The sequence below is a fragment of the Leptodactylus fuscus genome, chromosome 5, assembly GCF_031893055.1.
Source record: "Leptodactylus fuscus isolate aLepFus1 chromosome 5, aLepFus1.hap2, whole genome shotgun sequence".
In the NCBI taxonomy this organism is placed as follows: Eukaryota; Metazoa; Chordata; class Amphibia; order Anura; family Leptodactylidae; genus Leptodactylus; species Leptodactylus fuscus.
The window spans coordinates 88,642,441-88,784,410 of NC_134269.1; the positions used below are offsets into that span (position 1 = coordinate 88,642,441).

A 141,970-nucleotide genomic window follows, 5' to 3' on the forward strand; every position below is an offset into this window, starting at 1 on the left:
CTCTAAACAGCCAAGTTTTGGGAAATTCATGGTGGAGGGAGCCCCTAAAAACCCCAGTTTGGACCAATTCATGGTGGAGGGAGCCTCTAACCAGCCCAGTTTGGACCAATTCATGGTGGAGGGAGCCTCTAACCAGCCCAGTTTGGACCAATTAATGGTGGAGGGAGCCTCTAAACAGCCAAGTTTGGACCAATTCATGGTGGAGGGAGCCTCTAAAAACCCCAGTTTGGACCAATTCATGGTGGAGGGAGCCTCTAACCAGCCCAGTTTGGGCAAATTCATGGTGGAGGGAGCCTCTAACCAGCCCAGTTTGGACCAATTAATGGTGGAGGGAGCCTCTAAACAGCCAAGTTTTGGGAAATTCATGGTGGAGGGAGCCTCTAACCAGCCCAGTTTGGACCAATTCATGGTGGAGGGAGCCTCTAACCAGCCCAGTTTGGACCAATTCATGGTGGAGGGAGCCTCTAAACAGCCAAGTTTTGGGAAATTCATGGTGGAGGGAGCCTCTAACCAGCCCAGTTTGGACCAATTCATGGTGGAGGGAGCCTCTAAACAGCCCAGTTTGGGCAAATTCATGGTGGAGGGAGCCTCTAACCAGCCCAGTTTGGACCAATTAATGGTGGAGGGAGCCTCTAACCAGCCCAGTTTGGGCAAATTCATGGTGGAGGGAGCCTCTAACCAGCCCAGTTTGGACCAATTAATGGTGGAGGGAGCCTCTAAACAGCCAAGTTTTGGGAAATTCATGGTGGAGGGAGCCCCTAAAAACCCCAGTTTGGACCAATTCATGGTGGAGGGAGCCTCTAACCAGCCCAGTTTGGACCAATTCATGGTGGAGGGAGCCTCTAACCAGCCCAGTTTGGGCAAATTCATGGTGGAGGGAGCCTCTAAACAGCCCAGTTTGGGCAAATTCATGGTGGAGGGAGCCTCTAAACAGCCCAGTTTGGACCAATTAATGGTGGAGGGAGCCTCTAAACAGCCCAGTTTGGACCAATTAATGGTGGAGGGAGCCTCTAAACAGCCAAGTTTTGGGAAATTCATGGTGGAGGGAGCCTCTAACCAGCCCAGTTTGGACCAATTCATGGTGGAGGGAGCCTCTAACCAGCCCAGTTTGGACCAATTCATGGTGGAGGGAGCCTCTAAAAAACCCAGTTTGGACCAATTCATGGTGGAGGGAGCCTCTAACCAGCCCAGTTTGGACCAATTAATGGTGGAGGGAGCCTCTAAACAGCCAAGTTTGGACCAATTCATGGTGGAGGGAGCCTCTAAAAAACCCAGTTTGGACCAATTCATGGTGGAGGGAGCCTCTAAACAGCCCAGTTTGGGCAAATTCATGGTGGAGGGAGCCTCTAACCAGCCCAGTTTGGACCAATTAATGGTGGAGGGAGCCTCTAAACAGCCCAGTTTGGACCAATTAATGGTGGAGGGAGCCTCTAAACAGCCAAGTTTTGGGAAATTCATGGTGGAGGGAGCCCCTAAAAACCCCAGTTTGGACCAATTCATGGTGGAGGGAGCCTCTAACCAGCCCAGTTTGGACCAATTAATGGTGGAAGGAGCCTCTAAACAGCCAAGTTTGGACCAATTCATGGTGGAGGGAGCCTCTAAAAAACCCAGTTTGGACCAATTCATGGTGGAGGGAGCCTCTAAACAGCCCAGTTTGGGCAAATTCATGGTTGAGGGAGCCTCTAACCAGCCCAGTTTGGACCAATTAATGGTGGAGGGAGCCTCTAACCAGCCCAGTTTGGGCAAATTCATGGTGGAGGGAGCCTCTAACCAGCCCAGTTTGGACCAATTAATGGTGGAGGGAGCCTCTAAACAGCCAAGTTTGGACCAATTCATGGTGGAGGGAGCCCCTAAAAACCCCAGTTTGGACCAATTCATGGTGGAGGGAGCCTCTAACCAGCCCAGTTTGGACCAATTCATGGTGGAGGGAGCCTCTAACCAGCCCAGTTTGGACCAATTCATGGTGGAGGGAGCCTCTAAACAGCCCAGTTTGGGCAAATTCATGGTGGAGGGAGCCTCTAAACAGCCCAGTTTGGACCAATTAATGGTGGAGGGAGCCTCTAAACAGCCCAGTTTGGACCAATTAATGGTGGAGGGAGCCTCTAAACAGCCAAGTTTTGGGAAATTCATGGTGGAGGGAGCCTCTAACCAGCCCAGTTTGGACCAATTAATGGTGGAGGGAGCCTCTAACCAGCCCAGTTTGGACCAATTCATGGTGGAGGGAGCCTCTAAAAAACCCAGTTTGGACCAATTCATGGTGGAGGGAGCCTCTAAAAAACCCAGTTTGGACCAATTCATGGTGGAGGGAGCCTCTAAACAGCCCAGTTTGGACCAATTAATGTGGAGGGAGCCTCTAAACAGCCAAGTTTTGGGAAATTCATGGTGGAGGGAGCCTCTAACCAGCCCAGTTTGGACCAATTCATGGTGGAGGGAGCCTCTAACCAGCCCAGTTTGGACCAATTCATGGTGGAGGGAGCCTCTAAACAGCCAAGTTTGGACCAATTCATGGTGGAGGGAGCCTCTAAAAAACCCAGTTTGGACCAATTCATGGTGGAGGGAGCCTCTAAACAGCCCAGTTTGGGCAAATTCATGGTGGAGGGAGCCTCTAACCAGCCCAGTTTGGACCAATTAATGGTGGAGGGAGCCTCTAAACAGCCCAGTTTGGACCAATTAATGGTGGAGGGAGCCTCTAAACAGCCAAGTTTTGGGAAATTCATGGTGGAGGGAGCCCCTAAAAACCCCAGTTTGGACCAATTCATGGTGGAGGGAGCCTCTAACCAGCCCAGTTTGGACCAATTAATGGTGGAGGGAGCCTCTAAACAGCCAAGTTTGGACCAATTCATGGTGGAGGGAGCCTCTAAAAAACCCAGTTTGGACCAATTCATGGTGGAGGGAGCCTCTAAACAGCCCAGTTTGGGCAAATTCATGGTGGAGGGAGCCTCTAACCAGCCCAGTTTGGACCAATTAATGGTGGAGGGAGCCTCTAACCAGCCCAGTTTGGGCAAATTCATGGTGGAGGGAGCCTCTAACCAGCCCAGTTTGGACCAATTAATGGTGGAGGGAGCCTCTAAACAGCCAAGTTTGGACCAATTCATGGTGGAGGGAGCCTCTAAAAAACCCAGTTTGGACCAATTCATGGTGGAGGGAGCCTCTAACCAGCCCAGTTTGGACCAATTAATGGTGGAGGGAGCCTCTAACCAGCCCAGTTTGGGCAAATTCATGGTGGAGGGAGCCTCTAAACAGCCCAGTTTGGGCAAATTCATGGTGGAGGGAGCCTCTAAACAGCCCAGTTTGGACCAATTAATGGTGGAGGGAGCCGCTAAACAGCCCAGTTTGGACCAATTCATGGTGGAGGGAGCCTCTAACCAGCAGAGTTGGTGGAAATCAGGGTGGAGGGAGCCTCTAACCAGCAGAGTTGGGGGAAATCAGGGTGGAGGGAGCCTAGTATTAGCAGAATTGTGCAACGCTTATGGTGGATGAGTATGAGGATGCGGAGGAATTGGAGAGGTTGAGTACAGACATGGAGTTTCATGTTGGGGTGCTTTACACAGGTGGGCACAAAAATGACGGCTCTACCCAGTGGTGGTTCATTTTTATCAAAGTGAGCCGGTCGGCACTCTCAGCTGACAGACGGGTGCGCTTGTCAGTGATGATGCCACCGGCTGCACTGAACACCCTCTCAGATAGGACGCTGGCGGCAGGACAGGACAGCACCTCCAAGGCATATAGGGCAAGTTCAAGCCACAGGTCCAACTTCGACACCCAATACGTGTAGGGCGCAGAGGGGTCGGAGAGGACAGGGCTGTGGTCGGAAAGGTATTCCCGCAACATGCGCCTATACTTCTCACGCCTGGTGACACTAGGACCCTCCGTGGCGGCACTTTGGCAAGGGGGTGCCATCAAGGTGTCCCAGACCTTAGACAGTGTGCCCCTCGTTTGTGTGGACCGGTGAGAACTTGGTTGCCTACTGGAGGAACTGCCCTCCCTGCCGCCAACGTCACATGCTGGAAACATCTCCATCATATTCTGCACCAATTGCCTGTGGCAAGCATTGATGCGATTGGCCCTCCCCTCTACCGGAATAAAAGACGAGATGTTGTTTTTATACCGGGGGTCAAGGATAGCAAAGATCCAGTACTGGTTGTCCTCCATGATTTTGACAATACGCTTGTCGGTTGTAAAGCACCCCAACATGAACTCAGCCATGTCTGCCACAGTGTTAGTTGGCATGACTCCTCTGGCCCCACCGGAAAGTTCAATCTCCATTTCCTCCTCATCCTCCATGTCTACCCATCCGCGCTGCAACAATGGGATGATTCGAAGTTGCCCGGAAGCCTCCTGTATCACCATCACATCATCGGACAACTCTTCTTCCTCCTCCTCCTCCTCCTCCTCCTCCTCCTCCATTAAACGCAGTGAAGCGGACAGATGTGTGGACCTACTCTCCAGCTGTGACGGATCGGATGCTATCCCTAACTCCTCTGTGTGATCTGAGTTATCCCTGATGTCAATCAGGGATTCTCTCAGAACACACAAGAGCGGGATTGTAAGGCTCACCATCGCATCCTCAGAGCTCACCCTCCTTGTGGACTCCTCAAAGACCCGTAGGATGTCACAAAGGTCTCTCATCCATGGCCACTCATGGATGTGAAACTGAGGCAGCTGACTTTGTGGCACCCTAGGGTTTTGTAGCTGGTATTCCATCAAAGGTCTCTGCTGCTCAACCACTCTATTCAACATCTGAAACGTTGAGTTCCAGCGTGTGGGGACGTCGCACAAAAGCCGGTGTTGTGGCACATGCAGGCGTTGCTGGAGAGATTTTAAGCTAGCAGCGGCTACTGTCGACTTGCGAAAGTGGGCGCACATGCGCCGCACTTTCACCAGTAGCTCTGGAACATTGGGGTAGCTCTTTAGGAAACGTTGCACCACTAGGTTGAAGACGTGGGCCAGGCATGGAACATGTTGGAGTCCGGCAAGCTCCAGAGCTGCTACCAGGTTCCGGCCGTTATCACAAACGACCATGCCTGGGCCCAGGTGCAGCGGCTCAAACCATATTGCAGTCTCATCGAGGAGGACATCCCTCACCTCGGAGGCAGTGTGCTGTCTGTCCCCCAAGCTGATCAGCTTCAGCACAGCCTGCTGACGTCTACCAACGCCAGTGCTGCAACGTTTCCAACTCGTAGCTGGGGTCAATCTAACAGCAGAGGAGGAGGCGGTGGCGGAGGAGGAGGCGGTGACGGAGGAGGAGGCGGTAGAGGAGGAGGAGGAGGGGGGTGTTCTTCTCGTGTCCCTGCCAGGAATGTTAGGCGGGGAGACGAGGTACACCGGGCCAGTTTGGGAAGCAGTCCCAGCCTCAACTACATTCACCCAGTGTGCCGTCAGTGAAATGTAGCGTCCCTGTCCGCATGCACTTGTCCACGCGTCGGTGGTCAAGTGGACCTTTGTGCAAAGCGCGGAACTAAGGGCCCGCCTGATGTTGAGTGACACGTGCTGGTGCAAGGCGGGGACGGCACACCGGGAGAAGTAGTGACGGCTAGGGACGGCATAGTGAGGTGCCGCAGTTGCCATCAGGTCCAGGAAGGCGGGAGTTTCAACAAGCCGGAACGCCAACATCTCCTGGGCCAGCAGTTTAGCGATGTTGGCGTTCAAGGCTTGCGCGTGTGGGTGGTTAGCAGTGTATTTCTGCCGCCGCTCCAATGTCTGAGAGATGGTGGGTTGTTGTAAAGAAGCGCCTGATGGTGCCTTTGATGGTGCAGGACAAGGAGATAAGACAGGACCAGGGGAGGATGAGGTAGAAGTCAACAAAGTGGCGGAGGCAGATGAAGTGGTGTCCTGGCTCGTCCTCTGGAGTGCATCGCCAGCACAGTCAGCAGTGGCAGTGGCAGAGGCAGAGGCAGTGGCAGTGGCGTGAACGGCAGGCGGCCTTTGTCCTGCCGTTGCTGCCTGCCACTGATTCCAGTGCTTGGATTCCAAATGACGGCGCATTGAAGTGGTGGACAGGTTGCTCTTCTCAGAGCCCCTAATCAATTTCGAGAGGCAAATTGTGCAGACAACACTATATCTGTCCTCGGCGCATTCCTTGAAAAAACTCCACACCTTCGAGAAACGTGCCCTCGAGGTGGGAGTTTTTCGGGGCTGGGTACGAACTGGAACATCTTGGGAGATTCTGGGTGTGGCCTGGCTTCGCCTAAGCTGCTGACCTCTGCCTCTGCCTCTAGCTACCCTTTTTGGTGCTGCACCTGCCTCAACATCCACACTACTTTCCCCGCTTGACATCCCCCCTGTCCAGGTCGGGTCAGTGTCCTCATCATCCACCACTTCCTCTTCCAACTCCTGTCTCATCTCCTCCTCCCGCACAATGCGCCGGTCAACTGGATGCCCTGACGGCAACTGCGTCACATCATCGTCGATGAGGGTGGGTTGCTGGTCATCCACCACCAAATCGAACGGAGATGGAGGAGACTCTAGTGTTTGAGCATCTGGACACAGATGCTCCTCTGTTAGGTTCGTGGAATCGTGACGTGGAGAGGCAGGTTGAGGGACAATTAAAGGAGCGGAGAACAGCTCTGGGGAGCAGGGACAGTTTGGGTTATTGTTCTGTAAAGCTTCGGAATTTTGGGAGGAAGGAAGACAAGACTGTTGGGTAATAGGAGGAGAGGAGGCAGAGTCTGACTGGCTGCTGGACAATGTGCTGTAAGCGTTCTCTGACAGCCATTGCAAGACCTGTTCCTGGTTCTCGGGCCTACTAAGGTTTGTACCCTGCAGTTTAGTTAATGTGGCAAGCAACCCTGGCACTGTGGAGTGGCGCAATGCTTGCTGCCCCACAGGAGTAGGCACGGGACGCCCTGTGGCTTCACTGCTACCTTGCTCCCCAGAACCATTCCCCCGACCTCGCCCACGGCCTCGTCCACGTCCCTTTCCGGGAGCCTTGCGCATTTTGAATTCCTAGTTAGAAATTGGCACTGTATACCAGTAGTAAAAATTGTGGGTGCACGTAACCCCAATATATTCTTTGAATTACCAGTCAGAAACTGGCACTATATGGCAGTAGCAAGAAATGAGGGTATTTGTATTCCCAATATATTCTTTGAATTCCCAGTCAGACAATGGCACTGTATACCAGTAGTAAAAATTGTGGGTGCACGTAACCCCAATATATTCTTTGAATTACCAGTCAGAAACTGGCACTATATGGCAGTAGCAAGAAATGAGGGTATTTATAATCCCAATATATTCTTTGAATTCCCAGTCAGACAATGGCACTGTATACCAGTAGTAAAAATTGTGGGTGCACGTAACCCCAATATATTCTTTGAATTACCAGTCAGAAACTGGCACTATATGGCAGTAGCAAGAAATGAGGGTATTTATAACCCCAATATATTCTTTGAATTCCCAGTCAGACAATGGCACTGTATACCAGTAGTAAAAATTGTGGGTGCACGTAACCCCAATATATTCTTTGAATTACCAGTCAGAAACTGGCACTATATGGCAGTAGCAAGAAATGAGGGTATTTATAACCCCAATATATTCTTTGAATTCCCAGTCAGACAATGGCACTGTATACCAGTAGTAAAAATTGTGGGTGCACGTAACCCCAATATATTCTTTGAATTACCAGTCAGAAACTGGCACTATATGGCAGTAGCAAGAAATGAGGGTATTTGTATTCCCAATATATTCTTTGAATTCCCACTCAGACAATGGCACTGTATACCAGTAGTAAAAATTGTGGGTGCACGTAACCCCAATATATTCTTTGAATTACCAGTCAGAAACTGGCACTATATGGCAGTAGCAAGAAATGAGGGTATTTATAATCCCAATATATTCTTTGAATTCCCAGTCAGACAATGGCACTGTATACCAGTAGTAAAAATTGTGGGTGCACGTAACCCCAATATATTCTTTGAATTACCAGTCAGAAACTGGCACTATATGGCAGTAGCAAGAAATGAGGGTATTTATAACCCCAATATATTCTTTGAATTCCCAGTCAGACAATGGCACTGTATACCAGTAGTAAAAATTGTGGGTGCACGTAACCCCAATATATTCTTTGAATTACCAGTCAGAAACTGGCACTATATGGCAGTAGCAAGAAATGAGGGTATTTGTATTCCCAATATATTCTTTGAATTCCCAGTCAGACAATGGCACTGTATACCAGTAGTAAAAATTGTGGGTGCACGTAACCCCAATATATTCTTTGAATTACCAGTCAGAAACTGGCACTATATGGCAGTAGCAAGAAATGAGGGTATTTATAACCCCAATATATTCTTTGAATTCCCAGTCAGACAATGGCACTGTATACCAGTAGTAAAAATTGTGGGTGCACGTAACCCCAATATATTCTTTGAATTACCAGTCAGAAACTGGCACTATATGGCAGTAGCAAGAAATGAGGGTATTTGTATTCCCAATATATTCTTTGAATTCCCAGTCAGACAATGGCACTGTATACCAGTAGTAAAAATTGTGGGTGCACGTAACCCCAATATATTCTTTGAATTACCAGTCAGAAACTGGCACTATATGGCAGTAGCAAGAAATGAGGGTATTTGTATTCCCAATATATTCTTTGAATTCCCAGTCAGACAATGGCACTGTATACCAGTAGTAAAAATTGTGGGTGCACGTAACCCCAATATATTCTTTGAATTACCAGTCAGAAACTGGCACTATATGGCAGTAGCAAGAAATGAGGGTATTTGTATTCCCAATATATTCTTTGAATTCCCAGTCAGACAATGGCACTGTATACCAGTAGTAAAAATTGTGGGTGCACGTAACCCCAATATATTCTTTGAATTACAAGTCAGAAACTGGCACTATATGGCAGTAGCAAGAAATGAGGGTATTTATAACCCCAATATATTCTTTGAATTCCCAGTCAGACAATGGCACTGTATACCAGTAGTAAAAATTGTGGGTGTATATAGCCCCAATTCTATTGCTAGGGGACTTGCAGGGTATTTCTGGGGTGAAGGTGGGGGGGCACACCGTTGGAACGGGTATCGGGGGTATATATCGGGTATACGGGAATACACTGACAGTGTATTCCATTCAGGATCCTGGGAAAGCTGGGTTGCGGCGATTGAGCCCGTCAGTGCCACGTTACACTGACAAGCTTCTCCCTGGAATTTAGCTCTTACAAGAGCTGTTGTGGTTGTCTTCTCCTTCCTATCCTAGCCTGTCCCTGCCTACCCAGAATCTAAGCCCTAGCTAGCTGGACGGAAACCTCCGTCCTCGGTGAATTGCAAGCTCAGAATGACGCGAAGCTGGGCGGCGCTGTTCTTTTAAATTAGAGGTCACATGTTTTCGGCAGCCAATGGGTTTTGCCTACTTTTCTCAACGTCACCGGTGTCGTAGTTCCTGTCCCACTACCCTGCGCTGTTATTGGAGCAAAAAAGGCGCCAGGGAAGGTGGGAGGGGAATCGAGTAATGGCGCACTTTACCACGCGGTGTTCGATTCGATTCGAACATGCCGAACAGCCTAATATCCGATCGAACATGAGTTCGATAGAACACTGTTCGCTCATCTCTAGTTGTTACTAGATGCAGATAATTTCTGTCTGTGATATAGTTTGGCAATGTTAAGTACATAATGTCTGTTAATTCTACAGAATAAATATGGAATTAAAGTTGGTACTCACTCAAATAGTTGCCTTGATAACCTACAAAGCGGTTTGTCAAAAAGTGCTTTGCCTGGGAATTTAGAGCTGAGACTGAAGCCTGGGCGAGCTAAGACACCCCCCAAACTGCCCCCCCCCCCCCCAATATACATTTTAATAAATGGCAATTTACATGAAAATGGGGCTGCAAAGCTGAACAGTAGAGGCATATTTGAAAATTGTAGACCACCACAAACACCACTACTGACACCACAATTTACTACTGACAGACTCCCTGTCATCGACACAGGGCGCAGAAGGAAAGCAAGGAGAGCTATTTGATTTTTGGAGCAGATTTAGATGGCTTGTATTTTTGTCTGGCATGCTACTTTTGAAGAACACCTGAAGTACCAGCAAGGCCTCATTCACACGACTACACTGCACAAATTTAGCCTGAAGTATAGTGAGCGAGCATTTTGGTCACTACTTTTTTATTTTCCCTCGTAAGCTCTAAATCTGGGGTACACCCTGATATACGCCCGCACAACGTATACATTCTTTTCCAGCTGCAGACAGTTTTGATCTAATGATTTGGCGATTTTGAGGGGTCTTCACATTGTGAAAGCTATATATTTTTTTATTTTTCTGGTGATGTAGCCATATGAGAGCTGCTTTTTTAGCAGGATGAGATGCATTTTGTAATGACATAATTCTGTGGTGCCTACAGCTTGAACATTGAATACTTTTTATTATCTCTTTTTTTTGTGGATTAAATAAATAAAAAAATATAGCATTGTGTTTTAGCTTTCACATTTTTGGCCATGCAGCCTACAGCATAAGTAACACGTTACCTTTATTCTGCCGGTCAGTACAATTACGGCAATCCCTAATTCATATAATTTTATAGGTTATTTTCATATCACCATCTTCTGAGATGCGTAACTTTTTATTTTTCAGTTAGCAGAGTTCCTCAATTTTTGTAGGATGATCTTTCATTTTTATTTTTACTGTTATGGGTACTTAAAACTTTTTGATAACTTTTTATACCATTTTCTGTAAGGCAAGATAGTGAAAAATCATTATTTATGTAATTTTTTTTCTTTTCACTGTGCAGGTTATATAATGTTTCATGTTTTATTTTACGGGTTGTGATGGACGTGCTGACAGCAAATATGTATTGTATTTATTAATTGTTAAGGATTTTTTAAAAAACATAATTCATTTTATATAGGTAATGCCTCATTTTGAAGCTTCATTAATTTTTTTAATACACCACTTTTCATTGACACTTTTTTTTTTTTGCTGTTCTGTAATGTTCCTCTAAGGAACCTGAAGCAGCAATGTTCTGATTGCTAGTTCCATACTATACACTATGATACATAAGAGGAACCCCTTAAAGAGGACCTTTCACCGATTTGGGCACAGGCAGTTCTATATACTGCTGGAAAGCTGACACTGAGCTGAATTCAGTGAACTGTTGGCTTTCCCGATCTGTGCCCCGGGTGAAGAGCTATCGGTCCTGGTACCGTAGCTCTTTACAGTCAGAAGGGTGTTCCTGACATTCTGTCAGGTACATCCTCCACAGCAGCGCCTATAGCGCTGTACAGTGTGAGTGAGGAAGAACGCCCCCTCACCCTGCTCACAGTGCTCGTCCATAGACGAGTATTATCAGGAGGGGAGGGAGGCGTTCCTCCCCACTCACACAGCACAGCGTGATAGGCGCTGCTGTGAAGACGGATGTACCTGACTGTCTGTCAGGAATGCCCTTCTGACTGTAAAGCGCTACGGTACTGGGACCGATAGCTCTTTACCTGGGGCACAGATGAGGAAAGTCGACAGTGCACTGAATTCAGCGCACTGTTGGCTTTCCAGCATTATATAGAACTGCCTGTGCCCAAATCGGTGAAAGGTCCTCTTTAAATGCCATGGTCATGTGTGACTGTGGCTTCTAAGGGGTTAAAACCCCAGATCAGAGCTCATCTTACAGCTAACACCCACTCCAGCAGCTGCCTGCTCAGATTCTGAACAGATGAGAGGCTTCCATATTATTACGGCTGTAGCCTAAGGGTTAAGTAATGTGTTTACTGTATCCACTTCAGCAGATGAACAGTCATAATGATATATTATTGCTACCAATCTCTTCCAGTACAAACTGTCCCTTCAGAAAGGAGCGCAGAACACTTTTGTACAGTATATTTCTGAACATAGATGGACATGCACATATGATAACTTGCCAAATTCAACAACAAACACACTACTGTTGACTATGGCACGGGTCACTAAACATTTCCTTAGCAAATCAATAACATTAAAAGACAATGTAATGTGATTTCCCAAGAGAAATATGTACAGCTTGTGTCATCTAAGGAGGGTCAGTTGATTCTAAGAAGATCTAGACTGATCTGATTCAAGGCTGCAGTAACACCAGCTTAGGATCGGTCTACAGATACCATATGAAAACTGCATTTTTAAAACCAAAAACAAATAAAGTAGATTTCACAATTGTCTTTAAACTGATATTTGTGTTTCAGATTGTATGGTTGTCATACAGACAATGTAATGCAAACTCAGTACACACCTATAATGCAAATGTATTACATGTCTAAGGTACAATAAACCAACAAAAGAAACTGTTAAAACATGAGGTAACAGCTATCGAATAGATTAAATGCAATATATTACAATCATAGTAATAATTATGTGAATTATTGACATGAAAGAGGAAAAAACCACTAGAAAATTCAAATGTATATCTTATATGTCTTTGGGAAACACGTCATAGGTGCACATGGGATAATGATAGCAGTGCAAGATAAAATCTTCTTGCTTATATTATAGTTGGTGTTGGTGGGGATAGATCAATAAAAATCTACTCACTTCACCTTCTGTTCTGTAAATAGAAATGACTAGACCTTATAGTAAAACATGTGAGATATCCCTAGACACTACATGCCACCATTAAACGGGTTTTCCAGGCATTTTTTTTAAAAGATCTATTATTGCTATTAATGGGTTACTAAATGCACCTAAATACCTTTACCAGTGTTTTGAGTGATTTCTGGGTGTCTGTGAGCTCCTGGTATCTTCTGCATTTGTTTACTCCTCCGGCTCTTCTTCTCAGTCCCATAAAGAGAGAAGTGCGTGGTCTCGCGAGAAGTAGTGAGATCACGCTGCTGAAGCTGCTCTGACACTATCATCTGCCAATTGGACAGTGTCAGAATGACGAGAATTACACTGCTTTTCCCTTTCACTGTCAGAAACACCCTTCTGACCGTGAAGGCCTTAATTAGCATACAGAATGCCAAAAATAATGTGGTTCAGAACTCCGCAATGAGGGAGCTAGAGAATAAATTCAAAGTGCCCCAGAGTCTGTGCAGCTGCGCCTATAACATGGTGCAGAAAGCTGCACAGGCTTGTGGTCGTGAAAGGTTCTCTTTAAGTAAAGCTCAAACTTTAAAAAATAAGTCAGATTAATTTTGAACTTGTTAAAACAATGTTGATGTTGTATCTAATCCACAGCTGGAGCAAGCAGTCATTGATGTGGTTACTGTTAAATGCTTTGTACGATGGCTTATGCTATTAAAGCCATTACTCTGCCCCAGTAGGTACAGCAATTATCTGTCTGTTTCATAGAAGAACAAGCAGATATTATATAATGCCTGTAATCATCTCTTGTAATAATAATCTCGTTCCCTTCTACCAGATAGTGCTGCTGTACTCATTTTAACGTAAACAGGAACATGTCTGTAGATTTGCAGCATGGTGGCTCAGTGGTTTGCACTGGAGCTTTTTATCGCTGGTGTCCTAAATTTGAATCTGACCAAAGACAACATCTGCAAGGAGTTTGTATGTTCTCCCAGTGTTTACATGGTTTTTTTTCCAGTACTCTGATTTCCTTCCAAACTCCAAAGACATACTGATATGGAATGTAGATTGTGAACCTTATATGGTACAGTGATTGACATAGTCTGTAAAGCGCTGCAGAATATGTTGGCGCTATATACAAATAAGTAGGCAAAATAAAGAAATGTCCTTAATTATATTCCATGTAAACCATAGTGGGGCACCTTTCACTGGTTTACATTTAAATGTCCAACCCCAATTCCAAAAAAAGTTAAAATTCTGTGCAAAATGTAGACATGAATGCAATGATTTGGAAATCTTATCTTAACTGTATTTTATTCACAGGATGAAAATGAGACATTTTTAGACATTTTTCATTTGAAAAAATTAAGACATTTAGAAACTGATGGCAGCAACACAACCCTGATGGTTTGGGGAAACATCAGTGTCTACAGCATGGGCAGCTTACACATGGCTCTATTTGTGCTGAGAAGTCTATGGAGATTTTAAAACATATGTTCTCATTCAGATAACATCTTCTTCAGGCCTTGTATATTTCAGCATTCATCACAACAGCATGGCTTCACAGAAGGAGAATCTGCATGCTCATCTGCCCTGCCTGCAACATTTGCCTGGCTCACTATGAAATGAAAAATCTGGTAAAGAAGACCCAGTACTCATCTCCCGAAACTGCAGAAATTACTCCAGCCATACTACCCAGATGAGATGTGTTGCTGCTATCAATATCTAAGACTACATTCAGATGACCAAGGTGCATTTTTCACGGCCATCTTGTACCCAAGGGGCAACCACTTTTTAAAGGCATCGAGAGATTGGACAAAAATAGGATATGACTTATATTTTGACGGTCATTAACAACAGACCGTCAATATAACAGTCATGTGACAGTTATTAAAAAACGGACATCACACGGCCATTGCTTACAGTCTTGTGAATGTAGTGTTTGGCCTTTTGCACACAACATGAAAAAAGGGCATGTGACAGAAGTTTTTGCAGTGCCCATGATTTCAATGTGTCTATTCATATGTCCGTTTTTTGACGGTTTGTTTTAACACCTGTCAAAAAACCTGACTTGCACTACTTCTGTCCATTTTTGTGGATACATGGACCTGAACATAACCAATTGATCTTTTTTTAACTGTTGTAAATACTAGTGTGGAAAACAGATCAGGGCTTGTTCACATCTGCGCCCGGGGTCTCCGCTTTCAGGTTTCCGTTTCCTGCCCGAAACTGGAAACCTGCAGGCAGTTTTCAAACCCATTCAAATGAATGGGTTTGAAAAGTGTCCGGCCGTAAGCGCCAGTGAGCGTTTTGTGCTCTCCGTGGCACAGTCGGACATGCAGGACTTTGGGTCCGGTTTTAAAAAAAAAAGGTTTCGCGGGCGCTCATGGCCAGACACTGTTTGACAGGTTTCCGTCTTCTGCCTGCAGAAGACGGAAACCTGAGAATGGAAACTGGATGCTGGTGTGAACGCAGCATCAGTGTGTGGAGTCAAAAAAGAAGGACTAATGAAATTCATCCATTGTTTTCACTGACATGACACTAATGATTATGATTATGATGTCTTCCTTCTTTCTTCTTCTGTTCCTTAGCTGCTATGGACTCCTAGTATATCTTCTCTTCTCAGCATATGTGTGTCTACTTCCGTAATATATTACTGTGTATTATCCTGTATCTGTATTACTATGCTGCTGTAACATGCTGAAATTCCTCCACTGTGGGACTATTAAAGGATTATCTTATCTTATTTACAAACTAATGCAATAATGGAAAAACAGACCGGATGTAAAACATTAATTGTCCATTTTTAACGGACGTTAGATCCATCAAAAACATCACTTTCGTGTGAAGGAGGCATAATTTATTATTTCAAATGAAATTAATGTCTAACTTTCAACTTCTGAAATCTGATATTTGTTCTATGTTCTATTGTGAATAAAACATAGTTATATGAGGTGTCCGCATTATTGCATTCCAATTTTCTTTACATTTTACATAGTGTCCCAACTGTAATACACCTGTTAAACTAAAACTGAATGCAACATTCAATGTCAATGACATGTAATAATCCAACATGGGCCACATGACATAGCATTCTTCTGGGTGGTGCATCCTGATCTTTGTTTTGGGGTGTTCAGTCCTCTAAAGCAGTCTGATACAATACCACTAGAGATGGATAAATTACATTTGCAGAAAATTAGGAGGTTTGCATTTTCTGAAGCATCAGAGAGTAGAATTAATAAAATTGCATTTACCTCTAAATATTTCTATTGTTTCTGTTACTTATTAGATGAGATCTGTCACTTGTCATTTACATTAGAATCTGAAAAGTAGCCTTGAACTGAAAAGAGGCGCAATTACTGTATATAGCCAACCAGTGCATGTACCAGTACAGGGGTTTTACCAGTGAACTCTCCATTGCCCATTACATGTGTCAGAGATTCAGAATGTCCACGGTCTTTAAGTTGAAAGCAGGTTTGAATTACAATAGTCCAAGAAACACCATAGTATAGTAAAATATTATAATCTAAGGAAGTTGTACCTTGACAGATGACTGTATTGTGTCTGTCTGAGGCAATGTAATCCTGACAGAATGAAACCATGAAGCCAGTGTGAACAGAACCAGTTTGTATGTTAAATGATAGTGACCCAAAGACCACATAGTATCCATCTTAGGGAGCCTTCACACGGAGTAAACACGCATGTATTTTTGCAAAATACACATGTAAAAATAAGACTCCCATTGACTTCAATGACATTTTACAGGCGTATTTTTACATGTGTAAAAAATATCATTGATCAACCCAGTGCGTGCTTGGACTGATCTGTTAGATGAGCTTCTTCCACAACCTTCCCCGATTCTCCCACTGCATTTGGCTCCATTTTTGACGACTATCTCCCCTGGCATCTTTTCAGATTTTTGGGCCGCCTTCCGTGGTCTGACCTTCAAGGACGTTATCACCCCCTCAGGGCTACTGTCTGCAGAAGAAACCTGTTCCTTGCTCCCAGACAGGGTATTCACTTTCCTCCACAAACGAAACATGTCTTTGGTCTTCGACAAAATCCTTCAAACATACGTAACTAGATCTTCCCTGACCAACTTTGAGAAGCTATTGTTGTCTAAAACCCATATGTTGAGGAAAATTTCCCATCTTCTGTCCCATTATGTGGATCCAAGCCGTCCTTACCGACCGAAATTCGTGATTGGGAAGTAGAACTACAGATATCGCTGTCTGACGATGATGTTGAAAGACTCTTGTCCAGGTCGCATGGTTTTTCGCCCTGTATCAGGTTGCAGGAAAGCAACTATAAACTCGTCTCGCGCTGGTACAGAACACCTGTCTGGCTACATGCCAAGAAATTGCATACATCTGACCGTTGCTGGAGATGCCAGACTGAGGCTGGCAACTATCTGCATATATGGTGGACATGTCCGGTGATACGAGATTTTTGGCTCCATATAGAAAATGTGATCCGGGCAGTTAGCTACCCTTACTTCCAGCTCACTCCTGAAACCGTGTTTTTCTTTATGCCATCTGGAGATTATAAACCTGAATCAAATAGACTGGTTACCCACTTACTGGCTGCAGCAAAGTCTCTCATTCCGCTATACTGGATGAATTCGTCAGCTCCTCCGCTCTCGCTGTGGATTGATAAAGTGAATCAGATCTGTCGTTTTGATGAACTCATGAGTTGGTCCTCCAGAGCTCATGACCGTTATTTGAAAACGTGGACCCCTTGGCTTCTACATAAGCACTAGACTTGGCATCAGTCACCTTTCCCTTCCCTAGTTTTCCCCCATCTCTTTGCTCCCCCCCCCCCCTTCCCCTTCTTTTTCTCTTTTTCATCTCTTTGTCTCTGGTCCCTTCTGCTGTTTTTGTTCCCCACCTCACCCTCCTCTCTTCTTATTTTTCCCCCTTCTCTCTTTTCTTGGCCTACTTGTTGTCTTCTTCCTTGTTCTCTCCTCTTTCTTTCCTTAGAGCTAGTCTCGCTACTGTTGCGATGATACCACTGTTGATTGCAGCTTTGAATTTTTGCTGTTAGGTTCTGTTGCCGTATAGAACTCTGACTTACAACTAACCATCTGCTAATGTTGTCTATTATGTTGCTTTATTGTACTTCTGTCTCATGGTTTATGCTATGTTGTTCTTTTAAAATTTTGAAATACCAATAAAACTTTTGAATTGAAAAAAAAAATAAATATATCATTGAAGTCAATGGAAGTCTTATTTTTACACGTGTATTTTTACACGTGTATTTTGCAAAACTACACGTGCGTTTACTCCGTCTGAAGGCTCCCGTAAGTATAAAAATGCTTTATAACGTTTAAAGAAATGTATTAATCCAATGCCTGTGACGTATAACCCAAGTAACAGCCAGCAAGTTCTCCTTATCTATTAAATATAAAGCCTTTTGTTGCTTCATTGTATTTTTGCCTTCTGCATCCGCAGGATGTGAATTATTACATGATAGGCTCTGTGACGTTCACCTAGATGGCAGAGAAAAAACACAAGGGGGCTATAAAATGCTATAAAATTTAGTACCGTTTCCACTATTTCCTTGTATAGCAAGATTCCTATTAACCTTATATGAACTGATTTTAGCAAGGTATGGTCAACACTACACCATACGAAAATAAAAGGCAACATAAAGAATAACCTTTACATTTTCTATTTATTATATTTGGATTTTAAGAAAATCTAAAAAATTTATTTAATGCATTATCATAAGTCATTGCAAGTGAATACATTTTGGCTTGTTTCCACGCTCATTCATGTCACTCTACCAAACAATGCTCATTGGGGCAGATTTACAGAACTAAATATGGCAGTATTCTTATTGTTTTAGATATTTGTTGTGCCTTTAAGTGACAAAGAAACATACAATCATTAGAAAAACAAAGTACACCCTCTTTGAATTCTATGGTTTTATATATTAGGACATAAAAAAGATCTGTCTGTAGAAAGTCTTAAAATTTGGTAAAAACAACTTCAGTTGAGCAATAACACAGAAGATTCGACATTGTCATTATATAACAAAACTAGTCTAAAATCAGAAACTATGTGGAAATGAGGTAAACCCTGATGCTTCCATATAAATGAAGAGGGCTGAGATGCAAAAGCAAATTACAGCAAACACAGAAACTGGCTGATAACAGGGAGCAGAACAACAAGCTATATAAGAACAGCACAACGCTGTGAGATAGAGACACCCCCCCCCCCCCAAACACATTCATCAGTGCTAGCCACAAGGCTAGATGGACTTTGCTGAATTTGGGCATCCGAGTTACCACCACCAGGAACTGTAGAGGAAATAAACACTCCACTAACTGAAACCAAAGCAGAACTCACAAAAAAAGGGTCAGTTAGTGCTATTAATGGCTTAATAAGTACACATATATACTTTTAGCAGTGTTTTGAGTAATTTCTGGGTTTTCTTGGGATATCTTCCACATTTGTTTATGTGGTGTAGCTTCCTTTGTACCTTCCACACTACCTGCCTCTCACTACCCCCCCCTCTCCTCTCTCACTCCATTACATTCCCTCCCTGTCTCCCTAGCTATCCTGCCCAATACTAGCCCTTCCCCACTAACTAACTCAACGACTCCTCCCCCCACACACTGCATCATACTTACCTTTCTTCCTCTCTGGGAGATGGCTCCTCCTTTTATACTACTGTGCACAGGCTGTAGACTCCTCTCCTCCTTTCTGAAAGCACTAAATAGAACAGAAGTACCTCTGATGCCTGCACAGAAGAGATGGAGTGCCACCTCTACTGCGCATGTGTCACAGGTACCTTCAGACTGAGCAAGCGCTTGCAGAGGGGAAGATGTAAGTGTTCCATCTTCTGCCCCGAGAAACTGGACAGGGGATGGAAACTCAGCGGTCAGTTTTGAAACCCATTCACTTGAATGGGTTTGCAAAATGACCGCCCATGTGCGTCTTGTGCCTTTCCATGGCGAAACCATTCTTTTTTTAACCAGACAAAAAGTCTTACATGTGTGACTTTGTGTTCGGTTAAAAAAGATCGGGCCCAGGTGTGAACCCACCCAGGCAGGGGAGGGGTTTAATTTAGGGGTTTTTATTGCATCCCAGACAACTCCTTTAATTTACAGTGTAGATAAGAAACAGGAGAATAATCGTCCAAGCACAGGATCAAAACAAGAAGAGGCAGAGGCAGGAGACAAAACCAATATCTAATAGAAAGCCAAGGTCAAATTCAAACGGTATGTCAATGGCAGAATCAGCAGGCAAACGAATAACCAGAAAATTAACCAAGGGCTAGAAAAGCAATTCAATACACACAATCAGGTTCACAGCCAAATACCCTTGGTTCACATCTGCGTTTGCTAATCCGTTCGGGCAGTCCACATGGGGACCCCCCAAATGGACTATCTAATGCATTTGCAAGCAGTGTGCAGTGAAAGCACATGGACCCCATAGACTATAATGGGATTTGGGTGCTTGCCGCACGCTGCCTGCACGAGTCAAGCGGAGAGGAAAGTAGATAGTGAAGTACTTTCCTGTCTGCACATTCCCTGCGGAGATCTCGCAGCAAGCACATAGACCCCATTATAATCTATGGGGATCCGTGTGCTTTCACTGCACACTGCTTGCAAATGCGTTCAGTAGTCCCTTTAGAGGGGTCCCAATACGGACTCCCCTAAAGGATTACCAACGCAGATGTGAACGAGGCCTTAGAGAACTAAATTAGCAGACCACTTGAGCCAGGTGTTGCTTATGAAATCTTTTGATTAATTGATCAACCTCCAGTTCTAGTTCTTAGTATATATTGCTAGGCACTGCTCGACTGATTTCAATACAGTTGGAATTTTCTTTCTTGTCTCCATCATCCCCGGGCAGTAAGTGCAGGTAGTTTTGGTGCCTGATGTGCTATTTAAGCTCTGTAAATTAAGAATGGTGTGTCAGTCAGAGGGTGTGATTCAGAGCTCCAATCAGCCTCTCTTCTCATTATTCATCATCCTCTCCACTCTGCCAATCCCTTCACTGTCGACCCATTGCCCAATGAATAAAGCTCAAAATACTAACATTGACTTACAAGACCATCAGAACCTGTTCCCTCCATATATCTCTGACCTAATCTGTTATTTCCCTCCTTCTTTGTTTTGCTCATTTTTGCTTTTCGGGAGATCTCCCCCAAAAAATTCTCCCATACATCCCCTATGCACTGGAAGTTGCAACCACAATACATACAGCAAGACTGTCCCCCACAATTCCAGTCTTCAAGAGAACCCTGAAGACTCTCCTCTTCAGGAAAGTCTACAACCTTCTATAGCACTACTATCACCACACTACTATTTGAACAACTTCTACCTTCACCTACAGTCTCTACCCCCATTTCCTCATATATTGTAAGCCCTTGGTGGTAGGGTCCTCTATCCCACTGTACTAGAAGACGACTAGTTAGCCCATTGTACTTGTTTTTGTATTTGTGTGTTTTTGTATATAAATCATTTAATCATTTTCAAATGTAAATATTTTGTAATTAATAATACTAATAAATAAATTGTAAGGGAATTGCTAGAGGAGCAATTACCCAGTAGCTGCAGGTGAACCCTGGGGAGGAGGGACAAGACAAGACAGTGAGTCATCTGACTTTTCAATTATGGCTTAATTTTTGTTAAATAAATAATTACATGATGCAACTTGTCATGTGCACAGTTCAACAATTCATTTACAGAATTATAGGACCTTCTAAGATTTTTTTTTTTAATGTCCTGATACATAAAACCGTGCAATTCGAAGATGGTGGTCTTTGTTTCTTCTCATGACTGCAGCTAAGTACGATGCCTTACTAACTTGAAAAGTGATAATGTGCAGGAAAACTGTTCCAACATTTTTTCATAAAATCTGAGAGAAAATCAACTAGTAGTGGTATAAAATTAAAGAGGACCTTTCATCAGATCGGGCACATGCAGTTTTATATACTGCTAGAAAGCTGACAGTGCGCTGAATTCAGCGCACTATCGGCTTTCCCGATCTGTGCCCGGTGTAAAGCGCTATCGGTCCCGGTACCGTAGCGCTTTACAGTCAGAAGGGCGTTTCTGACACTTAGCCAGGGACGCCCTTCTGCCCAGCAGCGCCTATCGCGCTGTACTGTGGAGCGGGGAGGAACGCCCCCTCCCTCTGCTCACACAGCTCGTCCATAGACGAGTATTATCAGGAGCGGGAGGGGGGAGTTACTCCCCGCTCCACAGTACAGCACGATAAGTGTCAGACATGCCCTTCTGACTGTAAAGCCCTATGGTACCGGGACCGATAGCGCTTTACCCAGGGCACAGATCGGGAAAGCCGATAGTGCGCTGAATTCAGCGCACTGTCAGCTTTCCAGCAGTGTATAAAACTGCATGTGCCCGATCTGATGAAAGGTCCTCTTTAAACAAAATGGTCTATAGATGCATCAAAATTATTATACAGCCCAAGCCTCTGATAAATGTAGGGAATCTTCAGACTACCCATCCAAGTTTACGCTAAGTATTATACAGGTTATTTGCCTTACCCGTTGCATATTATAACAGTGTACCTTTTGTGTTTCCTTCAGACTTCTAGACTCCAATCTCTATAATTAAATGGAGACCCACCCTTCTAGTAACCTCTATTATTCCGTTAATTCCCACTTCCTTAAATTATTCTTATATTGTTTTTAATAAATAATATCATTCTGGCAGTGAGATGACAAGTCTCCTTCTCAAGGACACCTTTCATATTGCTATAATAATAAATATGCTTATATTATTACTTACTTAGGTTTTGATGCAGTATTTTGTAACAAAGCCAGAAGGGGAAATATAAGTCCTTCCTTTATACCGTACTTTTCATTCCATTTGTAACCACTTTGGGCTTTGGCTCAAAAGACTGCATCAAAACCTGCAGTGGTATTTTTACAAAAAAAATGCAGTGGGACCTAAAGAAAGACTATGTGCAAATCTTTCCATTATACTGTTTCACTCCTGGTTTGAAGTTACTAATGCTGCAAAATATTGCCATCTGATTAAGGCGTTATGGAGAGTCTGAGGAAAGTCAGAAGAAAGTATAATTGACAAGTATAATCCCAATCTCCATTATCCTACTAATACCATATATACTCGAGTATAAGCCGACCTGAATATAAGCCAACCCCCAAAATTTTACCACAGAAAACTGGGAAAACTTATTGACTCGAGTATAAGCTTAGGGGGGGGGGGGGGGAATGCAGCAGCTACTGGAAAATTTCAAAAATTAAAATGGTCGGAGTTTTTGTGTGCAGTAGATGCTGGGGAAGGGGAGGGGGTGTTTTGATTGTCTGTCTGCCCCTTCCCTTTTTTTTCCCCCACTTGGAATTCAGTCTGGCTGAATATAGGGTATCTGCAATGCTCCTACCCTTCCCGACAGACCAGGAGCACTGCAGATACCCAATATTCAGTAGTCCGGGCACTTTCACACACAGGGATACCTAATGTGTATGTGTTTCATAGTAATTTTCTACTTTTGTATGTATTCTAGGGAAAGGAGTGATTTACAATTTCTTCTTAAAGCTTCTTTTTCTCCCCACTATTTTATGGGAGATTCTATACATTGATATTGTGGCTGGTCATAGACCCCCCCCTCCTAAAAAAAAAAAAAAATAATAATATTTTTTTTTTGTTTTTTTGCTGACTCGAGTATAAGCCGAGGGGGGCTTTTTCAGCACAAAAACTGTGCTGAAAAATTCGGCTTATACTCGAGTATATACGGTATTATAAATTTGAAAGTTTCTGTGTTTGTAAGTTTGTTACTCAATCACTCAAAAACCGCTGAATGGATTTGAATAAATTTGACACATAGATAGTTTGTAACCTCAATTAAAACATAGGCTACTTTTTATCCACTCAGCTAACCCTCATCCATTCTGTACATGCATTTGCATATTATCTGATCAGCTCCAGGCAACATGCTGACACACTGGATGGGAAAAAACTTTCACCCAAATTGGCAGTTTGCTACTTTTAAACATGCTGGGAAAAAGAAAATCTAATTTGTTTAAAAATTCTAAAACAACGACAGCTATGAAGGTAGCCAGAAGTCAACAGAGTTCTCCTCAAGCAGAACTGAAAAGGATCATCAGCGCCAACAACATGCTTATTAAATGGTGTCGCCAACAACGTGCAGACGAAGTCGCGGGCAGAGGCTAGTTATTTAATAATTCTTGTAGTTAGTGATTATTATTTGAGATGGGTAACCCTCACAAGATTTGTTTCCATGACTATCCATGGGTTCGCCAGCCTGTTTCCTGGCTGATTTCACTGGCCTCAGGGGCTCTGCTGAGGCCCGTGACTGGACATCAGTGCTAATGCAGGATCCTGAATTCATGATGCTTAAATTTCAATGCCTGATCCTTTGTTTCCATGTGAGGTAGGCTGCTGTGTCTCCTCACTGACAATATATGCAGAGCCAAGTATGTAAATATTCAGGATTGCTGGGATACATAGCTGTCAGTCAACAGCTATCTAAGGTATAGAACAGTTTCCTCTATATTTACAATGAGCATAAAATCTCCCATGTAATTTCTGTTCAGTAAAATAGCAATTCAGTAATCCAAGAGCTCACTGCATCATAATTCCATTTACATAGCTATCGTCAGTCTAGGAACTATATCCCACACACTAACTTTTCCTGGAAGGAACACATTCATGTGAATAAGCGCTTAAACTGGTTATTTATAACTTCCGAAAATTCGGCTTTTCTGGGAACCTGGCTTAAGATCAGGACCACATGCTGCATGATCGCAGCTGGTTGGCCACAGCAAACTGCAGTCCACAGTGGATGAGATTTTGAGAAATCTTATCTATATGCTCTAACTAAAACCTGCAGAGAAAAGTGACTTACATTTTGGGGTTCAAAGACACAGCATGTCAATTATTGCAATGTTTAAGTCAAAAGCTGTAGGGGTCATGGAGTAAAACCTGGTGGTGAATGGCAGCTTGCATAAATCACTACTCATGCTAGTGAATGAAATGTTATTACTTCTGAGAGTAAACAATCCCTACAGATGTCATTTTTTGGCATGTACTCTGTCTTTTATGAACAGTTGTTAGTGAAATACAATGGATAAGAATGAGTTCTAAGATCTGAATACTGAGCCACTAACTAGGAAACTAAAGTTAGTGATCTTCATTATTGTATAAGACAGATGTCTGCAGCTTTCTCATATACTTTGAGGTATATTTTCAGGATTTCTATTTTCTGTCAGAAAATAGAAGCATTATTGTTTACATCCAGAAGCTGAAAATCTACAAAGGACTAGTCCTGTTCAAAGAAAAGAATCTAAAACTAAATCCTTGGAACATTATACTCATTTCACCAATGCTGACTGCTGCACCTCATTGTATTTACTGGATAAGAAGGTTCCCTCAATTACAGCATGTCAAAGAATTGGCAAGAAAGCCAGGGAGCTAACAAAGGCCCTGTCTTGTAGCAGAGCCATAACCTATTAGGCCCTGCCTAAACTAGGACCTAATAGGCTGCCTGTTAATATAACAATGGGTGAGATGATATGCTGCAATACAGGATATTAAAAGACCATTTTTTTGTTTGAATTAGGTCATTTTGGTGGCAAACTCCATGCAGATTAATGTAAAATATCACTTAAGTAATCATGGGGTCATGTACCCGGTGTGAAGTAAAAATAAACAATAACAAAATAAAAAGAAAATTCAATTTGTTTTGTTATATCCATAAAAACCTTTGCTATAAAATAATATGTTATATATAATGCATGGTAAATTCTATAAAAATAAACAGTAGTGAAAAAGTTATCTGTACCCCAAAATGGTACAAGTGAAAAAAACAACCTCAACTGCAAAAAATAAGAACGCATAATAAAAAGAGTTGTGATATTCTTCAAGTAATGATTATAGACAAACACAACCTAAACTAATAACATATAAAACGATCTACTGTTAATATATTTTATTGAGTAAACATCCACAGCACAGGGAGAACGTTGGATTTATTAGCTTGTACAGTAGATCGCCTTTAAAATCAATGCCAATGACATCCACTATATATTTCCTATTTTGGACCATTTCTCTCTACAGATGTGTTAACCAATATTTCTGGGATGTCTTGGGTGCAGAGCCTTCTTCAGGTCATGCCACAGCATCCCATGACTATTTCCTTACACAAATCTTTTTCAAGTACTTGATTAAGTTATGTGATTGGGTCATTGTGACAAGAAATTCTACTTATCTGTGTCCATAGAACATTTTCCCAAATGCATTGCAGAACATCTGGGCCCCATAGTATATCAGTGGAGCCAGAGGACTGCAGCTTTGCTTCTATTACATCTGGCCCCTGAGGTAGCCAATTGTTCTTGTTGGTGCCATGTTAAAGTATTTGGATTGGTCATCAGTAGGAAAAATGTAGGGGTTGAAAATCTGTGATTTAATACTGTATATGTACCCATACCAGAGGCATAGTTGTAGGGAGCAACCAGGGCATTGGTTGTAAAGGGGGAACCAGCAAGACACTTTTATGTGTTTAGATACAGTGTAAGAGCTCCAAAATGAACCTTTTCACCAGGTGACAGAAAGCCTTGTTACAGCACTGCCCAAACTGTTACCATTACAAAATACTTTTTTTTTTTGCTAAACACTTGAGGTCACGAAGTAGCCAAATCAGAGTTCAAGTAGAGGTAGTCTTGAAGCAAGCAGAGGTCATTCACAGAAGGTCACAAGGTATCCAAATCGAGATGTAAAGAAGAGGTAGTCTTGAAGCAAGCAAAGGTCATACACAGAGGGCCAAACAGTAACACAGGCAGAAAGGCAGGTGAAACGGGTCAGGAAGAATACAGGAGCACAGGTTGAGCTGACACCAGAAAAACTGAATAACCAGCGACAGGTCGGAGCCAGACTGAGGCCTAAATAGCCTCCAGCTCGCTGCTGCCCCCAATGACTCCAGAAATGAAGGTTCTGGACCCAGAAGGAGACCGTAATCCCCCACAGACTATTGCAGAAGTTCCGGCCCTCCTCCATTAGGGACCAGAAGCGCCAGCACAGGTCAGAGGACAGAGCAGGGCGGCAGCCCGAAGTATTGACACCATATCTTTTATGCGTTCAATTAATTTTAAAAGAAACAAATGCCAAATTGGTCATGGGCAGAGTAGCAATAAAATGAGGTATGGTGACAGGTCCTTTTTAACTGTTAAGTGTTTGTACAGTAAATAGCATAGAAACTTTACCTACTCTTAAAGTTAAGATTTTTCTACTCCAACGTCTTTCCTGTTTGGTTACTTTTTTTAGTCTCAAAACTCATTGACAAACAAGTTCATTACTTTCTTCTACTTCCTTAACAAGCCACTTGTACAGTGTAGTATCACCTGCAGCAGCTCCATTCCACTGTAACAGCCATACAAGATTATTTACATCATATCTAAGAGTCTTCTCTTTCAGCCACTTTTGGCACTCTTCACCTCGATTTCCTCACTTCAAACAGACTCTTAACTCCTTCAATGATATGCTGTGATATGAAGACCAGATGCATGGAGTGAGCTTTGTGTTTAGTGTTTCGTTACCAATAACAACGTTCCATACTTCATTTTTTCAGTACAGTTTACATAATAAAAATTGATGTTTCCTATAAGACAGAAGGTTGTTCTTGTCTCAATATACAAGATTCATGGTGCATTTAATGAGTTGAGTTAAAGACTAATAGTCTTCTGTCAATACTGGATTCTTCTACAGCAACGTGATACTTCTGTTTATAGACTGGTTTTATATCCATTGCTTATTGTATTAAGGCATTTTTCCATGCTGGTTTTCTAAACATCCTCCTTATCCATCTCATGATGTTCATGAACATTAGCTGCAAACTAAATCATGCTACTTGTGTTACTTTTTTTTTTTTTTTTACATAAACCAAATACTTTGACATTTAGAGTTGACAGAGGGAAATGAAAAACATATGTAAATATATATTACACAAAATATATGGCTCTGTACACAATGGAAACATTGTTATCTTATGAATGTTTTTTTCTGTCATAGAAGGATGGTAATGTGGTGCATCTTTACGTGCAAGGTCCTTTCTTGTATCCAATATGCACCATATTCCCTATCTAGCACCTTGCCGAGTACAGAGCAAGGTGGCCTGGGATGTGGACACAATGACCAAATATATTTGTTATAACTCATGCCAGAAAACTGCCATGAGTTATACAGGAAATCTACATTAGTTCCTGACTAGCACAGACCTCCATTCTGGTACATAAGTGTGCTCCTTACTTATTAAAAGGCCGGAGCCTTTTGGTAATTCAGACCAAGATAGCTCCATTCAATGCCTTACTTAAGATTGGGGTAGGAAATGCCTTAATAAATTCCCCCATTGTATTTAAAGAGGACCTATCACCAAGATATTTATTTTGAATGATAATTCATTACTTCCTTCCTCAAAAAACTATTTATTCAGGGCACAAGATCTCATACTGTGATTGTTTGCTGCAGCTGAGCATTGTGGAATTGATAAATCAGTAACCCTGACCTCCCTGCCTTTGGAAGAATATGCAAATCTGTCTCCCAAGATGTAAACAGGGAGATAGTGCCTCTTTTATGCTGCCCTCTATAGCAAGCACCCTGAACAACATGCCTAACTTCCCAGAAGCCTACACTGCATGATGCGAGGTTATAACCAAATCAATTTCTCAGCTGCGGACGGCACCGTTTCTGTCTCATTGGACTTCATCAGCGCAGACTAGAGAGAATTGATTTGGTTTAATGCTATAGAGGTGTAACATCTCTGCCTGTTCGGGCCTCTGCGCCACCCTCTGCTCACGTGCTGCGGCGCAGGAGGCGTGTGCAGTTTAATAATCTGCTTAAAGTTTTTAGTCGCACTGTGTGAACTCAGCTCTAGTTCTGTGATTGCATTTGCACCACACCCGTCTTCTGCCAATGTTGCCTCTGTCCATTAAGTGTTTGATTTTGTCTTGCCTGTGATTGACAGCTTTCTTTCCTATCAGGTTCAGGGCGGGTTCTTCCTCCCCTATTTAGTCTTGGCTCACAGTCACACTGGTGCTGGTTATTGCCTCTTGCTTTCTGGTTTCTCTGGCTGTTTAATTACTTGTAATCTAATCCTTGACCTCTGGCTTCCCTACTGATTATTCTTTTGGACTCTGATTTGGCACTGCATCTCTCTACTGTTACCGAACCCTGGCTAGCTGACCTCCCTTTGTTGTTGTTCATCTTGTCTGCGTTTTGTGTTTCACGTATTCAGGGAGGGACTGTCTTTGTGGTTGTCGCCTATTACCTAGGATAGGGTCTGGCAATAGGAAGGGAAAGTTGGGGGCTTCAGCTTAGGGCTCACTGTCCCTTGTGCCCCTTCCTCCAGGGTTCACCAGCAGCTTCTGGGGAATTATCATCTGGCTATTCCCTAACAAGAGGGCAGCATAACAGAGGCACGGTCTCCCTGTTTACATCTTGGGAGACAGATTTGCATATTTTTCCCATGTTCCCTTGCAGTGGAGCAACTATGGCTGTCTAAGTCTCCACACATCTGAGAAGGTGGTCTCTCCCTAAGGATAGACGTTATCCACACAACGGGGTGTTAGAGGACAGTGTCAGCCATTACATATGGATGACACCCGGAAAGTCCTTCCTGGCAGTGCCATACTATTAGGGCAGATGTCAGGAAGGGGGTTATCGTGATTCGCTGCTAATTAATTCAGATCAAATTGAATCATTATGGAAAATTTGGTGAATTTGTGCATGAATTCTTTTGCAAGCCACTACTTTTGTTGATTTAATCTTGAAGTTATATGTCTTTGCTCCATTTCAACATACAGTATATCAATAAGGTTTAGAGCACTGTATATCTCTAATTGACATTATGAGTTTGCATTACTTTGAGTTGATGCTGGTTTCAAAATGTGTGATTGATGTATTGGTTTATTGTCCCTTTATGAACCAGTTTTGTGGAATAACATGATGGGATGATGCTTTGTGGTTGTCTTTTTTCAGAAAAGATTAGTATTAGGCACCATACCATCTTTACTGATTTTTGTCTGATACCTTCTAGGCAATCAATTTGGGATTTTTGTGGAATCTCTATGTTTGTTATAGCCTAGACATTGTGGCTTAGCTTTTACTGCTTTGCATAAAAACGTATATTTTATGTATACAGTAAATCTAATATATGTGTTCCTTTCTGTGAGTTGTTTTGTCTTAGGAACAATACTATTGTGAATTTGGGTGTTCTCTCTGCGATTTACTATTGAGTACAGCAGGTTTTATGTCTAGCTCAGTAAATAGAGAAACTTGGTTTACTGATGCGAGGGTGGATTTTTTCTGAAAAACATAATTTACAATAACTACACACTACACCTACTATTAAATCAACTTTCAAGGAACTTGAAAAAGGTCATAAAGAAAATATAAATCTCTGGTGGGAGTTCCAGCATTTTGGCTATTATATTAACCACAAAATTCAGCTACAGCCTGCATCTCGTTCTTGAACACCCAAGTTGCCTGAGAAATAGGCGCAAGAACCCACTGTTATTGTTAGAAGAAGAATCCAGCACTTTAGCTGCTGCTTCTTCTTCAATTAAATGAACCATTAACATGAGATCAGGCGTGTAGTGTGATTCAGATTTCACAAAAAGGGAGATGTTTTACAAACGTCTATTGAAAAATCTCAGGGATTTATTAACGACGAAACACAATTAATTTTTGCATGATTTGTGAGTAAGGGAGAGTATATCATCTTTATATCATCTTCTATGGACACCATAGACTATAATGGGGTCTGTGTGTTTTCTGCACGGAGTCCGCACGAGTGATGCGGACAGAAAAGTACACCCTTATTGAGAAACCAACAAGCTAGTTGTCGCATGTTTACCTCTATAACTATTAAGCTTGTTGCCTCTTATAAGACTGTTCTCAAACCATTATGCCAGTCACTCAACTTCAGTAAAGACTTTGTTTCAGTTTACCTGCTGGATATGCCTGACTTAATACACTATCACAAATGATATTCCACTTATACCACTCAGTATGTCAAAGATCCTGGTACCGTCTGATCCCCTCACTGTTATTAGTTATTGAGATACTCTTTCATAAAGACCCAATATTACACTGGAATCAGTTTTTTAATCTCTTTGTGTTACCAAACCAGTTTTGCTTAGGGCCACTTGTAAGGGCATTAAGTGACCTCCTGGCGTTCATACCACCACCTTGCTATGTCATATAGCAGATGTACATACATAACAGAAGACCCAGAGGCCATAGCAGATACTGGAGGTAATACATAATCACAAGTCCATAACAAAAGGCCCCAAAGCCAGTACAAAAAGCAGAGAAGCAAACATAGGAGAAGTCTCAGAGGCCAAACATACATAGAGAAAGGCCCAGAGGCCTGTAAAAAGTCCATAGGCCAGAGCAAATAGTTTAGATGAATACATGTAAGAAAGCCTGGAGACCCAAAGCAGGTCCCAGAAGAAGTACAAGACCCAAGAATATAGCAGAAACAGTAAAGCCGAGGACATAAGACACAGACTCCAAGGTAAGGGATACAATATTTAAGGTATAGGTCCATCTCTAGGCCCCAAGACAAGATAAATGGTTCAAGAAGGAATTCATGTCCCAGTACAGGCCATAGAGTACCCATTAACATTCAGATTCAGGCATACAGACAAGAGGGAAAATACACAAAGAGGAAAACATTATACAAACAGGAGCTGAAGACACACATTGAATGCATACCATAAACTAAAGTTAAGTTCAGACATAGACAGAAAAATGTGTGCACACATGAACTCAGAGAATTGAGCATTGCTTTGGCAGGGCTTGCCAAGAATAGCAGACTTTTATACACATAGTCAGACAGAGATTGGCAGGAGGAAGCTGGCACATAAGCACACTAATAGTTAAAGGGGCTCTATCAGCAAAATTAGCAGTAGTAGCAGCATGCTACTGCGCATGCACCCGCACCATTTTTTATCAATGGCAGTTCGCGAGCGCCAGAGAAAGACGGGACCCGAAGACATCGCTGGAAGAGGAGTCGTGGCTGAAGATGACGCCGGACCCTGAATGCCCGCCCACCGTGCACGATAGATAAGTTTAACATACTCTTTTTAGGGTTCTATTTTAAAACGGGGGGTAGTTTAATATAACTTTAGCGGTGCCTGAATAGCCTTTTTAAAGACTATTCACGCATATGTGGGGCTCTATCAGCATAATTTTGCTGATAGAATGCCTTTAAGCAACTGGAACACAGTCAGCAGTAACCAGGAAGCTAGGTCTGTTGAGAAAGGTGGTTGGCTGGGGAGCACAGAGCGTCTACAAAATACAACACTATGGTAAATGAACTTAAAATTTATAACAGGAAATCTGGTCTGGATAACCTAGTGGTCTTCTAAAAGAGATTATCTGGTTTAATGTATATCACATTTACACCATACTGCTTGAATATCATTCATTGCTATGACCCTTTGGTAACAAAGGAAAAAAGGAACTCTCGATTTGGGAGGTCAGCACATGTAACTTAGTCATGAAAAAGGCTGCTTGTGGTGGCAGCAGTAATGGTAACAGATAACAGATAAAAGATTCAAGTTGTGTTTTAGAGCAACAGCACCAAATTGCCACCCTCTGCATGCCAGCTCATACCATCTGATGTCAATGTACATCTGCTAATACATACAAGGTGGAAGTGTTGGCCAAGGTCATTTGGCCTTGGTCATTTGTGCTATCTAGTGTGCAATCCAAGTGTGCAACTAAGTGTAGCTTCAGAATTATGCCAGAATTGAACCAGAAGGGAACAGAAGGTAACATAACCCAACTACTGCAAACTGCTCACTTGTCTAACAGAAATGCTTCTCATTTTAGTCACTTTTGTTCTCCCACTCCTTGTAAAAACCACTTTTCCACCCCAAACCAGCCTTGTCAGTAAAGAACTCCTCATCTCTCCCTCTCTCCTACCCCACCATATAACTTTCTCTGCACAGCTCCTTACAAACCTGCAGGCTTTCCGCCCCAGACACATACAACCCCCTCACACCCTCTCCTACTTACACCTGCTGTCACTCTCCCTACTCCTCCTTACTTCTGGTGACATATCTCCTAACGCTGGACCTCCCCAGCAAATTCCCACACCTGGCATTAGCACACGGAACCTCCGAAATCTCAAACCAATCACACTCACTCCTACCCCTCCCCCCGCCCTCCCTGGTGCATTATGGAATGCCCGCTCCGTATATAATAAACTAGACTACATCCACGACCTTTTTATTCTTAATAAATTTACATTTCTCAGTCTCACAGAAACATGGCTGACACCCTCAGACACAGCCTCCCCCACCGCCCTCTCCTATGGAGGTGTGCACTTCTCACATACTCCCCGCCCCAACAACAAACCTGTTGAAGGTGTAGGCGTCCTCCTGTCAGAAAAGTGCTCATTTGCCCCTATCCAGGCGCTACCTGCCCTTACCCCCCCCCCCCCCTCCTTTGAAGTGCACTATGTCCGTATCTACTCACCCTCCAACCTCCAACTGGCCGTCATATATCGACCGTCGGGACCTACCGCTGCCTTTATCGACCACTTCACCACCTGGCTCACACACTTCCTATCCACAGACACCCCCACCATCATCATGGGTGACTTCAACATCCCCATTAACACAGACCACCCTCCTGCCTCCAGTCTCCTGTCCCTCACTGCCTCCTTTGGTCTCTCAATGGTCCTCCTCTGCCACCCACATAAAAGGGGGCACACTAGACCTAATATTCACCCACCTCTGCTCCATATGCAACCTCTCTAACTCTCCATCCATGCTCTCTGACCACAACCTGCTGACATTCTCTGCCCTCTCCTCTCCAATAGACACCCCAACCTCTAAAGCAACACGCCCCCGCAGGAACCTCAACCGCCTTGACACCTGCACCCTCTCAGACTCTCTCCTACCACTCGCTGACATATCCTCACTCCAGGACACAGATGCTGCTGCTGCCTTCTATAATACCATTATCTCAGCCCTTGATTCTGTGGCCCCCTATACATACACCAGAGCCCGACCAATCAATAGACAACCCTGGCACACTGACTAAAAAACTGAAACATGCCTCGCGGGTTGCAGAACGCCTCTGGAAGAAAAGCCATTCCCAGGAGGATTTCCTCAGGTACAAAGAAGCAGTTCTCTCATTTAAAAACGCACTCACCTCTGCAAAGCAGGTCTACTTCACCACACTCATATCTGTACTCTCTCGCAACCCCAAACAGCTATTCTCCACCTTCAACTCCCACCTCCATTCCTGCTCCTCCTCCGACATCACTTATCTCAGCTGACGACTTTGCCTCTTACTTTAAAACTAAAATTGACACCATCAGAGATAGGCTCGCTCTACACCCCGACAACCCTTCCACCCAACTACTTACTGCTCCTCATCCCTGATCTGTTTCTCCTCCATCACTGACAAAAAACTCTCCTCCCTATTCTCCAAATCCCACCTCACCTCCTGCGTGCTCGACCCGATCCAGTCACATCTCATCCCCAAACTCACTGAAGTCATTACTCCAGTCCTAACCCATCTCTTCAATCTATCCCTAACCAATGGATCCTTCCCCTCAGCCTTCAAACACGCCACTGTCACTCCTATACTTAAGAAACCGTCCCTCGACCCGTCCTCTCCTGCCAACTATCGTCCCATCTCACTGCTCCCATACGCCTCAAAACTTCTTTAGCAGCATGTCCACTCTGAACTCTCCTCCTATCTCTCGTCCAACCTGCTCTTCGACAGACTTCAGTCAGGCTTCAGACCCCGGCACTCCACTGAAACTGCCCTAACAAAAGTCACCAATGACCTGCTAACTGCCAAAGCCAAGCGCCATTACTCTGTCCTCCTCCTCCTCGACCTCTCCTCTGCCTTTGACACAGTTGACCACTCCCTCCTGTTAGAAATTCTCTCATCCCTTGGTATCTCAGACCTGGCCCATTCCTGGATCTCCTCATACCTCACCAACCGCACATTCAGCGTCTCCCACTCGCACACCACCTCCTCACCTCGCCCTCTCTCTGTAGGTGTCCCCCAGGGCTCCGTCCTAGGACTCCTCCTGTTCTCCATCTACACCCTTGGCCTGGGCCAACTCATAGAATCTCATGGCTTTCAGTACCACTGCTATGCCGACACCCAAATCTACAACTCTGGACTAGACATTACCTCCCTGCCGGCCAGAGTTCCAGATTGTTTAACGGCCATAGCCTCCTTCCTCTCCTCCCGCTTTCTCAAACTCAACATGGAGAAAACAGAGTTTATCATCTTCAGCCCATCCTGCATGGCCCCTCCACCTGACCCATCTATCAAAGTTAATGGAACTACAATTACCCCTGTCCCACAGGCCCGATGCCTTGGGGTAACCCTGGACTCCGACCTATGCTTCAAGTCACACGTTCAAACCCTCAACACCTCCTGCCGCCTCCAGCTCAAGAACATCCACCGAATCCGCCCCTTCCTCACCCAGGTAACTACCAAGATGCTCGTCCAGGCCCTCATAATCTCCCGCTTAGACTACTGCAACATGCTTCTCCATGGACTCCCAGCTAACACCCTCGCCCCCCTCCAGTCCACCTTAAATTGCGCTGCTCGCTTAATCCACCTCACCCCCCGATCTTCATCGGCTGCTCCCCTCTGCCAGTCTCTCCACTGACTACCTATAGCCCTGCGAATTGAGTTCAAGCTACTAACGCTAACATACAAAGCCATCCACAACCTGTCCCCTAATTTGACTTAATCTCCTGCCCACACATAACCTCAGATCCTCCAACGACCTCTTACTCTGCTCTGCCCTCATCCGCTCCTCACACAACCGTCTCCAAGACTTCTCCCGTGCATCCCCCATACTCTGGAACTCCTTACCACGACACATAAGACTGACCCCCACAATCACAGGCTTCAAGAAGGCCCTGAAGACTCACCTATTCAGGAAGGCCTACAACCCCCAATAACACTACCACCACACCCCTATCTGTACAGTCTCCCCCTCTCCTTCTGTCTCTACCCCCTTCTCTCATAGATTGTAAGCCCTCGCGGGCAGGGCCCTGTACCCCACTGTGCCAGTCGGTCAGTATTATATCTACCTGTATATTCTGTGTATTGTATGTAACCCCCAAATTGTATGTAACCCCCAAATGTAAAGCACCATGGAATTAATGGTGCTATAAATAAGTAATAATAATAAAGTGTTGTTTTGTTTAATATTACATAGCAGTTTAGTGTGCCAAAGTTAATAGAAATGACAGTGGAAACACAAACCTACATTTCAAAATCCCCTTACATAGCAGCCCGTGTTTAGTTTTCTTCTTTAGATTTTATATTGTTTATTTTGAACACCTAGTCCCACAGCTTAAATACTTCGCAGAAATGATTGACATTCTGCCAAAACACAACAATATCCTCATTTTCTAAGCCTTGTGCAATTCATGGTCTCTGGCTGATTATGGTATAAATATTCCCAGCCCGTCACCTTATTTACACAATGAGCTCTCAATAAATTATTACCTTGCAAGATTCTCAACAAAGTATTTTTTTTTCTCCAGACAACTAGATTGTTTTTACATTACTATTATTGTGTTAAACTTTATATAAACATATATATATATATATATATATGTATGTACTATAATAGAACTTTTCTAAAACTTTGTTCAGATTTCTCGTTTTAGGGGTGTGGTTCAAAAGACAGACAAAAACTCTATAATTGTAGATTATAGAGAATATATCACTACCCATCTGAACATCATATTTTATGACATCTGACATCAAAGATTTGTGATATACAGCATTTCTACACAGTAGACAGCCAGCGCTAATGCTTCCAATCGTTCCCCGGATCAATCGGAGGCATTAACTCCTCCGACGCCACGGTCAAAGGCGCTGGAGGCGCCATTTTCCCAGCAGCGCATGGGCGCCGCCATTTTGCCGGTGATCGCCACGATGGAGCAAGCTCCAGGCCGACGTCACGTTTCATTGACGTTTCCCGGTTGGTCTGCAGTCTCTTTCTTTTGCAGGCTGCTCTATGCAGCCTGCAAAAGAAATGATGATTTTTTGCAATGCATTGCAATGCATTAGCATTGTAATGCATTGCATTAGTGATCAGACCCCCTGGGGTTCAGGACCCCTAGGGGGTCTAATAAATGCAAAAAATAAAAATAAAAAAAAGTAAAAAAAATATAATTTTTTTTTAAAGGATTAAAAATTCAAATCACCCCCCTTTCCCTAGAACACATATAAAAGTAGTTAAATGCTGTGAAACATATACATGTTAGGTATCCCTGTGTCCGAAATCGCCCGCTCTACAAATCTATAAAAATATTTTTCCTGTACGGTAAATGCCGTAGCGGGAAAAATAGTCAAAAGTGCCAAACTGCCGTTTTTTCACTGTTTTGATTCTGATAAAAATTTGAATAAAAAGTGATCAAAGCAATAGCATTTCCCGAAAATGGTAGAACTAAAAAGTACACTTGGCCCTGCAAAAAAAGACGCCCTATGAATCCCTGTACACCGACGTATAAAAATGTTACGGCTGTCAGAATACGGCGACTTTTAGAAGAAAATTTTTTAGCACAGTTTTGTATTTTTTTTTAAGAGTCAAAATGTAAATAAAACCATATAAATTTGGTATCCCCAGAATCGTACCAAAACACAGAATACAGGGGACATGTCATTTTGGCTGCACAGTGAACGCCGTAAAACCGAAGCCCATAAGAATGTCATAGAAATGCATTTTTTCTTCAAATCCACCCCATTCTGAATTTTTTTCCAGCTTCCCAGTACATTATACAGAATAATTAATGTTGGCACCATGAAGAAAAATCTGTCCCGCAAAGATTAAGACCTTAAATGGCTCTGGGAGCAGAGAAGTAAAAAAGTTATGGGGTTTAGAAGGAGGGGAGTCAAAAATGAAAAATGAAAATCAAAAAATGCCATCAGCGGGAAGGGGTTAAGAGACAGTCATCCATTAAACAGACCACTAAAAAAAGTTGAATTTCCTTTTTCTGTCCCAACCCATTGATCCACTTTTAATTAACATTAAATGGATATTAACCAATTTTACAGCCAGTAAAAAATGATCCATTGATTTCTATTTGGTCTATTTAGGTACACAGCTAGAGCATGTCAGCATCAAATTCAATGCAAGTAAATGGGGTCTAGCCACATAACTGCTATTTTGATAGTCTGTTGTAACTCTAATCCTTTCATGTACTGTTTTTACAGCCACCTCAGTCATGTGCATGTGGCTTCAGGCTAAGTCAAAATAAAAAAACAGACAATACCAACTGACTCTCATTGTTCTAAAAATGGACGTCATGTTAAAGAAGGCTTCCATAACGCACCTGTTTTTCAATTTTGTGTGTATGGAATCTAAGAAGCCAAAAATATTTTCAAAGATTGGTTAGTTACTGATGTATTATGTTAAGGATCCTCACTACCTCTACTTCGGAATTCACCCCGCAACATTCCTATATGGATAAATGGTACACCTACTTGGGCAGGGTGCTCCCCTTCCCTGTGTGGCAAGTTATATGATCTCAAGAGGCTAAATCATCTAAATGTGCCACCTATAAGGAGAACCAGTATAAAATTCTGATGTACGGATATAGTACTCCGAAGGTCCTGCACTATGTTTGCCATGCTATCAGACCACTGCTGGAGATGCCACGAGGGGGAGAGGACTTTTTGGCCATATCTATTCCCTTATATGTTCTGACATTTTTGCTTAATCTTTTACCTCCGGACTTCCCCAAGATATCTGCTGAATTGCTACTCCACATATTCATGGTAGCTAAGTGTCTGATTTCTGCTCACTGGAAAAATACTCTGACCTTCCCTCTTTTCCAACCTTTGTCAAGAGGATTAGGGAGTTCCCAGAGAATGGAATCGCTGAACCCTAGTTCACATTAGTGTTTGTAAGGGGCAACACGGTGACTCAGTGGTTAGCCTTGCAGCGCTGAAGTCCTGGGTTCAAATCCCACCAGGATCAACATCTGCAATGAGTTTGTATGTTCTCCTCATGTTTGCGTGAATTTCCTCCCATTCTACAAAAAACATACTTAAAACAAAAAAAAAATGTACATTGTGATCCCTATATGTGGCTCACAATCTACATTTAAAAAAATATATATATATATATATTAGCGTATGTATTCCTTAGAGTCCGCATGGAGACCCCCCGGACAGAATACAATCACAATTGCAAGCGCTGTTCTGTAATAGCACACGGACTCCATAGACAGCGCTTGCAATTGCGATTGTATTCCATCCAGGGGGTCTCCATACAGACTCTAACCAGACGGAATACATATGTTAATGTGAACCGACCCTGACTGTGTCAGTAAACGATGAGGATGACCTTTTCACTAAGGTGTGGTCTCAATTGGGATACCTGCGATTCTTCCAAACCACTTTAAAGTCATGTTCACACAGGGTTTTTTGGACTGATTTGGTGCAGAATCCGCATCAGAATTCGGCTCAGAAAAATCACCTAGCTTGTTCCCGCTCGCGGAAGAAAGAAGTGACATGTGCTTTCTTGCCACGGATTCCGCAGCGGAATCCGCTGCAGAGTCCGCAGCGCGACACTCCCTCCTGACTAGGTCCATTCATTTGGGCCTAATCCGGAGCGGAATGCCACAACTGGATGCCGGTGCACTGTATACACTTCACTGGCATCCAGTCGCAGCCAGCCGTTTTTTGGATCGGACTCTGCGGCGGCCTCTGCCTCAAAATCCAGTCTGAAAACCTGTGTGACCCCAGCTTAAGCATGTCCTATAACTATGGTTCCTTGCCTTGAAGCCTCTACTCCCGCACCACCCATTCCTCTCCCTCTTCTATATGTGTCTTTTGTCCCTCTGTCTTTATGGTTTTGTGTTTGGTTAGTTTTTGGATATTTCAAGTTATATATTGTACTGTATTGCTTTAGACACTTCTTATCATTTTGATATTCTCACTGTTATGTCTTATGATTATTTTTATATTTTTCTGTATTGTAATTTAAAAAACTTAATCAATACACAATTATAACATTATATATATATATATATATATATATATATATATATATATATATATATATATATTACCAAACTGTACTGCCTTGTCTGTATGGTAACAACAGCTAATATTATCTCGATTTCCATTTCACTACTTTGTATATACTTCGGATATTTGTTTCCTAAACTACTTTGTCTAGACCACTTCCTGTGACTCTATGACCTGACTATATGTTATGACACTACCAGGAGAATAGAGATGAGCGAACACTAAAATGTTCGAGGTTCGAAATTCGATTCGAACAGCCGCTCACTGTTCGAGTGTTCGAATGGGTTTCGAACCCCATTATAGTCTATGGGGAACATAAACTCGTTAAGGGGGAAACCCAAATTCGTGTCTGGAGGGTCACCAAGTCCACTATGACACCCCAGGAAATGATACCAACACCCTGGAATGACACTGGGACAGCAGGGGAAGCATGTCTGGGGGCATAAAAGTCACTTTATTTCATGGAAATCCCTGTCAGTTTGCGATTTTCGCAAGCTAACTTTTCCCCATAGAAATGCATTGGCCAGTGCTGATTGGCCAGAGTACGGAACTCGACCAATCAGCGCTGGCTCTGCTGGAGGAGGCGGAGTCTAAGATAGCTCCACACCAGTCTCCATTCAGGTCCGACCTTAGACTCCGCCTCCTCCGGCAGAGCCAGCGCTGATTGGCCGAAGGCTGGCCAATGCATTCCTATGCGAATGCAGACTTAGCAGTGCTGAGTCAGTTTTGCTCAACTACACATCTGATGCACACTCGGCACTGCTACATCAGATGTAGCAATCTGATGTAGCAGAGCCGAGGGTGCACTAGAACCCCTGTGCAAACTCAGTTCACGCTAATAGAATGCATTGGCCAGCGCTGATTGGCCAATGCATTCTATTAGCCCGATGAAGTAGAGCTGAATGTGTGTGCTAAGCACACACATTCAGCACTGCTTCATCAAGCCAATACAATGCATTAGCCAGTGCTGATTGGCCAGAGTACGGAATTCGGCCAATCAGCGCTGGCTCTGCTGGAGGAGGCGGAGTCTAAGATCGCTCCACACCAGTCTCCATTCAGGTCCGACCTTAGACTCCGCCTCCTCCAGCAGAGCCAGCGCTGATTGGCCGAATTCCGTACTCTGGCCAATCAGCACTGGCTAATGCATTGTATTGGCGTGATGAAGCAGTGCTGAATGTGTGTGCTTAGCACACACATTCAGCTCTACTTCATCGGGCTAATAGAATGCATTGGCCAATCAGCGCTGGCCAATGCATTCTATTAGCGTGAACTGAGTTTGCACAGGGGTTCTAGTGCACCCTCGGCTCTGCTACATCAGATTGCTACATCTGATGTAGCAGTGCCGAGTGTGCATCAGATGTGTAGTTGAGCAAAACTGACTCAGCACTGCTAAGTCTCTGCATTCGCATAGGAATGCATTGGCCAGCCTTCGGCCAATCAGCGCTGGCTCTGCCGGAGGAGGCGGAGTCTAAGGTCGGACCTGAATGGAGACTGGTGTGGAGCGATCTTAGACTCCGCCTCCTCCAGCAGAGCCAGCGCTGATTGGTCGAGTTCCGTACTCTGGCCAATCAGCGCTGGCCAATGCATTCTATTAGCCCGATGAAGTAGAGCTGAATGTGTGTGCTTAGCACACACATTCAGCTCTACTTCATCAGGCTAATAGAATACATTGGCCAATCAGCGCTGGCCAATGCATTCTATTAGCTTGATGAAGCAGAGTGTGCACAAGGGTTCAAGCGCACCCTCGGCTCTGATGTAGCAGAGCTGAGGGTGCACAAGGGTTCAAGTGCACCCTCGGCTCTCCTACATCAGAGCCGAGGGTGCGCTTGAACCCTTGTGCAGCCTCGGCTCTGCTACATCAGAGCCGAGGGTGCGCTTGAACCCTTGTGCACACTCTGCTTCATCAAGCTAATAGAATGCATTGGCCAGCACTGATTGGCCAGAGTACGGAATTCGGCCAATCAGCGCTGGCCAATGCATCCCTATGGGAAAAAGTTTATCTCACAAAAATCACAATTACACACCCGATAGAGCCCCAAAAAGTTATTTTTAATAACATTCCCCCCTAAATAAAGGTTATCCCTAGCTATCCCTGCCTGTACAGCTATCCCTGTCTCATAGTCACAAAGTTCACATTCTCATATGACCCGGATTTGAAATCCACTATTCGTCTAAAATGGAGGTCACCTGATTTCGGCAGCCAATGACTTTTTCCAATTTTTTTCAATGCCCCCAGTGTCGTAGTTCCTGTCCCACCTCCCCTGCGCTGTTATTGGTGCAAAAAAGGCGCCAGGGAAGGTGGGAGGGGAATCGAATTTTGGCGCACTTTACCACGTGGTGTTCGATTCGATTCGAACATGGCGAACACCCTGATATCCGATCGAACATGTGTTCGATAGAACACTGTTCGCTCATCTCTACAGGAGAAACATATTTCCCTCATTGACTAGTTCACACTATTTTGTCATAATTTCATCATAATCTGTATCCGTCCCTCAATCTGATATGAAGTGATTTTTTTATTTATGCGCTGGATGCAGAAGTGAGATTCAGATATCAAACTGATATAGCCCAATCTACAGATAGCTGTAGATTGGGCTATATTCCAATAAATCCTGAGTGTGTTACTATGTCTAGGATTAGTTAATATGGAATAGGATTGCAGGGGTTTTCAAACTACTACTCAAATTGCTGAATGATGGATAATAATTTTCTGCAAATATATATATATTTTTTAATGTAGATTGTGAGCGCCACATAGAGCTCACGATGTACATTTTTTCCCTATCAATATGTCTTTGGAATATGAGATGGAAATCCATGCAAGCACGGGGAGAACATACAAACTCCTTGTAGATGGTATTTTGCCCTTGGCAGGGCTTAAACACCAGGACTCTAGCGCTGAAAGGCTGCAGTGCTAACCACTGAGCCACCGTGTGGCCCCAATTTTCTGCAACTATCATGGAAAACAAGTTCTCCAGTTGCAAAATTTTGGAATGCACAAAGTCATATCAAAACAATGTTGTTGTTATTGTAGTATTATCAGAAATTACCTATTTACAAGTAACATAAACATAATTGTGGAAAACGGAAGTGGTCTGTGCAACACATTGCTAAAAGTATATCCTAACTGTATTAGAGATAACATTTGGTTTTATAATGTGTTATATGTAGAGATGAGCGAGTACTATTCAAAACGGCTGTTCCGAATTGCACGCACCCATAAGAATGGATGGAAGCGGCCGGCATGCAGTCTTTGCCGGCAGCCAGCCGCTTAACCCCCTGCATGCTGGCTGCATCCATTCATTCCTATGGGTGCGTGTTATTCGAAACTGGAGTTTCGAATAGTACTCGCTCATCTCTAGTTATATGTAATATGTGTATGTTATGGTAAAATTGGTACATTACCACTTTAAGGTGTTTGATGTGCAAGTCAGGCCATATAAGCAGCCTCATACAAGCTCAATACTGGAGGCAAAAAATAAATAAAAAGGAAGCTCATAGCAACTGATGGCAGTAGTTAGAGTCACACATGTTCAGTGTACACCTGAACAAAGTTAATGGCATTGGTGGAAAATGAGCCGAGTATAATAAACTGACCCTTCCTCTACTGTACAGTTGCCATTTGTCTGTTGAACTGCACTGGAAATGAGCCATGGAAGAACCTACAAGTGGTTATAGACCATATCCCAGTTGTATCCAGTGAATGAAGTAGAAGCATATGCCCCTAGCAGTGATCTGAGCCTGCTTGCCAATACTGAACAATGCCTAGTAGAAGACGTACATATTTTGTAGTGAATTGTGGTGTAGAGTGTGAGTCTATTGCTGCGCACCAGATTGTTCCTGATCATATGCACACCATTTATGATAGGTCACACCTCAGCATCAAAATCGGCTGCACTGCTGAATCATCGCGCCATTCTTGAGTGTTCAACACTGCACAAAGGTCAATGATCCTGGCCCCTTACAAATTCTTCTACTATTGTTCACTCTCTTCACTCTTCATAAGTCTTGTTATCTCTCAATGTACAAGATAATTCTGTAACTCCCATCAACAGTTTTTAGCCTTTTATCTTTTTTTATGAATTTCTGATGTCAAATTTCTAGATAAGAGCAGTTGGTACTATATCACTGGCTATCTGTATATTGCATTCTTTAGTAAACTGACATCGAATAGTTGTTCTTCGGAAAAGATAGCACCTAAAATGTAGATTTAGAGCTCTTTGCCGCATTAAATACATTAAAAAAATTTGTTTTTTATTTTGTTACAATTGTAAAATGCATGTCTTCTGATGTTTTTCCAGTCCTAGAAAGAAGCTTGCATGCATTAATAATTACATTATTAATAATAATAACAATAATAATAATAATAATAATAATTTTAATTCCTCAACATATTGAGCAACATTTTACAAATCAGACTGTGCATGTACAGACATTACAATGTAGCAAACTTAAAGGGACTGTCCAGGATTTGTCACAACCCATGGGTTGGCTAGCGTGGGTGCAAAAGTAAAGGCACACTCACCTAAACCCACTGTGTGCTCCCCATTGTCTTTCTATCCTGTACTGGAGCTTACAGCAGACTGCTGAGACAAATTGGAGTTCACTGTAGTGACATCTTATGCTTTGTTCACACTTGCGCCCCTGTCCAATTTTTGCCTCTCTGCCAGGTTTCTGTCCTCAGCCCCGGCGAAACTGGACAAGGGGTGGAAGCCTGGTGGTCAGCTTTAAAACCCATTCACTTGAATAGGTTTGTAAAGGTGACCACCGTGTCCGCCTGCGGCCTCTCCATGGAGAAACCGGCTTTTTTGGTCGGACACAAAGTCGGGCATGCAGGACTTTATCTCCGGCTAAAAAAAAAATGGTTTCCCTGTGGACAGGCCTCAGGCTCCGGTCTCCTCCTGTAACTGAAACCTGGACTTACAGGGTCAGGAGGTCAGGCAGCGAGCCAGAGGCTTTTTAGGCATGACTCTGGCTCCAGCTTTCCGCTGGTTATTCAGATCTCCCTAGTATCAGCTTACCCTGTGTTCCTATATCTCCCTGACCTGCTTTCCTGCCTCCTACTGTGTACCTGCTATTTTACCTGCCATGTATGTCCCTACCTGCCATCCAGACCTCCTCTCCTTGACCTGCGATTGTGAACCACATGACCTCCAGTGTGTGACCCAGCTTGCCTGAAGACCACCTCTCCTTGACCTGTGATTCTGAACCACGTGACCACTATTGTATGACCTGGATTGCCTGAAGACAAACTCTCCTTGACCTGCGACTTTGTACCTCGTAACCTCCAGTGTATGAACCAGCTTGTCTGATTAACCTTTTGCTGCATCCTTCTGTACCATGTGAACTCCAGTATATGACCCGGCTTGTTAGACTATGTCTTGTCTCATCCCTGTAAACTGCGTGACCTCTTGACTACTGACTTAGTCTGTATGACCACTATGCGGTGCGCCACCTAGGGATCAGAATAACAGGTTACCTGAATGTGACCATCTATGCGGCAGCAATACATGCATTCTCTATAGTAGGTTCAACTACGAGTGGGCCGACATTGTCACCATGCAGTTGTATGGTGAGCGGCCATTTCCGTACAGTTTATTAGTCTAGGCATACTAATGCCATTAGGATTAGACTCAGGATTAGACTTCTATCATGGTATTAGAGAGAAACAACTACCACAATTCAGAGAACCTACGGCAAAGACTAGCCAAAGCAGAACATTACTGTGATGGCATAGTAAAGTAAGAAATGCAGAGCATCAATTACAAAGGGTGGTTTTTAAATGTAGGAGCGGCCGATGATCCAGACCACCGGGGAGTTGCCTAAAAACCAATAAAGAAAGGTTAAACAGTTGAATTCCACTACTGCCTTTTTTTTTCCTTTTTTATAAAGTAAGCAAACCAGGCCTAATGTAATACCGGTAAAAATTGAAACACCACCGGCCAATCCGCTTCAGCTCCTCCTCCGTTAGTGTTGCCACTTCTGCCGCCGTGGCCACCCCTATATGGAACTAATTGGTCCTAAATTCAGACGGGGGAGCCCCCATATCCATGAGGCAACATTTAAACAAGGTGTCAAACTGAAACCTCAGGAAAAAGGAGCCATCATTATGTACCAGGAACTGGCTGGCCATGGGGTGCATGGATGCAAAACGTTGCACCGTGTCAATCGGACATAAGCAGCCCTCCAACTTGGCTATAGACAACTATCTGCCCACAGATGTCAGTCTTCGAGCAACAAACCCTAACCCTAAGGATGTCCGGAAGGATGACAACATCCTCTGCCAATTCACTAACCCTCCAAGGGGCAAAGAAAAGCAAAACAAGAGGAGGAGGAGTTCCATTTGGTCTTTTTTGGGTATTTTGCAGCTTTTGTGAGCAAGGATCAATATCAAGCTAATGTGTAAAGCTGCCCTCTTCATTGTTACATCAGAGGCCTATGGATCATAAGTCCCTCATTATGAATTCCAGCCTTCATGTGGTGATGGTGGAGGGCACTAGTGGTAGATTACTATGTGCTCTTTAGATTTTGCCTGTGTCCTCGAGAATTGACCTCTAATATATCTTTATACAGCTTCTATACTACTCCTGTATACTACTATTTGTATATTACTGTATGGTTAGTTGTTAGAAAGATAATGTGTTGCAGAGTGATGAAGGGACAAGCGAATGTAGACTAGGTATGGATGGCTGTCATGTCTTGTCCAGTCCTGCATCTGTCTAACACTGAGGGGATATGTCAGAAGCTGCATGGGATTCATAATTCCCCCCCTGTGATGCTGTATGATTTGAGCTGTGTAGGTGCTGAAATGAACCCCAGCAAGTGGAAATTGTAGGTAAGAGCTGGAGTCCAAATTTGGAACTCCCTGAGGACGAAGGTGGTGATTTCTGTGATGTGTAGGGTCTAGCAGCACATGGTTTTTTGGCTCTTGTTGGTCTCTGTGTGAGCAGTATGGGGTTTGGCAGGGGCCAGAGATCATGTGCTGTTTGCTCCCGCCAGGTACAGAAATCGCTGCTTTATTTCTCAGAAGTTGGAATTCCACTTCTGTGCAAGATCTTTACCTAATGGATCCTGCGATGTTGCAGTGTGTCAGCATTCTTGTAAGATCTGGCGGGTTATTGAAAGGTTATCATTATTATTATTGTTTATTTATTTATATAGCACCATTAATTCCATGGTGCTTTACATTTCGGGTTACATACAGTACACAAAATATACAAACAGATATAATACTAACAATGACCGACTGGCACAGTGGGGTAGAGGGCCCTGCCCACAAGAGCTTACAGTCTATGATAGGTATCCATATGTGGTTTGCATTTTTGAGTCTCTTCAAAGCTCAGTGGCACATTATCCTTAGTTATTAGTCTATGGTCTGTAGTTCCCAAAACTGCCTTTGCCATTGTTGCGTCAGAGGTAACCTCTTCTTATGAATCTGAGCCTTCATATGGTGATGGGGAGGGTGGTGGAGGGTATGAGTAGACTGCTATATTTAGTACGTCTACTCGTATTATCAACTTTTAGCATGGATCTATTTAACAGGATGAAAGCAAAACCTCTTTTGGTACTCAATACTGTTTTCATACAGTACAGGCAGTTTGCTGTGGGGTTAACATTACGGGTTGTGTCGAACAAAGTCATGGATAGCCTAAGTTCCAGATGGCTTTCTGGCAACTGGTATCAGACGCTGGCCAGTGTTGCTGTGTTTTTTTTCTGCAGTGCTGTGTGGTCCAAGTGGTGTAGTTGCTTTGGTGAACCCCTTAAGCAGATGTCCTTTTTCAGGTACTCTCTGGTGATAGGGATCGCACTGCTGTCCGCCGAAGAGCTGTCTCCATCAGAATCCATGGAACGATCTCTGGCACCATGAGCATCTTCCGGCGCCATCTTGCCCGCAGGTGAGGAAGAGTTAGCAGTCTGTTTTTTCAGGAATTTTTGCATGGCAGCTTGCTGGGATACAGCACTTTTCGGGTCCACACGATCATTGGACCTTTCCCTGCCGATCTTGCCCATAATCCAGCGTTAGATCGTTTGTGGATAGTGTTTAAGGAGTCCTCTGTGACGGAGCTTCCAGACTAAGCTGCCATCACTCTTCACGGTCAGGCTCCGCCCCCCCTTAAGCAGATGTCCTGTTTGGATAAGGCCTGGAGTCTCAACTCATGGAACTCCCCGAGGAAGATGGTGGTGACTTCTGTGATATGTAGGAATAGGCAGCACGTGTTTTTTGTTTTTTTTTGGTGTTTGTTGGGCACTGTGCTACAAGTGGTGGTGTTGCTTGTACTATAGAGCACTCGTGCTACACGTATGGTGGCCACGCTTCCGGACAGAACATATTCCGATGCTAGTCCACATCTCAGTGACATCACCGCTAGTGGTATGGGGTTTAGCAAGAGCTGGAGATCATGTGCTGTCTGGTCCTGCATGTTTCAGGAATCCTTGTTTTCTTTTTCAGGGAGCTTCAACAGTTGGTATTTTAGGCCTTATCCATACCAGATATCCAATTGAGGAATTCACTTTAGTACTTGCACTGCTTAAATTATAGAGCATCGTGGTGGGCACTTAGTGGCATTGACCAGCATTCGATACCAGTAGTCACAAAAATGTCTGCTCTAAAGGTAGCTGTTCGGACTTGGTTTGCTGCATCCTGCGGTCTTGTCTTTGCAGCAGATTGTCGGTGTTGTGTGGGATGAGGTCCGTGTGCTAAGAATTATTCTTTGTTTACAATGGTGGTAAAATGCTCATTCCAAAAGTATGTAGTGGACGTTTTTTGTCGGTTGCCGTATATTATAGCATTCCAAATTTATTTTGTTTGTCAGTTGCCGTATTTTATAACATTACAATCTTTCTGTAAAATGACATGAACTTACTTTCTGTTGTAGACTTCTGCTTGCTTCAGGATCAGAGAACATGTGACATGGACACTCAGCTGGACCTTCATCTTGTATCAACTAAAAAGCCTCCGGACACAGATGAGTTGAATCTGGGACATACCTTCCAACGACCGGGACTACGGGACACAACCCATAATCCGGGACTGTCTTGCAGAATGAAAACTCTGAAAAAAAAAATTTCTGCTGCATTTTTTTGTTGTGTTTCGCTGGGACCTTAGCCTTAAACTAGAATTACTCACAGTCTTTTTGTGGTAATGTTTAATGAACTAAAGCCAGAATTGTATCCAATAAGAAGCAAAAATATGAAGAAAAGAGTGAATCTTCTACTCTACATTGTACATCCACTTCCGGCTTTGGCTAATAAAACTTCCTCAAAAACTGTAAGAAACAGATTGTGGGGAAGATTTATTAATCTAATCTAAATTCTAGGCAGTGGAAAGTTAGACTAGGCAGTTTAAAAAAAAACTCCAGATTTATCACAGTGGCTGATCCTGGATTATAAATATTTTGCAGTTTTCATAATTAATTTTATAGATTTAATAGGGGAAGAAAAAGTGCACAGAAAAAGTGGAGAAAACCACAATGCATTTTTACTGTATTTTTGTCTACAACATTTTTTTTAAAACTCTGGTTTAAAACGTGGGGCTTTAGCCTAAAATACATAGTAAATGCAGTACACAATATGTAGACCTGAATTCTGGAACATTTAGCTGAGGAAGCTAGTCTACTCCTATGTGTAATGGAAGTCTAATGCATGTAGATTGATAGACTAACACACCCTAAATGTGTTGTATCTATTAGCCGTGAAATATCATGTACAGTAACTATACATAATAAAAAAAAAAAACCTGGCACATCACCTATTCCTGACAATACAGGCACATCAGGAACAGCTGACTCCTCCTTTACTAGAAATGAATGATCTGCAGTGCACTGGAAAGTTCATTGTGTGTTTCCTGTACTATGTCTTATTGAGCAATCTGAGAAACTTGACAGAGACAGACATGGTCCACATGATCTTATTGCTGATCCTTTTCTTTATGATGAATAAACTGTTAATCATCCAGGAAACTTACAGGAATGATGCTGGTTCAAGAATTCTATGAAAGTGGTATTTCCCATTATGGCTTTATTCACACCTCAGGGTCAGGTGGAGACTGTACAGTAGTGTAGTGCATTTTGCTAAAAGTTAGGCACTTTACTTCTATTTAAGAAAGTCTTTTGTTGGCTTAGGCAGTGGCATAACTAGGAATGGCAGGGCCTCATTTGACATGGGTGCTGAACCACTCCCAGTTATGAACAAAGTAATTGAGAACCTTCATTTTACACAATTTTCTAAACTGCTTCAATGCAGAAATGGGATTATAAATATTCGCTAAATAATTAACAAAGATGAAAATCATTTTGTATAATAACATCTGCTCTTAGGCCGCAGCAAAAACTGTGTTGTTTTACAGTCAGTGCAAAGTGGATGACATTCATACATTGCGGAAAAACACGCACAGCAGACACACTACAATTTCCACAATCATTGTGGTTATGGAAATCGCAACATGTCAATCATACCAACAGAAACGTCGGAGGTATAAAGGAATATATGTATTTTCTGTGAAAAGTGCTGCAGCCCGCTACGTGATGCCTTAGACCTAGGTAGGGCTTTCTAATCAAGGGTATATTGCAAAAACAAAGCAATACTTACAGTAGAGCTTATAAATCTATTCAGAGAAAATTGGCAGTGATACTTAAAGGGTTAAAAATAGCAAAAGGGGAAGAAATACAAGGAACAAATATAAAAGAACATTACAAAAAATGGAAATAGACTAATTTACCTCGGCATGATCAGCACTGTTTTTTAAGTGACTTCTGCCTATATTGTAAATGTATAAAGCTCTAACATAGCCACAGAGATCTGCAGTTATTAAGCCCTAACTTAGGCCATATTGATTTAGTGATTTTTTTTTTTTATAACCACTTTCAAAGAGCCATAACTTTCATTATTTTTCCACTAACATAGCGGTATCAAGCCTTGTCTTTTTACAGAACAACTTACCCCTCGTTCACATCTGCGTTTGCCAATCCGTCCAGGGGAGTCTGCATGGAGACCCCTTGAACAGACTACCGAACGCATTTTCAAGCGCTGTGCAGTGAGAGCACATGGACCCATAGACTATAATGGGGTCCGTGTGCTTGCCGAGAGATCTCTGCACGGAATGTGCGGACATTAAAGTAGATTGTGACGTACCGTCCTGTCCGCATGTTCCCTGCTGAGATCTTGCGGCAAGCACATGGACCCCATTATAGTCTATGAGGTCCATGTGCTTTCACTGACACAGCGCTTGCCAGTGCATTCGGTATTCCATTCGGGGGGTACTCACGCAGACTCCCCGAACAGAATACCAACACAGATGTGAACCCAAAATGGCCTGCCTTCTAGTGGCTAGGTCTACATATAGTTAGACCCTGTATGGAACAGAACAATGGCTTGAGTTATACTGGATATGTGCTCTGGTCACATCCACAATGCGACAGGAACAGGGGTTGTGGTGAACGTTTTTCACAGGAAAGGATCTTTTATACCAAATGTGCACCTCAGTGTCATCCCTCTATGCCACCTTTGAATCTACCAGTAGCATAACTAGAAATGATGGGGCCCCGTGGCAAACTTTTGATATGCCCCCCCCCTGCAACTGACACCCACCGAAGACCCCGACCGCCCCCCCCCACATTCCTGCACACACTATTATGCCCCATAGTGCCCCCTGTATACAGTATTATGCCCCATGGTGGCCCCTGCACAGTATTATGTCCTACAGTGGCACTGCACACAGTATTATGCCCTATAGTGGCCCCTGCACACAGCATTATGCCCCATAGTGACCCCTGCACACAGTATTATGTCCTACAGTGCCCCTGCACACAGTATTATGCCCTATAGTGGCCCCTGCACACAGTATTATGCCCCATAGTGACCCCTGCACACAGTATTATGTCCTACAGTGCCCCTGCACACAGTATTATGCCCTATAGTGGCCCCTGCACACAGTATTATGTCCTACAGTGCCCCTGCACACAGTATTATGCCCTATAGTGGCCCCTGCACACAGAATTATGCCCCATAGAGGACCCTGCACACAGTATTATGCCTTATAGTGACCCCTACACACACTATTATGCCCCACTGTGGACACCCATGTACAATTATTATACTCTGGGGTCTTTTCAGACCCCAGAGTATAATAATCGGAGTCCGAAGGTGGGTACCAACATAAAAAACACACTTACTCACCTATCTCCAGCTCCGCTGCAGTCCTCGGTGGTGTCGGCCATCTTCCCGGGACGTCGCATGATCAAGGACGTCTCATGACCCGGAACGCAGGCCCCGGTCATGTGACATCAGGGAGAATCACAGAAGTAGGCCGAAGCCTGCCTGGAGAGGTAAGTAACACGGTTTTCTATGTTACCTTACATCTAGAGATGAGCGAATATACTCGATCGAATACCTCCGTCGCATAGCTCCCGTTGCAAAAACACTTCCGGGGCTTCGAATTTTTACTGCCTCTCCCACTTTCCATTGTGCCGGGAGCTATGTGACGGAGGCATTCGATCAAGTATATTCACTCATCTCTACTTACCTTCCCTGGACCTCCGATCATTATACTCGGGGGTCTGAAAAGGGGTATAATACTGATGTTTGTGGGGCCATTGGCGTCACTTACCGATCCCGGCCCCCACCAGGATCGGTAAGTAAATAGGGCCCAATACCAGCTGGTGTAACTCCAGCTGGTAATGGCCTATTAAGAAAAGAAAAAGGATGCAGCGGTAGCGGCTGTCGCCAGGCCCCTAATGTCCCGGGCTCTATGGCAGCCGCTACTCCTGCTACCCCGGTAGTTACGCCACTGGAATCTACCAATAATCTGTATAATGTTTGTTTGCATAGCTTATGTGTGTACACCATTCCTATATCGTACATTTTCAGCATTGTACACTCTACTAGATCCATAAATGAACAATACTTATAATAAGGGGATGGTATTCAAGCTAAGGACCAAAGTTATATACGCACAGTCATTTTACACAGTCCGTTACATATAGCCATTTTGTACAAAGGCATAATACAGCTGCCAAGGTCCATACAGGGTCTACTCTACCAACAATTCCACACAAAACTTTAAATCTGTACAAATCTGGAAGTAGAAACCTAAAATGTTCCATTGGATTCTTTATAATTTCTATTATTTTTGAAGAGACTATCTCTATACAGCAGTATTTTACTATGTATATGAGCCCTAAATGTATATGTTTCGTACACACAATATACACAAATACAATACTTCAAGGGTATTTCAGACACTGAACCCTATTATAAAGAAGAGGAAACACCCACCAGATACATGTATGACACATCCCTTTGTAGTAAGATTCATTTTATTATCTTTTATTACAAACGAGACATCTGCCATACTTAATGAGAAGAAAACTTTCACAATCTGTTTAGTTAATTCATCTTTAGAACTTTCACTGGATCTTTCAAGATTGTCATCATTTTGTAGCATTTATCTTTCCAGCTTCAAAGCCTCTTAAGTTATCAGTAATTTTCTATATACACATCTCTGTGGCAACATTCATGACCTCTGAATATGTATTTATACACCTGAACTAGACTGATATAAAATCATGTTGATACATGAATACTATAGTCCTCCTCAGTATACACAGGAAGGAGTGGATCTTTGATACGTAGTATGTCATTCCAGTCAGGGGTTGTGCAACACCTGAATAGCATTAATAGTATTAATTTTGTTTTAGTAAGAGTGGGTGTGAGATAACCTTCCCAACAGGCTGTTGTGTACACACTTGTAATAAAAGCACTGATTCACAGACCAGGCAGCAGTACGGAGAGAATATTTATGGCTTGATTGTTGCTCCTGTACCTGGATACTATAAACACATGTAATATATTCCAGATTTCATACCATAAGACGCCTACGACTAGAATAAAATCAACATAAACATACGGTAAGTACTTACTATAAGAGTTTTTCATATATCATGAGGTCATAAGTGTGTTATACAACATTCACTGAAATAGGCAGTAATCATTTATATTTTCTACAAGAAATCGCATAAAATATTCTGTAGCTTCTAGACAATTCATTACAATAATCCATTACAATGAATGTGTTATACCTGCCTTTTATATTTCCTAAATTATTCCAATATCAATTTATTATTATATCTTACATGGGCATGTCATAAAATGTAGATAACAAACATAGGAAATAAACAATACATTTATCAAACAAGTAAACATATTTAAATGCTCCTAAGATAAGATTTGTATTTCTTACTTTTTTATATATTTTGGGGGGGTAAAAAAAATATTTTGCTGGTTTGCATTCATGCCTCTGTGCTTATGGTACTTAACGGGTACCAAAGATAACACAGTGTCCTAGGGTCTTGTAAGAAATTATTATTTATTATTATAATTATTATTATTACTATTATTATCCTCCTCATCATCATCATCATCATCATCACCTGCACTAACTTGTTTTCCTGATGCATAACATTTTATCATTATTCTATGTAAAGAGAAGCCTAAGGCACTTTGTCATAAATTGACCTTTATGTCAGTTCCTGTGACTCTGTACTGCAAAGCTTAAACACACAAGCACTCATTTGGTGCCGCTGAATGGTAACATATACGGAGGTACTGTATCCTAGAATCAGTTCTTCTAGGGGAGAATAGTTTTCTGCTATAAAGTATGCTGTTTTTCAACTCTATACAATTCAGAGGTTGAAGGGACCTGTTGTTTAATACACGTGTGTGTGCCCTTGGAAGTCATAATACAGCTATGTGAATGAGCCTTTACACTGTGAATGTAGGCTGATGATGAAGCAGAAGGCTTACTGTACATATAGTATATCCTGTGATTCATCCAACCTCAGGAAATACAAAAAAAGTTGTAATGGTTTCCTTTCCCTTCTTCATAAGTAGTTGCCAGCCCTCAATCAATACTTCAGAATTCTTCTGCCATCTTGTAAAGTATTCTCCTAATCACCTGTCTCATTGTGTACACAACATGAAGTGGTTTAGAAGTGTTTCACATGATCTGCATTATAAATATCATTAGACCATTTACAGTATTATTACACCATGTCAACTAGCTGGTGAGCTTAAACGGAAAGCAAACGATACTATAGGACTGGCTGCCAACCGAACTACACGTAGCTCCTGCATCTACGTATAATAGGTTTGATAAGAAGCTTTCTGTGCAGTAAATAAAAGACTATTTACATCACTGAAGTTTTTCATTGACATTAGTGGGTTCTGATAGTGTCCGTAAAAAAAATGGACACCTATCATAACAGACATTAACGGACACTAACCGATATTATTGTGTCCATTTTTTAACTGATCCAGTTGATGGATTGGTTAAAAAAAAACCTGACACATTAGCATCAATCAGTGTCAGTTACGCTGGGTTCACACTAGTGTTTGATCTCCGTTTTCAGGTTTCCGTCTTCTGCTGATTTTGAGGCCTGACCAAATTCCTGACCAAAAATCTCTGTGTGAACTCAGCTTAATAACAGACAGTATAACAAAGGCTCGTCTGTTACTGTCTGTTACTCATAGACTTTAATGTTAAAAAATAATGCACTTCTGTAATAAAACTGTTATTTTCATGGACACAAGGATTGCAGGATTTTTTGTCCACGAAAAATAATGGACGTGACAGATTTGGTGTAACGGTCACTAACAGACACATGATAAAGTCCTATGAAATGGAAATCATAATGGATGTGCGATGGTTCTGCTAGTGTCCATTGCTAAAATCTCGTAACGGACAATAGCAACGGACGCTTCTGACAGTCACCAACAATAGTGTGAATGACCTCTTACCTGTAAAGAATATTCAGAAAGGAATTGGACTTTCATATTCTGATCTTTATGCGCACTAAAATGAAACCTATACAATACATAAGGGAATGCAGTAAAGAGATTTCCAGTTTTAAGGGGTTGTCCAAGATCTATTTACAGGATGGGTCATCAGTATCAAATTGGTGGGGGTCACACCTGGAACCCTCACTGATCAGCTTATACTGTCAAAAGCCATATACAAGGTTTACAGCCAGGAGTAGAGCTGCTCCTATTGAAATGAATGGGAACAGAGTTGTATTTCCCCAGCAACACTGCTACAGTGTATAGAGTTGGAAGCTTTATACAATATGACTGCAGCACCTATTCAGTTCAATAGGACCTTCCATCCGTACGTATGGTTTATGGATCAGCCAAATCAGCTGTGGGGTCTGAGTTTCAGAACCCCATTGATCTGATACTCAGTATCGATCATCAGTATACATTACCCATGAGTCTCAGACAACCTGTTTAACAAAGTATTCTCAAAATAAGTATCAGTTTCAACCATGATGTGGATATATTTGTGTAATTATCTCACCAATGGAGCAAATGGTATCTATGGTAATCTAAAAAGTGAGAACAAGTTTCTATATGTGTGGCCAAGTCTCTGCTCTACTGAACACCAGCATGGAGACCCACCTGTCCAGAACATCAGCGGGAATCCCAGCTCCCCAAACCTTTCGATACAACTGAAGATAAACCCTGCAATTTGGGCATTTATAAGAATAAGAATCAGGGTAGAAATGGGCAATATTTTAATATGCCGTTGCCCTTGGAACAATAATGTAAAATAGCCCAGTGTTACCGTCATAAGGTATATTAGTATGGGAAGTATAGTTATAGGATTACTAGGGCTTTGGTTTGATTATACTGTTTCTTCTCGCTCTTTAAATATATTAATCTACTTCATTTTTATTTACACAAACTACTTCTGCATTTGGACAGTGAAAAGAAATCAATTTTATCCCTTCACCAATGCATAATACTATACATCACCTTAAGTGCTCACAAGAATATATTTTAGAATTGCATTTTACATTAAAACTGGTCTATAATTAGGCTATACTTCCCTAAGTTAGAGCAACTTATTGTGGTGATAACACCATGTTCCGAATAGCCCAAACAGCAAAAAAATATTGTGCCAGCTAATAGCAGCTATTGATAAGTGCAGCAGACCCATAGTTATGATGAGTCCTCTGCATTCATGAGGAAAGAACGCACCCAATCTCACTGCCGTCTTCCCAGATATTGACAGGCCACTGTGTAGCTGCATCAGCCATTGATGGAAAATACAGAGTCCTCTGTATTCTTTGTTATCTTCCATTAAACCAATGGGAACAATATTTTTGTGCCGTTTTGGCTAACAGGACAATGGACCTATCCCCATAATATGCTGTCTTTTCATTTGGAAGCACATTCTGATGTGGGATCCATGTTAACACTTTTTGGCTATACAACTATATGAAGAACCCAAGCAGTTCTTTATTGTAATATTTAAGCAATATGCCGTATGGTGTTTCAGATGAGGCCAACCTGTTATGAAATGAATTAATATAAATAAATATTTAATATGAGAAATATAATGGCTTCTTTGTAAGGCATATATTACAATGCTTTGTCTGTAAAACCACAAAACTATATCTGGGGCAGCAATTGTTTGCATAGTTTGGTGGTTGTCTGTTCTCATCTAGGAGTAACTCATTCATTGCCTTGAGTCTTACAGGACAGAGAAGAGAGAAAAATGCAGTAGATGTTAAAAAAAAGAAAAGAAAAATGCAGTAGATTCTGCGCAAGACACTATTGACTTTGATATGCTATAACAGTGGTAGATTTCGCCATAGATAAGTCATTTCCTATTAGCACATAATTGAGTCTTGACTTATGAGTAGTTATGGGGTAAGCGCCATACAATCAGAAGATTTGACTTAATGTTTTTCAATCAATTTTACTTTCTAGTTTAACCCTTCCCTGCCCAGTTTTGCACTATTGTGTCAAACATATAGTTAATGCTCAGTGCCCTAATAGTATAGCAATGCAATGTCAAAGGCGCAGAAGCACAAAAGACAACAGCTGCACTGGATAATAAAAAAAAATATATAGGTGCACGCCTAGTGTATTAAGATTCAATAACCCTTGAATACCAAAAAATCAAAAGTTCTGTATGATCCTCTTTTCCCACATACAATATTTCAGTTTTCAGAACATTTCTCAATGATAATAATGGTGTATGAAGTGATCGGCTATATATAGCGCCAATCAACACAGTGCTTGTATTAAATTCATTAAAAAAATACATAAATATACAACTCACAGTGAAAATCTATATAGTAGAGACAATGCACGTAAAAAAGAGAATTCTTAACTATAGATAAAAATATAACTATATATATACTAGAAGTCCACAATGTAACTTATAAATCTACTGATCATGAGTAATAGACTACAGGAACTAAGATGATATAATCAGTGTCCATGATCATTATAAAATACATTGTGATATGTACATATAATGTTGTGTTTTTGTATCTGTTGTTAGGAATTTACTTTTGTCAAATATTGTTTGCGCTATATTGATTTTCACTTTAGATTGCCTTTTTTAAATACATTAATCCAATTACTTTCTTAATTGTGACACCTAATGGCCTCCAGGCTGCCATGTATGGATGTCTGCTAGCTTAACCGCTACGCTCACCAGGACATACAGTGGGGCAAAAAAGTATTTAGTCAGTCACCAATAGTGCAAGTTCCACCACTTAAAAAGATGAGAGGCGTCTGTAATTTACATCATAGGTAGACCTCAACTATGAGAGACAAAATCAGAAAACAAATCCAGAAAATCACATTGTCAGATTTTGTAAGAATTTATTTGCAAATTATGGTGGAAAATAAGTATTTGGTCAGTAACAAAATTTCATCTCAATACTTTGTTATATATCCTTTGTTGGCAATGACAGAGGTCAAACGTTTTGTTGGCCCATTCCTCCCTGCAGATCTCCTCTAGAGCAGTGATGTTTTGGGGCTGTCGCTTGGCAACACAGACTTTCAACTCCCTCCAAAGGTTTTCGATAGGGTTGAGATCTGGAGACTGGCTAGGCCACTCCAGGACCTTGAAATGCTTCTTACAAAGCCACTCCTTCGTTGCCCTGGCGGTGTGCTTTGGATCATTGTCATGTTGAAAGACCCAGCCACGTTTAATCTTCAATGCCCTTGCTGATGGAAGGAGGTTTGCACTCCAAATCTCACGATACATGGCCCCATTCATTCTTTCATGTACCCGGATCAGTCGTCCTGGCCCCTTTGCAGAGAAACAGCCCCAAAGCATGATGTTTCCACCCCCATGCTTTACAGTAGGTATGGTGTTTGATGGATGCAACTCAGTATTCTTTTTCCTCCAAACACGAAAAGTTGTGTTTCTACCAAACAGTTCCAGTTTGGTTTCATCAGACCATAGGACATTCTCCCAATACTCTTCTGGATCATCCAAATGCTCTCTAGCAAACTTCAGACGGGCCCGGACATGTACTGGCTTAAGCAGTGGGACATGTCTGGCACTGCAGGATCTGAGTCCCTGGCGGCGTAGTGTGTTACTGATGGTAGGCTTTGTTACATTGGTCCCAGCTCTCTGCAGTTCATTCACTATGTCCCCCCGCGTGGTTCTGGGATTTTTGCTCACCGTTCTTGTGATCATTTTAACCCCACGGGTGAGATTTTGCGTGGAGCCCCAGATCGAGGGAGATTATCAGTGGTCTTGTATGTCTTCCATTTTCTAATGATTGCTCCCATAGTTGATTTCTTCAATCCAAGCTGGTTGCCTATTGCAGATTCAGTCTTCCCAGCCTGGTGCAGGGCTACAATTTTGTTTCTGGTGTCCTTTGATAGCTCTTTGGTCTTCACCATAGTGGAGTTTGGAGTCTGACTGTTTGAGGGTGTGCACAGGTGTCTTTTTATACTGATAACAAGTTTAAACAGGTGCCATTACTACAGGTAATGAGTGGAGGAAAGAGGAGACTCTTAAAGAAGAAGTTACAGGTCTGTGAGAGCCAGAAATCTTGATTGTTTGTAGGTGACCAAATACTTATTTTCCACCATAATTTGCAAAAAAATTCTTACAAAATCTGACAATGTGATTTTCTGGATTTGTTTTCTCATTTTGTCTCTCATAGTTGAGGTCTACTTATGATGTAAATTACAGACGCCTCTCATCTTTTTAAGTGGTGGAACTTGCACTATTGGTGACTGACTAAATACTTTTTTGCCCCACTGTACATGTGCGTCCTGGTGCACATGCCTAAATATAGCGGCGGCTCTGCAGCAGAGCAGTTGCACTAGCTGCTGCTTCATACAACAGGGACCCAGCAGCATTGTCCCTGATCATATATGACTCTGAACATGGACATTTAACCATTAAGATGCAGTCTTCAAATGTGAACACGGCATCTGAATAGTTACTTTCACTTTCCCTATCATATTCGGTAACGGGGCCAGCATAATCGCCAGAGCCAGGCTTCAATATTTAGGCTGAGTTCAGACGGGGTTTTTTGGTCAGGATTTTGATGCAGAATCCACTAAATGGGAGCCGGTCATTTTCTTTTTCCGTGAGTGGAAACGACCTGCCCTTTCTTCAGGCGGATTCTGCGGCTGATTCAGCTGCGGACTTCCACCTTGCGACACCTCCCTCCGGAATTGGTCCATTCATTTGGGCCTAATCCAGAGTGGAATGCCACGACTGGATGCCGGTGCACTGCATTGGCATCCAGGCACAGCTAGTCGTTTTTTGGTCTGGAATCTGAGGCGTCCTCCGTGTCAAATCCTGGACCAAAAAAACCCATCAGCCTTACATAGCAAATTTTCTATAGACTGCAATACAATAGTATTGCAGTCTATTGTAGAGGTGATCTGAAGATCACATATTCAAGCTCCCTGGGGGGGACTAATAAAACTGTTAAAAAAAAAATAAATTAAAATATAAAAGTTTAAATCACCACCCTTTCCCCACTAAATCACATATAAATGTAAAAAAATTTAAGTAAATATAAACACATAAGGCATCCCTAAGCTTGAACATATACGAACTATTAAAATATAAAAATATTTGTCCTATATGGTAAACCCCATAGCAGGAAAAAAAATCAAAACAGCTGCAAAAGATGGAAAAAATTTGATCAAAACAGCATACATTCCCCAACATGCTATCAATAAAAACGACATATTGTCCCTAAAAAAAGATACCTTACAAAGCTCCATGCACTGAAATATTAAAAAGTTACAGGTGTAAGAATATGCTGATCCAAACGTTTATTCTTCAAAATTTATAATTTTTGTAAAGATATAAAACATAAAACATTAAAAAAAAACCTATAGAAATTTGGTATCACTGTGATTGCACCAAACTAGAGAACAAAGGTAACATAGTATTTTTACTGCAGAGTGAAAGCCATAAAAACAAAACCCATAAGAAAATGGTGCTACTGCATTTTTTTCCCAATTCCACTTCAGTCTTAATTTTTTTTCCTACTTCTCAGTACATACTAAAATTATAAAACATATCTGTTTTCTTCCAGAATCAGTGCCACACCTGCCCAAGTGTTGTGTCTGGTACAGTGTTGCAGTTGAGCTCAATTCATTTCACTGGATCCGGACAGGTGTGGCGCTTTTTTTGGAAGAAAGGAGCCATGTACTCCTAATCTTAGACAATCCCTTTCAAGTGAATTGATAACAGCAGTAGTTCTGCACATTAGATTTGGCATAAGATTGGCTCTGATTATTTGATGTATAACCAAGCATTAATCATACTTTTAGATATGTTACTAAAAGTCCTTCAGGTATATACATAATTTGTAATGGCAATGGGCAGTATTCTTGGCTAGGTCTAATTGGTCAATAGACTTTTCAGTGCAATGTAAGGTCAGATCATTGTGAACTATCAAAAACCTTGGCTGATCCCCACATAATATTATCTACAAGGGCAAGTTCTGACTTGATTGAAAGTAAATATGGAAGAGAATTGCGGCTTATTGGCTCATTACACTGGGATGAAGGGATATAGAGAAATTACATAGTGGTGAAGGTTTTATGATCCACATAAAAGAAAGGTATTCAGATAAGTCATAGGCTAAGGCCCCATGTTGCGTAAAAGTAGCTTTTTTGTTGCAGATTTTGCTTAGTTTTTTTGAGCTAAATCCAAGAGTGGCTACAAAAGGAATGGAAAATATATAGGAAGCTCTTATACTTCTCCCTTCTGCTCAATCCACTCCTGGCTTTGGCTCAAAATATGCAGCGAAATCTGCAACAAAAAAGCTGCTTTTGTGGGGCTTTAGGGTAGGTTCATACCAGAGGCGGATCCAGGGCCGGGCAAGCCGGGCAACCGCCCGGGGCCCCGCGCCCGGCGGGGCCCCGCGGTGTAGCCCGGAACGCAGGTCGCATGGCCAGCGGCAGCACACATCATAGTTGGGCAAGTGCCGGGGCACACATAGCCTCTGGGGGCCCCCGGCACTTGCCCGCCCCAGCACAGAACTAACGGGGAATTCTGTACTGGAATTCCCGTTAGTTAGGGATCGTTGCTTTCAGCAATATGTGCAAATGCACATACCGCTGAAAGCTGTCAGTGCAGGCTGTGGTCGCGCGGCCCACGGCCTGCACTGACTGTAGAGTGACCTCTGCCCCGACGCAGCGTCTGCCAGGGACTGACGTCCCTGGCAGCTAGAACATGGAGGAGGACGCTGGCTGCTCTTCGTGGAACATGTCGTGTGGAACTTCAGGTAAGTAAAATTCTCGGGGTGTGGGGGCCCTACTGTGATGCACATGATACTGAGTGGGGGTCTACTGTGTGGGGGCCCTACTGTGGTGCATATATTACTGAGTGGGGGTCTACTGTGTGGGGCCCTACTGTGGTGCATATATTACTGAGTGGGGGTCTACTGTGTGGGGGCCCTACTGTGGTGCATATATTACTGAGTGGGGGTCTACTGTGTGGGGCCCTACTGTGGTGCATATATTACTGAGTGGGGGTCTACTGTGTGGGGCCCTACTGTGGTGCATATATTACTGAGTGTGGGGCCCTACTGTGGTGCATATAATACTGAGTCTGGGGGCCCTACTGTGATGCATATAATACTGAGTCTGGGGGCCCTACTGTGATGCATATAATACTGAGTCTGGAGGGCCTACTGTGGTGCATATAATACTGAGTGTGTGGACTCTACTGTGGTGCATATAATACTGAGTTGGATACTATGTGGGGGTCTACTGTGGTGCATATAACCCTTTGTGTGGGGGCCCAAAGTGGAGAATATAATACTGTTTTTGGGGCTTAAAATGGAGCATATAATACTGTGTGAGGGGCCACTGTGAAGCATACAATACTGAAGGGAAATGCGGTTTTAACCGCAACTACATCTTTATTATTTTTTTGATTGTTACATCCTCTCCTGATGATAAGTTTAACTTTGAAACGCGTTGAGAGATTTTATTATGCGCATCTTAAACCTGGATACCTGTAGTTTATTTTGAACAGGCAGGGACATAGTGAAAGAGCATAAATGTCAGTAAATTACTAAGACCAGCATTTGGTATGCACACTTAATCTGTAAAAAAGCCGCACCTAGCTTACATAGGGTGGCATGTGTGTAAGTGTGCATGAGTGTCAATAGGCTCCAGGGCTCTATGCAAGATATCAGAGCAGGATAATGGGATTATCCTATACAGCTACGGCAGCGGCTAGAGTAACAACCTCTTATTCTTGAACCTATAAAGTGGTGTTTACTAGCATGTGCCAGAGAGTTAGTTTACTATTCCCTGGATGCTCATTTAAATCAATATAATTGCGCCAGCAGTCTGTGGGGACACATACTGAAAGAGTGTATTGGGAGTTGTCCTAATCACGTCTGCTGGTGTGTTTGTTATTTGTTTGTTTTAATAGCCCTGGCTATATTATTTTTAGCTGATCAAAATAAAAGTTATATTTTATGCTAGTTAGAATTTGTGTGTTTAAAGGTAGCATTTTGTGCCCCTCTTTGTCAAATACTGAAGGGGGGATCTGTTCCCCAGGTGAAGAGCTATTGGTGCCGGTATTGTAGCTCTTTACAGTCAGTCAGGAACGTCCTTCTTCACAGCAGTGTGTCCTCCCCTCTCTCACAGTTCAGCGCTATAGGCACTGCTGTGAAGAAGGATGTTCGAGAGTGTCAGAAACGCCCTTCTCATTGTGAAGAGCTACGGTACCAGCACCGATAGCTCTTCACATGGGGCACAGATTATGAAAGTCGGTTTTCTAGCAGTATATAAAACCGCATTTGCCCAAAGTGATGAAAGGTCCTCTTTAAGAGGGTCATTAAACTGGAGACAACTGTAGGGGGACATTAAATAATGGGGGTCACTGGAGGAGGACATTAAAACTTGGGAGTGCAGTGATGGAAGCCAATAGCCTGGGGAACATTAAAGGGGGTGTGCAGGATAACATTTTTTTTAATTATAGGTGAAGCTAGGCATCAAACATACAGCTCTATAATAGATGGTGAGACCCTCCTTTATCTGTGAGCAGGAAGCTAGGTCACATGTGTGGTGCAGACACAGGAACAGGCTCGCTCCCGTGTACTTGGCCCATCTCCCTCCCCCCGGTTGGTCAAATGCAGCTAACTAGTTAAAAAAACGCCTCAAAAACGCATTTTTAGGGCTAATTTTTTCAAAAAATCCTGGGGGGGGACCCCCAGACCCCCCGATAAGTAGGGCCCCCACCAAAGCCAATCGCCCAGGGCCCCACAAAGTCTGGATCCGCCACTGGTTCATACCACCATTGTTAATGTCCATTGTAGTCATCAGTCCTAGGATGACAGCAAAGGACCTTTACTGTAACAGAGGAATAGATGGAGCCCCCTCTGTCTGTGACCATTCCCATCATATTTGTTTACTTTTCTGATGGAAGGAAAAGGAATAAAAGTTGTACAGTGGGGCAAAAAAGTATTTAGTCAGTCACCAATAGTGCAAGTTCCACCACTTAAAAAGATGAGAGGCGTCTGTAATTTACATCATAGGTAGACCTCAACTATGAGAGACAAAATGAGAAAACAAATCCAGAAAATCACATTGTCTGATTTTGTAAGAATTTATTTGCAAATTATGGTGGAAAATAAGTATTTGGTCAGTAACAAAATTTCATCTCAATACTTTGTTATATATCCTTTGTTGGCAATGACAGAGGTCAAACGTTTTCTGTAAGTCTTCACAAGGTTGGCACACACTGTTGTTGGTATGTTGGCCCATTCCTCCATGCAGATCTCCTCTAGAGCAGTGATGTTTTGGGGCTGTCGCTTGGCAACACGGACTTTCAACTCCCTCCAAAGGTTTTCTATAGGGTTGAGATCTGGAGACTGGCTAGGCCACTCCAGGACCTTGAAATGCTTCTTACAAAGCCACTCCTTCGTTGCCTTGGTGGTGTGCTTTGGATCATTGTCATGTTGAAAGACCCAGCCACGTTTCATCTTCAATGCCCTTGCTGATGGAAGGAGGTTTGCACTCAAAATCTCACGATACATGGCCCCATTCATTCTTTCATGTACCCGGATCAGTCGTCCTGGCCCCTTTGCAGAGAAACAGCCCCAAAGCATGATGTTTCCACCCCCATGCTTTACAGTAGGTATGGTGTTTGATGGATGCAACTCAGTATTCTTTTTCCTCCAAACACGAAAAGTTGTGTTTCTACCAAACAGTTCCAGTTTGGTTTCATCAGACCATAGGACATTCTCCCAATACTCTTCTGGATCATCCAAATGCTCTCTAGCGAACTTCAGACGGGCCCGGACATGTACTGGCTTAAGCAGTGGGACACGTCTGGCACTGCAGGATCTGAGTCCCTGGCGGCGTAGTGTGTTACTGATGGTAGGCTTTGTTACATTGGTCCCAGCTCTCTGCAGTTCATTCACTAGGTCGCCCCGCGTGGTTCTGGGATTTTTGCTCACCGTTCTTGTGATCATTTTGACCCCACGGGGTGAGATTTTGCGTGGAGCCCCAGATCAAGGGAGATTATCAGTGGTCTTGTATGTCTTCCATTTTCTAATTATTGCTCCCACAGTTGATTTCTTCAATCCAAGCTGGTTGCCTATTGCAGATTCAGTCTTCCCAGCCTGGTGCAGGGCTACAATTTTGTTTCTGGTGTCCTTTGACAGCTCTTTGGTCTTCACCATAGTGGAGTTTGGAGTCTGACTGTTTGAGGGTGTGCACAGGTGTCTTTTTATACTGATAACAAGTTTAAACAGGTGCCATTACTACAGGTAATGAGTGGAGGAAAGAGGAGACTCTTAAAGAAGAAGTTACAGGTCTGTGAGAGCCAGAAATCTTGATTGTTTGTAGGTGACCAAATACTTATTTTCCACCATAATTTGCAAATAAATTCTTACAAAATCAGACAATGTGATTTTCTGGATTTGTTTTCTCATTTTGTCTCTCATAGTTGAGGTCTCCCTATGATGTAAATTACAGACGCCTCTCATCTTTTTAAGTGGTGGAACTTGCACTATTGGTGACTGACTATATACTTTTTTGCCCCACTGTAGATGAAGGACTTTTTCTTTGGTCAGAAAAGTAAACAAACATGATGAAAGATAGTGTAGATTAGTGTCAATGGGAAGAAACACAGACAGAGAGGGTTCCATCTATAGGCCCGTTACTATGCCTGCTACAATTAATATTGTCCTATGACGAATGATAGCAATGGACATTAACAACTGTAGTGTGAACCCACCCTTAGCTATAGTCTTCCTTGTCCTGTATTTTTATGAAGGAAATTAATAAGGACACAACATCCTTGTGTCTTTGCCTTAGACAGATTCATCGAAAAGGCAGATACCCCATTAGTTAATCTAGAGTAGTCTGAAAACAATAAAGAAACTTTGTAAATGAGTCATACTTGCTCCCATACCAAAGCAGTATACGCTTCACGAATCAGATACACATGAATGCTGCACAGGGGTTCATATAACACATAGGAAAATATGCCCTATTCATCCAAATAATATACATACACAGCAGTTATTATTAGTATGTAAGAAATACAAGTCTTTGAATAAAGGAAGACATAATACTATATAATGCTGTAATGCTATTTTTACAATAATGTATCATTATTAGAGATGAGCGAACACTAAAATGTTCGAGGTTCGAAATTCGATTCGAACAGCCGCTCAATGTTCGTGTGTTCGAACGGGTTTCGAACCCCATTATAGTCTATGGGGAACAGATACTCGTTAAGGGGGAAACCCAAATCCGTGTCTGGAGGGTCACCAAGTCCACTATGACACCCCAGGAAATGATGCCAACACCTCTGGAATGACACTGGGACAGCAGGGGAAGCATGTCTGGGGGCATCTAACACACCAAAGACCCTCTATTACCCCAACATCACAGCCTAACAACTACACACTTTACACACTCAATACCACCTCTCTGACAGTAGGAAAACACCTTGAAACATGTGTATTTGGCACTTGCAGTGAGGAGAGCTTGTCACCAGCAGTGAATTTGGCCCTTGTAGTAAGTTGAGGTTGGCACCAACATTTGTTTTGAAAATCAGGGTGGATTGAGCCTCTAACCAGCAGAGTTTGGGCAAATTCATGGTGGAGGGAGCCTCTAAACACCCCAGTTTGGGCAAATTCATGGTGGAGGGAGCCTCTAAAAACCCCAGTTTGGACCAATTCATGGTGGAGGGAGCCTCTAACCAGCCCAGTTTGGGCAAATTCATGGTGGAGGGAGCCTCTAAAAAACCCAGTTTGGACCAATTCATGGTGGAGGGAGCCTCTAACCAGCCCAGTTTGGGCAAATTCATGGTGGAGGGAGCCTCTAACCAGCCCAGTTTGGACCAATTAATGGTGGAGGGAGCCTCTAACCAGCCCAGTTTGGACCAATTAATGGTGGAGGGAGCCTCTAACCAGCCCAGTTTGGACCAATTCATGGTGGAGGGAGCCTCTAAACAGCCCAGTTTGGGCAAATTCATGGTGGAGGGAGCCTCTAAAAAACCCAGTTTGGACCAATTCATGGTGGAGGGAGCCTCTAACCAGCCCAGTTTGGACCAATTAATGGTGGAGGGAGCCTCTAACCAGCCCAGTTTGGACCAATTAATGGTGGAGGGAGCCTCTAAAAAACCCAGTTTGGACCAATTCATGGTGGAGGGAGCCTCTAAACAGCCCAGTTTGGGCAAATTCATGGTGGAGGGAGCCTCTAACCAGCCCAGTTTGGACCAATTAATGGTGGAGGGAGCCTCTAAACAGCCCAGTTTGGGCAAATTCATGGTGGAGGGAGCCTCTAACCAGCCCAGTTTGGACCAATTCATGGTGGAGGGAGCCTCTAACCAGCCCAGTTTGGACCAATTAATGGTGGAGGGAGCCTCTAACCAGCCCAGTTTGGACCAATTCATGGTGGAGGGAGCCTCTAAACAGCCCAGTTTGGGCAAATTCATGGTGGAGGGAGCCTCTAAAAAACCCAGTTTGGACCAATTCATGGTGGAGGGAGCCTCTAACCAGCCCAGTTTGGACCAATTAATGGTGGAGGGAGCCTCTAACCAGCCCAGTTTGGACCAATTCATGGTGGAGGGAGCCTCTAACCAGCCCAGTTTGGACCAATTCATGGTGGAGGGAGCCTCTAAACAGCCCAGTTTGGGCAAATTCATGGTGGAGGGAGCCTCTAAAAAACCCAGTTTGGACCAATTCATGGTGGAGGGAGCCTCTAACCAGCCCAGTTTGGACCAATTCATGGTGGAGGGAGCCTCTAAACAGCCAAGTTTTGGGAAATTCATGGTGGAGGGAGCCTCTAACCAGCCCAGTTTGGACCAATTCATGGTGGAGGGAGCCTCTAAACAGCCAAGTTTTGGGAAATTCATGGTGGAGGGAGCCTCTAACCAGCCCAGTTTGGACCAATTCATGGTGGAGGGAGCCTCTAAAAAACCCAGTTTGGACCAATTCATGGTGGAGGGAGCCTCTAAAAAACCCAGTTTGGACCAATTCATGGTGGAGGGAGCCTCTAAACAGCCCAGTTTGGGCAAATTCATGGTGGAGGAAGCCTCTAACCAGCCCAGTTTGGACCAATTAATGGTGGAGGGAGCCTCTAAACAGCCCAGTTTGGGCAAATTCATGGTGGAGGGAGCCTCTAACCAGCCCAGTTTGGACCAATTCATGGTGGAGGGAGCCTCTAACCAGCCCAGTTTGGGCAAATTCATGGTGGAGGGAGCCTCTAAAAAACCCAGCTTGGACCAATTCATGGTGGAGGGAGCCTCTAACCAGCCCAGTTTGGGCAAATTCATGGTGGAGGGAGCCTCTAAAAAACCCAGTTTGGACCAATTCATGGTGGAGGGAGCCTCTAAACAGCCCAGTTTGGGCAAATTCATGGTGGAGGGAGCCTCTAACCAGCCCAGTTTGGACCAATTCATGGTGGAGGGAGCCTCTAAACAGCCCAGTTTGGACCAATTAATGGTGGAGGGAGCCTCTAACCAGCCCAGTTTGGACCAATTAATGGTGGAGGGAGCCTCTAACCAGCCCAGTTTGGACCAATTAATGGTGGAGGGAGCCTCTAACCACCCCAGTTTGGACCAATTAATGGTGGAGGGAGCCTCTAACCAGCCCAGTTTGGACCAATTCATGGTGGAGGGAGCCTCTAAAAAACCCAGTTTGGACCAATTCATGGTGGAGGGAGCCTCTAAACAGCCCAGTTTGGGCAAATTCATGGTGGAGGGAGCCTCTAAACAGCCCAGTTTGGGCAAATTCATGGTGGAGGGAGCCTCTAACCAGCCCAGTTTGGACCAATTAATGGTGGAGGGAGCCTCTAACCAGCCCAGTTTGGACCAATTCATGGTGGAGGGAGCCTCTAAACAGCCAAGTTTGGACCAATTCATGGTGGAGGGAGCCTCTAAAAAACCCAGTTTGGACCAATTCATGGTGGAGGGAGCCTCTAACCAGCCCAGTTTGGACCAATTAATGGTGGAGGGAGCCTCTAACCAGCCCAGTTTGGACCAATTAATGGTGGAGGGAGCCTCTAACCAGCCCAGTTTGGACCAATTCATGGTGGAGGGAGCCTCTAAACAGCCCAGTTTGGGCAAATTCATGGTGGAGGGAGCCTCTAACCAGCCCAGTTTGGACCAATTCATGGTGGAGGGAGCCTCTAAAAAACCCAGTTTGGACCAATTCATGGTGGAGGGAGCCTCTAAACAGCCCAGTTTGGGCAAATTCATGGTGGAGGGAGCCTCTAAACAGCCCAGTTTGGGCAAATTCATGGTGGAGGGAGCCTCTAACCAGCAGAGTTGGTGGAAATCAGGGTGGAGGGAGCCTCTAACCAGCAGAGTTGGGGGAAATCAGGGTGGAGGGAGGGAGCCTAGTATTAGCAGAATTGTGCAACGCTTATGGTGGATGAGTATGAGGATGCGGAGGAATTGGAGAGGTTGAGTACAGACATGGAGTTTCATGTTGGGGTGCTTTACACAGGTGGGCACAAAAATGACGGCTCTACCCAGTGGTGGTTCATTTTTATCAAAGTGAGCCGGTCGGCACTCTCAGCTGACAGACGGGTGCGCTTGTCAGTGATGATGCCACCGGCTGCACTGAACACCCTCTCAGATAGGACGCTGGCGGCAGGACAGGACAGCACCTCCAAGGCATATAGGGCAAGTTCAAGCCACAGGTCCAACTTCGACACCCAATACGTGTAGGGCGCAGAGGGGTCGGAGAGGACAGGGCTGTGGTCGGAAAGGTATTCCCGCAACATGCGCCTATACTTCTCACGCCTGGTGACACTAGGACCCTCCGTGGCGGCACTTTGGCGAGGGGGTGCCATCAAGGTGTCCCAGACCTTAGACAGTGTGCCCCTCGTTTGTGTGGACCGGTGAGAACTTGGTTGCCTACTGGAGGAACTGCCCTCCCTGCCGCCAACGTCACATGCTGGAAACATCTCCATCATATTCTGCACCAATTGCCTGTGGCAAGCATTGATGCGATTGGCCCTCCCCTCTACCGGAATAAAAGACGAGATGTTGTTTTTATACCGGGGGTCAAGGATAGCAAAGATCCAGTACTGGTTGTCCTCCATGATTTTGACAATACGCTTGTCGGTTGTAAAGCACCCCAACATGAACTCAGCCATGTCTGCCACAGTGTTAGTTGGCATGACTCCTCTGGCCCCACCGGAAAGTTCAATCTCCATTTCCTCCTCATCCTCCATGTCTACCCATCCGCGCTGCAACAATGGGACGATTCGAAGTTGCCCGGAAGCCTCCTGTATCACCATCACATCATCGGACAACTCTTCTTCCTCCTCCTCCTCCTCCTCCTCCTCCATTAAACGCAGTGAAGCGGACAGATGTGTGGACCTACTCTCCAGCTGTGACGGATCGGATGCTATCCCTAACTCCTCTGTGTGATCTGAGTTATCCCTGATGTCAATCAGGGATTCTCTCAGAACACACAAGAGCGGGATTGTAAGGCTCACCATCGCATCCTCAGAGCTCACCCTCCTTGTGGACTCCTCAAAGACCCGTAGGATGTCACAAAGGTCTCTCATCCATGGCCACTCATGGATGTGAAACTGAGGCAGCTGACTTTGTGGCACCCTAGGGTTTTGTAGCTGGTATTCCATCAAAGGTCTCTGCTGCTCAACCACTCTATTCAACATCTGAAACGTTGAGTTCCAGCGTGTGGGGACGTCGCACAAAAGCCGGTGTTGTGGCACATGCAGGCGTTGCTGGAGAGATTTTAAGCTAGCAGCGGCTACTGTCGACTTGCGAAAGTGGGCGCACATGCGCCGCACTTTCACCAGTAGCTCTGGAACATTGGGGTAGCTCTTTAGGAAACGTTGCACCACTAGGTTGAAGACGTGGGCCAGGCATGGAACATGTTGGAGTCCGGCAAGCTCCAGAGCTGCTACCAGGTTCCGGCCGTTATCACAAACGACCATGCCTGGGCCCAGGTGCAGCGGCTCAAACCATATTGCCGTCTCATCGAGGAGGGCATCCCTCACCTCGGAGGCAGTGTGCTGTCTGTCCCCCAAGCTGATCAGCTTCAGCACAGCCTGCTGACGTCTACCAACGCCAGTGCTGCAACGTTTCCAACTCGTAGCTGGGGTCAATCTAACAGCGGAGGAGGAGGCGGTGGCGGAGGAGGAGGCGGTGGCGGAGGAGGAGGCGGTAGAGGAGGAGGAGGAGGGGGGTGTTCTTCTCGTGTCCCTGCCAGGAATGTTAGGCGGGGAGACGAGGTACACCGGGCCAGTTTGGGAAGCAGTCCCAGCCTCAACTACATTCACCCAGTGTGCCGTCAGTGAAATGTAGCGTCCCTGTCCGCATGCACTTGTCCACGCGTCGGTGGTCAAGTGGACCTTTGTGCAAAGCGCGGAACTAAGGGCCCGCCTGATGTTGAGTGACACGTGCTGGTGCAAGGCGGGGACGGCACACCGGGAGAAGTAGTGACGGCTAGGGACGGCATAGCGAGGTGCCGCAGTTGCCATCAGGTCCAGGAAGGCGGGAGTTTCAACAAGCCGGAACGCCAACATCTCCTGGGCCAGCAGTTTAGCGATGTTGGCGTTCAAGGCTTGCGCGTGTGGGTGGTTAGCAGTGTATTTCTGCCGCCGCTCCAATGTCTGAGAGATGGTGGGTTGTTGTAAAGAAACGCCTGATGGTGCCTTTGATGGTGCAGGAGAAGGATTTAAGACAGGACCAGGGGAGGATGAGGTAGAAGTCAACAAAGTGGCGGAGGCAGATGAAGTGGTGTCCTGGCTCGTCCTCTGGAGTGCATCGCCAGCACAGTCAGCAGTGGCAGTGGCAGAGGCAGTGGCAGAGGCAGTGGCATGAACGGCAGGCGGCCTTTGTCCTGCCGTTGCTGCCTGCCACTGATTCCAGTGCTTGGATTCCAAATGACGGCGCATTGAAGTGGTGGACAGGTTGCTCTTCTCAGAGCCCCTAATCAATTTCGAGAGGCAAATTGTGCAGACAACACTATATCTGTCCTCGGCGCATTCCTTGAAAAAACTCCACACCTTCGAGAAACGTGCCCTCGAGGTGGGAGTTTTTCGGGGCTGGGTACGAACTGGAACATCTTGGGAGATTCCGGGTGTGGCCTGGCTTCGCCTAAGCTGCTGACCTCTGCCTCTGCCTCTAGCTACCCTTTTTGGTGCTGCACCTGCCTCAACATCCACACTACTTTCCCCGCTTGACATCCCCCCTGTCCAGGTCGGGTCAGTGTCCTCATCATCCACCACTTCCTCTTCCAACTCCTGTCTCATCTCCTCCTCCCGCACAATGCGCCGGTCAACTGGATGCCCTGACGGCAACTGCGTCACATCATCGTCGATGAGGGTGGGTTGCTGGTCATCCACCACCAAATCGAACGGAGATGGAGGAGACTCTAGTGTTTGAGCATCTGGACACAGATGCTCCTCTGTTAGGTTCGTGGAATCGTGACGTGGAGAGGCAGGTTGAGGGACAATGAAAGGAGCGGAGAACAGCTCTGGGGAGCAGGGACAGTTTGGGTTATTGTTCTGTAAAGCTTCGGAATTTTGGGAGGAAGGAAGACAAGACTGTTGGGTAATAGGAGGAGAGGAGGCAGAGTCTGACTGGCTGCTGGACAATGTGCTGTAAGCGTTCTCTGACAGCCATTGCAAGACCTGTTCCTGGTTCTCGGGCCTACTAAGGTTTGTACCCTGCAGTTTAGTTAATGTGGCAAGCAACCCTGGCACTGTGGAGTGGCGCAATGCTTGCTGCCCCACAGGAGTAGGCACGGGACGCCCTGTGGCTTCACTGCTACCTTGCTCCCCAGAACCATTCCCCCGACCTCGCCCACGGCCTCGTCCACGTCCCTTTCCGGGAGCCTTGCGCATTTTGAATTCCTAGTTAGAAATTGGCACTGTATACCAGTAGTAAAAATTGTGGGTGCACGTAACCCCAATATATTCTTTGAATTCCCAGTCAGACACTGGCACTATATGGCAGTAGCAAGAAATGAGGGTATTTGTATTCCCAATATACTCTTTGAATTCCCAGTCAGACAATGGCACTGTATACCAGTAGTAAAAATTGTGGGTGCACGTAACCCCAATATATTCTTTGAATTCCCAGTCAGAAACTGGCACTATATGGCAGTAGCAAGAAATGAGGGTATTTGTATTCCCAATATACTCTTTGAATTCCCAGTCAGACAATGGCACTGTATACCAGTAGTAAAAATTGTGGGTGCACGTAACCCCAATATATTCTTTGAATTACCAGTCAGAAACTGGCACTATATGGCAGTAGCAAGAAATGAGGGTATTTATAACCCCAATATATTCTTTGAATTCCCAGTCAGACAATGGCACTGTATACCAGTAGTAAAAATTGTGGGTGCACGTAACCCCAATATATTCTTTGAATTACCAGTCAGAAACTGGCACTATATGGCAGTAGCAAGAAATGAGGGTATTTATAACCCCAATATATTCTTTGAATTCCCAGTCAGACAATGGCACTGTATACCAGTAGTAAAAATTGTGGGTGCACGTAACCCCAATATATTCTTTGAATTACCAGTCAGACACTGGCACTATATGGCAGTAGCAAGAAATGAGGGTATTTGTATTCCCAATATACTCTTTGAATTCCCAGTCAGACAATGGCACTGTATACCAGTATTAAAAATTGTGGGTGCACGCAACCCCAATATATTCTTTGAATTCCCAGTCAGACAATGGCACTGTATAACAGTAGTAAAAATTGTGGGTGCACGTAACCCCAATTTATTCTTTGAATTCCCAGTCAGAAACTGGCACTATATGGCAGTAGCAAGAAATGAGGGTATTTGTATTCCCAATATACTCTTTGAATTCCCAGTCAGACAATGGCACTGTATACCAGTAGTAAAAATTGTGGGTGCACGTAACCCCAATATATTCTTTGAATTCCCAGTCAGAAACTGGCACTATATGGCAGTAGCAAGAAATGAGGGTATTTGTATTCCCAATATACTCTTTGAATTCCCAGTCAGACAATGGCACTGTATACCAGTAGTAAAAATTGTGGGTGCACGTAACCCCAATATATTCTTTGAATTACCAGTCAGAAACTGGCACTATATGGCAGTAGCAAGAAATGAGGGTATTTATAACCCCAATATATTCTTTGAATTCCCAGTCAGACAATGGCACTGTATACCAGTAGTAAAAATTGTGGGTGCACGTAACCCCAATATATTCTTTGAATTACCAGTCAGAAACTGGCACTATATGGCAGTAGCAAGAAATGAGGGTATTTGTATTCCCAATATATTCTTTGAATTCCCAGTCAGACAATGGCACTGTATACCAGTAGTAAAAATTGTGGGTGCACGTAACCCCAATATATTCTTTGAATTACCAGTCAGAAACTGGCACTATATGGCAGTAGCAAGAAATGAGGGTATTTGTAACCCCAATATATTCTTTGAATTCCCAGTCAGACAATGGCACTGTATACCAGTAGCAAAAATTGTGGGTGCACGTAACCCCAATATATTCTTTGAATTACCAGTCAGAAACTGGCACTATATGGCAGTAGCAAGAAATGAGGGTATTTATAACCCCAATATACTCTTTGAATTCCCAGTCAGACAATGGCACTGTATACCAGTAGTAAAAATTGTGGGTGCACGTAACCCCAATATATTCTTTGAATTACCAGTCAGACACTGGCACTATATGGCAGTAGCAAGAAATGAGGGTATTTGTATTCCCAATATACTCTTTGAATTCCCAGTCAGACAATGGCACTGTATACCAGTAGTAAAAATTGTGGGTGCACGTAACCCCAATATATTCTTTGAATTCCCAGTCAGACAATGGCACTGTATACCAGTAGTAAAAATTGTGGGTGCACGTAACCCCAATATATTCTTTGAATTCCCAGTCAGAAACTGGCACTATATGGCAGTAGCAAGAAATGAGGGTATTTGTATTCCCAATATATTCTTTGAATTCCCAGTCAGACAATGGAACTGTATACCAGTAGTAAAAATTGTGGGTGCACGTAACCCCAATATATTCTTTGAATTCCCAGTCAGAAACTGGCACTATATGGCAGTAGCAAGAAATGAGGGTATTTGTATTCCCAATATACTCTTTGAATTCCCAGTCAGACAATGGCACTGTATACCAGTAGTAAAAATTGTGGGTGCACGTAACCCCAATATATTCTTTGAATTACCAGTCAGAAACTGGCACTATATGGCAGTAGCAAGAAATGAGGGTATTTATAACCCCAATATATTCTTTGAATTCCCAGTCAGACAATGGCACTGTATACCAGTAGTAAAAATTGTGGGTGCACGTAACCCCAATATATTCTTTGAATTACCAGTCAGAAACTGGCACTATATGGCAGTAGCAAGAAATGAGGGTATTTATAACCCCAATATATTCTTTGAATTCCCAGTCAGACAATGGCACTGTATACCAGTAGTAAAAATTGTGGGTGCACGTAACCCCAATATATTCTTTGAATTCCCAGTCAGACACTGGCACTATATGGCAGTAGCAAGAAATGAGGGTATTTGTATTCCCAATATATTCTTTGAATTCCCAGTCAGACAATGGCACTGTATACCAGTAGTAAAAATTGTGGGTGCACGTAACCCCAATATATTCTTTGAATTCCCAGTCAGACACTGGCACTATATGGCAGTAGCAAGAAATGAGGGTATTTGTATTCCCAATATATTCTTTGAATTCCCAGTCAGACAATGGCACTGTATACCAGTAGTAAAAATTGTGGGTGTATATAGCCCCAATTCTATTGCTAGGGGACTTGCAGGGTATTTCTGGGGTGAAGGTGGGGGGGCACACCGTTGGAACGGGTATCGGGGGTATATATCGGGTATACGGGAATACACTGACAGTGTATTCCATTCAGGATCCTGGGAAAGCTGGGTTGCGGCGATTGAGCCCGTCAGTGCCACGTTACACTGACAAGCTTCTCCCTGGAATTTAGCTCTTACAAGAGCTGTTGTGGTTGTCTTCTCCTTCCTATCCTAGCCTGTCCCTGCCTACCCAGAATCTAAGCCCTAGCTAGCTGGACGGAAACCTCCGTCCTCGGTGAATTGCAAGCTCAGAATGACGCGAAGCTGGGCGTCGCTGTTCTTTTAAATTAGAGGTCACATGTTTTCGGCAGCCAATGGGTTTTGCCTACTTTTTTCAACGTCACCGGTGTCGTAGTTCCTGTCCCACCTACCCTGCGCTGTTATTGGAGCAAAAAAGGCGCCAGGGAAGGTGGGAGGGGAATCGAGTAATGGCGCACTTTACCACGCGGTGTTCGATTCGATTCGAACATGCCGAACAGCCTAATATCCGATCGAACATGAGTTCGATAGAACACTGTTCGCTCATCTCTAATCATTATGCAAAATGTTCCTTATTTACATTGATTCTCACTACAATAGGTCTTTGAATATCACAGGTATCTCTTACTGATGCTAAACAATAGTGTGAACAATAGGCATCTTTCTTATACATGCAGTGTACAAGGAAGGAAAAATACAGGGTGCCAGAAATATCATCAAACTGATAAGGAACTTTCACTATGTTTTGCATATTGTATGTGGGGTTATGACCAATATGATGATCCAAAGTTTATTTTATCAGAATAGTGAAACTAGATGTCTCCAAGGTGTGGAACAGCAGAGAAAAGATTAAAAAAAGATCCAAGTGGGTCAGAATAGAGGGACCATACTTGTAACATACCAGGGAGCACTGACCAGAGGCACCTACTTGTGGAGAACACACTGATAAAGATCCGAGTGTGTCAAGTTTCCCAATATAGAAACTATTTTAGTTATACTGTAGGTGAACCTCTCAGGACTTGTTTTGTTTTGGTGCCTTGGGTCCCAGATTCATTTTGGGTTGAACAAATTTGGTATGAACCACACCTTAAGTTGGCTTAAAACTTAGTGTATGTCAATGTTAGGGGTGTTAGGAACCTATCCTGTCTATCCAATTTCTAGCTCTCTAATGCAAACATAGCTACAGTTATGTCAAAGTGAAAGCGAAATTATTCTACTATGTGGTCTCTACAGAAAAACAAACAAAAACAAAACATTAATACTCACTTTCCATTACATTTTTTGGGCCTCTGGATGACACCCATGGCTCTCTCTCTCTGCCTCCTTGGTGACATTATTCATCCACAGTTACTTCTGAGGCTTATGAATGGCCCACCAGCAGTCACATGTGACCCTGGGCAAATAAGATCAGCTGGAGAAGGTAAGAGGCTGCAAAGAGCCTCTAAAGAGACCCTAGAATGTAATGCAGTGCCTATTTTAGTTCGCCTGAGACTAATCTTGATTTGCTCGGTTTTGTTAAAAAAAAAAACAATTAACAATTTGGAATTATTGGGTCAAACCCAGTTCAGTTTAAGTTGGTTCACCCATCTCTAGGAAATATGAAATTGAATGTTTAAAGCATGAAGCATTATAAGATATTGTAGCTTTAGTTAGATATAAGGAACCCATAAGTGTCTGCAGTTATTACTGTTTATATCTATAATATTAATAATAAAGATGATGATTATAATAACAATAACAACTGTATTTATATAGTGCCAAAATATAGCATTTTACAAATAAGGGGGCGTTCACACTACCGTCGGTGTCCGACATGTAGTGTCCGCTCAAAATCTGTCACGGACACTAGGAGCGGACACTAGATGTGTCCGTGACACCTGTCATTCACTTGAATGGGCATCGGGTGCGTTCTTTTGCACTCCGTGCCCGTCCTTCCCTGTCCGCAAGAGAAGATGTCCGACTTCTCAAGCGGACAGAAAAACCCTGCATGCAGGTGTCACGGACACAGCTAGTGTCCGCTCCTAGTGTCCGTGACAGATTTTGAGTGGACACTAGGAGCGGACACTACATGTCGGACACCGACGGTAGTGTGAACGCTCCCTTAGAGGGTTCATGAACAGACAGTATTTGACATTACAAGGGGACAAAGAAATGAACATATCAAACAGTAGGAGTGAGGGTCCTGCTCGCAAGAGCTTACAATCTCTAAGGAAACAGGAGGACACAAGCGGTAAGAGGGCCATTTTTAACCCCTTAAGGACCAGGCCATTTTTTGGTTTCGCATTTTCGTTTTTCCCTCCTCACATTTCAAGAGCCATAACTTTTTCATTTTTCAGTTCACAGAGTCACATGATGGCTTATTGTTTGCGGGACAAATTGTACTTTGTAATGGCATCATTCAATATGCTGTGCAATGTACTGGGAAGCTGGAAAAAAATTCAGAATGAGGTGCAATTGGAGAAAAAATGCATTTGCGCCATTTTCTTATGGGTTTAATTTTTACAGCGTTCACTGTTTGGTACAAATGACATGTTACCTGTGTTCTACGTGTCAGTACGAACGCGGTGATACCAAATTTATATAGTATTTGAAATGTTTTGATACTTTTAAAAAAATGATAAACTTTGCAAAATAGAAAAAAATTTTTGTGTCATCATGTTCTAACACCTGTAACTTTTTCATATTTCCATGTATGGAGCTGGTTGTGGTGTCTTTTTATGCGGGACAAGATGACGTTTCTATTGATACCATTTGGGGAAAGATCTGATAGTTTGATCACTTTTTATTCAATTTTTTATAGGAGGCAAAGTGTTGAAAAAAACGCTTTTTGGCTGTTTTTATTTTTTTTGCCGCTACGCCGTTCGCAGTACGGGATAAATGTTTTAATATTCTAATAGTTCGGGCATTTTGGAGTGCGGGGATACCTAATATGTTTATGTTTAATGTTCTTTAATTACTTTTATAGCTAATCTAGGGAAAGGGGGGTGATTTGAACTTTTATATTTTTTTTATTTTTTTAATACTTTTAAAAACTTTTTTTTTTCTTCTGTTACATTTATGATCAGACCCCTTAGGTACCTTGAAACCTAGGGGGTCTGATCGCTCATACTATTCACTGCAATACTACAGTACTGCAGTGAATAGCAGAATCCCAGCACTTCTATTAGACGATGCCTCTGGCATCGTCTAATAGATCTCGGGCAGAGACAAGCCTGGAAGCCTTCAATAGGCTTCCGGCTGTCATAGCAACCGATCACCGCCCTCATGTGATGTTCAGGAGGGCGGCGATCGGCAAAACATGGCGGCGCCCATGCCGCCGGCGCCGTTTACACACTGCGGTCACGTTTGACCGCAGTGTGTAAAGGGTTAACAGCAGCGATCGGCTTGGGCACCGACCGCTGCTGTTAGTGGCAGGTCCTGGCTGTATTATACAGCCGGCATCTGCCGTGTATGGAGCGAGCTCAGCGTGTGAGCTCGCTCCATACATCCCCATGCGACCCATGATGTACAGTTACGTCAAGGGTCGCTAAGGGGTTAAAGATCTCTCATACATTAAAGGGTATGTAGGGATCTGTGAAAACGGCTGCAAAAAGAACAGGACCTATATTTTGAAAGTCCATGACAATGGACCATCAAAATATCAGTCATGCCAATACCAACACATGAAGTTAATGCAGCCATGCAACGGTTGTCAAGTGAATATAGGTTAAGTATATTATATTTAAGATGAGAAAGTACAGTCTAACTATAAAACTACAGTCACATAACAGGTGCAGTATTAAATTCAACATATGTGAATGAGGGCTATTCATATGACTGTTGTAATGTACCGTCAAAATATAGGTCACGTTCTATTTTTGTACATTTTCATGGATCCATCCATACACTTTAATGTATGGAGCATCGGTGAAAGCGGACGTCTGTCGGGTGCAATAGAAGTTTTTCATGGCTGTTTTTCACCTCAGTCATGTGATTGTAGCCTATGGTGTAGAGCATTTGCTGTAAATTCAGTCATATTTGAGAAAAATAAAAAAATATAAAGCGATGTCAATACACAGAGCTCCACTACATATAGTTTTTTTCTTTATACATAAAGCCCTTTATTTTCACTCTTCTTAGTACTGGATTTGTCATTTGGTTTTATGTTTATCTCTAGTGAAGAATGCACCACATTATGGTCACAGCATTGCCCACATTATTACATTTCACCACCAAGTGGCTCATGGTTTAACAACCACCTGACACACATCACATTGTGGGAACACATTATGTGTGCGGGCAAAGCTCCTGGTGTAAATGCCATAGCCATAGGCTCAGATCATGTAATAGAGGGCAAAGGAGTTTGGTATTTATTTATGTTAGGGAAAATATATTATTATTATTATTATTATTATTATTATTATTATTATTATTATTATTATTATTATTATTATTATTATTATTATTTATATAGCACAATTAAGTCCATGGTGCTTTACATACAGTATACAGTATACAGTGTTGGCCAAAAGTATTGGCACCCCTGCAATTCTGTCAGATAATACTCATTTTCTTCCAGAAAATGATTGCAATCACAAATTCTTTGGTATTATTATCTTCATTTAATTTGTCTTCAATGGAAAACCACAAAAAGAATTGTCAAAAAGCCAAATTGGATATAATTCCACAGCAAACATAAAAAAGGGGGTGGACAAAAGTATTGGCACTGTTTGAAAAATCATGTGATGCTTCTCTAATTTGTGTAACTAACAGCACTTGTTACTTACCTGAGGCACCTAACAGGTGGTGGCAATAACTAAATCACACTTGCAGTCAGTTGAAATGGATTAAAGTTGATTCAATCTCTGTCCTGTGTCCTTGTGTGTACCACATTGAGCATGGAGAAAAGAAAGAAGACCAAAGAACTGTCTGAGGACTTGAGAAGCAAAATTGTGAGGAAGCATGAACAATCTCAAGACTACAAGTCCATCTCCAAAGACCTGAATGTTCCTGTGTCTACCGTGCGCAGTGTCATCAAGAAGTTTAAAGCCCATGGCACTGTGGCTAACCTCCCTAGATGTGGACAGAAAAGAAAAATTGACGAGAGATTTCAACGCAACAACCTCAACTAACATCCAAACAAGTTCAAGCTGCCCTGCAGTCTGAGGGTGCAAAAGTGTCAACCCGTACCATCCGTCGGCGTCTGAATGAAAAGGGACTGTATGGTAGGATACCTAGGAAGACCCCACTTCTTACCCAGAGACATAAAAAAGCCAGGCTGGAGTTTGCCAAAACTTACCTGAGAAAGACAAAAACGTTTTGGAAGAATGTTCTCTGGTCAGATGAGACAAAAGTAGAGCTTTTTGGGAAAAGCCATCAACATAGAGTTTACAGGGAAAAAAAAAGAGGCCTTCAAAGAAAAGAAAACGGTCCCTACAGTCAAATATGGCGGAGGTTCCCTGATGTTTTGGGGTTGCTTTGCTGCCTCTGGCACTGGACTTCTTGACCGTGTGCATGGCATTATGAAGTCTGAAGACTACCAACACATTTTGCAGCATAATGTAGGGCCCAGTGTGAGAAAGCTGGGTCTCCCTCAGAGGTCATGGGTCTTCCAGCAGGACAATGACCCAAAACACACTTCAAAAAGCACTAGAAAATGGTTTGAGAGAAAGCACTGGAGACTTCTAAAGTGGCCAGCAATGAGTCCAGACCTGAATCCCATACAACACCTGTGGAGAGATCTCAAAATGGCAGTTTGGAGAAGGCCTCCTTCAAATCTCAGGGACCTGGAGCAGTTTGCCAAAGAAGAATGGTCTAAAATTCCAGCAGAGCATTGTAAGAAACTCATTGATGGTTACCGGAAGCGGTTGTTCGCAGTTATTTTGTCTAAAGGTTGTGCTACCAAGTATTAGGCTGAGGGTGCCAATACTTTTGTCCGGCCCATTTTTGGAGTTTTGTATAAAATGATCAATGATTTGACTTTTTTTCATTCTCTTTTGTGGCCAACACTGTAAGACTGCACTTTACTATACAGTGACACAAAAAATCTATAGTGTTCCGTATCCGTTTTTATAATATATAATCCATTGACTAATATATGAGACTATATGGTTGTAGACTCCTAACATACAGTATACATCTGATATTGATCTGACATAATCTGAACAGAAATTTACAGAATGTTCTGAATTACCGTATTTTTCGGACTATAAGACGCACTTTTTTTCCCCAAAATTTCGGAGGAAAATGAGGGTGCGTCTTATAGTCTGAATGTGGGTTTGCAGCATGGCCGCGCTACTGCCACCGCTGGTTTTCTTCAGCGGCAGTAGCGCGGCAATCTGCAGGCCCCGGCAGCTAAGACAGTCCCCGGCATCTGCTGTAATAGACCGGCGGATGCCGGGGAGTGTCTTAGCTGCCGGGGCCTGCAGATTGCCGTGCTACTGCCACCGCTGGTTTTCTTCAGCGGCAGGAGTGTGACAATACTGCAGGCCCCGGAAGCTAAGACACTCACCGGCATCCGCCGGTCTATTACAGCAGATGCCGGGGACTGTCTTAGCTGCCGGGGAAGAAAACCAGCAGTGGCAGTAGCGCGGCCATGCTGCAAATCCGCTCCTCCTCCACAGATCCCGGCAGTCAGTTAGCCCCGGGGCCGGTCCCATACCTTTAGTGATGCAGGCCGGCTCCTGCACGGCGAGGCCGCAGGAGCCGACCTGTTCCGATGACAGCCGGGAGCCTAATGAAGACTCCCAGGCCTGTCATAGATATATATTACTATCGCGGCTGGTCTATGACCCTCCGCGATAGTAATGTATAGAATCTCCCATAGACGGCAATACCCTTGTATTGCCGTCTACGGGACTTGCAATCAAATGATTGCAGGTTCAAGCCCCCTAGGCGGGGAAAAATAAAATAGTAAAAAAAAAAAAAAACACTTAAAAAAAATATAATAAAAAATAAAATAAATAAAAGTTCACCTCCTTTCCCTAGAATACATATAAAAGTATAACATTACTGTGAAACATACACATTAGGTATCCCTGTGTCTGAAAATGCCCGGTCTACTAATATTTTTATGTACAGTGAACGTCAAAATCAAAAGTGCTAAACCGCCGGGTTTTTCTCTCTGTTTTGCCTCTGAATTAAATAAAAGGTGATCTAAGCAATAAACATTTCCCAAAATGGTATATCTAAAAAGTACACCTGGCCCCACAAAAAAACGCCCTATACATCCCCGTACAGCTGCAGGGTCACCTGTCAATGTGGCCTTGCAGCTGTTCCAAAACTACAACTCCCATATATTAAATATTTTACCATTTTTTGCCTGAAATTTTTTTTTCCCTATTTTTCTCCTCTAAAACCTGGGTGCGTCTTATAGTCCGAAAAATACGGTAGACAGTTAAATTCTGCATATGCCATAACATTGTGTTACTTTTTATGAATTGTATATATTTTGAACTGGGTTTAATTACAATTTTTGCTTTGTTTCTCTTCCATAGCTTGCCTGTATATGTACCATCATACTCGCTGTAGAGTGCCATTGGGTGTCTGACTGTATACTCTCAAGTCCCCTTCTCCTCCCCAGATTTTTGTAGGCTGATTTATGACAAATTTAGGCTAAGGCCCTATGCTGTGTTTTACAGGACCAGCAGTGTGAATGAGGTTCTGGCTAATCCTATCCACACATTGTGGGAAAAGAAACATTGCAGAAAAGTTAGTGCTTTCCTATAGATTTCATAAGGGAAAAAAATGCAGGGACGACTTAAACAAAAACGTATTGAAAAAAGATGCAGGAAAAACATAATGCATTTTTGCTGCGTTTCTTAGTTCTGGATAACAAAGTAGGGCCTTAGCCTAAAAGTTAATTCAAAAGACTATAATGTATATCTATAAAATAATACCAATAATAATAATAATGATAAGAAACCTATATAAAAACACAAAAATGTCATTCTATTATCATATCTTTAAAATGTATCTTTCCACAGTGTTTGCTAGCTTCCTTTCAGTTGGAGATATGTTCTGATAAAAACTGATTGTATAACTGTCAATCATAAGATAAAGGAGACACATAATACAGCAATGTTAATTTTTCAAGTACTGATGTTTTTACCCGCTACATCCATTTTTTATTTTTGTTTTTTACTACCCTCCTTCCAAAAGCCATAACTTTTTTTCATTTTTCCATTCACAAAGCAGTATGAGAGCTTAATTTTTGCATGAAAAATTTAACTTCATAAAATTTAATTTTCCATACAATGTACTGTTAGGCCAGAGCCCCACACTGCAAAATGGGTGCATTTTACAGTACATGCAAAGTAGATGGGATTGGCTAATCCTATGCACACATTGCAGAAAAAAATCTGCAATGGAAAAGCTGAAATTGAAAATTGCAGCATGTCAATTATACCTACCAAAATAAAAATGGAGTAGAATTGGAGAAAAACTTTATTTGCCCAACTTTCTTCCAGGCTTTGTGTTTACAGTGTAGCAGAAAATGTCATTCCACCTATATTCTATTGGTCAGTATGATTGTGGATATACCAAATTTATAAATATTTTTATTTTATTTTAACCCTTTAACCCTTTTCCGACATCCGCCGTACTAGTATGGCACATATCGGGTGTTTAACTATAAATTTTTTTAAAAAGTATTAAAAATTCAAATCACCCCCCTTTTCCCTAGAACACATATAAAAGTAGTTAAATACTGTGAAACACATACATGTTAGATATCCCGTGTCCGAAATTGCCTGCTCTACAAATCTATAAAAATATTTTTCCTGAACGGTAAACGCCGTAGCGGGAAAAATATTCAAAAGTGCCAACCCGCCGTTTTTTCACTGTTTTGATTTTAATTAAAATTAGAATAAAAAGTGATCAAAGCAATAGCATTTCCCGAAAATGGTAGAACTAAAAAGTACACCCGACCCCGCAAAAAAAGACGCCTTATGCATCACCGTACACAGATGTATAAAAAAGTTACGACTGTCAGAATATGTCGACTTTTAGAAAAAAAAAAAATTTAACACAGTTTTGGATTTTTTTTTATGGGGTTAAAATGTAAATAAAACCATATAAATTTGGTATCCCCGGAATCATACCGAAACACAGAATACAGGGGACATATCATTTTGGCTGCACAGTGAATGCCATAAAACCAAAGCACGTAAGAAAGTCGCAGAAATGCATATTTTCTTCAAATTCACCCTATTCTGAATTTTTTTCCAGCTTCCCACTACATTATACAGAATAATTAATGGTGGCATTATGAAGAAAAATTTGTCCCGCAAAGATTAAGACCTCATATGGCTCTGGGAGTGGAGAAATAAAAAAGTTATGGGGTTTAGAAGGAGGGGAGTCAAAAACAAAAATCAAAAAATGCCATCAGTGGGAAAGGGTTAAAATTCAAAACGTTAAGAAAAAAAATGTTTGGAGTCACCATATTCTAATACCCATAACCTTTTTTTTATATATATTTCTTTGAATGGGGCTGCATAAGGCATCTTTTTTGCAAGGCAAGATGTAATATTCATTTGTACCATTTTAGGGAATGTTTTAGGTTTTGATTGCTTTTTATTATAATTTTTATTGGAGCTGAAACAGACACCTTGTACAAGGCGTCTTTTTTGCAGGGCCAGATCTAATGTTCATTTATACTATTTAAGGGAATGTCTAATGTTATGATTGCTTTTTATTAACATTTTTATTGCAAGCGAAACAGCGGAAAAAACAGCACTTCAGTTCTTTTGCGTTCACTGTATCGGAAAACTATTTCTATAATTTTGTAGAGCGGGTGTTTTTGGAATGGGGATGCCTAATGTGTTTTAATAATAGAATGTACTGCAATATATTGTAAAATTACTATACTTCTATTATACTGTAACGTGTACTGATGATAACCCTGGGAACCTTCAACAGGCTCCCGGCTTTCATAGTAACAGATCGCCACCCCCTGATCTCATTATGGGGATGGCGCCGGGAAACTGGTGCATTACTCAGTTTTGACCAAGACATCAGGAGGGTTAATGCTTGCGGTCAGTGTCGGCAATATAGTATTTATTTAGAATTCCTGTTCCAAAAAAGCTGGTCTCATTCAAGTGTTGTTTGAGAGACCAACAAAAATTTGTGGGCTCGTTCTTGTCAACATAAAAACAAATGCCAGTGAATTCTTAAGTGCTGATAGATTCAGAAGAGAATTGTGTCAAGAAATATGATTGGTAATAAACAACACATAATACCTGTGGTTAACAAAGAGTTATATTATGATGTACAATATAATATCATATAATATGTAAGTGATACTTAGTGTGATTTCACTATGTTTTATATTTCCTTTTCAGTCTCTTGGTATCGGTGATAAGTCATGAGTACAGTGTAATAATTTTGGAGAAATTTCAAGACATTCCCAAACAATAGGTGAGATTTCTTTTTTTTATATAGACAGTAAAAATTGATACTACGAAATCTTTTAGTGACGCTCCACTATATGTAAACAATTTTTTTATAGTCCAAAATCCTAATTTCTTTATAGCTTTATAATATAGACGTAATGCATTGCATGTTAGCTGTCTGCAAATGTGATGAGATTCTGGACAATCCTATCTACACATGGTGGAAAAAATGCTGTGGAAATGCTGCGTTTTGAAATGCTTGCTTGTTCCCTATAGGTTTAATAATGGAAGAAAAAACGAAGAGAAAAACTCTTATAGACTGCATTCTGTAATGTGGGGCCTTAGTCTTAAAAGTAAGGAAGGGCAAACTAGACTAGACAGGGTTACAGTCTGTCACCATCTATCCTGCTGAGCACCATCATACTTTTACATAGTCCAATATATGAATCATTACCTAAAATACGCTATTTTTCATAAATATTCAAAAATATCTCAAGTGTAGCGGGGCATGCCAAAGCCTGGGGTTTTCGAAACTGAATTGAGAGTCCTTGGAGCTTGTGATACAAGCATATAGCATTGAGCCTCATTTGCATATTTATAAAAATAAATTTTTCAGAGTAATGATGCATTTACTTGACTACCTAATGGTATAATGGCGCTAATGTGGCTTATTTTTACAGCAACTTTACGCCACCTATTAGTTGGCTTAGGCCCAGTCCACATCTCTGCATGGGTTTCCGTTTGGGGAGTCTGGATGGAAACCTAATCCGCATAAAAAAGTGATTACCTTAGGAAACCCGCCAACCCCATAGACTATAAGGGTCCGTGTGGTTTCCGCACCAAAAATCTTCATCATCTGGAGAGGAGAATGGAGTGGCTCGAAAGCAGATGTGAACCGGGTCTTAGTTTTGACCAAAAAGTGCTCCATTCCTGGTCTAATAAGTCTTGTACCTTGTCAGTCAAGGTGCTAAAAGTGTCAGAAAGTGTTTATTGCTAAGGCCCTACATAAAAAGCACTGCTGGAAAAACTGCGTTGGAAAGGCAATGTGGTTTTTCCCACAGAGCTTTTCACATAAAGTCCACAGAACTTTTCTGCTTCAATTATATCTATAAGGAAACCACTGGCTTTTCCGTAGGTATACTTGTCATGCTGCGATGTGTGAACCCTATCCACATGCTGCAGGAAAAATAATCACAGCAGACACCAGTGATTTGTCAATTATACCTACAGAAATGCTGGTAGTTTCCCTGTAGGTATAATGGAAACAGAAAGCCTGCATAGGAAACCTCTGTGGACTTTCTGTGAAAAGTGCTGCGCCAAAAAACGCGCTGCGTTGCCGCTGTGTTTTTTCTGGCAGCACTTTTTTTTACTGTGGCCAGCTTCATGGGGCTTTAGCTTTATGTAGCTTTTGGTATGTTTTAATACCTTAAAAAGAGTTCAAAACTTTTCTTGAGGACAACATATTCTGAAACCCGTCACTTTTTAATATTTACCTGTTTGGAGCTGCATAAGACGTCTTTTTTTGCTAGGACAGATATGTTTTTTATATATACCATATTGGGGAATGTCTAATGTTTTGATTTAAAAGTTTTTTTCCCCCGCTAAAACATTCAATGTATGGAAAAAATACTTTGGGAAACCGTTTTTTTAAGCCGGACACAAAGTCCCGAATGTCCGACTTTGTGTCCGGCTGAAAAAAAAAACGGTTTCCCTGCGGACAGGGGGCAGTCACCTTTACAAAAACTGACCACTGGGTTTCCGTCCGCTGTCCAGTTTCACCAGTGCTGAAGATAGAAACCCGACGGAATGCACAAACCGGACAACGGACACAAGTGTGAACTGACCTTAGTTATAACAATCAGCAAGGCAAATGTACCATGCTGTACCTAAACATGATATATAGATATAACAAGTATATTAATATAGTATTTGTCATTTTGCTTTATAGGTCTGAGAACATTGAATAACCACAAAGTCAGAGTGTTTTCGGAAGATCTAAACTTTTATTCACTAAACTCATCATGGCTGAATCAGAAAACAGTTCATCAAATGTTACAACACCATCTCTTAAGTCAAATGATGTTGTAACTTACTCCGTTGTGGCTTGTTTTGCTATTATACTCTGCCTGCTTGGATTGATCGGAAATGCTATTGTTGCCTGGATTCTTACATTTAACATAAAGAGGACCAAATACACTGTGTATATCCTTAACCTTGCCATTGCAGACTTTCTTTACCTTCTCTTTACGGCTGTTGTGATGGTGTTGATGGTTGATCAAATGTTAAACCGCAACAGTATAACAAGTATGACAATGTTTGCATTAGAAGTAATGTATGATTTTGGCTACAATGCTGGAATGTTCTTTCTTACAGCAATAAGTATAGAAAGATGCCTTTCTGTTCTCTTCCCTATATGGTATAAATGTTACCGACCAAAACACTTATCATCCTTTACGTGTGGGTTTATCTGGATGCTGGGCGCTCTGATATCACTTTTAGATAACTTTATCTGCCCTCCAGATGCCTTCATGGCGGCAACAAAAGAGTGTACCGGAATGCAAGTTTTCTCAACAGTGCTCACTTTTGTCTTCATCATACCTTTGATGCTTTTGTCTAGTTTTATTTTACTCTATATCATAAAAACAACATCAAAGAAATCCCGACCACCCAAGATCTATATTGCCATAATAATCACAGTTCTGGTTTTTCTCATCTCAGTGGCACCTATCAGATTGTTATGGTCTTTACTCTATTTCAAGGCATTCACAAATACAATGTCTGCTGTGGCATTCTTTTTTGGCACCACATATTGTACTGCATTTAATAGCAGTGCAAACCCCTTCATTTACTTCTTCGTGGGAAGACACAGAAAAAAGAGGTTTGGTGGTTCCATCAATGAAGCACTTAGTAGAGTGTTTAAAGAAGATGAAACTGAACAGACATCTGATGGCACCATGACTAGCTCTACCACAAACTAAAGGTGCCATTCACTTAACCTGAATATGAGGTTTTCGTTTATGTAGCCCTCAGAAAAAAAACATTAGTGACATACTTAATAGAATGTGTCACATAGACAACTTCACAGAACATGATGTGGGAGCCGCTGCAATGGGTTATGCTATTTCTACTCACTCAATATTTCATTCACCTTCCATCAATCACATGTCAACGCAGTCCTCACACCCCAGATATATGCCTCAATGCCACTATCTACTGAATTCTTCTGAATTTGGGGAATTGAAGGGTTACAAATATTCTAAGGAAGGTCATGGATTATTTACAACACACTAGGATCAAATTTATCAATACAAAAGGTACCATACTTATGAAAATATAAGAGAAACATAATAAGCTGATATAGGACATGCAAAACAGGTACAAAATAGTAGGAAGAAATATGAGAAAGACCCAACACTATAATCAGAGTCTCTTCTGCTTCCTTTAGGGTACAAAGAACAAAGGACTTTGAGCTGGACACCAGTCACATGAACAAAATGTTATTGTCCAGGTCATTTTATATTCTTTTTATTTCTAACTCTAGGGTTACCCACAAGTTCATCATGCAAATGTCATTCCATGACTGGACAGTGAGACCATAAAGGGGAAAGTGCCATGAATAGTAAATAGATAATTGTCCTTTAATTAACCTCACTAAGCTTCCTTATTTCTGGACAATGGAAAATAAGTATATGGCTAATAAGTTTACCGACTCTGATAAATGGTCCCTTCAATAAGACATAGTACCCCTCCTGACCTATATCAATCAATATCACTATCGTCAATATCAGTATCCTGCTTTGCACTGAGTGGCAAGAAACCTAAAACAGCTTTCCGTGAAAGGGGGATCATTTCCTTTTGAGAGGCTTCCTAAAAGTTGGGCATTTACTTATAAGGATGCATTCACATGGAGGAAAATGATGTTTTATTTGGCACTGAATTTTCAGCGCTGAAAAAAAAGCCTCCCATTGACTTCAATGGGTGCCACTAGCTTTTTTTTCCGCTAGTGGAGAATTCTGCTAGTGGAAAAAAAAGCTAGCAGCACCAAATGAAATCAATGGGAAGCTTTTTTTTCAGCGCTGAAAATTTAGCGCCAAATAAAGCACCATTTTCCTCCGTGTGAATGCACCCTAAGGAGCAACCTTCCAATTGGTGGTGGTGCTAAAGGCACAATTTTCTTTTTTCCATCAATGAAAACATATCTGTATACATTATTCTACACATGAAATGAATCCTTTTGTTACCAAATACATATAGTCATATTTGCCTTGGATACCACAGGCAGTTTACTTGTAATGTAAGATATAAAACTGTGAATTGAACTCAAGGCTAAGGTCTTACGTAGCGAGCTGCATCATAAAAAGCACTGCAGGAAAAACCATGGTGGAAATGCAGACTTTCTGCTTCCATTATACCTCTAAAAAAAAATCACCAGCATTTTTCAGATCTCATCATTTACGCTGCGGATTTGTTTCTGCAATGTGTGGATGGGATTAGTCAGAATTTTGCAGTTAATGTAAAACGCTGTGCTTTTTCCCACGGCATTTCTACTGCAGCCAAGTATAAGCTACGTGGGGCCCTGGCCTTAGAGTCAGGATTGTACACTCCAGAATATCACTGTATTGTATTGTATTGTTTTGCTTTGCTTGCTTTAAACAATGGCAGCTTTGATATTTACATGGCAGAATAATGAAATCCTAATTGTATGAGAGTACAGTAAGCCCATATTTGTTATGGAGAATAATATCTCCCAGTTAAAACCTGCACAGCACATGACAAGACACACGTGGGTTTACATTATAGTTCAAGATGTCACGGTACAGAAGAACTTTGACTATGCCAAGGTTGAATTAGCTATTATAAAGGAATACGATTTTGTGAAGCACTTTTGAATCTAGCTGCAAGAAATGTCCATTATGTTTACTGTGCAAGTTATTATAAAATTGCATTTTTATATGTATTCGCCACGACATGCTATTAGACAGGAGATACATTGTCGCTGGTTAATGGATGGACATAACAGAGAGTATCAGCTAAGAAATATTCAGCAAATAGAACTGGTCTGGGACCACAAATATAGATTCCATAACTTTTTACTCCATCGATCTGATAATTTTAGAACATTATGCTGAAACTATATATGAATCTACAAACATGAATGGATTGATGATTTCATTTGCTATGTAAGTCAATTATTATGTTAATGCTTAAAAGGTGTATATATATATATATATATATATATATATATATATATATATATATATATACAAATAGGATAAATAAGTATATATATATAGGTCAAGATTCTATCGGATTAATGAATTACTTTTAGCATATGTTTCAATAAGAAGTAATTAATATATTGTAGCAAAACTTAATGAGAGATTATTTAACTGCATCTGAGAAGTTTTCAAGACTGTATTACTTCTTATCACTGTATCTTAGTCATATGACACGGTTTGTTATCTTTATTTATCTTTTTTATTACTTATCTATTTGGTAAAGTAATTGTTGAACAATGTGAATCAGCACTTATGTAAGATCATTTATTATGTACTTTTGTCTTTAATAAACTTTATATAAATAACTGGATAAAGTTGTTTCATTATTCCTTGGCAAACCAATGGAGCATGAATGTGTTCCTAGTGATGTGAGTGTCAGGGTATTATTTCAGGTATAAAAGGTTGATCAGGTAAGCAATGACTCACATATTGACAGAGATTATAACGTGTGAACGAGGTGTTCATGGTTCATATCAAAAGGACTGCCGTAACAAAAATAATCATAAGACGACAAGGGATCATCTTGGATAAAGAAGGCGTGATCTTCTACATGTAGCAAAACAACCTCTTACTTCTCCTAGATGTGAGCTGTCACTTTTTTATGGGCCAAAAAAAGACGCAAAAATTAGTTGACTGAGACATACGGGAAAAATTATACAGCCCTCAAAACCGCATATACAAAATAAACCTAAAATGTGTCTGGTCCTGGACCACAAATTGGCCCGGTACTGAAGTGCATAAAAAAAACAAAAAAAAAACTATCATAACAGGCACAAACAGACAGTAACTGATGGCTATCAGTTAAAGTCCGCTATATGTCCGTTGCCCATAGACCTCAATGTTAAAAAAAAAAAAAAAGGACAATTACTTTTTTCAAACAGACAGAAAAGTCCTGCATGTAGAATTTTTTTGTCTGCTCTAAAAAAACAGACCTGATTGTAAACAGACACTAAAGGACACAAGATAAAATGAATGGAAATTAAATGGAAATTGCAAATAGACCAGCTAGTGTCTGTTGCTAAATCTTGTACAGACAGTAGCTACGGACACTGCTGAGTGATCAGCAACGGTAGTGTAAATCAGATACTGCTATCAGATATAAAGTAACTCCTCAGCATAATGCCATTATAAATCACAAGGAAAACAAATGTAGTAAGAGTTGTCCAGGATAAGGCATGGCGTGTATCTATCCACAGGTTGTGTGTGGTAATGCATTCACTAAACTGCAATACTGGAAAAATATGATGGATGGATGTGAATGTAAACAGAGGAGTAGCCTGAAGCTCCTGGGCCTAAATGCAAAATCTATAATGGGCCCCACATACCTTGCACCGTTTAGAATAATGGTATATTTTATGTGGTAAAGCGACCTTCCAAGCCTCCTTAGGACCCAAGGATTAGTACAGACTGTTACCTCTGCTCCCACTATTGCTACACCTTTGTGTAGTGCTGTGTTTGGAAGAAATCAGCCATAGGGTATTAATAGCAGAGAAGTTGACAACCTACACACTGACACATAAATGACAATTGGATATCTTGTAGGTACTGAATTAACTCCTAGACCAGGGTTGTGGAGATGGAGTTAGGACCAATATTGGGTGGAGTCAGAAAAAAATTACAGACTATGGCTTAAAAAATAGATTAACTATTGTTAATTTCATTATACATTTTTTAATACTGTTTAATTAAATAGATGTACTTTCATAGGAATTGAGTCACTAATTTAAATGAATTAGAAGAGCTATACTGTTTCTGCCTGATCATGGCAGTAAGTCACTTTAAGGCTAAGGCCCCACGGGCCGTATCTGCAGCACTAAAGCGCTGCAGGAAAAACCGCTGCGTGAACGCATTGCGATTCTTTCCGCAGCGCTTTTAAGAGAAAGTTCACAGAGCTTTCCTCGGCGGACTTTCTCTTAACATTATATCTATGGGAAAGCCGTAGCTGTTTCCGTAGATATAATTGACATGATGCGATTTGCAAAGCCGCAATCTTTTCCGCAAAGTGGGGATGGGATTCACATGAATCCCATCCACTTTGCCTGCACTGTACAATGCCGCGATTTTTCCCGCAGCTTCTCCGCTGCTGGCAAATAGCGGAGTTTCCAGTCCGTGGGGCCCCTGCCTATGAAGAAGTCGGAGCACAACTTTTCATTATACAAGCAATAATATTTATTTCTCAATATTTCTCTAAAACTACAGAACCTCTTTAATAACATTTAGCTGTATGAATGATTTTATACAGTGGATGGCAGAGACTTCATCAGACCCCCCTTGTGTGGAATTGCCCCCCTCAGATCATATAATAGAAAAAGGATCTTTCTACTCTGGTAAATAAACTCCCCACGACAAGCGCAGATCATTTGGGATAATATCGCCCCTTATAATATAATAATAATACATTTTATTTATATAGCGCCAACATATTTTGCAGCACTGTACAAAAAAGGCTTAACTGTATTTACAACTGGGTTTTCAAGTTATGCAGAAATAAACTAATACAGAATATATATTCAACTGAAATACAAAGTATGTTACAGTGCTGAATAACATCTTATAGTAGATCAAAAAGACACATTTGTCAAGCGGAACCCTTGCTTATCTTATCGCATTTATGGTACAGTAACTGTTTCCAGTGATCAGATGGGTCACAGGGCCAAAGTGGTTAAAATATTCAGTTAGAATAATCTGATAATTCCAAAAATACATGTAAAATAGATGTATATATATAGACTGGTGTGAGTGGGGTATTCTATTGGTATGCGAGAGCACATCTATCAGGTCAGTGGTAAATAGTAGGCAGAACAGTATTATATTAATAATAAGAAGTGTTTTTCATTGCGTTGGTTTCTTTGTCAGCTAGACTAAAGCCATATTGTATAAGGATCTTATCTCTACATTGGGTGTAGTATATGGATTAGTGGTTTATAAAGTGATGTCTTTCAGGATGCATTTGAATAGAAGTCTGTGCATTTTTGCCACCTTGCTCATCTGTACTTGGGCTTCAACCTTCTTCGATCAAGAATGGAGTATGTGGAAGACAAAATACAGTAAGTAATATGATAATAAATATGTGCACTTTTAACAAAGTGCTAGCATGTACATTGATATTCTGTTTGAATAGTGTCCATAAGCTATAGTAAGATGAGAATATTTATGGCATGCAACTTATACTGGATAACCCTCAGTACTTTCTTTACATTGAAGCAGAAATTTGTAATATATTGCCACATTCTTACTGATTTGTGACAATTTATGATAATACTTTTTTTTTGTACCTCCACTGATCACTAAAACTGGGATGCTAAGTGCCCCACCCTCCTCACTGCACAACAATAGTAGAGGAGCTTATAGATATTTAATGGCCCAGACCAGCCTTGGCTTGAGTAAACTGAACTCACTGCATCATTAGCTATATATGATACTGTGAGTTCCAGCTCAGTCACAGGTATACAGCATCATATGAGTATGGACAGTAGATCAGCAGTCAGCCTGGAACTCACAGCTGTCACGGCCATCTGAACCTGAGGCCACAAGGTGCAGAAACTCAGCTTTTTTGTTGCCGATTTTGTTGCGTTTTTTTAAGCCAAAGCCAGGAGTAAATTGTACAGAAGGTAGAAGTATAAGTACTTCTAATATATTTCCCATTCCATTTGTAGCCATTACTGGCTTTGGTTCAAAAAAACCACCGAAAAATCTGCAACAAAAAAAGCTGAGTTTCTACAACATGGGGCCTCAGCCTGAAAGTTTGGCTGAGGACACACAAGACTGAAGAAATTCTGATTTTCCATAAGTAGAAATCGAAATCAGGTTTGCCCAAATTCTGCCATGGCAAAAAACATTCAACAGGGGTTAGGGCTAATTTTTGGAATACAATTCCTTTTCTGGCCACTGCCAGTATCCTACTGCTTTCAAACATTGCATTGCAATTGGTGAAAGCCACAGTGAAAACCTGCAGCATAAATTGACATACTATGACTTGAAAACCAGGTTTTTGCACAGTAAGTGGATGAGATTGGATGAGATGTTATCCACTTTGCTACTACTCTACATTCTGCACATTTACATGTCAATTATAAAAATGTTTAAAGTAAACTAGTGATAAACATTTAGAAATTTAGATAGAAATGAATATACCTACAGTACAAGTACATCATGTATTGAATATTATAGTTCAAAAAATGGCTGTTATTTTATAATGTTTTATATCAAGCTGTACGCCATCATTTACAAATATTTTATTCCAGATAAAAAATATACATCTACCCGGGAAGAGGCAGTCCGGAGAAAAATTTGGGAGGACACTTGGCATAGGGTGCAGGAACATAACAAACTTGCTGACAGTGGCCTCTCCAAATACTGGATGGCAGTGAACCATTTTGCAGATATAGTAAGTTTACGTACACACATATTCGGAGACTGCTGCTCCCTAAAATTCTCTGTTGTTAATCTTGTTGCTTATGTTGCTAGGAGAAAGAGCTCTTTTTATTTTATTATTTTTTTGAAATGTAGATTGTGAGCCCCACATGGAGCTCGCAATGTACATTTTTCCCTATCAGTATGTCTTTGGAATATGGGATGGAAATCCATGCAAACACGAGGAGAACATACAAACTCCTTGCAGATGGTTTTATGCCCTTGGTGGGATTTGAACACCAGGACTCCTGCGCTGCAAGGCTGCAGTGCTAACCACTGAGCCACCATGTGGCCCCCGGAGAAAGAGCTCTACCTCTATTACAACCGGAGATATCACCAGTTGAAAATACAGTTGGAATATAAGTGGATATATGTATATACAGAGGCTTACTGGCCACTGGTGAACTGGTGAATCCCCTGAGAGGCCGCTTAGCCTTATGGGGCTCCAGCTCACCCAGACATGGCACAGTACACTAATACTTCATAGAGATATTAATCATACAGCCAGTGGCGTAACTAGGAATTGCGGGACCCGTGGCGAACTTTTGACAAGGGCCCCCCCCCCCCGCCACATTCCTGCACACTGTATTATGCCCCATAGTGGCCTCATTACACAGTATTATGTCCCATAGTGGCCTCTGCACACAGTATTATGTCCCATAGTGGCCTCTGCCTATAGTATTATGTCCCATTGTGGCCCGTGCACACGGGATTATGCCCCATAATAAACACCCATGAACAATTATTATACTCTGGGGTCTTTTCAGACCCCAGAGTATATTAATCGGAGACCCAGGGGAGATACAGACATTAAAATAAAAAAAGTTACTTACCTGTCTCCGGCTCCGCTGCAGTCTTTGGTGGTGCTGGCCATCTTTAATAACGCACGGATGTCACATGACATTTCATGCCCTCCCTCCATCTGCCCACAGTTTCATGTCCATCCTCCATCTGCCCCCAGTTTCATGCACCCCTCATCTCTACCCCCATTTTCATGTCCTCCCCTCCATCTCTGCCCCCAGTATAATGTTCCCCCTCCATCTCTGCCCCTAGGTTACTGTTGTTCCTCAATTGCTCCACACTACACATACATACACACTCACACACAGACACACACTCTCCATCCTGCATCTCACATCCCCCCTCCCCTTCAGTACCTAGCACCACATCTCTCCTTCTCTTCATCGATTCCAGGACTGCACAGGCTATAAAGACACGCCCACCTAGTCATGTGACGGCTGACGCACATACAGGTCCTTCAGCACAAGCTTTCCCCCGCACTTATCGCAGTTACAACTTTTTGTCTGTTATAAGAGCAGGGGAACGTTTTTTAATAAGTAAAACACTACAAGGAGCTGCACGGGACAGCAGTATAAATGCGGGACATGCAGGGAGCTATGCCGTTACCGGTTGGAGTAACTCTAGCCGGTAACAGCCTGTTAAGACAAAAAAAAAACCTAATGTCCCGGGCCCTGTGGCAACCGCTACCACAGTAGTTACGCCCCTGCATACAGCATCTTAGCCAAGTTATACATTAGTATAATATATGGGATAGATTATTTAAGAAACTCCTCATCTAATTTTTATATATTGTAGATTACATCTAGGTGCAGAGTCAGGCCAACCAGTATCCCTCTTCCCTGGGCTCCATCTTCCCAATCACACTACAGGGGCCCCAATCAGCAATCCCCTGCTTCTGCCTGAAGCCTGGTGCTTTAGGAGCACATATCCCCAGCTCACAGAAATAAGAGGACCCAAGTTGAAGACAACAGCCGGAAGGCAGGCTACTGACAGGACCATAGTAAAAAAGCAATCAGAGGCAAGGGCTAGGCAGCAAACTGATACTGGAGAATAAATTTATGTTTGTGACATTTTAGGAATTTGCGATCGAGGTGTCAGGTAATATTTAAATACCATACTACACATCTGGAAAGGCAGGGCATGTCTTTGAAAGAAAGCAACTATATTTTTTGAGGGCAGTTTTGAAGCTGCTGTAGTTGGGGAATAATCAAATTGTCCAGGGTAAAGCATTCCAGAGCACCAGTGCAGCTCGAGAAGAGTCTTGGAGACGGTAGTGGGATGTTTGAGTAACAGAGGAAGATTTAGTAGCAAACATAATAAAGCTATGTAGCTGCATTTTAGGACTAGGCCTAGAAAAGCTGCCCAGAAAGTATCAGATATTTTCAAAATTCTGACCCAGAACAGTTTCACTTTAGACCAAATTCTTAAGTACCTTTATGTAATATGAAGTACATAAACATAATCAGACACATGGAATTCCTGTATGATCCATAATGTACTTTTTCAGTGACTGCAAAGACACAACAGCTGTGTTTGCCTGATCAGGAGCGTAGCTCTGGCTGATAACTGCACTCCTCCAATAATAACTAGGAATGAGAAAACTCTAGGGCTCACTGTTTTACTCCTGATGAACGCTGATCAAAACTGATCATGGTGTAGAAAAAGGGTCCACTGGGCTTTTCAGTAATAATGTTTGTGAGAGTATTCCATGGAGATGGTATAACAAAATGTGGCAGATTTACTAAGCTATAAGTTTAAAATGTAAAACTAAAATTTAAACATTTTAAGTAAAATTAGCTGTTTCAAAATGTGTTCATGTATGTCTGGGCACAGTGCAACCATTTCTGCTTGTGAGCACTGTTTAGGGGTGGCCAAATAGTAGGCTTATACTTCAATTACCTGTTTGATGCTTTGTAATGGTAATTTAGAAGCTGCTCTCTTAAAACGATATATTTTACTAACAGAAACCTTCCTCAGGTCTTTATCTGCACAAACTCATCTGTGTTCTGAATCAGCCACAATCTCTTCACAGTACGATGATCATGCTTACGTTTTTGTGAAAAATCAAATGCTTTCATTCCTTGTCCAAGATATTGCGCTATATTTTTATCAGCAGCAGAGAGATCCTTATTCTTTCCCATATTGCTTGAAACCTGTGGCCTGTTTAATAATGTGGAACGTTCTTCATAGGCCGGTGCCCCACGCAGCGTTTTACAGTCTCTGTAAGGTAGATGGGATTCTGGAGGATCCCATCCACCTAGTGAAACCCATCCAAACCTTGCAAAAAAATATGTGCTGTGGACAAGCTGCGATTTCCAGAACTGTTGCAGTATAGGAAATCGAAGCATTTTAATTATACCTACTGAAAAGCCAGTGCTTTCCCTATAGGTACAACTGAGGTAGAATGTCCGCAGAGGAAACCTCTACAAACACTCTAGCGCTGTGGAAAAAACCACAATGTATTTCCACTTTGTTTTTTCCCGCTGACCTTTTTTGATGGGGGGGGGGGTGCTACGTGGGGCCTTAGTCTAAAGTAGGTTTTCTTTATTGGGCTTACCTGGCAAACTAACTATCACAGGTGTTTGAGACGGATTTCAGTGATCCAAAGAATTCTGAATACAATACTATCTATGAGTTTAATTGAAAAAAAAATAAAATCTTTATGACGCTTAAATCCGATTGGCCATTAATAATTTGGCGGCGTTGTATAAAATCCACATTAATTATACAGTATAATGAAATCTACAACTTTATATTATACTTTGTATCCCCACCATAGTAGAGGAGTCTGTTTGCTCTCAGTGAGTGGAAATATTGGGGAAAATTTACTAATACTGTCTAATATTTACAGAATTTAGACTAGACTGTCTAAAGATACACCAAATATATTATAGTGATTCATGCAGAAAGATAAACTTGGTGCATCTTTAGACACTTCTGTCTAATTTTACATCACTTATTGGCCCACTTTGTACAAAATTTTGGACCACATTGTCGGAATCTAAAGCCACTCCCCTCTTTGCTAAGCCACATCTCAGGTCAAGAAAGGCATATAAAGTATGTAAAATACTTAATAAATGTTTACAAGACATGTACTCCAGTTTTTAAAGGGGTTATCAGCTTTTTTCTCTTCTTCCCTACAGCCGCTCTGACTCTTAGTCATGTCACTGATTCTCTTCTGCTCGGACTGCAGATCCTTTGGGTAGAGTGGAGTTGGTCACATGACCCAGATTCACAGCATTAGCAAGGGATGCAGGGAAATGAGAAATTCAGCCTCCCCTGCTGCCCTCTGTACAGGTAACTTCGGGGCCCTGGGGGACCAAGGTACATGTTAAGATTAATCAATGCAGGGAATGCACAGGTGAACTTTGTTTCCTGGATAACCCCTTTAACATCAAGATTGCACAGTTCCTTAATAAAGATTTGTAATATTGTGGAACAGAGCTGTGTCTGCGGTTTTCAGCTTCTGGAAGTAAGACGGTTTCTGATCAATGAAAATGCATGTTTTATCTGTTTTCTAATGGTATACTAGGCACCTGAAGAACTCAGAAAGAGGAGCTGCCTACTGTCCAATGGTGCCACAACCGATGAGCCAGCAACTCCCCGTCACTTCTATGGACTAAGAGGAGGTCTCCCAGAACATGTAGACTGGAGAGAGTCCAAATGTGTAACAGAAGCAAAGAATCAAGGGCTGTGTGGTTCATGTTGGGCATTTGCAACAGTAGGTATTCTATTTTCTATATGTACTGTATATATTTTTTTATGCTATTAATGCCATTTACTGAAAGTTATTTCTGGTCTTGTTAAGGTGGGTGTGGTGGAATCGCGATTATGCCTACAGAACAATAAATTGATGACCCTGAGTGAGCAACAGCTGGTGGACTGCGATAATGTAGATGAAGCATGTTGCGGAGGGCTCCCAGTTTACGCACTAAAGTATGCAACGAATCATGGACTCATGAAGTCTGAAGATTATGAATATGAACAGAAGGTATATATTTTTATTATTTCACATTCTGCAGCATTTTACTAATCATAAGGTTCATATAGAAACAAAATCAGACATAACAGAGTAATAAAATAATCAAGTCACACAATAGTAGTCAGAGCACTGTTACTAAGAATTTACAATCTATGAGGAAGAAGAAGGGAGGGGGGTACGAGAGAAGTAGAAGTGCTTGAAAATGGTCCAGACATTCATTATAATGGTCATAAACTGCTATTTATGAATGTTAAGGTACAAAGTGGACTTAAGTGCTTGGAGTGAGGGTTCACTTATTAAGGCATCTGGTTCTAATGTATAATGTAGAAAAGAGGGGTAAATATAGAGCAGGTAGTTTAGGGACAATACATGGCAAAGAGTTATATCAGGAAATATAATTAACCAACCAAGAAAGATATGCTTTGAAGACATGTTTTTTAACTGTGGAAGTTGGATATTAATTTTATTGTCTGGGTAACCCATTCCAGAGAACGAGTATAACTTGAGAGGAGTTGAAGAAGAATATATATACTTGGTAATGAGTTTATTCATGATGGACATTCTAGCTTGTTTGGCAGTATCAGTAGCAAGCAAATTATATTAACATATTTTATCAAGCTAAAAAAAAACCATCCAGTTCAGCCTATTTTCCTATAATGTTCATTCAGCAGAACGCATAAACTACACGAGGTAGAAGACGATTGTCTTCCTTCCTGAATCCAATTATAAGAAATCCTTGGATCGACATTCCTACAACAGAAATGTATTAATAACAATAATTTGTAATACTATTACTCTCACAATAGGAATCCAGGCCTTGTTTAGTCTCTTTTAGTGAATTCATCATTACCTTTCTGAAACAATTTTGGCACAAATAAAATATTCTTATGGGAAAAATGCTACTGTAAAGAAAGGGTTAAATATTTTAATGATAATTCTGTTTTTCTTTTACACAAGCAAAAAGCCTGTTCATTTAATGAAGACAAAGCAGTAACGCTGAATTTAACCAAATACTACAGCTTGCCTGACGAAGAGAGCATTGTGTCTGCATTGGCACTAGAGGGACCTGTAGCTGTGAGCTTTGGTGTAGATGCAGACTTCTATAGTTATAGTCACGGTAACACAACCATTTATTTTTATCTACCATGCCTATATATTCATCTTATTAATATTAAAGGTTATGAATGACAAGCTTAAGCATATAATAATAAGTGGTCCACTGTGCTACTAACCCTAATAGCACCTAACAAAGAATACGGTGGACTCGTAACAATGAGTCTACTGTATTCATGAGGGGAGAGCTGTTGGTGCCCTCCTCATCAGTAACTGAGGGCTAGCATATATGTATGCAGTCAGTGGCGTAACTAGGACCGGAGGGACCCCGTGGCGAACTTTTGACATGGCCCCCCCCCCTCCCCTGCATTCCTGCGCGCTCTATTATGCCCCATACTGGTCTGTTTACACAGTATTATGCCCCATAGTGGCCCCTGCACACTCTATTATAACCCATAGTGGCCCCTGCACACAGTATTATGTCCCATAGTGGCCCCTGAACACAGTATTATATCCCATTGTGGCCCCTGCACACAGTATTATGTTCCAGAGTGGCCCCTACACACAGTATTATGCCCCATAGTGGCCCCTGCACACAGTATTATACCCCATAGTGGCCCCTGCACACACAGTATTATGACCCACTGTGGACACCCATGTGCAATTATTATACTCTGAGGTCTTTTCAGACCCCAGAGTATAATAATCGGAGACCCAGGGGGGATAAAAACATTTTTTAAAAAAAACACTTTTACTTACTTATCTCAGGCTCCCCTACAGTCCTCAGTGGTGTCGGCCTTCTTTAATGACATCTGGGATTTCACATGACCGGGCCCTGCGTATCGGGTCATGTGACTTCAAGGAGCGTCCAGAAGTAGGCCTGAACCTGCCTGGAGCGTGGACAGGTAAGTAACATGTTTTTTTATGTTCTCTTACCTTCCCTGGACCTCCAATCATTATACTCGGGGGTCTGAAAAGACCCCTGAGTATAACAATGATGTCTGTGGGGTCCGTGGCATCACTTATCGATCCCGGCCACTGCCAGGATCGGTAAGTAAATAGGGCCTGTTCCCGGCTGGAGTAATGCAGCGGTAGCGGCTGTTGACGGGCCCCTAATGTACCTGCTACCCCGGTAGTTACACCACTGCATAATGCAGTCATTAGTGTCACTAGCCATATGACACAACATGGTTTGGCACCTTTAGAGATAATTAGGCAGTGATATTGTTTTTATAATATGTTGACCTGGAAAACATGGAGCACATTTCTAATATGCTCAGTGATATATAATATTAATCAGAAAAATGCAAAAAAATTATATTTTATAAGGAATTTAGAAAATTAACAAAGTATACAAATATATAAGGTTGACCAATATAAAATATCAAGGCTAAAAGAACTATTTGAAACGTTAATTTATGTATTCCTATTAAAACAATAGGACACGTGTATATATATACCAAGACAGCTACGTTTGGTAGTGTATGCCAGCCTGTATTTTACATCCAGGAATACCCCTAGTAGTAATATCCATGCTAGGTGTCCATATAGCTTTTTATGACCTATTGTATGCTGTTGGAGCTATATACATATAGCAGCCATATCCCTTACATCTACTCTGCTTCTTTACGCATTTCTGAATGATAGTTTCAACATGCATCCTCAACAAATCAATACTATTTACTGAGAGACAGTCACTCCATTCATTATATATTATATCTGCATACGGACAGCATGCCTGTGTCAGCTGTAATGTTAAAGGCCCTTGCAGACAACTCTGTCTGGGTTCAGTGTTCTATTCAGGTTTTTCCCAGAAAGCACTCTGACCCATTCATTTCTATTGGACCACACACAGGACCGTGTATTGCACAGATCAGTGTTCCGGGCCGACAGTGTGAGCCACAAACCTCAGGACAGGACCTATTCCTGTACGGTTTTGCGGATGTAGCTCCTATACATTGAAGCACAGCTGATGCACAGGCGGCACACAAAAGACATCCATGTGCCGCCATGCACCTGCTGTGCAGTTCAATCATGGCCAGCGGCCCGCCCACGGTCATCTGCATGGGGCTTTAATCTTATAAAGTCGGTGTCTGGTTGCTGTCAGAAAAGCCAAACCCCAGGCTAGTGATAAAAAGTTGGTCACTAAACATAGCTGCCTTAGTATCTATATTCGTGCCTGATAGGTATTAGTTTATATCCCAGGAATAATTAGTGCTTGTTTTAATAGGAATAAATAAACCAAATTTTATGTCGGAGCGCCATGTGGTGTAAATGCACCAGTTTAGCTGCAGCGGATATGTTAGAGATGAGCAAGTATATTTGATCGAATACCTCCCCTGCATAGGTTATTGTTGTTAAAAAAAGCGCCAGGGAAGGTGGGCGGGGATTTGAATTTTTCCCGAGCACACCAATAACTATGCAAAGGGAGGTGTTCAATTGAATACTACTATTTGATTGAATACTACAATTTGATTGAATACTTTTCGCTCATCTCTATAGTTAATGGGTCCAACGAGCAATGTGTGTAACCATTTTGTTGTTCTATTGTTCGGGTCCCCCGACAGACCCTAACAACAAATCAAAAGTGCTAGTGTGAACCTAGCATAAGCGAAACAGATTATCAATAAGGCATGCTATAGGTTAAGAAAGGCTATGTAGTGCTTCAGAAAACTTATGTAGTGCTTTCTTTTAATTCAAGGAATCTTTGATGGAGACTGTGCAGAAAGTGCTAATCATGCCATTATTGCTGTGGGTTACGGTTCTGAAAAGGATGAAAACGATGAGGAGCAGCCATATTGGATAATAAAAAATAGGTATGTTAAGAACTTTGAAGATAAATGATTAGATGCAATGTGTGTATGCCTTTTTATACATGTACTCTGCATCCTCTACATGTTCTTGCTAATTCTTCCTACTGTTTCCATTATACAGCATTCCCTATATAAAATATAGTTTTTTTCATCCTCTATTCTTTCTTAGTCAGCTATGATATGCATTGAGTGGGTTTTCTTATACACATGTGTATACACTTTGTCTATGAAAGTTTTATAGATTGACTTATAAGTCAATTTAGATCCCGTTACATTTTAGTATCTTAGTATACCTTAAGGCTGATGCTCCATGTTGTGGAAATGCAACTTTTTTTGTTGCAGATTTTGCTGCAGATTTTTGAGCAAAAGCCAGTAGTGGACTGAGCAGAAGGTAGAAGTTTAAGTACTTCCAATATATTTCCCCATTCCTTTTGTAGCCATTCTTAGTTCATAAAACTGTAGCAAAATCTACAACAAAAAAGCTGCTTTTCCACAGCATATGGCCTCAGCCTGAAGTGGTTTTCTGGCCACAAATTTAACAAACGGGTTAGAACGTCTTAGGCCCCTTCATTCCAGTTGCAACTCCCCAGTCCATGGTGCTGATCTTATGTTCTGGCGCTCCAGTGTTGACTTGCATTGGCTGCCACATGGTTGGTGATGAGCACATTTGCAGGTCATCATGGTTAGGTGGCTGAAATCTAGTGTGTATTATATGTAAAAGTCACATCCTTCTATCTAGTCAGTAGAACAGAAGTTCATTCCCAACAACAAAAAAATTAGAATTATTTAGTAAAAATACATTTCACTCTATGCAATATCTTTCAAGCCTTTTTTCATAACAAATTCTTATATCTACTTAAACCTACTGTTACTTCTAGATTGTTCTTTCTTCAAGAAGCAATGTTGTGCATAGGATTGAGTTTATTATTGGTGTAAGTTTTTCATCTACAGATGGTATTGTCTCCATCAGATAAACAGTTCATATAGGTCAGAACACAGTACAGTGAACATTCTCATATTTTGTTGGACAACCCATAAGCAAGTATGGGATTCTTCACCCATAAAATTAGAATAGATGCCATACATCCTTCTCTCCAATACCTGTAAACTGTCAAGTCAAATACAGTGGTGATTTTATTTTGCCTATGAGCTTTGTCTACAGCAACCCACCCTACTTAGCCACTCAGATCATATCTTATCCATAGATTTTGCATACTTCATGTCATTTTATCTCCATTAAACATGATAGATTCTGCATAGTAAAGCCTACACTATCACATATTTGAATGACTGGTTTGCATTTTTGTTGGTACACTGACTTTACATTCATAGCATGGCAAAGATACCTTCCTGTTACATTCTGCAGTAGATGGCATATGAAAATATATTTACTGGCAAATTAATAATATGTTTAAAAATATCATTGAAAAGACTGAATCAGGCTAAAGAGAAGCGACCTAGTGAGATACAAGTTCTCAACTTGTAACAAAATCAACTTGTTGCATTGACATTGGCAAATATAAAACTTGGAACATAAATAGATATTTATATTACACTATTCCTTAACAAGGCACATGCCTGGTAAAGGACACACAAAAATGCTATCCAATCTACCCGTGGCATGTTATAGAGCAGGAGGAGCTGGACAGATTCAAAAGTAATTCAGTATAAATTGTAACTTATTTACTGAAATTCCTCTACCAATGCGTGACAACCATCCCTGAATGATCCTGTATTCTGAAATATCTGTTTATATCTATATTAAGACCGCTCAATAGATCCCTAAGCATAGAAACAGAAGGGATGTCATCCTATAGGATGCAATTTTTATTGAAAGTTTTCGTACAAAGCTATACATCAATCTTCTCAGTTCTCCCTGCACTATAACATGCTGCATGCAGATGGCAATTCATTTTTAACATTATCCTTAAGGAATTTGGAACCAGCTTCTACACAAAGGCAGAAAATTGCTAGAAAAATGTAAGTCTGTCACATGATGTACAGCTGTAATGCACTAGACTATACAATTTCAGTTGCATCACAGGGTATTCATAGACATTGCATGCAGGCAAACAACTGTCAGAAATGCTTTGATAAATCTTGCACGCTATGTCAAATAGTTGCAATGAAAATGAAACACATAAATAGTGCAAAGCATTTTCATGAATAGCAATAAAATATTTTACACTATTACAATATTCCTATCACAAATAAGGACATGGGTTGTATAAAAAGGTCAAAGGTTTGGAGTGGTGCAGATAGAAGCATTGTCAGTGGTATTGTCAGGTATGGTGTAAGGATCTATTTTAACGGTAGGGAAGCCAAGGTCTTGAGCATTATAACTGATAAACCAAGAGAATGGTAATGAAAATGCAACTAACCTTTAGGCTTAGGCCCCACATAGCGGGCTGCAGCAAAAAAGACCTGCAGGAAAAACCATGGCAGAATCACATGGTTTCTGCTTCCATTATACCTATAGGGAAACCGCCGGCGTTTCCGTAAGTACAATTCCTATGCTGCAACCGTTGCGGTTTTGGAAATGGCATTGTATCTGCCGCGCACATTTTTCAGATAAGATTCTTGGCATGAGTTGCAGTAACTCTGTCAGGCCAAAGCATCCCATCCCCAGTCTGTCTTGCTCACTTCCCTGCCTTAATCTTCTCAAATATGGCAAGCAGGTTGAAAAATGGCACATTTTTGCCACGTTTTGGTAGAAGCAACCATGCACAAAAATGCACCACTTTTTCATCATGGAAGTCTCATGCCTATTTTAGTAAAATATTTGATTCTGGATTCACAGTTCTATATGTCTTTTGCTGAATTTACATGGATCAATGCATGCAAATCTGAACAGCACATATGGTTTTTATGCGTTTTTGTTTATAAAAGCACTATGCAAACACTGACTTTATATCACTGTTTCCCAACCTTTTTAGACTCAGCAAAAACAATCCTTAGGGCATTCCTACCAAATACCAAAAGACATCCTAAGTACACAGATAATGTTGCTTGAAAGCATGCAGTCATCTTCCCAACCAGAGTGTTGCGGCTCCTTAGAGGGTTTCCATTGCACACCTCGGAGCTGCGGCACCCTGTTCGGAATCACTACTTTGTATTCCCCATTGATTATTATTACCTGCTTTAACAGTATTTGCATTTCTTTCCACAGCTGGGGCGAAGAATGGGGAGAGAAAGGCTTTGCAAAAGTCCCACTTGGTGTTGACAAGTGCGAGTTCTCAAAATACGCGGCCAGTTTTGATTTTCTGCAATAATTATTGCCGACATTCTATAGCTTCTTTTCTGTAAATTTATACTTGTAAAATGTGAAATGTATCTACATTTATGTTGATGTGAATGTAGTATAATTTCATTGACATTATTAAATCTTGCAGCCATATATATATAAATATATATATATATGTGCAGATGTAACCTCTTATCTTGCTCTGTATAAATAAACAAGCGCTTCAGTTCTGTTTGATTGTTCTGTTTTTGCTTCATCAAATTTTTACATCTATTGTATAGAGTATGGGTAAGATTTTGATATATATGGGTGGGAGCAGATTAACAATCTCTTTAGGGGACCTGTCACCATTGAACTAAATAATATTACAGTAGGGAGGCAGAAAATATAACTATGATATTAAATAAGTTTGGAAATATAACCATAAATACAGTCATCATGTTATGAGACAGCCAGCTAGCAAACAATTCATGAGAGGTGCCATCTTGAGACTGGTAGTTTAATGTTCTGTAACTATACCATAAGCAGAGCAATCACAGCAGCCAGAGCTGCTTATCAAAAGCAGTATCATAAAAAATAAAATAAAAAATTGGACCGGAACCACTTGTGGGTTATAACCCCATACACATAAGCACAAAATCAAAATGTCAAAAACAGACAAATACATTTACATGAATAGAAAAATACAAACAAATTTATTGAGGAAAAAAAATAAATAATTGTTAAAAAAACATAAGTGCATAAAATAAGAAAACTCCTACTGCCACCACGATACGTGGTTAGTCTGTCCCCCCTCACCCCTGAAAGCCTAATAGTCCTTTCTTGCACCAAACATACGCCTTAAACCCAGGTCCATGCCTCACCCACCAAATTCTCCAATCTTGGTGGTGCAGTGATTGTGACAGGGATACCTCAGCCTGACTCAATTATTAAAACTCATGACAGTTTACTGGCGGGAGTTGGAATGGAAATCTACACCAATTCCTACCTGGCATAGGTTTCCATTCTGGGGCGGAGATGTCCAACAGATTTATGAAGAGGTCGGTGCCAGTTGGGCTATTTATTAAGAATGGCACACGATACACCAATCTTAATAAATTTCTCCCAGTGTTAGAAGATTTGATCATGAACTACTTTGTTATTATTTAGTACCATATGTCTAATATGCTTTAGAGGGGCGGGGAACAGACTAACCACATATCATTGTGGTATTCTGAGTTTTCTCTTTGTATGCACTTTGGCGCTTTTTAATAGTTTTTACCAATACATTTGCTCAATAAATTTCTTTGGCGTAATCTGGCTAATCTTTGGCACAATCTTAGATCATCTAGTTTTGGTTAAAATTTTTTGACTTGCTGAACATGTGAAATGTGGATTCTTAAATGTGCCATGATGTGCCGAAATTGTGTCATAAATTTCTGGCTTAAAGTAAACCAACTAAAAGGTGGTATAAACTTAGGCTAGGCAGTGTAAAAATACACCAGATTTATCTTCCAGCATCAGTATCATTGCTAGTTTAGACCAGGCCCTCAAGCAATCATAAAGCTACAGAAAACATTGTAAGTATAAAACATAACATTTATTAACATACATAGAAACAAAAATCAAGCAAAGAGACAAGATCCCCAATGGAAGGGAAGAACCTATATGCTCAGAACCTTTCCAGTATATGCCCTGGATCTGGAAATATTGGTGCGGTTAATTTCGGCAGTGATATCTTTTCTCTGTCAGAAGGGCATTCCTCATAGCTCAGTGTTATCACTGGGTGGTAAGGAACGCCCCCCTGACAGTACAAGGCTATGTTAGAATAGTGGAGAGAAAAGTGCTGCTTGCAGAACTTTTCTCTCTGAATGTTTCATGCAGAAACCGAGCAGCAACCACGTGGACCCCATTACAGTCTGCGGTCTCCGTGAGTTTCCTTTAGGTAACCACTTTTAAATGCGTATAGGTTTCTGTTCGGAGGGCCCCCAAGCAGACTCCCCGAACAGAAACCTGAACACAGATGTGAAAAGGGCCTTATTTTTACTATGACCTATATTTATAAAAAAAGAAGTGTGACCTACAATGGGTCAGTCATGGGTTCATACAGTACTTAAACCCTACTTACACTGCAAGCCTTCCTTTTCTGCCACCCCCTCCCATCACCAGTATACAAGGTGGGTAGTGGTAAAACGATCAAAAAAGATTATATTTTTGTTAGAATTGGCTACAATGTACAAAGGAGAAATGTGGATGCTGATGCGGTTAAAATTGGACATTAAAATATTCTATTCAGGAACGGATCAGTAAAAAAAAAAAAGAAATACAATAAGGCCACACATAGTGAAATGCAGCTAAAGAATGCTGCAGAATAAAATGCTGTGGTTTTCTTTGATTTTTCAGTGTGTTTTATTATCTTTCTCTATCCGCAGTTAAAATTAACATGTAGTGTTTGGTTTGTTTGTTTTTTTTGTTTTTTTTTTAAAAAGGAAAAAACATATCCTTTTTGAAAATGAAACTTTTGAGCAGATGTTTTTTCTGCAACGTGTGGATGAGATAAAACAAAATCTCAGCCACTTTGCTGGTACCGCAAAACACAGAATTTTGTTTGCTTCTTTGCTGCAGGAGCCAAAAAGGCTACACTTCCATAATTTAGGGACTTACCAGTCACTCTTGTCTTTGGTTTAAGACAAACTGCAGCAAAATTTGTAACAAAATATAAAGTTTTTTGCAACGTGTGGCTTATTCTTAACTCATTTATTTATATATTTTTACAAGTAAAGCTTATGATGAATTCTAACTTTCTTTAAATGTAGTCTTCCGTCATATAGTTATAAAGACATGTTTATTTCATTACACCCATAAACTACAAAACTCATCCAATATCAATAGCAACTATTGTGTATTCATACCATCAACTAGCTATACAAGACTGGAAGCAGAGAGTAAACAACAGACATAGCCACGTGCATTCATCACAGTGCTAAGTCCATTGACGTTATTTTGGCAGCATTATTAGATATACCGGTAGGAGTAACTTCTTGAGCAACTAATTCTTCTGGAGCCAATTGTCTGCTAACATCTAAGCCTTATTTCACCCAGTAATATCTTTCCTGCTCTTTGGCTTCCATGTCTAGCGGCTGCTAATAGCTTATGACATAGCACAAGGGGTTGTTCAGTGTGTGAAAGAAGGAGTTGTTCTCAGAGGATGAGATATACTGGCACTAGATCAACTATAAAACCCTGAGTCAACTTGTCTTCACAAAAAGTAAAAAAACGGTAACCTGTAAAATTTTCCTTTCCAGAAAGGGATCCAGGCCCTTCTTGAACTTGCACATTCAATCTATCAGCACCACATCCTGTGGCATTAAGTTTCATAGTTTCTTATAGTAAAGAATCTCTGTCTATGATGCTAACAAATACCAGATCCTCCACATGATGGAAACCTACAGCAACCAATGGACTGCAGTATTCTGTCCACCATTTATTGCATTATTTTGTCTTGTAAATTTCATGGAATCTATAATTGAAAACAATTACTAATAAGGCAAAATCGTGATAAATAAAGAAAATTTCAGTAGAGCCTCAAACTCTAGAACAGTGGTTCCCAAATTTTCTGAAGGCAGGATTCCACTTTTAGCTGAGAATTTTTGGCAGGGACCCTCCTGAGTCACATGTAAAAAATATGTGCCCTTACTTGCCTCTTATTTTGCTGTATTATTCATCTTATTCTGCCGTTTAGCAATGTAAATTTTGCCATTTTGACTGCAGTTTTGTACTGTTGCTTTGGCCCCCTTTAGTTTATTTTTACAGGCAGTGTGGATACAGGTACTTCATGTCATGTTATTTATTATTTATTGATCCTATCTACTCTCTATATTCTATTACCTGTTGGTGGTTTACTACTTGAATGCATTATTATATTTGTGTTGGAGCCATTTAATTTTTCTTCCAAGGAGGAGGGTTCTGTGTTGAGGGTTTTATTCCATCTAACCCATTTGTGTATCACCATGTAATTTGTGTATTTATTTATATTAATATATTTATATATTTATATTAATAAAATTGCATTTTTTTTATAAATATTTTTTGGGTACCTCATTTTCCAATGCAATGTCTCCCTGAAATCATTGGTTGAAAAAGTCCTGCATGCCCTGCTTTTTCATTTGCTGGTTTCAGTTTTAAAGCAATGGACACTCGCCAGGCTCCAATATAGCCAATGGGTTCTACTGGTCTGTGTATGTGACCACTAGTTTATTGGTCCTACTGACCTTTGTTCTGGTCCTCTAACTGACTAGAACAATGGGTAATAACTAGTATTATCTGGTGCATTTAACCCCTTGGTGTTTGGCTGATTACACGCATTCCTATGCCAGCAAGGTATTCGATCGAATACTATTCGCTCAACACTAGTAATAACCTCAGTACTCCAATGCATCAAAGTGAAGCTTGTGACTTATTTTTCAGTGTAGTAATTCATGCAATATGTAATGTTTCAGTTCTCTCAGACTTTCATAATCAGACCTCTGCCAAAGGTCCTGGAGGACCGGAGCATTAAATTATTATTATTATTATTATTATTATTATTATTATTATTATTGTTATTGTTGTTTATATAGCACCATTAATTTTGATGGTGCTTTACATTTGAGGGTTTATATACAGTACACAAAATATACAAATAAATATAATACTAACAGTGATCTCAAGGGCTTACAATCTATGAGTATTGCATGGATTGCTATATTGTAAAAATAAAAGTCACATGCTTCACTTTGAACCATTATTTATTTGTGATCAGGAGTGAGTTCCTCCTCCAGCACCCGTACTTTTAGGAGTGCCATTTTACCATAATACATCGGATTACAACAATGGTCAGGCAACGCCAGTGTGAATTTAGCATCAACTTATCACATAAGATACACATAACACACTGACAAAAGAATCAATAACCATAAAGAATATCCAAAAATTGTAATAATGCAGTATCAAATGAATCAGTGAAGAATATAAATTAAAGATACCAATTTTAACTAATGCCTAAAAGGGATCATGGGTATACAATCCCTCTGATCCCTTTTTTGGCATTATTTATGACAGGTATAATTTATTATTGGTATTATTTATGGTTATTGATTCTTTGTCAACGTGTCCTGTGTATCTTGTATGTTAGGGTTGTTAGTATTTAAATGGCTTTTGTCATATGGGTTTCTGGCTGTCATTATATGGCCTGAGGTCTGGATTGCTTGTTTTTAAGTGTTTTTACTTATTAGCCATCAGAATTGTCTTGGGTTTTTTTTGTACGATGAAGATTTTTGAAGATGTGTAACCAGTTATTCACATGTGCTATACTCACAACATGGGTACACTATCCATGTGTTTAGAATTGAGCGCTTTAAAAACCTAAGTGGTGCCCACCATGTTTCTGTGCTTCTTTGGGAGATTTGTGACTTTAGAAATGAAATGTTACTGTAAAAATGAAGGATTTTTTTCAAGTCTTTTTTCTATAGAGATCCCCCCTTAAGTCTTCTTAATTTCCAAAAGATGGCTTTTATTGTGAATCAAATGAGTCAGATCAGTGTGATAATAGTTTTATATGTCACATATCCCTTGATGTGATGGCTGTTTATCTTATCAGTATTATGTGACCAACTGTTGTCGGTTGCAGTATCTGGTAAATCTAGGTTATTAGAGGTTAAATAAGCAATGACAAGTTGCTTTCAGATTATGTGAAGGCAAAGTTGAATCCCACCTACCAGTGGTGTAACTACCGGGGTAGCAGTGGTAGCGGCTGCCACAGGGCCCAGGACATTCGGAGCCTGGCAACAGCCGCTAACACTGCATTTTTTTTAATTAACCCTTTCCCGCCGATGGCACTTTTTGACTTCCTGACCAGGCTCGATTTTACAAAACTGACATGTGTCACTTTATGTGGCAATAACTTTGGAACGCTTTAACTTACCAAAGTGATTTTGAGATTGTTTTGTCGTAACACATTGTACTTCATGTTACTAGTAAATTTTGGTTGATATGTTTTGTGTTTAATTATGAAAAATAGGAAATTTGGTGGAAATTTTGAAAAATATGCATTTTATAAAGTTTGAAATGATGTGCATTGCATACAGATAGCCAGACCGCCAAAATTATATCATAAATCTAATGTACCAGATCTCTGCTTTATTTCGGCATCAAACTTTAGTCACCTTTTTATTTTTTACGGACATTATAAGATTTACAAGTGAAACAACAATATTCAAAATTTTCAAGAAATTTCTAAAACCCATTTTTTAAGGGATTAATCCAGTTATGAAGGGGTTCTGAAAGACCCTTGTATTAAACCCCCCCATAAATCACCCCATTTTCAAAACTGCATCCCTTAAATGAGCCAAAACAATATATACCAAGTATTTCAATCCTATAAGTGCTTAACAGGAATTAAGACAAAATGGAGGTGAAATTTTCAAATTTGATTTTATTTTACTAATATTTTCATTTAGCCCTAGAATTTGCACATTCACAAGGGGTTAAAGGAGAAAACGCATCCCACAATTTGTTATGCAAGTTCTCCGGACTAGCATAGTACCCCACTTGTGGGTGTAAACTAATATATGGACGCACAGCGAAACGTAGAAGGGAAGGCGTGCCAAGGAGCTTTTAGAGGGCAGATCTGGCTGTGATCAGTTTCAGGAACCATGTCGCATTTACGAAGCCCTTGAGGTGTCAAAACAGTGGAAACCTCTAGAAAGTGACTCCATTTTGAAAACCGCACCCCTCAAAGAATTTATCAAGTGATGTAGTGAGCATTAGTAACCCAGAAGTGAATATGTAAGCTGTGCAGAGTAAATTGGGTACACCAAATCCCATTCTATTTTCCCACTAGCTCCTATGACACGGATGGGGAAGAGGGGCATTCTGGGGGATCAGCGCTGGTGTATTATCTCTCATAAGCTATAAATATGGGATGTCCCCTGAAAACGCTCGCACAGCTTATACATTTCCTTCTAGTCGCAGCCACTTATGTCATAATGATTTGGCAACCTTTGGGGTTTTTGTCTTCAAATTGTACAAGCTAGATTGTTATTTTTATTTTCTGGCAATGTGGCCAAATGAGGGCTTGGTGTTTGCGGTATTAGATGTGCTTTTCAATGGCACCATTTTGGGGTGCCTGTAACTTATTGACTACATTTTATTATTTCTGGGTGGGATGTAAAAGGAAACATCAATTCTAGCATTGTTTTTTAGCATTTATTTTTTTCCCATGCAGCGTACAACATAAGTAACATATTACCTTTATTCTGCGGGTCGGTACGGTTATGGCGATACCTCATTTCTATTATTTTTTAATGTGTTGCTATTTGTGCAAAATAAAATTCAATTTAGGGGAAAAATCAATTATTTTTGCATCGCCATCTTCTGAAAGGCATAACATTTTTATTTTTCGGTAGACAGAGCTGGTTGAGGGCTTATTTTTTGCAGGATGACCTCTGCTTTTTATTGGTACCATTTTGGTTTTCATCTGACCATTTGATTACTTTTTATTGACCATTTTGTAAGGCAAAGGTGGTGAATAATCACTATTTTGTGCGCTTTTCAACTTTTTTTTTATGATGTTTGCCATATGGTTTAAATAAAGTTTTAATTTTATTGTTCAGGTTATTACGGATACGGTGATACCAGATATGTAATGTTTTTTTTTTCTATTTTTCTTTATTTTACATAATAAAACATTTTATATGGAAAAAAGGGATTTTTGGGGCTTTATTTATTTCTAAATTATTTTAAATTTATTTAAACTTTTTTATTTTTACTTTTTTATAACTTTTTTTTTCTGTCCCCATGGGGGATTTAAGCAGTGATCTTCTGATCTCTGCTTAACTAGATGTACACTGCAATACATGTGTATTGCAGTGTACAGGAAGCTCTCAGCCCTGTGCACACGCATGGGGCTGACAGCTTCCATTTTGGCAGGATCAACCAGGTACGTGGAGGGGGAAGTGATGGGGCAGACCCAGGGTCACTGATCAGACCCCGGGCTGCCTACTACCAACACCGGCAACCCCCGAAACCGTCGCGGGAGGTGTCAATTGGCACTATTATATACCGAAACCCCTGAGATCGGACCCGGTTCTGACCACGGGTGTTGCAGGGCATTGTCAGTCGTAACATACAGCTGACACTTCGCAGGGCATGGTGCACACACAGGTTTGCAGGAAGTCCTTCCTGGCAGCGCCATACTATTACAGCGGATGTTGGGAAGGGGTTAATAGGCCATTACCGGCTGGAGTTACTCCAGCCGGTAATGAGCCCTACTTACTTACCAATCCTGGCAGGGGCTGGGATCGGTAAGTGACACCGCGGGTACCACAAACACTACTATTATACTTGGGGGTCTTTTCAGACCCCCAAGTATAATGATTGGAGGCCCGAGAGAGGTAAGAGAACAAAAAAAAAAACACTGTTACTTACCTCTCCGGTTTCCAGGCAGGCTTCGGACCTACTTCTGTGACATCCATGACGTCACATGACCGGGGCCTGCGTCCCGGGTCATGTTACGTCCCGGATGTCATTGAAGATGGCCAATACCACCGAGGAGTGCAGCGGAGCCAGAGGTGGGTAAGTAACAGTGTTTTTTACGTTGGCACCTCCTGTATCTCCGATTATTATACTCTGGGGTCTGAAAAGACCCCAGAGTATAATAATTGTTCATGGGTGTTCACAATGGGGCATAATACTGTGTGCAGGGGCCACTATCCACTATGGGGCGTAATAGTATGTGCAGGGGCCATTATGGGACATAATAGTATGTGCAGGGGCCACTATGGGCAAAAAATAGTGTGTGCAGAGGTCACTATGGGGCATAATAGAGCGAGCAGGAATGCGGGGGGGGGGGGGTTGCCATAGGGCCTCGCCATTCCTAGTTATGCCACTGCCTCCTACTAATCTAGAAAAGCAAACAAATAAATAAAGGAAGCCCAGTGCTTAGATTAGAGCATTAGGTCACCTGGAAAACCTTTCTACAGCTGCACCCCCAACACACTTCTTTTAAAGGGGTTGTCCTAGCTCAAGGTTATCTTTAGTGATAGCTTATGTGGATTTAAGACTTTTCCTAAATACATTGCTTCAGCAAAACTGCTTTGTTTGGCTACTATCTGAGATTATTCACTTCATTGTTTACACAGCGTTTCCATAACCACATACCTGGGATGATCTTATCTCTCCACCCAGGATAAATGACGTGAGCTGAATGCTCAGAGCAGCTTGTATTTCTAAGCTGTTTATCTCCCTCTTCCAGTTATCAGTCTGCTAATTGAATTTTGGGGCTGAGACAGGGAGTCAGTAACCTCTGTATGTAAACACAGACCTAAAACTGAGTTTATTTCAAGCTGACTCTTGGTCCAGTAGTATGTAACTTTGGGATTCTCATCACCTATCAAATCCAGCTCTGCTACATCAGCTTCATATTGTGCATCTTCCAGTGATACTGTGCTAATTTATTTACACCGACTGCAAACATTACTGACTGCAAACATGTACTGCTATGAAGAGAGCTAGCAGGGCAAGTGAAACCCCGCCCACCAATTTACAGAGAAAACCAGGAAGTGAACAAAGCTTACAGCCTGCAAGTGGGTGAGAGGGCGAGATGGGAATACCCCTTTAAGTCAACTGTACTCATTTTCCTGTTCATCCACTTCTCTAGATCTGATCAAACACCATCTTGAATTTTACATTTCTCCCAGTTTTGTCTCCCTCTATTCTTTACTAGCAATCCTATATGTCTTTAGGACATCAAAACAGGGACAGCTAGAGCAAGTGCCATGTCTACCTACCTTATGCCTTCCCCTAAATAAACCAATAGACCATAAGTATACATTAGGAAAGGTTGAGATTTCATATTCCTCCTGTAATAACAGTAATTGTGATATGCGTTTATGCCCCTTTTTGGAGTCTTTATAGAAAAGTAAGTCACTGAAGCCTGCTTCTCTCTGCTGAGAAGCAGTAACAAGACATAAAAGAAGTTATGTCATGGTCCCAGGGTATTACTGGAGGCCCAGTAGAGGTGTGAAGACAACAAACAGTTATCTCTGCAGTGCCTGGCCCTCCTTGTGGGTCATCTTCCAACCTTCTGGACGACATAATGCACCTTAAGGTTACATGTGACCACTATGGGCTAAACACTGGGTGGTTACCCCAGGGCATGTGATGTTGCCTAGAAGACACCAGAAGAGGACCACAAAAGCCACCCAATGTTGTTAGGATGCCCACAAAAGGTGAGAGAAACTAAGCATAACAGTTTGTTATGTTTCCACCCCTCCCCTGGGCCTCCACTTATTATAACCTCAGGTCTGAGGATACCCCAGAGTAGAATATTTTCTATTCCAGTTCATGGGTATCAAATTTTCAGAGTTTCGGGTAAAACCCAAAGCGTTGAAAAATCTGGGTATAACTTGAACCTGTTCTGAACCAGTTGGCTCATCTCTACTTGTGACAAGATGCCTATAAGTTAAATTGCATCACTTGTGCATCATTTGTATTATTTTATAAGTTTACAAGATAATACAAAATCAAAATGGTTGATGTCAAAGACACCAGCCTCACTGTCATAAATGTTACTGTATATCATATAACTCTTGTTTGGATCTCTCATATTACTATCACATGAGATATCTCCTCTTTATCATAAAATAAATTCTATATCTTATCTTTAGGTCAACTGTAGCCATCTATCTGTATGCATGAAAAACGTTTACTAGATAAGTGATAACTGGAATAAAAGTGCCCATACACATAAGAATGTTGTCCGACCTGCTGCTTTCAATGTCTAATGTATATGGGCATGACCTGATTCTCTCCCAGTGGCAGATGTAGGGGGAAGGAAGAATTGGGTAAGCTAGATTGGGAAGTTTGGATATCTTTCAGCAGAGGTGTCTAGCCAAGGCTTATTACATCTAATCACATAACAACATAGAACTGAGAACATTAAATCAGAATCCCTTTGTAATAAAGAAACTATATGGAATGTTACATTTGAGTCAATAGAATTGAGCTTGCAAAACCTTTCATAACTGCTTCACTGTGTACAGGGCTGTGCTAGTTACAGTACACTGCAGCCACTGCAAACAGCTGCCCACTGGGGTGCCAGGCGTCAGATCCCTGTGGGTCTGCTATTTATGCCCAATCCTAAGTATGACTTTCAAATAGTTTACATCAAATACCCTTTTAATGCATTGAATGATATTACATTTGTCTACTGTCCCAGATAAGATTTTGTGCCAAGAGCTGCGTATCTTTAAATAAAATATCAATTGTCCATAACATAGTTCTGTGAAGACTTGCTCAAAAAACTTTAACATATCCAAAGCAGCTGTCCTAAAGAAAAGTTTAACCAATGTAAAATAATGAAAGCGTTTGTAGCTCCTGCTGAGCATTTGCAGTAATAAGAAAATGTAATATAATATCAGATTATAATATACTGTAAATATATTGCATTTACAGCTAATTTATGTGTCTCTGAGTACAGTAAGTAGGCAGATTGTAGCTCACACAATATTAGACTACGGTATCAGAACAAAGGCCACAGCACATTCACTTTACACTTATTGTTACTCTGTTAAGAATGTGCAGTCATAAGGCTCAAGAACCCTTTCTGGGCTAAATATTGCAAAGAAGAATTAAAAAGAAGTGACAGCATTTATCCTGGCACTTAAAAAAAAAAAGATTTATTATTATTCCAGCATATTACAGCAGCAATATTTCACAGGAGTCTGTATTACACTGCGGAGCTCAGAGCTTAACATAGACCCATGTGGGGTTAAAGTATTATGGAATAATATACCTTTTTTGGATTATTTAACACCTGGATTGATGCTTTCACTTCTTTTCACATGTATCAGGTTTACAACAACTATGAGATCATAAGATGTTTTGATTCATAGCACTTGGAATATTTTATATATTTTAGATATTTCTACTCTTAAGTACACTGGTCTACAAGCATTTCAGTAACTAACAGTAGGTTCAGGTTCTCATCTGTACCAGAACAGGGCCCATGAGGTCCAACTGAACATCTGAAGCTGACATATCACAGACATTAGTACCTCCTGATGATATGGTATGCTTATGTAACAGTATTATACACTGAGCATAAAGCACTGGTACTCATTGCTCCCTGCTCCAGTGCCACGCTCTCAGTGGGCGCACCATTTTGCTAGGCTACTGGCAGTGCTGGGAAGATCATCATGCTAACCATACTCTTTAGATCCCAATGACATATTTAAGTATGCAAGTGTACTATTGGCTGAGTGTTCGTTCATTACTTTATTTTGGTTACATCCGGCTTCTGCGATACTGCCACTGTTCAGTTGCCTTGTTTCTGGTTTGTTTCAACTTAGCTTTCATCCGTCCTATCTGTTCTTGATGTCTCCTGTGTCCTGAATCAATCTATTCCTGGTTCCTGTCTACATTTTCCTTTGTTTCCTGGTCCATGTTCCTTGCTCCACATCTGGTCTCTTCCCCATCCTGTCGTGTCTGTTGCATCCAACTGCCAGCTAATGCCTATTCTGGTGACTGCTAATTTGCACTCTCTTACAGTAAAGTCCATACTTACTTGTGGGGGTCTCTTAGACTCTGCAAGGGTAAAATCAGTTGAAGAATTCATGTTTTACCTAAGGGACAAGCCAAATACTAATAGTAAAATGTACTACACACTTAAAGAGGACCTTTCACCATTTGGGGCACATGCAGTGTAATACACCGCTAGAAAGCGCACTATTCAGCGCACTATTGGCCTTCACGTTCTGTGCCCCTGGTGAAGAGTTATCGGTCAGTCAGGAATGCCCTTCCTCACAGCAGTGTCTATAGCACTATACCGTGAGAGGGGGTGTTTCTTACCACCCAGCGATGATGCTGAATGATGAGGAAAACACCCCTCCCCAGTATTCGTCTATGGACGAGTACTGTGAGGGGAGGGAAGGGGCGTTCCTCACTGCTCTCACAGTACAGCGCAATAGGCACTACTGTGAGGTAGGGTGTTCTTGACTAACTGTCAGAAACGCCCTTCTGACTGTGAAGAGCTACGGTACCAGCACTGATAGATCTTCACTGGGGGCACAGAAAGGGAAAAACGAATTCAGCGCACTGTCGGCTTTCTAGCGGTGTATTAAACCGCATGTGCCCCAAATTGTGAAAAGTTCTCTTTAAGTTGACAAGAGGACACTCAAGATAAGATCCTTTAGTGGATCTCAGTCCGCCACTAAATAAACCTAAATAGCTGAGGGCAAGGCCAAAAGCTTATACTTAGATGTAATCTGCCCCATGTATATGCTGTGCATCTGCAAGAAAAACTGATGTTTCTAAAAATAATATACTAACAATTTGTAACAATTATTGAAAATGTGCAGAGAAGACAATTATTTTCTCTTGTTATATGATAAATCCATTAACTATAAAACGCTACATTGTATGTTTACAGTGATTGTGGCGGAGTCACATTATTGTACCCACAAGAGCCGCTGTGGGAGATTGCTAACAGATGACCCGGTGTATATTCACACTATGGTATAATGAAGATTAAAGATCATGAACAGTCAGAGAAGGTAAACTTTTACATTTTAGACTACAATTTTTTACAAATACTACCTGTGTGTCAAGGGTTTTTCCAAGACTATGAAATAGATGACCTAATGATAGGTCAATTAAAGATCAGCAGGGTCTGACACTTTGGCCCCTGGCTGATCAGCTGATTGATAAGATTGCAGCGTTAAGGTGAGAGCTGCAGCCTCTTCAGTACTTATCAAACACAGAGCCTTACATTTGGAGCTGTGGCCATTCACTTGAATGGGTCTAAGCTGCGATCAGGCCATGTGACTGATGACTGTAACGTCCCATGGCTTGTGAAACAGAAGCGTCAATCAGGGAGCATTATTATTACCTCCAACAGCTGATCCAGGGGGGTGTCAGGTTTCGGACACCCACAAATCTTCAATTGATGACTTGTCCTAAAGAGAGGTTATTAGTTAAAAGGTCTGGGAAAATCCCTTTAAAGGGGCTCTATCACTGGGAAAAGTCATTTTTATCTAATCACATGCTTGCATAGGCTTTAGAAATGCTACTTCACACCTACCTATAGTATGTAGATTGCCTCAGTGGTCTCTGAATAAGTCCGTTTTTATTCATATGCTAATGAGCCTCCAGCCAGCTCAGGAAGTTCCCAGCAGCCTACATGTCGGGTTTTTCTGTCCGCTTGAAAAGTCGGACATCTTTACATGCGGACAGTGAAGGAAGGGCACGAAGTGCAAAAGAACGCACCCGATCGCCATTTAAATAAATGACAGGTGTCACGGACACAGCTAGTGTCTGCTCCTAATGTCCGTGCGAGATTTTGAACAGACACTAGGAGCGGACACTACCTGTTGGACACAGACGGTAGTGTGAACGCTCCCTAACTTAAAAATATATCTGTAATATTTGTCATGGATCCTGTAAAAGAACAACCTATGAGGACAATGTTAACATAGACTTATGATAGTTACGATAGTAGAAGAGCTTATTTTGGAAGTATCAGAAAACTGCACTTGAATTGCATGCAGTATACAGAACTATTTTAGAATGAAAGGAAGACTGAATAAGGTAGAGGAATTATATAAAGCATTATACACAGGAACTTTATGTAATGTTTTCTCTTTCCCTTGTGCCATATCTTCAATTGAAAAACCAAGAAATGGAAATCGGGTCCTGATTTGTTGCAATTGATAATTTTCCCTATTTCTTTACAGCAGTATACTTTACTTGTAAATCATAGAGATTAGTATGTTACACAATGTACGTGCAGTGCAGTTGTTTATAGAAAATAGATGACATCTGTCATTTGTAATTCATAAAACAAACCTAGCAGCTTGTGCAATTTTTCATCTTCTTTAAGACATAACCTAAAAATACCTTCAGGATCAGACCTCATTTTTTTAATTCTGACATGTGTCACTTTATGTTGTAATAACTTTGAGATACTTTAATTTCTCAAAGTGATTCTGAGATTTTTTTTTCAAGATATATTATACTTCCTGTCTGTGGTAAATTTTGATCAAAATGTTTTCTCTTTAATTGCTCAATATTTAGAAAAAAATTTAGTTTTCAAACTTTGAAATTGCATGGCTTTTATATAGATAATAATTCTACCCAAATTATACCCATAAGTATAATTTACCATATCTCTGCTTTATGGTGGCATTAATCACACTAAAATTTGTTTCAGATATATTAAAGCAAATCAAGCAGTAAGTTTCAAAATTTTCAAGAATATTTCCAAAACCCATTTTTCAAGGAACCAGTTCAGTTCTAAACAGACCTTGAAAGGTCTCTGTAATAGAAACCCCTATTAATGACCCCATTCTCAAAAATGGATTCCTGAAATAATTCAAAATAGCATTTAGGCAATTAAAATGGAGGTTAAATTTACACTTTCCAATTTCTGTCACTAATATAAGATAAGATAGTCCTTTAATAGTCCCACCATGGAGAAATTTCAGTGTTACAGCAGCATGATAATACAGATACAGGATAATAACAAGTAATATATTACAGAAGGAGACACACATAAGCTGAGAAAATACTATGAATCCATAGCAGCTAGGGAAGAAAAGAAAGAAAGAAGACTTCAGGATCATTTAGCTTGGTCTGATGTAGCTTATGTAGCCTGACGGCGGTTGGGAGGAAGGATCTCCGATAGCGCTCCTTCTCACACTTGGGGTGAAGCAGTCGGTCACTGACAGTACTGCCGAGTGCCATCAAGGTCCCATACATGGGGTGAGATTTATTCTCCCGCATGAAGCTCACCACGGACAGTATCCTTGTGTCACCCACCACCTGTACTGGGTCCAGGGGACTCCCCAGAACAGAGCTGGCCCTTCTGATCAGCCTGTCAAGTCTACTTCTGTCCCTGGTTGATATACTGCTCCCCCAGAAGGCCGCACCAAAAAAAGATGGCTGAAGCATTCCTGTCACTAATATATTCATTTACCCTGGAAATTACACATTCACAAGGGGCTAAAGGAGAAAATGTATTCCACAATTTGTTTCTACCGAGCATGAAATTATCGCATATGTGGATGTAAACTGATGTATGGACACATAGTAGAGTAAAGAAAGGAAGGAGCACCAATGTTGTATTTGCAATTCACCTGATGTACCAGAACAGTTGACACCCCCACAAATTGACCCCATTTTGGAAATTAGACTCCTCAAGTAATTTTACAAGAGGTACAGTGGACACTTTGACCCTACAGGCATTTCACAGAAATTTTTACCATTAAGATGTGAAAATGTAAAATTACTTTTTTCCTAATAAAATGTCAATTTAACCCCAATTTTTCATCTTCATAATGTATTAAGGGAGAAATTGCACCCCAGAAGTTGCTGGAATATATTTGAGACACCATGTTCCATTTGCAGAGCCTCCAAAGTGCCAAAACAGTGTAGAAATACAAAATGTGACCCCATTTTGTAAACTAGACCCCTCAAAGAAATTATCAAGGGTACTTTAACCTTTCAGATGTTCCACAGAATTGGGCTGTGAAACTGGAAAGTGACATTTTTTCCTATAAAATGTTTCTTTCACCCCAATTTTAGTATTTCCACAAGGGGTTAAAGAAGAAAATGCACCTCACAATATGTCAGGCCTTTTTTTTATTAACTTCAGAAATGTCCCACATGTGGATGTAAATTACTGTCTGGGCAACTGGTGGGACAGAAAACTTTTTGGTGGGTACATTTTGCTGTGATAGTTTTCAGGCACCGTGCCCATTTGCAGAGCCCCCAAGGTGCGAAAACAGTGAAAACCCTCAAAATGAGACACCATTCTGCTAGCAGAAAAAGGAACCCATTGAAGTCAATGGGAGGCGCTTTTTTCAGCACTGAATTTGGTGTGGAATCCGGATCACATTGAAACCAATAGGGAAAAAAGCAGCCCATTCATTTCTATGGGGAGCGCACGTATGCCGGCTCCCATTGAAATGAATGGGATCTGCTTTGTACGCGCTGATTCTGAAGGTTTTTTACGTTCAGAATCAGTCAGCGTATACTCAGTGTGAATGCACCCTTATTTTGGTGGATTCTGCCTCAAAATCGACCTGAAAAAACCTGATGTGAACTTACCATAAAATGAAATAAATTAAACTATATCATCCCTTTACATTTTTCTAACCTCATAAATAAAATCTATTCAATTTCATATTACAGATCTTGTTTTTTTTATCTTCACTGAGAGTTTAAGCCATGTAAGTAAATTATCTTATTGTTCAACTGTCACCAGTTATCAGACTGATCAGTGCACCAAATAGTTGATTTGTCATGTGACATTGATAATATTATCAAACGGAAAATCTGCTAGTATATATAATTACTAAAAACTGAATTGCCACTTTCATCACATCATTCATGTGAGTACTGCAATGAATCAGCATTAGTACTTTGTGTCTTCATGCTATGTATTTTTATGTTTATTCTGGGATAAAATGCAAAATTCAAATATGACAGATTTATAGCTCGGCAAGGGGGAGAGGGCTAAATGCTGAGTGGCGCCAGGTACCTCACTGCTCCTCTGGTATGACATAACAGTACTGTATAGAATGAATTGTAATCATGTACAGTAGCTCTTTACTAGTTGTAACAGAAACTGAACAAATATTCGGGTATTATTATGCATATTATTGTATATTATTATATTATTACCTCTACTGTGATACCCCACTTTGTAGTTAACCATTTTTTTATTTAAAAAAACAAAACAAAACACAAGATAAAAATCATATCTTAATATATACAAACATCACATAATTCCCTGTGAATCCTATGTTTAATACAACAGCTCAGTAACAGATAAAAAAGGTCTCGAGTTAGAATGTACTTAGTCGCTAACTGCTATGCAGATGTACAGTAGATAAGGTTTTTTGAGTCATCACAATTTATCCCTGTAACCAGGACTACAGATTAATACATAATTCTAGGACAGATGTAATCATGATATGAATGATAAATTCATTTTATCTAAATGTATAGAAATATCACAACAACACAACTGCTAAAACAGGCTATACATATATATATACGTCATCCTGTAAAACAGCCGTCTACTAGTGATACATTTATTGTATTATTCTCAGTATGAATGAGGACAGTGAAGCAGAAAAACGCACACTTAATATGCTGTTTTTATATTGGAGGTAGTATACTGTATTACTATCATAAAAAACTGTAGAATCCGGAGATCTTAAGCATCTATTTATGCCGTAGATTTTAAACACACAGCAGCTCAAAAATAAAATAATTCCCAGAAACAGCTGAGTTTGTACCAGTGTTCTTCTACTTTATTTTACAGTTTTACTCCATGAGCTGGTAAATAAAAATATATTGCACATGATTATTTTGATGGACAATGCCCCCTAGTGGTTATATACAACATGCCAGTGGAGAGAAAGTTACAGCGAAATCTCTCTGAGACTACTATACATGTGTGCATTGAAAAACAGTCTTTTTCCAAGATGGTCAGCATGTATATATTAGCATAGTATATGAAGGAACTGAAAATGTGTGAAAGAAAATCTGATCTGCAGAAAGCTTCTGCTGTTTCTCTAGTGAAAGAAGTAGGAAAATAGTGTAAAGTAGCATTTTAGAGACTGCAGCAATGTCTATGTCTCTTCCCAGCTGTTTTTCTTCCTCTCCTTCTACTTCCATCAATTTCTATAGAAATAGTAGATTTAACATGATCTCTCTCTGCTAATGCTAGATTCACATCTGCACACAGGTCTTCATTGTTCGGGTCCTAAAATGCTAAAACACAGATTACTCACAGACCCCATAGACTATAATGGAGTCTGTCAGGTGTCCGCCATTTTTATACTGAAACCAATTTTCTGGGTATGTGAGGAAGAGCCTGATAACTGTAGGAAGAGGCATTTTTTTCTATATTTTTAGTGGCTTGTATTTTCTATTGATGAAAAACATGAAATGACATTTCCTCTGTAAGTTGTGAATGCAGAGACCTGATTTTGTGAATTTCTGTATTACAACCATTTTTTTATTTCCTCCTATTATATAAATTACTATATTTCATTCCAAAGTGAATTTGTTATTCTAAAGCCTTAACTTTCTGTAAATGCTTTAAACTAGGATGCATCTGAAGAAACTTGTGCTGATCTTGTCTGCGGTCATCGCATGCGTCCTTTCTGAAGAGCTTCTAGACAAGGAATGGCAAGCATGGAAAACCAAACATGGTATCAAATCTTTCTTTTATGCAAAGGATCAGATTATATGGAAGTTGAATGGGTCAGTTGTCCAGAAGGACAGAAACTGAGTCAAATTTATCACAGTGGAACCACAGCAGGGGCGTAACTAGGGTGGGCAAGTGCCCCTGGTGCAAATAGGAAGGGGGCTTAAGCCAGGCAGAATATTATGGTAGTGACTGCTGGTTAGTGTTTGTCACATCAGGTAACTTCATAGACTCTGCTTTCATACACCATATAGGCAATCTGTTAATATACATCTGTTGCAATTTGCCTTTTCTCCCTTATTATGAACAGATTTATGACTAGCAGGACTTCTGCATGCAAAGAACCCAAAGCAGAAGGTTTACATAGAATTATCACAGCAATGAGCAGCAGCCTCTGTTTGCTCTGAAGATGTGAAATGTTGCTGCAATGTCTGAGATTTGGGATTGTCGTTGGTAATAAATCTACTGTTTTTGTCTGAGGCCTACAGATCTACCACAGCCCCAAAGGGAATCCCTAAAGTATCAAAAGCAGGGAGGGTGTCCATCATCTTCAGCTTCTGCTCTCTGGAGTAAAACGGTAAAACAGTGATGGCGAACCTTTTAGAGACCGAGTGCCCAAACTGGAACCCAAAACCCACTACATTATCACAAAGTGCCAACACGGCGATTTAACCTTAAGGGCTCGTTCACATCTGCGCCCGGTCTCCGTTCTGCAGGTTTCCGTTTCCTGCACAAAACAGAGGCAGGAGACGGAACTAAATGTTACTACAGCCTGTACTAATATCATGTCTGCTATAAAACAGATACTGTGTGATATAAATAGTGAAGGGGCCCCCATGCAGTACAATGTGCCCCACAGTGGCCCACACACATTACAACTGCCTCACAGTTGCCTTCATGCTGTACAATCAGCTCCATAGTCATCCCTAGGATGTACAATGTGCTCCACAGTGGTCCCCAATCAGTATTATACGCTCCATGGAGGCCCCTACACAGTATTATATGCTCCACAGTAGCCTCCACTCAGTATTATATGCTCCACAGTGGTCCCCCACAGAGTATTATATGCTTCACTTTGGGACCCCACACAGTATTATATTCTCAACAGTAACTTGTGCTCCACAGTGGCTCCCACAAAGTATTATATGCACCACTTTGGGCTCCCCCACAGTATTGTATGCTGCACAGTAGGCCCCCTACACAGTATTATATGCTCCACCATATGCCTCCCACACACTATTATATGCTCCATAGTAATCCCCCATAGTAATCCCCCTATAGTATTATATGCTACACAGTAGCCTCCCCACAGTATTATATGTTCTATAGTAGCCCCACACACAGTATTATATGTTCTATAATAGTTCCCACACACAGTATTATATGTTCCACAGTAACCCCCCTCACAGTTTTATATGCTCCACAGTAGGCTCCCCCACACAATATTATATGCTTCACAGTAGCCCCCTCTACATACAGTGTTATATGCTCCACAGTCGGCCCCCCTCCCCATGAAGTCCCATGAAGAGCAGGCATGTATCCTCCTTCTTTTGATTGCAGGCATTGATGAGTTACATAATCACGCCTGCGTCGGGGCAGAGTTCACATTCTGCAGTCAGTGTAAGCCGTAGTTCAGTGACCTACACTGACAGCTTTTGGCTGTATGTGCATTTGCACATACAGCTGATAGAGACAATCATTCACTAACAGGGAATCCTGTATTACATTCAATGTTAGGGAGCGATCCGGGTGATTATGCATGTGCCAGCAGAGAGGGATCTGAGTGCCTAATCTCCCACACGTGCCATAGGTTCACCAACATGGCAGTAAAGCATGCCATACAAATTAGATGACAATGACCAACGCCCACAAGGGTCCGTTATTTTAAAGGAAGCCAATTTACCAATTTGTACATTTGGCATGAGGAAGGAAACCCAAGCAGAACATACAAACTCCATGCTGATGTTACCCTTGGTCGGATTCAAACCCAGAACCTCAACACTGCAATCTGCTAACAACTGCGCCAACGATTTTCGCTGGTCAAAAAGTCAGATTGCAGTTGTTTTGGCTGGTAATGGCTTTGTCCAAACAATTGTCCATAACCAAGACCCAACTAACTAAACTGCCACCTGAATCGATGTTGTGTTTCTTCGTACATTCTATCCCATCATCAGTCTAATGTGTATGGCTGTGTAAAGAAGTAAGGGGCCTGTAAGTGTGCTTTTGTATTCAATAGTATATACAGTATTTGTACTATCTTAGGGTATGTTCACACTTTTTCAGAACATGTCAGAATCAGCATGAACAATCCCTGAAATCTGCCAGCCATTGATTTAATGAGAGTCAGCAATGTATGTTTTTCCAGCATGAAAAAAGGAATGTCTTGTTTTATTCTGCCGTAGTTTCAGCATTGGAAATTACATTTAAATCATGGGCGGGTGGCTACACACAGATTATCGAGATTATCTGATACCACCCCACAGCAGGAACAGTGTACAAACCAAGGGAGCCTTCACACGGAGTATACGCTCCGCTCATTCTGAACGTAAAACACATTCAGAATGAGCGCGTAAAATCCAGCTCCCATTGACTTGAAAGGGTTCCGGCATACGAGCGCTCCCCATTGAAATCAATGGGAGGCTTTTTTCCCTATTGCTTTCAATGTGATACGCGCGTAATACATTGAAAGCAATAGGGAAAAAAAGACTCCCATTGGTTTCAATGGGGAGCGCTCGTATGCCGGAACCCTTTCAAGTCAATGGGAGCTGGATTTTACGCGCTCATTCTGAACGTGCTTTACGTTCAGAATGAGCGGAGCGTATACTCCGTGTGAAGGCTCCCCAAGGCTGAAACTAGGACTAAATCTCTTCCACAGGTTCCATGTAAAAATACATACCATATTTTTCCAATGCATAATATTCCCTTATTAGTCAAAGTGCCTCAATATCAATATAAGCAACATAAACAGGGAGTCCATCAAAAATGACAGGACAATAGCATGTGTTACTGTCGTTTTTATTTATGGAAATGTGCAGTATGTAGTAATCCAAAAGCTCATAGAATAAAGGATGATCTAACTACTCATAATATATTATAATTTTAATACAGAAAAGGAGTATAGTGATGTCCGGGATGAGATTTATCGGAGGAAAGTCTGGGAGGCAACTTGGGATAAAGTGCAGAAACACAATCAACTAGCTGACCAGGGACTATCCAAATACAGAATGGCCATGAATAAGTTTGCAGATATGGTAAGTTACAAATTTAGCTCAATTGGAATTTGACAGCACCCCCAGACACTTCCACAAACCCCTGACAGCACCAGATAATTTGTATATTATATATATATTGTGTTGTGAAGCACAATTTAAACATACCATATTGATGTTCATAGAAGGAGAATAACAGAGGAAAAAAATTTTGAATTACTCATGTGGCATGATGTCAAGTCTGCCGGGTGTTCCTTAAACCAGGGTGGTGGTTTCTTTCCTATAAGCTGTTCCCATTATCTGCAGGATCAGGTTAGAGATGATTGAACTGATTAAGATCAAACTGGATTTGACCAAATTCCATGAAAGTTTCAGACTTGACCCAAACTCAAATCTTTTATAATTTGTCACTTACAAAATACTATTACACATTGGGGTCTCCTCAGATTCAAGAGTATAATAAGTAGAGGCCATTGGGAGGTGATCAAAAATAAACCATTATACTCACTTTGCCTCACCTCTCCAAGGCATCCTTGTGGCATCTGGCAATCTCCAGTGCCCTCTTTAGGCCTCTGACTGACATTATATGTGCTGGGGTCACTACTGAGGCCAATGATTGAGCCTTAGTGGCTCATGACATCGGTATATCCTAGGTGACCGCTGGAAATCAATTGCAGGCCTAAGCGGTGACCCTAGGGTGCGTAACATCATCCAGTGGCTGAAAGCGGTCTGAAGAGAACACTGGGTACCACCAGATGCCGTGAGGATTCCCAGGAGAGGTGAGGCAAGGAGCATATAATTGTTTGTTGTTTTTACTCACCTCTCCTGAGCTTCCACTTATTGTACTCTGGTGTCTGAGGAGACCCCACAGTGTAGCACTTCCAGTTTTCTTGATCTCTAGATCAAGTAATCACCTTTCCATTGGCAGCCCTTGGTAATCTTTCGTTTCAATAAAGTGAAGATATAAATGTTTGAAAGCATAAAAAGTCATATGGAAAGTAATTTAAGTAGTCTTGGTGGACGTGGATACCATGCTAGCCACGCCATCCGCTTGCTAATCACTCCTCCCGGGTGTGACTGACAGCTCCTTCACAGTCCCTCACTCTCTGACATCATGAGGGTGATATAAATCATGCCCAAGAAGTGTGATTATAAGCACACAGCGCTGATAGGGCTAAAGTTGCTCAACACCCACCATGACTTCTTAATTTATGTTAAAGAGGACCTTTCACCATTTGGGACACTTACGGTGTAATACACCACTAAAAAGCAGACAGTATCCTGAATTCAGCGCACTATCGGCTTTCCCTTTCTGTGTCCCCGGGGAAGAGCTATCGGTGCGGATACCGTAGCTCTTCACTGTCAGAATGGCGTTTCTGACAGTCAGTCTGGAACACACTTCCTCACAGCAGCGTCTATAGCACTGTACTGTGAGATGGGGGGCGTTCCGTACCGCCTAGCCCTGACGTCACCAGGACAAAGTCTAAGGACAGAGTCACAATAGCCTGCAAGCCTGTGTGGGCTGATGGCATGTATATGGAAAGCCCAGGACCCGCCCTACACTTGATTTGCAGACAGGCTGTCAATCACAAAGGCAAGGCTGGAAATAACCATTAAGGCCTGTTCACACGGAGCAAACGTGCGTGTATTTTGGCAAAATACACGTGTAAAAAATACACTGACTTCAAAATACCATTAACTTCAATGACATTTTTTTTACACGTGTAAAAAAAAAAAACACGTCAAAATACATGTCAAAATACACGTGTAAGGGCTCGTTCACATCTGCGCCCGGGAGTCCTTTCTGCAGGTTTCCGTTTCTTGCACAAAACAGGGCAGGCGACGGAAACCTGCAGGCATCTCTCAAACCCATTCATGAATGGGTTTGAAAAGTGTCCGGCCGTGAGTGCCGGTGAACGTTTTATGCTCTCCACGGCAAAACCGTTTTTTTTAAACCGGACACAGAGTCGGACATACAGTACTCTGTGTCCAGTTTAAAAAAAACGGTTTTGCCACAGAGAGCATAAAACGCTCACCGGCGCTCACGGCCGGACTCGGCATGACAGGTTTCTGTCTTCTGCATGCAGAAGACGGAAACCTGAGAACGGAGTACCGAACGCTGGTGTGAACCCAGCATAAAATGTCATTGAAGTCAATGAGAGTCTTATTTTTACACGTGTATTTTGCCAAAATACACACTCGTTTACTCCGTATGAACGGGCCCTTAGAGGGGCAGGGGAAATCAAGGTGCAGGAGAAGGGTGTGGTGGAAATTCAATCACAGAGGATAGATAATAGACCAGTGTTCACACAGTGTCATGAAAAACTCCAAGCATGCAAGTGGAGGGTGGCGCAGAGACCCGAACAGGCAGACAGGCAGAGACGTTACACTATGATTTCATAAACCGTTATACAATTAGACCAGCAGTATTTCCGTTGAACTTTTTGGCTGCAGCTCACTACGTGCAGATGTTGCTCCTGGCAAGATTCAAACCCAAGACTCCAACGCTGCAGTGCTATCCACTGAGCCACCACATTGCCCTGAGTATTCACCAGTTATTAGACAGTAGTATACTATGTACTAAAGGACTAAAGATTAAAAGAAAATTTTACTGTGAAGACAATTTAGAGTTTACTGAAGCACTTTAGATAGCGACATAATCATGTACAGTACATGTCACTTTACATCCAGATGAACTGCCATAGATGGGTTTGAAATCCACAGGTTAGAATAGAACTGCTTGCTGTTGTTACTAGATATGGAATAGTTTTACTTTAGTGCATATCACTTATTTTGTTTTTACCATTTCAGACACCAGAGGAACGTGCCTCCAAGAAATGCTTTCTTTCAAATAAAAAGTCAACATCCCAGAACTATGTTCCTGCTCAGGATTACATTACAACTCCCAACATACCAAAGTCAATAGACTGGAGGGATTCAGGATGTGTGACCCCCGTAAAAAATCAAGGGTTATGTGGATCCTGCTGGGCATTTGCTACTGTAAGAAAATTTCATAATGTACTCTCAAAATAGAAGGGCATAACATTAAATATTAAAGGGGCTGTCCAGGCAAAAAAATTATATTTGTAATAGGCCGAGGAAAGTGAAATTTTTTTATAAAATCATACTCACCTTTCCCCGATGCTTCCCAATGCGATCCAGTCCTGCTGGTCCATTGTTGTCTTCTGGCAGCTGTTCACGCCGCTCATGACTGCTGAAGCCAATTTGTGGCCTCAGCAATGGGCATGTGACGTCACTACCTGCGATGTCCCAGGGTCGCTTTCTGAAGTCGCTGATTGGACTCAGTGGTCAAGTGATTGCTGAGGTCAATCAGCAGCTTCAGCAAAAGGAATCCCGAACATCACAGCCAGCGAGCAGTCTCACTTTGAGAAGACAGCCTAAGAGAAGGACCAGACTTGCTGTGAAGACTCCAGAGCACTGGGGACAGGCGAGTATGATTCTTTGATTTTTTTTCATCTCTAGTTATTTATTTATTTATTTTTGACTGTACTACTTCTTTAATCTACAAAGCTCACCCTTGACCCCGAGGATATATGTTGAAAAGGAAATAAGCAATCCCTAATAATAGTTATGTGTTAAATCCTTATCCCCAATTTTGGTACATACAATACACAAAAGACAAAAAAAATGAATAACATTTATTTTACCGATTGACTTTAAGTCCGGATCCCCACATTGTGAAAAAACGTAGTTTTGGCCACAGTGGAAACACCATGGCTAAAAGGCTGCATTTTACAGTACCTGGTTGATCCCATCCACACATTGCAGAAAAAAATCTGCAGCAAAAAAGCTGCAATTTTAAAAACGCTCATGTTTTTGAAAATCAGAGCATATCAATTATACCTGCGGAAATGCTGCCATTTTCCATATAAGTATAATAGGGGCAGAAGTTCCACAAAGGAAAACTCTATTATATGCACACAATGGCAACAGTAGCTACATATACTATATGGTGCATGTGCTTTGATTGGTATGTATGTGCCTGCACATATATATATATATATATATATATATATATATATATATATATATATATATATATATATATATGACAGACTTTTGCATATACCCTTGCTGTAGTATTCGTCTATCTGCATATACTGCTTTCTTAATACAGGCATTGACAACATAAATAGCACTTCCAAAACAACTGACACAAATGTCCAATAAATGTATAGATCCCTATGTAGGTTTTCAGAAAAATAAAACCTCTATTATGATGTTATATTGTGTGTTTAAGGTGGGTGTATTCGAATCACATCATTGTATCAAGACCAAAGAGCTGGTGGAATTCAGTGAGCAGCAGCTTGTAGACTGTGATGGTGTAGATCAAGGCTGCTGTGGAGGACTCCCCGAATATGCAATGGCCTATGTTTCACGACATGGCCTCATGAAAGCCAAAGATTATGAATATTCAGAGAAGGTAAGTTTTTTTTTCTAAATACTTTTTACATTCTTAATGGAAAATATCAATGGGAATGTTATCAATCATGAACCTCCCCAGGATATCAAATGAAGGAGAATATGATATGTTTAATTTGTGTATTTGTTTATTTAGTTATTTTTTCATCTGGTTTAAAGGGATCCTATCATTAAAACTCTTTTTTTTCTGGGTACCACATCAGAATAGCCTTAAGAAAGGCTATTCGTCTCCAACGTTTAGATTCTTCTCAGGTCGCCGTTCGGTATATAATCCAATATTCGTCGGTATGCAAATGAATTCTCTCGTAGTACTGGGGGCAGTCAATTACTTGTGGCCGGCAGGCATGTGCAGTCGGCTGCCTCAGGCCTAGAAGTTTAAAGCCACCGTCGGAAAAAGACGCAAAGAAGACCCGTTCCTGAAGAAGATGGAGGTAGCGCTGGAGAGTTCTCTCGCAGCATTGGGGACGCCCCCAGTGCTGTTTGAGTGCTGAGGACTGCCCCCAGTACTGTGAGAGAACTCATTTGCATACCGACGAAAACCGGATTATATACCGAACAGTGACCCAGAGAAGACATCTTAAGGTAGGAAACGAATAGCCTTTCTTAAAGCTGTTCCAACGTGGTACCCAGAAAAAAAAGAGTTTTAATGATAGGATCCTTTTAATACATTGGTTAGGCATTTATGCTTTACGTAATTGTAGTTTCTAGAATATAAATGATGCCATGTCAAAGTCTGAATGTAACTCATGTTTTGTTACATGCTAGTATTAGCTTTCCAATCCCAAATAACAAACAATCCAATGACAGAAATGCTGAAAGATGAGTATATAAAGTTATATATACACAATCCCCCCCAAAAAAGGCAAAAACTGAAAGTGGCCAACTGACAATAGCCTATCCCCAAGTCACTCAACTTTCTAATCTGCCGTTATGGCTTGTTACTCTCTTCTTTTGCTAACATGGCAATGTCTGTAGAAAAGGACAGACTTACACCTTTTATTGGAAAGATGAATGGTCACAGTCTGAGGCCCGGTTCACATCTGCGTTCCGTTCGGGGAGTCCACAAGCAGCACTTTTTTCTCTGCATGTTTCTTGTGGAAACTGAGTGTAAACCACACAGACTTCATTGTAGTCTATGGGGTCAGCGGGTTTCCTTAGGTAATTGCTTTTTTATGCATATAGCTTTCCGTTCGGGGGATCCCCAAGTGGACTCCCTGAACGGAAACCTGAAGCCAGATGTGAATAGGGCCTAAGCTAATTCTCTCTGTCTCCACTGGTCTCATAGGGTGCTGTGTAGGCTAATAATACAGTGTGTTACATTGAATGACTCTTTATTCCATTCTCTCTTTTTTTTATCATCCAGCAACTCAATTGTTTATACAAGCCTGACAATTCAGAAAAACTTAATGTGACCAAATATTACCTGTTGCCTGGAGAAGACAATATGGCAAGATCTCTGGCATTTGGTGGACCAATAGCAGTTGGAATTGATGCAAGTGATGACTTTAAGATGTATTGTAATGGTAAGCTCTGATAAAAGTCAACTTCAACTATATTATAGGGATCCTATCATTCAATCACAATTTTTTCTCATTAACTTGTCGGAATAGCCTTAAGAAAGGCTATTCTTCTCCTACCTTTCGCTGTCTTCTCCGCGCCACAGTTCGCTTGAAAATCCGTTTTTTGTGGGTATGTAAATGAGTTCTCTCGCAGCACTGGGGGCGGGCCCCAGCGTTCAAATAGCACAGTCCCCAATGCTGCCAGAGAACTCTCCAGCACCGCCTCCATCTTCTTCTGGAACGAGATCTTCACCACGTCTTTTTTTGGCTTCTAACTTCAAGGCATCGGGCCTAGGGCAAGCCGACTCCGCATGCCCACTGGCCACAAGAAAATGGCCGCTTCCAATACTGTGCAAGAAGGCCATTTTCTCGTGGCCTGTGGGCATGCGCAGACTGCTCTGCCCAAGGCCTGAGGCCTTAGAAGTTACAAGCCACTGCCGGAAGAAGAGGCTGAAGATGACGCTGCTGAAGAAGAGGAGGCGACGCTGGAGAGAGTTGGGGACATTGGGGACACCCCCAGTGCTGTCTGAGCCCGGGGCCCGCCCCTAGTCCTGCGAGAGAGCTCATTAGCATACCGACAAGAACTGGGATCGTAGGCGAACGGCGGCGCGGAGAAGACGACAAAAGGTAGGAGGCGAATAGCCTTTCTTAAGGCTATTCCGACGTGGTACTTAGAAAAAAATCATATCTGAGTGATAGGATCCCTTTAAGGTTGCAGGGTTTGCAGGGTGGAAGTTAGTACTATAGCACCTCTGTAAGTCTCTTGAAATGTGTGTTTTATTAAATCTTGCATTCAATAAATATAAGAAATTCTTATTAAGAATATGAAACAGAATATAATATATATCATTATTTCAGGTATATTTGATGGCAAATGTACTACAAATCAAAACCATGCCGTCATTATTGTGGGATATGGTACAGAACATGATGATGAGTCTGATGAGGATATAGATTACTGGATAGTAAGGAACAGGTAAGCAATTTCATGTTGGCCATACAGAGTAAAGCAATGTTTCTGCTACCAAAATAGTAAACCCCCTCCGTACTCACACAATTCAAATGACCACGTTTGAACCACCTAATAGATTTTTGAACTGCATCAGCAGTTATCATGGTGCCTCCTTATAAACAATAGTCCTTGCTAATGCCCCATATCAGTAATAGTTCCCTATTATAAATAATAGTGCTCCTTTATAAATAGTCCTCCCTTATTAATAATAGCCCTCTCACAAATAATAGTTCCCCTTATAATTGATAGTCCACATTATCAGTATTACCCCTCTTATAAACAATAGCCCCTTTAATAATAATACCCCTTATAAAGACGAAATAATAGCTTTATTAACAATTCCCCCTTATAAAGTTTCCTTTTTAAATAAAATTTATCCGTTATAATAGCCCCCTTATAATTTCCTCCCCTTATTACAGGCCTTTTAGAAATAGTTCCTCCCTTATAAATGAAAGCTCGCCCTATTGTTATGCACAGCTCGCCGGTACAGCTATGAAGCACAAAAGATTCAAGTTATCAAGCTGGTGGGGGCAGAGGCCTTGGCAATTGCCCAGTATAACCCACCTATGTCCTTATTATATGTCCTTATCTCTACTCTGTTAAACAATTGCTACTTTTAATCCCCTTAGGGTTGGTTCACACATGCTGATGTGTTCCGTCCGGAAGGAGTCCACATGAGGACCCTCCCGGATGGAATACAAGTGCAACTGCAAGCGTTTTGAAGTTCAAGCGCACGGGCCCCATAGACTATAATGGAGTCCGTAGGCTTGCCGCGCACTGCCCGCACGAATCGTTCGTGCGGGCAATGCTCAGCAAGCCCACGGACGCCATTATAGTCTATGGGGCCCATGCGCTTGAACTGCACAGCACTTGCAGTTGCGCTTGTGTTCCGTCCGTAGGGGTCCTCATGCGGACTCCTTCCGGACGGAACACATCAGCATGTGTGAACCGGGCCTTATCTGTCCTCTAGGGGATGGACAGCGTTTGCTATCAGCATAAAAAGGTGTCAGTATACAATCAGTATGTGCATCAGTCCGTTTTTAGTCTCAAACTGAATTCAAACGGACGGATGGCATACTGATGTGTGAACCAAGCCTTATGTTGTTTGCTGTTGTGTGTTAATTGCCATCTTCTTAGCTCATTTACCAAGACCATTTTAGCATCATTTTGTTTGGTAGTGTAATAATATAAGGGTTTATGAATTGGTTTGCTTGTCTAATTGTGAAAATTTCTTTCTCTGTATCTTTTCACACAGTTGGGGTGAGAACTGGGGTGATAACGGTTACGTGAAGATGAAGCGTAATATAAACCAGTGTGGCATTGGAGGCCATGCTTCCTCTGTGGACTTGGCACACTGATTCTTTAGTGTCTGAAGAATCCATCTGATATACATGTCACAAATAAAATATTTGCAACCATTGCTACGCTGCCTGTAATAGAATCTGTTGTAAAGCTTAGCAATATTTAGCTACATTTTACATTGGTATTTGTATATTTGTTGGTTATGATGAATAAAGATAAGATGCATAAGCAAATGACTACTTCATTATAAATACTAGGGCATCTCATTAAATTAGAATATTATCAAAAGGTTATATTTTTTTTAGTAATTCAATTGAAAAAGTGAAATCCATATATTATATTGAGCCATTACAAACAGAATTAACTTTTTTTTTTTTTTTTTTTTAAATGTAGATTGTGAGCCCCACATAGAGCTCACAATGTACATTTTTCCCTATCAGTATGTCTTTTTTTGGGAATATGGGATGGAAATCCATGCAAACACGGGGAGAACATACAAACTCCTTGCAGATGGTTTTTTGCCCTTGGTGGGATTTGAACACCAGGACCCAGTGCTGCAGGGCTGCAGTGCTAACCACTGAGCCACCGTGTGGCCCCTTCAGAATTAACTTTTTCAAGTTTTTATTTCTGGTAATGTTGATGATTATGGCTTACAGCCATCACTTTTTTCTTTGTCAAGGAGGCTGATTTCCCCTATAACTGGGGCTGGTACATTTAGCCTCAGTTGCAGGAGGAATCCAGCCTCTTGCACCTTGAATACATAGTATACAGAGCAGATCTGGGTCCTGTAGGACCCAGCACCTCTTACATGACACTGAGCCCAGCGGATCACGTGACCGCTGGGTCAGAGGGCGGCCGCATCATGGCGGTGCCCATAGCTGTGTATACAGCACTGTACAGCGCTGTATACACAGCGTTCGAGAAGGTAGGGATGGGAATAAACTTTCCCTGTCTTCTCTCTGGGAGCTCTGGCTGAAGTTTCAGCCGGCTCCCAGTAACAGCAAGCTGCACGATCTCGTTCAGCTGCTGTGTTCTGGCAGGACGTACCGACACGTCCTGTCAGATCAAGGCAACCACTTCCTGGACATATAAGTCTATGGGCGGTCCGGAAGTGGTTAACAAAAATCCAAAACTGTGCTAACTTTTTTTTTTTTCTAAAAGCCGCCTTATTCTGACACCCATAACTTCTTTATACTTCTGTGTACGGGGATGCACAGGGCGTCTTTTTGCGGCACCAGGTGTACTTTTTAGTTATACCTTTTTGAGGAATTGCCTTGATCACTTATTATGCAAATTTTTAATAGATGCAAAAAAGTGAAAAAACGACAGTTTGGCACTTTTGATTTTTCTTTTCCCGCTATGGTGTTTACCATATGGGAAAAATATTTTTATAGATTTATAAAGCGGGCGTTTTTGTTTTGCATTTATTAGACCCCCTAAGGGTCTTGAAAGCCAGGGGGTCTGATCACCAATACAAGGCATTACAATGCTAATGCATTGCAATGTATGGCATAAATCCATCTCTTCTATTGCAGGCTACATAGAGTAGCTTGCAATAGAACAGAATGAAAGACAGGCCTGGGAACCTCCACAAGGCTCCCGGTTGTGATGACACTGGGCTGCTGGCCGCAGAGCTTGTTCTGGGTGCCGGTGATCCCCAGCAAAATGGTGGCTCCCATGAGAGAGCCAGAGGGATTAATGCTTGCGATCCATGTGGGCACCGATCGTGTACATTAATGTTGGGTGTCTGCTGTATAAAACACAGGAGCAGGATAATAATAATACATTTTATTTATATAGCGCCAACATATTCCACAGCAAATTGTAGACTTCAAGTACACACAAAGATACATTACAAAGAGATAGTCACTTCATACAATGGGACTGAGGTTCCTGCTCGCAAGAGCTTACAATCTATGAAGTAGAGGGGGTGACACAAGAGGTAGCAAGGGAGGAATTGGAGGTAGCATTGCTTATGCAGTGGTCTGACAATTTTGTAATAGAGATTACTGTCATTACACAAACTATTATTATTATTATTATTTATTTATTTATATAGCACCATTAATTCCATGGTGCTTTACATTTGGGGGTTACATACAATACACAGAATATACAGGTAGATATAATACTAACAATGACTGACTGGCACAGTGGGGTAGAGGGCCCTGCCCGCGAGGGCTTACAATCTATGAGGGAAGGGGGTAGAGACAGAAGGAGAGGGGGGAGACTGTACAGATAGCAGTGCGGTGATAGTGTTATTGGAGGTTGTAGGCCTTCCTGAATAGGTGAGTCTTCAGGGCCTTCTTGAATCCTGTGATTGTGGGGGTCAGTCTTATGTGTCGTGGTAAGGAGTTCCAGAGTATGGGGGATGCACGAGAGAAATCTTGGAGACGGTTGTGTGAGGAGCAGATGAGGGCAGAGCGGAGAAGAAGGTCATTGGAGGATCGGAGGTTACGTGTGGGCAGGTAGCGGGAGATGAGGTCAGAGATATATGGAGGAGACAGGTTGTGGATGGCTTTGTATGTTAGTGTTAGTAGCTTGAACTCAATTCGCTGGGCTATTGGTAGCCAGTGGAGGGACTGGCAGAGGGGAGCAGCTGATGAAGATCGGGGGGTGAGGTGGATTAAGCGAGCAGCGCAGTTTAGGGTGGACTGGAGGGGGGTGAGGGTGTTAGCTGGGAGTCCATGGAGAAGGGTGTTGCAGTAGTCTAGGCGGGAGATTATGAGGGCCTGGACGAGCATCTTGGTAGTTTCCTGGGTGAGGAAGGGGCGAATTCGGTGGATGTTCTTGAGTTGGAGGCGGCAGGAGGTGTTGAGGTCTTGAATATGTGGCTTGAAGGATAGTTCAGAGTCCAGGGTTACCCCAAGGCATCGGGCCTGTGGGACAGGGGTAATTGTGGTTCCATTAACTTTGATAGATGGGTCAGGTGGTGGGGCCATACAGGATGGGCTGAAGATGATAAACTCTGTTTTCTCCATGTTGAGTTTGAGAAAACGGGAGGAGAGGAAGGAGGCTACGGCTGCTAAACAATCTGGAATTCTGGCCAGCAGGGAGGTAATGTCTGGTCCAGAGATGTAGATTTGGGTGTCGTCAGCATAG

General features: G+C 41.7%; 3 protein-coding genes across 3 annotated transcripts; all 3 read left to right on the plus strand.

Moving 5' to 3' along the window:
• The first annotated feature begins 53,304 nt into the window (after positions 1-53,304).
• Positions 53,305-89,499, plus strand: LOC142203189 (mas-related G-protein coupled receptor member H-like). The gene is made up of 3 exons (XM_075273733.1): positions 53,305-53,444; positions 86,471-86,546; positions 88,470-89,499. The coding sequence occupies exon 3, from the start codon at positions 88,543-88,545 to the stop codon at positions 89,497-89,499; it is 957 nt and encodes a 318-aa protein (XP_075129834.1). The 5' UTR covers positions 53,305-53,444; positions 86,471-86,546; positions 88,470-88,542.
• A 5,048-nt stretch (positions 89,500-94,547) lies between these two features.
• On the plus strand, positions 94,548-108,316 carry LOC142203188 (procathepsin L-like). Its single transcript, XM_075273732.1, has 8 exons — positions 94,548-94,578; positions 94,744-94,847; positions 96,045-96,187; positions 100,547-100,735; positions 100,823-101,005; positions 101,954-102,113; positions 104,751-104,865; positions 108,032-108,316. The coding sequence occupies exons 2-8, from the start codon at positions 94,745-94,747 to the stop codon at positions 108,132-108,134; spliced, it is 996 nt and encodes a 331-aa protein (XP_075129833.1). The 5' UTR covers positions 94,548-94,578; position 94,744; the 3' UTR covers positions 108,135-108,316.
• A 17,193-nt stretch (positions 108,317-125,509) lies between these two features.
• LOC142204895 (cathepsin K-like) lies at positions 125,510-139,091 on the plus strand. Its single transcript, XM_075276221.1, has 8 exons — positions 125,510-125,514; positions 127,244-127,347; positions 130,452-130,594; positions 133,364-133,552; positions 134,814-134,996; positions 136,359-136,518; positions 137,413-137,530; positions 138,822-139,091. Coding segments are annotated over exons 1-8 (1,002 nt in total). The 5' UTR covers positions 125,510-125,512; the 3' UTR covers positions 138,925-139,091.
• Positions 139,092-141,970: the final 2,879 nt, after the last annotated feature.

Excerpts from the sequence above, each read along its gene's own strand:
- LOC142203189 (XM_075273733.1), top strand. The coding sequence starts at position 88,543 with ATGGCTGAATCAGAAAACAGTTCATCAAATGTTACAACACCATCTCTT.
- LOC142203188 (XM_075273732.1), top strand. The coding sequence starts at position 94,745 with ATGCATTTGAATAGAAGTCTGTGCATTTTTGCCACCTTGCTCATCTGT. Across the intron at positions 96,188-100,546 it reads TGAACCATTTTGCAGATATA|GCACCTGAAGAACTCAGAAA; the intron begins GTAAGTTTACGT and ends ATGGTATACTAG. Across the intron at positions 101,006-101,953 it reads ATTATGAATATGAACAGAAG|CAAAAAGCCTGTTCATTTAA; the intron begins GTATATATTTTT and ends CTTTTACACAAG.
- LOC142204895 (XM_075276221.1), top strand. Across the intron at positions 134,997-136,358 it reads ATTATGAATATTCAGAGAAG|CAACTCAATTGTTTATACAA; the intron begins GTAAGTTTTTTT and ends TTTATCATCCAG. Across the intron at positions 137,531-138,821 it reads TACTGGATAGTAAGGAACAG|TTGGGGTGAGAACTGGGGTG; the intron begins GTAAGCAATTTC and ends CTTTTCACACAG.